Raw genomic sequence first — 144,179 nt, 5'->3', positions numbered from 1 at the left:
CTTTAAACAGCTGTTCATTTCAGTAATACTTGAGGTCTTTGATCACAGAAAACATCTATATATTAATTAATTAATTAATTAATTAATTAATTTTTGAGACCGAGTCTTGCTCTATCACCCGGGCCGGAGTGCGGTGGCGCGATCTCTGCTCACTGCAGTCTCCGCCTCCTTGGTTCAAGTGATTCTCCTGCCTCAGCCTCCCAAGGAGCTGGGAGTACAGGCGCCTGCCCCACGCCCAGCTAATTTTTGTAGTTTTAGTAGAGACGGGGTTTCACCATATTGACCAGACTGGTCTTGAACTCCTGACCTTGTGATCCGCCCGCCTCGGCCTCCCAAAGTGCTGGGATTACAGGCGTGAGCCACCGTGCCTGGCTATACATTAATTTTTAAAATTTATTTCTGTCTTTCCATCCCCACAACTAAAAGTAGAAATTATTTAATCTTCGTTCTGTATTAAAAGGTTTATTACAATTAGGACTTTTCCATTTCTGAGACAATTATGAGTCACCCAGAAACATATATTCATATTTGGTTTTGAATGTTTTCAAATTGAATAATTTTTAAATCAGTTTTTGGAACCTATCACCATTTTGCTAATGTTATTTATGCATGTATCTTATTTCTTCCGTGTTGGAATATAAGCAAACCCAGAGGTAGGACCTACATTATGCCTTACAATAAACGAACGAATGTTCTTTTCTTATTAAAAACACACATTCTAGACTATTATTTGACAATATTTGGAAACCACTTTATAAAAATTGAGAGCATCCAAAGTAAAAAGGTATGTTTTACAATCCTTTTGAAAAAAAACGCTTTGCATTACATGGAAACTTAAGTATTATTTTATAGGAGAGATTAAGACAATTCAAAAGATGTCCATATTGATCACACTTATATACACAGAAGAAAATTCAGTAATATCAATCATAATATTATCTCCAGAGTAATCATTTATCAAATATAGTGTTAAGGTGGGCTAAATTGCCATAACAAAGAAATCCCAAGATATACAATGACGCAATCACAATAGAATGAGACTTCTCACTCACATAACAGTCCCGGGCAATGGGATGTGGATGTTTTTCCTCCAGGAGGTGACTCAGGAACCCAGGCTCTTCCATCTTGTGGCTCTAGTATAGGATCTCTTGCCTGGGACCAGATGGCAGAAGTGGAAAAGGGGATGCATGGCATAAACTTATTTCTGTAAAGTCACCTCCACTTGCAAGCCGTCAGTTAAATTCAGTCACATAGTCACATCTAACTGTAAGGAAAGCTGGGAAAGGTATTCTAACTGTGCCATTAAGGAGGGGGAAATGCACTAGCTAGTAGTTTCTGCCACATCTGGCAAGACAACCACTCATAATTACAACCACTTGAGAGTTTCTATTCTAGGTTTGAGAGTTGTTCAGGTTAGAATTTAGGTGATACGTGTTCTTTATACGATTTCATTCTGGAAGAGCGAGTTTGCACCCACTGTGGGTGAACTGGGATGTACATCATGAAGAGACACCCAGACACAAAACCAGAGCTGGCAAAAATCACCTTTGTTTGGAAACAGGGGCTTCTGCACCTGGAGGATAAATGCTGAGTGAAAGACTGGTTCCTGGGCAGCTCAGAACATCTGTGTGAATGCATTCATTCCCCTTCGTGTTTTAAAATTTGAACTCCAGGTAAAATGGCACATAGACAGAAAATCTTTTCCTTCTTAAACTCTACTCAAGGAACCTGAAGCTGGTTCAGGATTGATCTGTTTCTTTCCTTCAGAGGAAATAGGTAAATCTTAGAAATACAAAACTGAACCAATCCAAGCTGTAGGGGGAAACCCAAGCATCTAGTTGTACAGGCATGCACTACCACACCCAGCTCATTTTTGTAGAGATGGGATTTTACCACATTGCCTAGGCTGGTCTTGAATTCCAGGGCTCAAGTGATCTGCCCACCTCAGCCTCCCAAAGTGCTGGGATTACAGTCTGGAGTCGCTGTGCCTAGCCTACTGATGAATTCTTTTTTTTTTTTTTTTCCTTTTTTTCTTTCTTTCCTTTTTTTTTTCTGAGACAAAGTCTCACTCTATCACCCAGGCTGGAGTGCAGTAGCTTGATCTCAGCTCACTGCAACCTCTGCGTCCCGGGTTTGAAAGATTCTCCTGCCTCAGCCTCCCAAGTAGCTGGGATTACAGGTGCTGCCTGTACAAAAATTAGCCACCATGCCCAGCTAATTTTTGTACTTTTAGTAGAGATGGGGTTTTGCCACATTGGCCAGGCTCGTCTTGAACTCCTGACCTCAAGTGATCCACCCTCCTTGCCCTCCCAAAGTGCTGGAATTACAGGCGTGAGCCATCACGCTCAGCCAATTTATTGTGTTTTTTAAAAAAAATTCTACTGGAGCATTTTACCTTCTGCTATAGCTGTTATAAAATGCTGTTCCTCTGTTGTTAATAATCCAGCCATGGTTATGGCTATTTCTTGTTCTTAGGCATCTTTGTTGTTCTCTGCTGTATCCTCTGGAGTTACCTGGCAATGCCAAGGTGTACTTCTCACCTTGCTCATGTAACCCGAGGAGCATGCTAGAAATAATTAGATATTACTGGGATGCTTCCATCCCTAGTTCTTTTCTGGAATTCTCTAGTCTTGTCAAAGTCGCTCTGCTTGTCTGCAAACTGAGACCAGAGGCTGGGCAACCTCATGTACTGACAACCTATTTTTGCCAGAAACTGATCAAATTTCTTTTTCATCTGGACATAAGTCCTTTCTTGGGATCTTTTATATAATGCAGAGATTGAGTAAGATTGTTAATTCTCTCTTATATTAACAAAGAGTAAAACGTGTATGTCAGCAATCCAGTACCCTGATATTTGCTTGATACCACAGCATTCTACCTGAATTTAATTCACAACTGTAAGATGATCAAGGTTCTCTGTCAAGGAAAGAGTAAAGTTGACCCTCTCCAAAAGATGGGGCCAGGCTGGGCGTGGTGGCTCATGCCTGTAATACCAGCACATTGGGAGGCCGAGGCGGGTGGATCACCTGAGGTCAGGTGTTCAAGACTAGCCTGACCAACATGGAGAAACGGCATCTCTACTAAAAATACAAAATTAGCGGGGCGTGATGGCACGTGCCTGTAATCCCAGCTACTCGGGAGGCTAAGGCAGGGGAATCGCTTGAACCCAGGCAGTGGAGGTTACGGCGAGCTGAGATCGTATCATTGCACTCCAGCCTGGGCAACAAGAGTGAAACTCCGTCTCAAAAAAAAAAAAAAAAAAAAGATGGGGCCAGAACTGGTAACCATGACTACACGAGTTGGTAACCTGTGAATCCAATAACACTGCAGTTTTTATTGTTATATCAATGTGCAAATGTTATAAATATATCTAATTTCTATATCTGCTTTTATACTCCATTCATCACTGTGTAAGGAATCTCTCTGACGCCTTGTCTTACACCTAGGATGGTAGGTGTGATGGCTGGGCAAAGGAAGGCAAACATCTAGCTAAATATTGATTTGGGTACAGCAGAGTTCTAATTCTGAGTAATTGGTACTTGTCTGCTTCATCCTGTTAAGAAAAAACAGTGTTCCTGGATGGTTGTGATATAATAATGGTACCCAGCCTAGGCTGTGCTAAAAATACGACCCTTGCAAAGCAGATTTCTCTTTTGTTCTTGGGATGAAACTTGCAGCTTTATTACAACTCATAAGAGCACCTATTCTATTTGTGGAAACTATGCTTGCCTGTGTTTACCGTGCATTTGGTCCGTTTCTTGCATTATAGGTAGGGTGAGTCTGGTTTGAGTTTGCACAGTACTATTTGCTCTTGTCAAATTTCAGTTTGTACCTTATATCTCAGTATAGTATAAATATTAATAGTACCTTCTGCTTTCAGAAGTATCCCGGTTTGGATGAGAAATTATACGTTCATCTTACACATGTATGTTATAGTACTTCCAACACAAGTCATCTCCCAACTCTCCATATTGAAAAGGTTCACAGCTTCCATTACATAAATGAAACACTACAGTTTGGAAGAATAGAATAGTAAGTTTTCATCAAATGGAGTTTTACATTCTATTCAAGGATTGAGGACCGCGCTGGCCTTTTTGGAACAATCTGGCGATGCCTCGGCTACATCTCTAAAATCTGCTCAGTACTGATACAGTGGCCACTAGGGCCGTGGTCCTTCGGAAGTTCTTGACTCTAGATTTCACCTTAATCAATAGAGGAGGAGTGTGTGCTCTTATTGACAATGAATATGCTATCGATGTTCTTGTCAATTAGAACTTGTCTAGGATTTGCATATTCACATTCAAGTAGAAACTACCACATTTCAGCAGTTGGAGAGAAGGAACTGAGTTACATGGGCTGGTAGCCTTTCAGAAAATTGTGTAAGGCATATTAGCAATATTGTGGACTATGATAAGCCTCTATATAGTGGTAATACTGATAAAATGTTGTATATATTGTAGTCTTAAAGGAATGCATCAAAAATTTTATTGCGTAAGTATTGAAACTGTACATTATGTATTTAAGAGAAAGCAAATTTGAAGCTCAAGTAATAAGAGATCATATGCAGATTTAGGTCTTCTAACAACAAAAATGGAAGACTAGAGAAAAAAATGCTATAACTTCTTGATTTCACTGTTAGTAGGTAATATCCTGATGTCTTTTCTCCAAAACTGCAAGTACATTCAATCTCCACAGGCTGTTTTTATAAAAAATGCTAATTAATTTGTGTCCTTGTAATTAACTAAGGATCTTAATAGATAGATCACTACAATAAAAGTGATGTACCGTCTCCCCCACAGCAACAGAAGGATTTTGCTTTGTATCATAAATCAAATTCAAAGAATATCCTTTGGTAAGATGTTAAACTGCAAACTTTTTTTTTTTTTTGAGACACAGTCTCGCTCTGTAGCCCAGGCTGGAGTACAGTGGCATGATCTCAGCTCACTGCAACCTCTGCCTTCTGGGGTTCAAGCAATTCTTTTGCCTCAGCCCCCCAAGTATCTGGGATTACAGACGTGCAGCACCATGCCTGATGAATTTTTGCATTTTTAGTAGAGACAGGGTTTCACCATGTTGGCCAGGCTGGTCTCAATCCCCCGACCTCAGGTGATCCACCCATCTTAGCCTCCCAAAGTGCTCCTCAGGTGATCCACCCATCTCAGCCTCTCAGATTACAGGCCTTAGCCACCGCGCCTGGCCATTAAATTGCAAACTTTCACGAGAGTTACCCATCTTGTTCTCTTTGTGAGACAGATATTCATGTGAATTTGAGTTAATGTTATCTATGCTTTGTCGTCTATTAATGTAAAATTTTCCAGGAAGTATTATTTGACCAGAGTCATTGTGAAACACATACCAGAAATTATTATTATGTCCTTTGAAAATAACCTCCAATGTAATCTGTACTTTTGATTATTTTTCTTACTGGATACGTTTTCTTACTTGATAAATTGTAGTTCTGGACATAATGTTGAGTTGAAGATGCAGGGCTGCAATGCGGTAGCTTCTTTTAGGATCATCTCTGTATTTCTAAAGTATAAAAATATTTATCGTATTTCTTTATCAGTACAGAAAAGAATTATTACCAGCTTGACTCTGCTGGCACATCATTTGACCATGTGTTCTTCATTTAATTTAGATTTTAGCAAAATCTAGAAGATAGGAATCCTGGCAATTGGGGTTAGGTTATTTACCTCTAGGGCATTTTCCAGCTAAAAGGAGGAGTGGTTCTTTTGACAGTTGTAATGTAAAAGGGGTACAAAAGTTGGAGTCCAGGTCCCACTAAGGGAAATGTCCTATTAGCACAATCCCCACCCCCCCACACACACTTTTATCTAAATAACAGTACCCCAACTGTAGGGAGAACTAGAAGAAAAGCAGCCCTTCCTCAGACTGCAGCCCGGCTTCCAGGGATCTGGAAGTCTAGTCTCTGAAATCAGATTGAGGTTGGCCAAGATGACCGTGCTCACAGGGACCTGGTCAAAACACAAGAAAGTATTTTCTGGGGAGAGGTATCTCCTAGGGCTCAAATTGTGTGAACAATCTTTCAAATAAAATGTCCAACACACACTCCTATGTACCCAAGCACATGAGGTGACAAGACAACATGAAGACTGAAAGAAACCGTAAGTAATACACCTAGATCTGTAGGGGTTCTGAATATTGGAACTAACAGATCCAGATATTAAAATAACTATGTTTACTATAGCCAAGTAAACAAATCTAAGGTAGAAAATACAGTTGAAAACTGTACCGAAATAACATAGACAATTTTTTAAAAAGTACCCAGAAATATTCGAACATTAAAAAATATAACTGAAACCAAGAATTTGGCGGTTAGGTTTGACATCAGATTTAAAGGAGAATTACTATAACAGCGGAGAGAAAAAAAAAAAAAACAGAATGAAGCATGGAGAGATAAACAGATAAAAATTACATAAGAGAGAATAATAAACCCAGAGAATGTGGTGAAGGAAAAAAACGAACATGCATTTCACTGGAGTTCCAGGGAAAAAAAAGGAAAGAGGAAGTGGGTCAGAATAAGCATTTGAGGAGCTTATAGCTGAAAAATTTCCAAACCGACTAAAAACATTGTCATAGCCCAGATCCTCTAAAAAGCAGAGCTTGAGGCAAAAGCTTACATGTTTACTTTACTGGTAAGTGTATTCCCACAAGCGCAAGAGTGGGGTAAAATGATGTGAGATAGAGAAGGATGCAGTACAGATATAGCATGTGTTATACTAACGTGGGCATACACTCATTGCAAGTCTATTACCTCGTCTTGCAACCCATCATCAGAAAAGGTATGTGAGCCACTGTTACTTCAACAATCTGGTTCTAAGAAGGAAGGGAGAGAAAACTGGCCAGGACTTTTCCTCTCTCATTGGGTAGAACCCACTACATGGCGTGATACCTCCCACACTTCAAGGTTGTGTACACGTGAGCACTGAGTGCCTCAGCCCACTGGGAAAGTCCCAGGGCAGGACATGAAAGCACATAGCAAGTGTGTGAGATAAGCCACAGGTTGTGCTCAAGTGTGACAAAGATCAGAGAACAGCCACCACAGAGGGCAGATACGAATCTGTGTCAATAAAGTTAGCGCATAGATCTGGGGTAACACAAAAGTAAATCTTGAACAGACATCAGTCCAACCAATTCCAGAAGCCCTGCAAGCCCAAAGCAGGATAGGAAAAGGTTTTCACCTAGGCACATTGGAGTGAAACGGCTGAAAATCCAAGGAAGACAGAAACTCTTAAAAAGCAGCGAGGGGGCCGGGCGCGGTGGCCCACATCTGCAATCCCAGCACTTTGGGAGGAGGGCGGATCACGAGGTCAGGAGATCGAGACCATCCTGGCTAACACGGTGAAACCCCGTCTTTACTAAAAATACAAAAAACTAGCCGGGTGAGGTGGCGGGCGCCTGTAGTCCCAGCTACTTGGGAGGCTGAGGCAGGAGAACGGCGTGAACTCGGGAGGCGGAGCTTGCAGTGAGCCGAGATCGCGCCACTGCACTCCAGCCTGGGCGACAGAGCGAGACTCCGTCTCAAAAAAAAAAAAAAAAAAGCAACCAGAAAGCAACCGGGGAAGGAGAGCGGGCAGAGGAGGAGCTGCACAGCACATGCGCGGTATATGTGGCTGGGGAATTCGTGTGAACGTCAGGGTGGAAGCAGGTGTGAGAGGGTCCAGCAGAAGAAAACATAGCTGCCAAAATGTTTGAGTCCATCGACAAGTTTGGCATGGCCTTAGCTGTTGAAGGAGGCGTGGTAAACTCTGCCTTATATATAACGTGGATGCTGGGCACAGAGCTGTGGTCTTTGACCGATTCCGTGGAGTGCAGGCCATTGAGGTAGGGAAAGGGACTCACTTTCTCACCCCGTGGTTACAGAAACCAGTGATCTTTGACTGCCGTTCTCGACCACGTAACGTGCCCGTCATCACTGGTAGCAAAGATTTACAGAATGTCAACATCACACTGAGCATCATCTTCCGGCCCGTGGCTAGCCAGCTTCCTCGCATCTTCACCCGCATTGGAGAGGAGCCGTCCATCACGACCGAGATCCTCAAGTCAGTGGTGGCTCGCTTTGAAGGTGGAGAACTAATTACCCAGAGAGAGCTGATCTCCAGGCAGCTGAGTGATGACCTTACGGAGCGAGCAGCCTCCTTTGGGCTCATTCTGGACGACGCGTCCTTGACACATCTGACCCTCGGGAAGGAGTTCATAGGTGGAAGCCAAACAGTGGCTCAGCAGGAAGCAGAGAGGGCCAGATTTGTGGTGGAAAAGGCTGAGCAGCAGAAAAAGGCGGCCATCACCTCCGCTGAGGGCGACTCCAAGGCCGTTGAGTGGATCACCAACTCACTGGCCACCGCAGGGGATGCCCTGATCGAGTTGTGCAAGCTGGAAGCTGAGGAGGACATCGCCTACCAGTTTTTATACTCTCGGAACATCACCTACCTGCCGGCAGGGCAGTCTGTGCCCCTGCAGCTGCCCCAGTGAAGGCCCACCCTGCTTGTACTCCGTGGGCCAACTGGGCCACAGCCCGGATGATTCGATAATTCTTTTTTTTTGAGATGGAGTCTCACTCTGTCTCCCAGACTGGAGTGCAGTGGCGTGATCTTGGCTCACTGCAACCTCCACCTTCCGGGTTCAAGAGATTCTCCTGCCTCAGCCTCCTGAGTAGCTGGGACTACAGGCCCGCACCACCACACCTGGCTAATTTTTTGTATTTTTAGTACAGAGGGGGTTTCACCATCTTGGCCAGGCTGATCTTGAACTCCTGACCTCATGGTCCACCTGCCTTGGCCTCCCAAAGTGCTGGGATTACAGGCGTGAGCCACTGTGCTCACCCGATGATTCTTAACACTGCCTTCCTTCTGCCTCTACCTCAGAAATCACTGTGAAATTTCATAATTGGCTTAAAGTGAAGGAAATAAAGGCAAAATCACTTCAGATCTCTAATTAGTCTAAAACAAAAAAGGCAGCCGGAGGAAAAAAGACAGATCATCCTAAAAGGAACAACAACTGAAATGATAGCTTACTTTTCAGTAGAAGCAATGGAAGCCAGAAGACAGTAACATGGCATTTTCAATATACTGAAGGAAAATAGCTGCCATAGTGACTTAGCAAACATCTACAGATATTGAAAATACTCTTTAGGAATGAAGGAGAAATAAATATTTTTTCAAAAAAAAATAGAGTGAGAATTCATCCCCAGCAAGCCCATACTACAAGTATTAAAAGGTGCTCGGGTAAAAGGAAAATGAGCCCATGCAGAAGGAGAGAGAAATAGAGGAAGAAACACGAAGCAATAAAAAATAATTATTATGCTAGGGTCTCCGTTCATTTGTGCTGCTGTAACAGAATATCTCAGACTGGGTAATTTATAAAGAACAGAAATTTATTTCCTCGTAATTCTGGTGACTGAGAAGTTCAGGATGAAGGCGCTGAAAGCCTTCATGCTGCGCCCTCACATGGCAGAAGATGGAAGGGCAAGAGAGAGTGAACCTATTCCCACCAACCCATGAATCCATTCACCTACCTCTTCCCCAAAAGCCCCACTTTCCAAGACTGTTGAATTGAGGATTGAGTTTTCAACACAAATTATCAGGGACACATTAGAGCATAGCAACTAGTAACTCTAAATAATTTGTTAACTATATAAAACAAAAATAATGTATTGTGCAGTTTAAAATATTTATAGATATAAGACCACAACAGTATATAATTTGGGAGGGAGGTGTATGGAGTTACAGGGCTTAAAAGCCTCCTACTGGAAAAGGGTAAAAATACCAGTTGACATTAGACTTTGTCAAGTCTAATGCTTGCTAAAAATCTGCATGCTATAGTCTCTAAGGCAACCACCAAAGAAAGAGTAAAAGCTGTATAATGTCCTAGCAAATAGAGATTAAAAGTAGAATTGTTAAAAATATCAATTATTGGCTGGGCATAGTGATTCACATCCGTAATCCCGCACTTTGGGAGGCCGAGGTGGGCAGATCACTTGAGGCCAGGAGTTTGAGAGCAGCCTGGCCAACATGGTGAAATCCCATCTCTACTAAAAATACAAAAATTAGCTAGGTGTGATAGCAGTGATAGTAGTCCCAGCTACTTGGGAGGCTGAGGCAGGAGAATCACTTGATCACACCACCACACTCCAGCGTGGCCAGCAAAGCGAGACTCTGCCAAAAAATAAAAAATAAAGGAAAGAAAAGAAAAAAGGTCAATATAAAAGAGACAAGAATGGAGAGACAAAGGAGCATAGAACAGGCAGAACAAGAATACATCACATAATAATTTGGTAGATGTAAAACCAAATATGTCAATAATTATAGCAAACGTAAAGCAACTAAATGCTACCATTAAAACACAAAGAATGACAGGCTAGTTTAAAAAAATAAACCCCATGGAAAGAAAGTTTAGATTTCATCCCCTCCAAGTTATCTGTAAAACAAAACTATCTACAGCCCATCAGATTTGGTCTGAATTTATAAACCATAGCAATCTCACTTATCACTATATCCTAATTCAGATAATTTTGTTTAGATGGGGTCTCACTATGTTGCCCAGGCTAGACTCAAATTCCTGGGTTCAAACGATACCACCTCAGCCTCCCAAGAAGCTGCCACTGCACCTGGCTTCAGGTGATTATTTTCTTTTTTCTTTTTTCAGGTAATTATTTTCTTTTCCTTTGTCTTCAAATGTTAAAGAATCCTTTCATTACTGAGTCAAAAAAAAAAATTATCTTAGACATACTTTATTGAGACATAGACAATGTCTCCCTCTCTCTCATTTCATATGACAGTCCATCAGATATAGGAATATGGATACCAATTTTTCTATTTATATATCCCCAGTTTAAAAAAAATTTTACATAATCTTCACCATATTTTTATATCATTTATGAAAACAGCTCCTTGTACAGTTGGCCCATTGATCCAGCTTGTTAAATTATTTTCAGACTTTGCTTAAGTGAACCATCATATTGTCACTTTCTTCCATTTCATATCACAGGGAAATGATACAAAGAGCATGCTTTCTATATTTTCATCTTATTCATTGATAAAAACATTGAATAGAACATATCTGATGACTGTGCTTCAGAGCAGGCTTTGGAGAACTTTTTCTAAATTGACCTTGATCCATGAATCAACATTCTGAAGGTATGCAGTTTTAAACATTCATAAATTTGCCTGTGTAGCCAGTTCACATTCCTCCAACTTGTCCATGAGAGGCCTTGAGAAGTCTTGAGTTGGCATAAGAGTCCTTGTTAGATGCCTTGCTTAAATTCAAATACCTGGCTGTGCACGGTAGCTCATGCCTGTAACCCCAGCACTTTGGGAAGCCAGGGCGGGTCTCTCAAAAATAAATAAATAAATAAATAAATTCAAATACCTTAGGTCTGCTTATCAAACTAGATGTGACAATCTCAGAAGTGAGCGCACATCTCATTTCCATTTGTTTATGGGGACAGAGAGTCAACTATAAATAATATGCAAGTCTGCAGACTTAGGTTAGAAAAGGTATGATAATCCAGTACCTCATCCATCTGCGGGCACTGAAGCTGCTAAATGTCACTTTTTCTTTTTTGAGACAGAGTCTCGCTCTGTTACCCAGGCTGGAGTGCAATGGCGCAGTCTTGGCTCACTACAACCTCCGTATCCCAGGTTCAAGCAATTCTCCTGCCTCAGCCTCCCAAAGTAGCTGGGACTACAGGCACGTGCCACCACTCCTGGCTAATTTTTGCATTTTTAGTAGAGACAGGGTTTCACTATGTTGGCCATCAAACTCCTGATCTTGTAATTCGCCCTCCTCGGCCTCCCAAAGTGCTAGGATTACAGGCGTGAGCCACCGCCCCTGGCCTAGACATGACTTTTTAAAGAAAATGCCACAGTGGAACACACTGGACCTTTGAACCCCTGGAGAAACTCAATGAGTTCCAAAGCATGAATAATAAGTAAAACTAGTAATAGCCTTTAGAAACCCCAGGGGCCATAGTCAAGGTAGACTGTACTTCGAAAAGTTACAAAACTGGTTCATCTGAGGCTCAGAGGGCACTAGTCTCAGAGAATTGAGATGAAGATGCTCTCTGAACCAGAACTCTGATGTTCTTCTTAGTGAATTGGAATCACGACAGTGGACTTCTTTCCTAGAGGAGCTGCATGAGTTAGGGTACTTTCTGCTGTATGTAACAAAAACTGACTCAAACTGGCTTAGACAATAAACAAGTTCATTATTTCACCAAATCAAACTCCAAGAGGCAGAGCAGGCTTCAGGCTTGGTGGATTCAGTAGCACAATTCTGCCATTGGCATCCCAGGAATATTCTTCATCATTCCAATGTGGGAGAGAAATAGAATAACTAAAATTGATTTAGACTATTTTCTGGGGTTGAATGGATGTTGGTGAGTCAACCACCAACAGAAGAGTTTTTGAACATTGAATGTAGAATAGAACTCCTAGTTCTAAGCCAGGATTTCTTTCCTGACTTTTACGGTAGTGTCAACCCCAAGGCAATAAGATTGAAGGCAAGGGTATAAATTAGCTGACCTAAGAATACACCCAAAGGGATGTAGCTTTATCCCTAGAAACAAACCTCTACACAATCCTATGATCTTCTCCAACACAGTGGTAACGCAGTTCTTGAATTCTAAACAGAGGCCTGGGATGCAGGTGGGGAAACATTTGTTCCATGAATACAATGTGTATAGAAACCTTTCTTTTCTTTTGGAAGTTTGAGGCAGAAAATCAAGATGGGAAAGACACCCAGGTACCTTTCTAGTTGGAAACCAACCTAGACTAATTTTAACAAATGGTAAAACAGAAACCGAATGATTTTATTGGCTGCGCAATAATGGATTTAGTGAAGAGAAGCTGGAACTAATGAACAAACTAAGGAATGGGGTATTGCTTTCATTAATTTATGCTACCTCTACCTTCGATCAGGAAGGTATAAGAGATGGCTACGAACTATGAGCAATAATATTTTTCTTTATTTCTTAGTGATTGAAGTGTTTTTAAAAACAGGATTTTTTTTTTTTTTCCTTGAGACAGCGTCTCACTCTGTCGCCCCCAACTGGAGTGCAGTGGTGCGATCTCAGCTCACCACAACTTCCGCCTCCCAGGCTCAAGAGATTCTCCTGCCTCAGCCTCCCAAGTAGCTGGGATTACAGGCATGTGCCACTATAGACTGGCTAATTTTTGTGTTTTTAGTAGAGACGGGGTTTCACCATCTTGGCCAGGCTGGTCTGAAACTCCTGACCTCAAGTGATCCACCCGCCTCAGCCTCCCAAAATGCTGGGATTACAGGCATGAGCCACCATGCCTGGCCAGAGAAATATTTTTGACAGCTCAATTTATCATATATACTAAATTTACAATGATGCTAAGAACAGAAATATTAATTACCAAAAATGAAACTGATTTTTACCATAGAATGATTTCAGTGTTCTTAGACATATACATTTGTCTTAGTCATACGGGTTGCCCTGTCAAAGATGAGCATTGAAAAGAGAATTCCATTTCTAGAGTAAGATGAATGTGTAACTTCTGTCGACTTCAACGATTACAATTGCCTCCAGTTGAAGCAATTCTCATTCAAGCCATGTATTTTCTGTCTAGTCTCCCTACCTTTGGATAGCATATAAATTTCTAAGAAATAGGCAGGGAGAATGATGGATTTGCATGCAAATGTTGGTATTTATTCCAAATTTAGCCATCCCATGCAAGGACACTATGTCAAGAGCTGATGAAACATATTTGAATAGGAATCTTGGGTTAGAGAAGACCACATCTCTGATGTTTGCATTGCGTTCTATAAATAACTGCAAGTTAATATTGTGCAAATTAACATTTTAATGCAAATATTTCAATAAAACTTTCAGACTCAGCCTCCTATGTATTAATTTAGCTGATTATCCCTTAGGGACTTCATAATTTATTAATTTGTTCAGAAAATTTGATATGCGCCAGGTGCACTGCTTTAGGCATTGGGGATATGAAAGTGAACAAGATGGGCACAGTCCTAGTCTTCGTGGCCATTACATTCTTGGACATTACATTCAGGAAATAACCAATTAATCAAATGAACAAGATAATTTCCAATAGTGATAAGGTAGTGGGACAGGGTGATATAATAGACAGTGATGTAGGAGTGTAATATGAGCTGGTCAAAGAAAGTGTTTGAGGAGGTGATATTTGAGCAGAAACTGAAATAATGCATGGGAGGCAGCCATGCGCACAAAATCTTTATTTACTCCAAGAGAAACAGTATATGCAAAAGAACTCTGCAGCACTAGCACAATGCCTTCTTCCTTATAGCTGGTTGGTGCTCCAAAACTTGCTTACTTGAAAAACTGTCACATTTACAATAAAATACTTAGGACTGTAGAAATTAATTTGTCATGAAAAAATATGGACAAATTTAGCACCTGCTCCAGGATGCTACAGTCTGACATCTTTATTGGGGGTCACTGAGGATTTAAAGAAGAAGAAGGAATTGCTAACTTCTATTTTCTATTTTACTAGTCAATTTTTTTTTTTTTTTTTTTTTTTTTTTGAGATGGAGTCTCGCACTCTCACCCAGGCTGGAGTGCGGTGGCCGGATCTCGGCTCACTGCAAGCTCCGCCTCCCGGGTTCACGCCATTCTCCTGCCTCAGCCTTCCGAGTAGCTGGGACTATAGGCACCCACCACCACGCCCGGCTAATTTTTTGTAATTTTTAGTAGAAACGGGGTTTCACCGTGTTAGCCAGGATGGTCTCAATCTTATGACCTTGTGCCCCCCTCGGCCTCCCAAAGTGCTGGGATTACAGGCATGAGCCACCGCACCCGGCCTAGTCAATTTTAATTACTATAGCCTAGATACCCTTTGCACAAATGTGAGTGCCTTTGCCTGCTTTCTGGTTTGATTTTAAGTTGGGATACAAGTTACTTAACAATAACAAGAGTTGGCAGTAGCTGATCTTTCCCAGGTCTCAGACACACATCCATTTGCAAAACATATCCATTTATTCTCACTATATATGTGAACTTGGCGTACAGTCAAAAACAGAAACACACGTGCTATTGTCCAGCATATTTTCTGAATATTCACTATTTACCAGAAGTATTTTCTGAATACTTGTTATTTAACTCCTGAAGTAACAAGGTTGTGAAGGGAAGCAAAATTGATTTAAAAAAAGGAGTGAGAAGCTGGGTGCAGTGGCTCATGCCTGTAATCCCAGCACTTTCGGAGGCCGAGATGGGCAGATCACCTCAGGTCGGGAGTTTGAGACCAGCCTGGCCAACATGGTGAAACCCCGTCTCTACCAAAAATACAAAAATTAGCCAGGAGTGGTGACAGGTGCCTGTAATCCCAGCTACTCAGGAGGCTGAGGCAAGATAATCGCTTGAACCTGGGAGGAGGAGGTTGCAGTGAGCTGAGATCACGCCATTGCACTCCAGCCTAGAGGACAAGAGTGAGACGTCGTCTCAAAAAAAAAAAAAAAAAAAAAAAAAAAAGAGAGAGAGAGAGAGAGCAAGAAAGAGGAGATACCACATGATCTGGAGTATCTAGGTCACTTAATAAATGAGGGAAAAAACATAATGAGGATGATTAAGACATGAGAGGAGCTTCAAAAAGGAGTTAACTATCAAAGGATTAAGATAGGCCTCTTGAGAAATCTGATGACGTCTTTTAAGTATTTTTGCAAAAATACTTGTGCTGCAAATGTCAATTATGAAGAATGGCATCTCCTACTATCCTGCAAAAATCGATACTTGTTTTATTCTTTATTTATTCTGTGATTTGACACTTAGTTGAAATTATAATCTTAATTTTATCCGACTAAGATAAAGTTTTTACATTCCTTAATTTTATGATTCAAGATAAACTTCCAATTGAACCTTTTTTTCACTATTTCTGTGAAAGTTTTGTTCCCATTCCAACTTGTCCCACTTCTAAAAGTAGATGGTGCATTTGCATACCTAAAGAATAATAATACCAACTCTGATTTAGGCCTATTGCTCTGTATAACATGCTGGCATCCATTAACCAAGCCAGAAAAACGTCAATGTAATGCATCAAGAGGGAAATTACAATTAAACTACAGCTAGGTTTTCTTACCCCTTCAAGGAACTGTCTGGATGAATAGCTGCTTTTCTTGTCTCTTTTTAGAGATAGGGTCTCACTATGATGCCCCGACTGACTTCTAGACTCAAGGGATTCTCCTATCTCAGCCTCCCGAGTCATTGGGACTGCAGGTACACAACACCACACAGGCTTACGGCTGTTTTTCTATGCCCCAAAGCTCTAAATCCTAGGCTTTTTCCTTCAGTGACCCTATACTCCAAAAGAACGTGGAATGGAAGACACTGGAACTGCTGGTTGTTCCAAAGCAACAAGTTGTTTTTTTTTTTTTGAAACAGAGTCTCACTCTGTTGCCCAAGCTGGAGTGTAGTGGTGCTATCTCAACTCACTGCAACCTCCACCTGCCTCCTGGGTTCAAGCGATTCTCCCACCTCAGCATCCCCAGTAGCTGGGACTACAGGTGTGCACCATCACACCCGGCTAATGTTTTGTATTTTTAGTAGAGATGGGGTTTCACCATGTTGGCCAGGCTGGTGGCGAACTCCTCACCTCAAGTGATCCACCCACCTAGGCCTCCCAAAGTGCTAAGATTACAGGCATGAGCCACCGCTCCCAGCCAGCAACAAGCTTTTTATCCCTGCTCCCTATCACATTCCCTTGGCACTGTTCCACACTCTAATTTTTTCCCTTTTTTACACATGCTCATAGCTGGACCTGTTGGTTTAATTATTGTTTTATTATTCCCATGTTCATTTAGTTTATTGACTTTCAATGTTGTTGCTTTGTATATTGTCTAGTTTTTAGTGTTTTATTTTGTTATATAAGCAGTTTATTTTATTCTGCCTTTTACTTATCTTTGATTTTGACATTTTAAACTTATACTCATCTTTTACCGTGTCTTATTTATTTCTGTCTCTTCTGTTTCTTACATTTGGTTGTACATCTCTTTTTTCTTGCCATCTTGGCTTTTTAGCATGTTGAGGAGACCTACTCAGAACCCCAGAGTTTGTATGAAGATTATTTTAAGCAGAAAATATTTGAAATCCAACAAATGCAAAAAGAAGCATTCTCAGACCTTCCCTTATCTGACTAAAAGCAGCAATTTCTGGGGCTCCCAGAAATCCCCTCTCTTTAGGGGAGGCTTGCATAAATCTCCTCTCTGGGAGAGAGTTTCATGGCCCTGAGGAAAACAAAAGGCTACCGGCACCTACGTAAACCAACATTATCACAAACATATCCAAGGACACATGTGTAATCAGGGTCAGACTCAAAACCAGTACCCTTAACACTGCCTACCCTGAGGCTACCCCTGTTCCACTCTTCAATTCCATTTCCCAGTCATGGGTGAGGAGCTGCACTGTGGACATCACCACAAGAACTTAATCCAGCCTGGAGCCACACAAAGAACACAGTTCTTCATGGTTTCTTTCCCACTCCCACCAGCTTCAAGAACACCCAAGCTGGGGGCATCATTGTCATTTTCAACTAGAAGTGGACTTAATTCTCTCCAGCTTCAAAACATACCCAACCTGAAAATCTGCTCCCTGAGGTATGTTCCCATCGGATATACCCACCCATCCAACCCTAGTAGAGGTGTAGGACTGGGGACATGGGGAGGGTGATAATTTGGCAGTTTTTCTCTCCTTTCCCAGTGTCTTATAGCTGAAATATATATATTTTGGAGGCCCTAGAAAGTGGCTGAGGAAGAACTGGGTTTTTGTCTCTTAGGCCACTAAGTAGTGTTAAAACTCTGAGTAAGATAATTCAGCCGGGTGCGGTGGCTCATGCCTATAATCCCAGCACTTTGGGAGGCCGAGGTGGGTGGATCACTTGAGGTCAGGAGTTCAAGACCAGCCTGGCCAACATGGTGAAATCCTGTCTCTATTAAAAATACAAAAATTAGCCAGGCCTATGGTGGTGTGTGCCTGTAATCCCAGCTACTCGGGAGGCTGAGGCAGGAGAATTGCTTGAACCCAGGAGGCGGAGGTTGCGGTGAACCAAGATGGTGCCACTGCACTCCAGCCTGGGCAACAGAGTGAGACTCCATCTCAAAAAAAAAAACAAACAAAAAAGGTTATTCAAAGGAGGTAGAGCAGTATGTCCAACACGAAAAACTGGGATCTCACATCATCGCTTCCCTAACATGACTTTCACCAACTGCTTCCCCTTTCATCAAGTCTGTTTTTAAGTTTTTCTCTATGCACAACCTTCCCAGTTTTCCCCTCTAGGAGCAGTGGTGAGAAGAGCTGAGCTGCAGATGAACTCTTCACCCCAGGAGGGTTTTACCATGGAAGGAGCTGCTTTTCTAGGTTTCTCCTACACATAACACACAGATCTCTCATTAACGGGGTAGGGTCTATTTAGGACCCAACACTCCAGTATGAATAAAGCATTGTTCTCGCTCCATGAATTAAAAAAAAATCATTTATCCAATCCAGTAAGCCCGTTGATTCTTTCTGGATTTACTGAAGGAAAAAATGAGTGGCAGAGATAAACCTTGGCCAGTCATGCTAATGTCGCTTAATTTGACTTTTGATACCTGAGATCTTGTGACTCTGTAATAGTAATATTACAATTCCCCAATGATCTCGACTCAATTCCCCAATGAATGAAAATGCTGTCAGTACTTATATCCTTCTGCTGATGTACACACAGATTTTTAGGCATCAGACCTTGATTTAAGAGTCTTTTAAGCTCTATTTTATAGGAGAAGACCTGGTAGGAGTAAAAATAAGTACATGAAAGCCAGAATGCCTGGTTGAAAATTTCTCCTCTCAATTTAGGTCCTGTTACTTAATCTCTATAAAATGGAGATAATGACACTTAATTCCGTGAATCTTAAATAAATATATGTAAAGTGTCTGGCCTTTAATAAGCTTTAGTTTATTAAATGATTTTCACTCCTAAAATCAAATGAATTCTTGTTTTGATGATTCTATTCCCAAGCCCGCAGCCACAAATATTCTAAATTATAAGAATTATCTCCATAGGCCAGGCGCAGTGGCTCACTCCTGTAATCCTAGCACTTTGGGAGGCTGAGGTGGGTGGATCGCTTGTGGTCAGGAGTTTGAGACCAGCCTGGCCAACATGGAGAAACCTCGTCTCTACTAAAAATACAAAAATTATCCAGAAGTGGTAGGGCACGCCTGTCATCCCAGCTACTAGGGAGGCTGAGGCAGGAGAATGCTTGAACCCAGACGGCAGAGGGTGCAGTGAGCCCACAGCTCAGATTGCGTGACTGCCCTGCAGCCTGGGCAGCGAAGTAAGACTCTGTTTCAAAAAAAAAAAAAAAAAAAAAAAAGAATTATCTCCATGGGAGTCATCTTTAAGTGATATGATAGATATATAAATTCCTGAAGAAACTAACCAGCCAATTATATTTATAATCTTTGTATTGAGTCTACATGCCCCTCGATCAACCACTCCATTTCTCTGTTTCTTTAGAGCAAAATTTCTCCAAGGGCCACCTCTACTCATTACTTCTTGTTCTTTCTTGACATCTTTTGTCTGTTTTAGAACATTCTTGGCTATGGTCTAGTTTGTTTCTTCCTCTTCACTCTTTCCTTCATCTGGACCATGAGAAAGAGCTTTTGATCTGACAGTGCTTTTTCCCAAGTCCCAGACTGCAATGGAGAAGGTGGTGGTTGTCAAACTATTAGGGCTTGTGAAAACACAAATCGCTGGCCCCACTGCCGGAGTTTCTGATTCAGTATAGCTGAGGTGGGGCCCCAATTTCTAACAAGTTCCTAGGCGAGGCTGATGATACTGGAATATATTTGGAGGACTACTAGAATAAGGAGTTCGGGACTCTCTTGCTCTCACAATAAGTGAAATTCTCCAGTCTAGCTTTATCAATAACACAGATGTCATTTTGATGTTTCATCTGCTGCTTCTACCATTTTATATCCGAAATGATTCAGAATTCAGGAAAGAAAGACAGGTGCTGTATACTGAACGCCTCAAAAGCCCAACAGCTGACATTTATTACTTACCATGTGCCATTTGATGTCTTAAGCGTTTTATGTAGTCTATCTCATTTAATCCTCACCAAAGCCCTAATATCATTTCACCTTTCAGTAAAGAAATTAAGATACTACTGGGGGTGGTAGCTCATACTTGTAATCCCAGCATTTTTGGAGGTTGAGATGGGAGGACCACTTGAATCCAAGAGTTTGAGATCAGCTTGGACAATATAAGGAGACCCCATTGCTACAGAAAAAAAAAAAATAATAATAATACCTGGTCATAGTAGCATGCACCTGTAGTCCCAGATACTTGAGCCCAGGAGGTCAAGGCTACAATGAGCCATGATCATGCCACTGTACTCCAGCCTGGGCATGAGAGTCTCAAAAAAAGAAATTAAGACACCAAAATATTAAACAATTTTCCAGGCCACTCAGTTCTGGAGACATAATTCGAATCAAGGGAGTCTGATGTCAAGGCTGTGGTTTTAACCCGTAGGATATGCTATATTGTGTGTGGAAATATGAAAGTCATCTGAGTATGTGTCTATGTTCAGTACAGCCACCCATCTTCCCATGCAATGATTCATGACCTGTGTTTACCCTTGTTAATGTGGCATAAACTGCTCTCCCAAGGCATCACAGTCAGCTATAGAAGTAGCTACAAAGAATGTTAATGCCACAATCTAAACTCATCTAAGTTGAGCAAATTCAGAACAAATATCAGAAAAGCAATTTATATTTTTAGATTTTTCTTATTAATAAGATGTTAAATTTCTCATTCTACAAACATTTATGGAACACTACAATTTGCCACGCAGTTGGGGGATTTCAGAGCGCCTAATAAACAGCACACTTCCCCATCCCCAAAGTTCTGAATCAGAGAAATAGGCAATATATTAGTTTGCTAGGGCTGCTGTAATTGAGACACACAAAGAAGCAAGAAAATGTGACAGTTAAAAAAAGTGGACTCACAGATGGAAAAGGTGTTGGAACTAGCAGACAAGGACTTTAAAATAACAATAGTATATATGTTTAAAAGATTGAGGTGCAGGGAAGTGAACAATATATAGGTAGGGAATTTCATTCCAGGAATAGAAACTACAGAAAAGATGCAATGGAAATGCTAGCAGTGAAAAAATACAATAGTAGAAATGAAGATGTAATCAGTTGGGCTTAATAGCTGACTTGATAAGAGTGGAAGAAATGATCAGAGAACTTGAATACAAAGTGTCTAAAATGAAATGTAAAGAGAAAAATGAATGAAAAAACTGAACAAATCCTTGAGACTTACAGGTCATAATCAAATCATCTAATAGATTTGTAATTGGAGCCAAAGAGGAACAGGAAAGGGAGAGTGGAGAAGGAAAAATACTTGAAGAAATAATAGCCAAGAATTTTGCAAAATTGATGGGGGGCTGAGCATAATGGTGGCAACTCAGATCTAGAGTCTTAAACAGGGATATAATGACAAGAGTTTTGGCTGACTTCTCATCAGGAGGAATGGAGGTGAGCAAACAATGGAACAGCATTTTTAAATGCTGAAAGAAAAAAAGATGCTGAACCTAGAAGTCCATATACAGTGAAAATATCCTTCAAAAATTAAGGCCAAATAGATAAATTTATAAACAAAAATGGAAAGAATTTATCCCCAGACCAGTGCCATAAGACATGCTAGGGGAAGTCTTTAGGTTGAAGGACAGTGAGGTCACATGGAAGATCAAATCTGCAATAAGGAATGAAGGATATCAGAAAAAGGAAATAAGTACATAAACATTTTAAAAACCTTTTAATTTTGGATTTAATGGTATCATGCATTTTTTCATTTCTAGAAAAGATGATTGATTTTTAAAGTAAAAATAATATGAACATATCAATATATCATGGGGCCTTTTAACATACAATGTATTGTGGGGTTTATAATACATGACAATAAGAGGATGAAGGATGAGAGGGAGGAAAATTAAATTATACAATTGTAAGGTTCTTACATTGTTTGTGGTCATTTAATATTATTTAAGACTGGGCGTGGTGGCTCATGCCTGTAATTCCAGCTACTCCAGAGGCTGAGGCACAAGAATCGCTTGAACTCGGGAGATGGAGGTTGCAGTGAGCCAAGATCGCACCACTGCACTCCAGCCTGGGCAACAGATTGAGACTTTGTCTCAAAAAAAAGAAAAAAATATATTATTTGAAGGTAGATGCAAGCTAAAGATGTGTACTATCATCTCTAAATAAATGATTATAAAAATAAAAATATATGTTTATAGATGACCCTTGAACAATTCAAAGATTGGGGGTGCTGACCCCTGTGCAGTGAAAAATCTGCACATAACTTTTGACTCACCCAAGATTTGACTACTAATAGCCTACCATTGACTGGAAGGCTTAGCATTAACATGAATAGTTGATTAACACATACACTAGTGTCTACATACATTTTGTGCATTTGTGAGACACAACTTTTTCTGAATTTTTTTGGTATATAGGTTACATAGTTTGTCTGCAAGTTTTTTCAAATTGTTGCAAATCTCCAAAAATTTTTCCAACAAATTTATTTTTAAAAATCCACATGTAAGTGGACCCATGCAGCTTAAACCCACATTGTTCAAGGGTCAACTATACATATACATGAAGTGGAGGTGACAAATGGAATTCTAAAAACAAAAACTGATTAGCTCAAAAGAAGACAGGAAAAAACAAAAAAGAGACAGAAGAACAAAGAACACATGAGACAAACAGAAAACAAATAGCAATGGTAGACTTAAGCCCAACCACATTCATCCTTACACTGAATGTAAAAGCTAAACCCTCCAATTGTAAGATAAAGATGAACAGACTGGATTTTTAAAAATGTTCTAACATTGTCAGGATGCAGTGGCGCCCATCTATAATTCTAGTAGTTTAGGAGACTGAGTTGGGAGGGTTACTTGAGGCCAGAAATTTGGGACTAACCTGGGCAGCATAGTGAGATCCCATTTTTTAAAAAAACAGAAACAAAATACAGGATATGAAAACCACCAGACTATATTTTCCTAAGCACATCAATCCAATTCTTAGGTATTACTCAAGAGAAATGAAAACTTACGTCCACAGACTACTGTACAATAATGTTTGTAGCTGGCTTATTCATAATAGCTAAGAACTGTGGGGAAAAAAATCCCAGATGTCCACCAAAAGGAGAAAGGATAAAGAAATTGTGGTATAGTCAGACAATGGAACACTACTTATCAGTAAGAAAGGATTGAACTACTGGCACATGCAGAAACCTGGACGAATCTCAAAAACATGCTGAGTAAAAGCAGCCAAACCAGAAAGAGTGTATACTAAGATGATTCCTTTATATGAAGTTCTGGCGGAGGCAAATGTAATTTACTGTGATAGAAATCTGAACCTACTATTTCTGGGAGTAGGCAGGAATTGACTGAAGGAGGCACACAGGAACTCTCTGGGGTGATGGGAATATTTTGTATATTAATATGGGTTTGGGTGGCATGTAAGGTTAATTGTGTTTATGCATTTGTGAAAATGCTTCAATTTTTGGGCTTAAGATTCATATATTTAACTCAATGTAAATTATTCCTCACCTAAGAAAATTAAAGGAAAGCACATAAATTATAATTAATCAATATCATGTTTTTAAATAAAAATATTTAAAAATAAAGTAGAACTTCTAATTTTTAGTTATTTAATTTAAAAAAGCTGTACTTGGGGCATTTATGTCAGGGACGGTGTGAATTTTTTTTAACTATCTCTGCCTTTATAAAAATTGATATTGGTGTATTGATTATTGGTACATTCTGATTTTTACTTTTGAAATTTGGTAATTTACATTTCCTAGAAAAACAATTTATTGAGGGGAGAGCAATATCTGCACTTAAATCACAAGGCAATTGTTTCTCTCTCTCTCTCTCTTTGTGTGCCTCACAGGAAAATCAGCTGTTCCCAATTCCATTATGCTTTCAGAAGCAGGTAGGGAACTGCGGACAATCTAACCCTGGAATCATATCACGTGTCAGTGGGCTCAACAGTTATCCTGTCTGGATTAGTTAATTATGGATAAGTAAGTTAACTGTCATACCAGTTTGCCTCAGATAGTCCTAATTATCATCAACCATCCTTGTAATAATTATGAAGTGAGTGCCTTTCATTCTCAAACACGTCTTAGTTTGGATGATAAATCATGTGGTCATCTTAAGAAATCACTTAAGAAACCTTAAGTGATTTATTGCTCTTACATGATATTAGGTAGAAAAAATAGATACTGTGGCCCATGCCTAAAAAGGCCCATTTTTTAGACAGAATAGACACCATGTCACTAAATTCAGTACTGAAACTCCCAGGAGACATGGATTTTAAGAGGTTTTGAAATTACTTGGTGAGAAATGCACGTCAAATATGACCTGGAAATAGGGACTGCCTCTATTGCAGATTTTTAACTTTACAAAAAAAGCAAAAAGTCTCAAATGTCTTTGTGAAAGGAGAAAAAATCCATTGGTAGATTCTACCTTCAGATTTTTTCAGTTTTCATTACTGCAAACTTAGGCAGTGGTTCTCAATCACTCAGTTGCAGTCAACACCTCAACATACTCAATGGAAAAGGCAAGGGAACAGATTCTTCCCTGGGGCCTCCAGCAGGAGTGTGGCCCTGTAGACGCCTTGATTTTTTAGCCCTATAGGACTTACTTTGACTTCTGGGCTCCAAATGGTAAGAGAATAAGTTTCTATTGTTTTAACATTAGCTTTGTGTTAAGGTATTAACAGTGGTAGTGGGAAACCCATACAAGGCAAATGTAAAAAGTTGGGGAGGGCAACGGAGGAGACAGATATCAGAAAGTATGAGGTCATATTTGTGATCGCTTTATGACAACATCAAAAGAGCAAACTGTAGAGCTGACAAGACAGAGGATCTGACCTGGCCTATCCCTCTAATATGGTTTGGTTGTGTCCCCACCCAAATCTCATCTTGAATTGTAGCTCCTGTAATTCCCATGTGTTGTGGGAGGGACCTGGTGGAAGTTAATTGAATCATGGGGCCATTTCCCCCATACTGTTCTCATGGTGGTGAATACGTCTCGTGAGATCTGATGGTTTTATGAGGGGAAAACCCCTTTCGCTTGGTTCTCATTTTTCCTTTGTCTGCCACCATGTAAGACATTCCTTTTCCTTCTGCCACAATTGTGAGGCATCCCCAGCCACATGGAACTGTGAGTCTATAATAAACTGGCAGGGTGCAATGGCTCATGCCTGTAATCCCAGCCCTTTGGGAGGCCAAGGCGGGCAGAACACCTGAGGCTGGGAGTTCAAAACCAGCCTGACCAACATGGGGAAACCCCGTCTCTACTAAAAATACAAACAAAATTAGCCAGGTGTAGTGGCACATGCCTGTAATCCCAGTTTCTCGGGAGGCTGAGGCAGGAGAATCGCTTGAACCCGGGAGGTGGAGGTTGCAGTGAGCTGAGATCGCGCCACTGCACTCCAGCCTGGGCAACAAAAGTGAAACTCCATCTCAGTAAATAAATAAATAAATAAATAAATCTCTTTTTCTTTATAAATTACCTAGTTTCAGGTATGCCTTTATCAGTAGCACGGAAATGGACTAATACATCCTCCCTGTCACTATTATGTGAAACTTCATTTCACTTAAAAATGAGCGACAGATCCATCAACAGATGGATAAACAAAATGTGATATAGCTATGCAATGAAATATCATTAAAGGAACGAAGGACTGATACGTGGATACTACAACATGGATGAACCACAAAAACATTATGCTTAAGTGAAAGAAGCCAGACACACAAAAATCCCATACTGTATGTTCCATTTATGTGAAATATCCAGAATATTCACAGAAATAGAAAGCAGATTGCTTGTTGCTAGGAGCTGTGGGAATAACTCTGGAGACAGCGTTTCCTCTGGGGTTAATGAAAATGTTTTGGAACTGGATAGATGTGGTAGTTGAACGACATTGTGAATATACGAAATGCCACTGAATTGTTCGCTTTAAAATGATTAATTTTGTATTATGTGAATTTCACATAAGCCAAAATAAAATAGTCCACTGCAAATATTGAAGAATACACAACAAACTTAGAAACTATTTCAATGATCCCTCCTGAGAAACCTGGGGATTAATGTGTTTCAGACAAAGAAAAAGAAGGGAAGCATTAAAATAAAGCCTGGGGTGAGCCTTAAGTGTGCCCTTTCTGTAGAACTATTAATAAAGCAAAATGATGCAGTGACTGAAGCCAGGCGCAGTGGCTCATACCTGTAATCTCAGCACTCTGGGGGGCTGAGGCAGGCAGATCACCTGAGGTCAGGAGTTTGAGACCAGCCTAGCCAACATGGAGAAACCCCGTCTCTACTAAAAATACAAAAATTAGCCGGGCGTGGTGGTGTACACCTGTAGTCCCAGCTACTCGGGAGGCTGAGGCAGGAGAATCGCTTAAACCCAGGAGGTGGAGATTGCAGTGAGCCAAGATCACATCACTGTACTCCAGCCTGGGCAACAGAGTGAGACTCCATCTTAAAAAAAAAAAAAAAAAAAAAAAAGAAAAGATGCTTATAAGGGAAATGGTGTAATGTGTAATACATAGTAGCAGTGTGCTCTGAAAATATAGACAATACAACTCTTCAAAATGAGCAGAAGCTGGCCGCGGTGGCTCACGCCTGCAATCCCAGCACTTTGGAAGGCCAAGGCAGGCAGATCACTTGAGGTCAGAAGTTTGAGACTAGCTTGGCCAACATGGAGAAACCCCATCTCTACTAATAATACAAACATTAGTTGGGCGTGGTGGCAGGTGCCTGTAATCCCAGCTACTCAGAGGGCTGAGGCAGGAGAATCTCTTCAACCCAGGAGGCAGAGGTTGCAGTGAGCGGAGATGGTGCCACTGCACTCCAGCCTAGGTGGCAAAGCAAAAGTCCATCTCTGAAAAAAAATGTAAAAATTAAAAATTGAGCAGAGAATGCAGAACCTATATGGAAAGTAAACCAAGTCATTGATTATATTTATTGGCATTAACATTTTTAAAAGGTCATAGTATAAGAGTTTGCCATTTGGAGAAAATATATGGGACCTTGTCAGTGTCCAGTTAGAGCTGACATGGACTCTAGGTGTCCGCTAAGGTTCTTTAGATATTCTTGTGTGATCTTAAAAATTCCAGTTTAAACTGGACTTATGTGTTCTGTGAATACTGCAGATTGCCTGATTCAACAGCTCGATCACTGTACTCCCTGAGTGCCTTCCATGTAGAAGCTGGAAGAGAAGCTCTTTTATTCATTCCCAACAATTGCTGGTCACTCCTAACAAAGCTGCAATGAACATCCATGTACATATCCCCTTTGGGACCCGTGTGCATGTTCCTCTGGGTGTACCGAACATGGATTGTTTGGTCATAGGGGATATGTCGTACACATATCCAAACAAGTCCTCTCAGGCTACTCTCCAAAATGGGTGTGGCTGGATGATGTTCCCTGCAGAGTAGGAGGGTTCCATTTTCCTACATTCGCACCAATATTTAGCATTATCTGATATTCTAAGTTTTTCTGATCTGATGGGTGTAAAACTTAGAATATCAGTAATGCAAAATATTGGCAAAATATTTAGGGAAACTAGAAAAACTTGATTCAAAGAATGTAATCAGAAAACACCTTCCTTCTTTCTTTCTTTCCTTCTTTCCTTCCTCCCTCCTCCACTTCTTTCTTTCCTTCCTTCTCTTTCTTTATCTAATTCTTTCTTGACTTCTACTCCCTTTAAATTTATTTAGTGGAAAAGTACTTTCTGTTCCAACTTGAAAATGTACGCATTCCCATGACATTTCTCTTACTTTCAGGAAATAAAAATATCTTGGTGACATTGAATAAAAACACAGTCTCATTTCAGTAACTTAAAGTACATTATGTTAAGTTATTATAAAGTATTTGCATTTAAATTAAGTTAAAATCTTTCTCCTTCCTTTGATGGAACCTTCTACAGGCAGGAACCAGGGGAGGGACTGTGATTTTTCTTCTCTCTATGCTCACCTTCCACTCCATCTATGTTGCTAAGTATGATTTCCTCTAAGAATGGGGAGGGAGAGGAGGTAAAAAGGGTTAGGAACATGATGACTGGTATTGTAAGAGGGTGTTTTCTGGACCTAATAAGTGTTTAGAGCTGACAACGTTCGGGGTGGGAGTATTCAGAGGATTCCGTTGGGAATGCTCAATGGTGTTTTCCATGACAGGGCAACTGGAGTTTCCTCTGACTTGCTCGTCCCGCCTCGGCCCCTAGTCCTTCGACCGACTCTACTCGGGAGGCACTCACAGACTTTTTCTGCTAAGATCCTGTGGCTCCCCCAGGCAGCCCTTCTTGGGGCTTAAAAGGCACCAGATTAGCTCTTTCTCCTTAGTGGTCATTTTGCAAAGGTAGCATGAATGCATACACTTCATCAATGCCACATGGTACAAAGATAAAATAACATTTATTGGGAGAAATGGATAAGCAGAAATGTGCATAGGTGACAGCTCCTACTGTCGTGAGTCCTCCAGGAAGGATGCTTGGACCGATTGTGGGTGGACTGGACTCAGAGTGGCCGTGGTCCCATAGTGAAGAGCTCCACTTCCACATACATTCCACATTCGTAGGAAAATGGAGACAAGGATCATCTACATGCCTTTGTAGCAATGGACAACCTCTAGGTGGAAACAGGCTTTATTAGAAATAAGCAACTTCTGAGATTAATTGTCATGTTTTAGCCTGTTTTCCCATTGAGTGAACTCAGATCTGGTAAGCCAGCTCTTTACGAGGCTACTGAAAGGACATAGGGAATCAGCCTCCAGGGCCGTCCTGAGCAGTCGGCGTAGGCATCCATTGCCCTGACCAACCGGAAGTACAGGCCCATCCCAAAGCAACTAACTTCTTGCTTTCCAGCACTGGAGTAGTTAGTGAGTCTACCTCTGCCTTCACAATTTTCCAGGGGTCAGATACCAGTCCACTGTGTCTCCCTGGCTAATAGAATGAATGTAAAACTCTCTAAGTAGTACTGCTGAAGCCTCTCTCTTAACTAAGGCGAAGGAGCAGATATTCTGTCTCTCTCCATTCTAGGGATGAGAGTCAAAGAACAACTGTTTCCAAAGAAACCTTCCTAACAAATTCTCTTTTGACGCTTTTATAGCCTCAATATGAGGATGATTTTGAACACCTACTTAGAAATTTTTGAATAGTGGAATAATGAATTCTTTGAAATAAAATCTTTTTTTTTCTTCATAGAAACTGAGTATGGGATATTTATAAAGACTTTGACAGTTGGTTCTCAACTTTGGCTGGATATGAGAATCACTGGAGGAGCTTATGCTTTGCCTGCACCCTGACCAGTTAAATCAGAGTCTCTGGAGGTGGGCTCTCTAGGTGATTCCAATCTACAATCAAGGTTGAGAACCACTGCTTATATAGAAACAAAGGCTTTGAAAGGGGAAACAATTACATTGGGTGATTAAACATAATTTCCAGGCCGGGCGCGGTGGCTCACGCCTGTAGTCCCCGCACTTTGGGAGGCCGAAGCGGGTGGATCACAAGGTCAGGATATCGAGACCATCCTGGCTAACACGGTGAAACCCTGTCTCTACTAAAAATACAAAAAATTAGCCAGGCGTGGTGGCACGTGCCTGTACTCCTAGCTACTCAGGAGGCTGAGTCAGGAGAATCACTTGAACCCGGGAGGTGGTGGTTGCAGTGAGCCGAAATCGTGCCACTGTACTCCAACCTGGGCAACAGAGCAAGACTATCTCAAAAAACAAAAACAAAAAAACGCAAAAAACAATTTCCGCCAGTTCCCCCTCTCGATTATGGATCTATTCAGTTCATGTGGTGTATACCTTTTTTTTCCTTTTTTCTTTTTTGACAATATCGAGTCTTGCTCTGTCACCCAGGCTGGAGTACCAGGGTGCATCACGGCTCACTGCAACCTCAACCTCCTGGGCTCAAGCAATACTCAAGCAATCTCAGCTTCACAAGTAGCCGGGACTACAGGCTTGTGCCACCATGCCCCAACTAATTTTTGTATTTTTTGTAGAGACAGGGTTTTGCCACATTGCCCAAGCTGGTCTCAAACTCCTGTGCTCAAGCAATCTGTCTGCCTCAACCTCCCAAAGTGCTGGGATTACAGGTGTGAGCCACCTTGCCTGATTTGGTGCATGGCTTTTAAAAGCAGGCAACCCAGTGCCATTCCAATTTGCATTTGGTGCACAGGCTGCAGTTAGCATTGTTTCCAGGAGCATTGTGTCCAGAATACATATTTTGCTTTTGTTTTGTGTTTTTCTGTTTTCTTTTGCTGCTAAGTTTTGTGGCTGAATTTTCGAGTTGTGCTTTCCACCTCTTTCTTTGAGGAACTCTTTATACCCCTGTCTGACACAGTGCATTTTGTCCCCTTATCCACTTGCCATTGTGGACATCAGTGAGTACATCCACAGCCTCAGGTAGGTGGCTATTTATTTATATTATTATTATTATTATTGTGTTTTGAGACAGGGTCTCACTCTGTCGCCTAGGCTGGAATGCAGTGGCACAATCTCCAGTCACTGCAACCTCCACCTCCCAGGTTCAAGCAATTCTCATGGCTCAGCCTCCCAAGTAACTGGGATTACAGGCACACGCCACCACGCCTGGCTAATTTCTGTATTTTTAGTAGAGATGGGGTTTTGCCATGTTAGCCAGGCTAATCTCGAACTTCTGACCTCAAGTGATCTGCCCACCCCGGCCTCCCAAGGTTCTAGGATTATAGGCGTGAGCCACTGCACCTGGCCAAGTGATTCTTTAGAATTCCACCAGCAGCTATAATCTCTTGCTTCCCCTTTCCCATACTATCAGCTCCAAGTGCTAAGATTTAGGCATCTATTATGTGCCAGACATTGTTAAAAATAAATTCTTTATATTTCAAGCTTTCTATATATGATCTTATTTAATCTTTCCAATTATGCTAAAAACGAATGGGTGCTATTATTATCTTCCCCATAATATTACCGTTCCCTAAATGGAAGAAACTGAAATTCTTTCCATTTCAATCACACCTCAAAATAAGGAAAGAGATGCCATGGTTTCTGGTTATAAACGACAGAAACTGACCCTTGCTGATGTAAGCAGGGAGCACATTTATTCAAAATGTCTTGGGTTTGGATGCGAATGTCTTCTTGGTGTCAAAATTCTATTGATTTTATAGCTCATCTTTATCCTATTTGAGTTTTCTAATATGTTTAAAGTTGACAAAAGACAGAAATTCTTTATGTTTTTGCTTCTACAAGACTACGAACCTGTTAAAAACCAATAGCGTTCCTTCTTATCAAGTAGCTAGTGGAGAGTCTTGAATATGTTGTGCACTGATTAAATGTGTAACTCGTTGAGACATAGGTGGATTCTGCCTTCTAACATAGGGGTGAGGTGTGGTCTGAAGCAAGCCATTGCCTAGGAGCTTGTTAGAAGTGTAAAGTCATGGGCCTCACCCTGGACCTGCTGAATCAGGATCTGGGAAAGAAGGAGCAGGACATGTTAACAAGCCATTCAGATGATTCTGATGCACTCTCGGGTTTGAAAAGCTCTGCTTTCATGGCTCCCAGTCTAGTAGACTCATGGAAAAAATTCATTTATAAACAAATATTCACTATTTAATCTGCTAAAATCCAAAGTAATAAGTAATGCCTCCTTACTAAAATGAAACAGGTATGAGTTTACCTTAAAACTGTGATGTCTTTCTCATCTTTTCCTGCCCTAAGCTACTTCATCCGTTCCTTTTTCATTTGTGTGCTGTTCAGAAATCAAGGTAGAAGTCAAGTGATGTTTGCTCACTTGTGTGACACACCGAGTCACACCCGATCCACACTGATCAGGATAGGAAATTGTTTCTTCCGTCTAATGACTTGAAATAGAAGGGAGCATCAGTCTGAGTGAATGTGTGTCAGCCTAGAGAGATAGATAAGAACATCTACCTCTCTGTATCTATCACCTACCTCTCTCTCTCTCTCTCTCTCTCTCTCTCTCTATTGATCGAACTCACTCATTACCATGAAGATGGCACCAAGCCATCTCATGAGGCACTTGCTTCCATGACCCAGACACTTCCCACCAGGCTCCACCTCTAACACTGGGGATTACATTTCAACATGAAATTTTGAGGGAACAAACCTCCAAACCATATCAGCCAGCTTTCTCTAGAGAAGTGATTCTCAACTTTGGCTTCACGTTAGAATCACCTGGAGGGTTTCCACAAACTTTCATTACCCCGTGCTCTGGAGATTCAGGTGGAGCCAGGAGAAATGTGGATCTTCCCAAGTTGCCCATTCTTTGCCACTTACCCACTTTGAAATCAACATATGACTGGTTAACTGCAATGTATGAGATACTATCGCTAGCAGCTCTTTGGTCCTTGTGGATGGCCACAAATCCCTCCAATGGTACCAGGTTGGCCATAAAATATGCTGCCCTCCAGACCTTCTGCTTCTGGGACTATTTCAGGAGTTTGGGTTCTAACTAAAAATGTTTCTTGCCTCTCTGAACTGGAATCCCAAGCCCTCTGAGAGCTTAATTAAAAAAAAAAAAAATGTTGTATTGCTGTATAAAACATACACCATAGCTACAGTTAAATGATTTTTAGTAAATTTCCAAAGTTGTAAAGTTATTACCACCCCAGAAAGATGCCTCATGACCCCTTACAGTCACTCCTCATTCCCACTCCCGACCATGCTCAAATTCTATTTTTTTATTCTTTTTTTTTTTTTTTTTTTTTTTTGAGACAGGGTCTTTCCCTGTTGCCCAGGTTGGAGTTCAGTGGCATGATCATGGCTCACTGCTGCCTCAACCTTTTTGGCTCAAACAATCCTTCTTACTCAGCTTCCCAAAGTGCTGGGACTATAGGCATGAGCCATCGCACCTGGTCAAATTCTTTTTTTAAAGAGCTGTATTGAGATATAACTCACATACCATACAAATCACCTATTGAAGGTGTACAATTCAAGGGCTGGTAGTATTTTCAGAGTTGTGGGCCCATCACCACAATCTATTTTAGAGTATTTTCATTACCTCAAAAAGAAACCCTGTACCCCTTAGCCATCACTCCTGACCTTCTATCTCCCCTAGCCCTAGGCAACCACTGATCTCCTTTTTGTCTCTAGAGGTTCGCCTTCTCTAGATATTTGAGATCAATGCAATCATATAATGATGTGGTCTTTTGTGACTGGCTTCTCCTTTGAACATGATAGTTTCAAGGTTCATCACCCATGTTATAGCATGTATCAATACTTCATTTTTATTGCTGAATAGTATTCCATTGTATGAATATATCACATTTTATTTATCCATTCATCAATTGATGGACATTTGGGTTGTGTTCACTTTTTGGCTTTTAGGAATAAAGGGACTGTAACCTACTGTTGTAACAAGTAGCAGAGAGCCAATCACAGAAGCTGAGTTTCAGCCAATCACAAGCAGCCAACTGTTTAAACCCTGTTCCAATAAGGCAAATGCAGAGCTGTAACCAATCCACCTGTTTTCTGACCTCACTTCTGTTTTCTGTATATCATTTCTTTTTTCTGTCCATAAATGTCATGTGACCATGTGGCAGCCCCAGAGCCTGATTTGTTAATTGTTCTTTGCTCAATTAAACTCTAAGTTTGTCTAAAGTGTTTCTTTTAACAGGACATTCATGTACACATTGTGTGGAAATAAGTTTTTATTTCTCTCAGGTATATACCTAGGAGTAGAATAGCTGGGTTATAGGGTAGCGTATGTTTAGCTTTCTGTTCTTTTCTTTTTTTTTATCTTGAGACAGGGTCTCACTTTGTTGCCCAGGTTGGAGTACAGTGGTGGGATCATAGCCTTGTAGCCTTGAACTCCTGGATTCAAGTGATCTTATGGCCTCAGCGTCCTTAATAGTTAGGACTACAGATGTGCACCACCATGCCTGGCTAATTTTTTAAAATGTTTTTGTAGAGACTGGGTCTCACTTTGTTGCTCTGAATGGTCTTGAACTCCTGGATTCAAGTGATCCACTTGCCTTGGCCTTCCAAGATGGTGGGATTACAGGTGTAAGCCAGTGTGTCTGACCTGTTTTAGCCTTCTGAGGAACTGCTACTCTTTTCAAAGCAGCTGTGCTATTTGACATTCCTATCAGCAATGTATGCGGGTTCCAATTTCTTCACATCCTTACCAAGAATTGTTATTATGGATCTCTTTTAGGGTGTGAAGTGGTATCTCATTTGTATTTTCCTGATGGCTAATGTCGAGTATCTTTTCATGTGTATACTGGCCATTTGTAGTTCTTATTTGGAGAATAGCCTCTTCAGATCCTTTGCTTATTTTTAGATTGGATTACTTGTTTATTTATTATTGAGTTGTAAGAGTTCTTTATATGTCCTATATACAAGTCTTGTATCAGATATATGAATTGCAAAAATTATCTTCCATTCCTTGGGTTGTCTTTGGACTTTCTTAAAAGCTTCTGCCACTCTTGTGATACTCTGTTTCATACTGGCTCATGTTATAGTGAGTTGTTAACATGTACCACTCTTCTTTGAAATCAGAAGCTAATTGAGGTGCATACCTTTGTTTTTGTATACTACCAAAAACCTAGATTGCTTTCTGCACATGAATAGTGCATTTGGGATTTGAGGCCTGCATGTCAGATCCTATTGTATGAACTATTTCGAATGTTTCTAAAGCCAGAGATTTTGTTTTCCACATCAAGACAACCCAGCTGCCTTGTATCTGGATAAAATAAATGGGCGAACATAATTGATTCTATCCATTAACAATTGTTCCCTTTACCAAGAAAAAAATAGCGTTGCTATGTGAGTCACCATTTCATAAATAAGCTGTATTCCGAAAATTCACTTGTATGGCCGTTATTTGTAGTGCTGAACATATTTTCACCTAGTACCAATGTGATAACAATGGCTCAGTTTATGATTCTGGGACTCAAAGTCAACTGCATTTCTGAAGAAGTTTACTGTAAGCTGTACATCATAGGCCAAAGGAGCCCTTCATGATCTGGTCTGGCCTGGGAATGGAAGCATAACTCATCGTGTGATCTCCACGGGGAAGTGTGTTAGGGCATCAAGCAGCTGCATAAACATGTGTCTCCTCTTTGGGTATGTGTGTTGTAGACCCAGTGACCTCTGGTCAGCAAACCTGAAGTTAAAAGAGGATTTGGGAATATAAGGAGCATCCCTAACAAACCCTAGTGGAGACCAGTTATTCCTAGGGATGGGATGTGTGAATTTAAGTCAGGGGTCCTACCCAAATACCAATCTCAAAGAAAAGTGAATGTTTGAATATTATGCCATATCAAAATGATGGCCATGAAGATTAGGCTGTTACATAGGCACATGTTTATAAGCAGAAGAACGTAGAATCTCAGATGTTAAACAGAACCCCCTCAACATACACACTCAACAAAGGAAAGCAACAAAATAAAAACAAACGTCCTAGCAGAGGAAAAAAAATAACTAGAAACAAAGAAACCAAAATCCTAACGATAATTTATTCATGTGGAATTACTTTTTTCTGCTTTTCTTTTTTCTGAATTACCTCCAATTTGCTTAGATTTATTTTAATAGTAAAATCCAGGACAATTTCTCTGCCTATGTTTAATTTCTACAAGATCAGGGGTCTTGTTTGTCCTCTGTACAGAGACATCACCACTGCATAGAAGAGTTCTTGGTGCAAAAAGGGGTTTAATAAATATTCGTTGAGTTAGATAAGTGATCAATAAAAAAAAGCGTCAGAATGGAAAAATAAGTAGAGTTTGGAATGCAGTTATGGACTTCAGAGTAAAAGAGGTTATATTGTTATCTATTTTTCTCATATGGAGGAAAGTCCAGCACCATGTAAAGATTCGAGGAATCATTTTTTGAGGTCTATGCTGTGGAGAAAGTTTTTGAAACATAAATGTAGTTGGCCATCAGCAGAACAAAGATAGTATGCAGAAGTAAAAGTTCCAGACCAAAATCCTAAGAAATAGGCATTCAATGTCTTCTCCAGTCTTCTTTAATTTCCAGAAAGGCTGCACTGCAAATGTTTGGCAGATGTCTCTAAGTTGTCTCTGTTTTCATTGTAATATGTGCATGGAAGGGTATGTCTTGATTAACTTAGATTCTAGTGGAATCTAGAAGTTATGATGTTTCTTGGAATTTTTTAGTATAACTCCAGATATTCCAAAACTCATTGCTGCTATTATAATTTCCGTTAATTCTAAATTTCATGTATTGGCATATCTGCTGCAATCCTACTTCTCGAACATCCCTAAGGAGGAAAAGGCTGAGAAGCGCCGGAAATGTTATTAATCATAGTTTGTAACAGAGGATCTTTTTGCTCCCTTACCACTTCCCAAAATATTTTATCTGGATTATTTTCAAATTATTTTGGCAATCCTTTGATAGGAAAGATTGTTACAGTAGGTTTCATTTTGGATCCTTATATAGCTACTCCTTCCAGTTTTGAATGAGTCATATTCTGAGTCTTAATTTCACATAATACATTCCCACTTAATAATACCAATGAATATAAATCTCATTTGCTTTCAAATATATTTTAAGGATAACTGGCACAGAAGGATGGAAATATACCATTCTATAAATAACAAAATTATCTTCATAAATTTCTACTTTTTTAAATGTTGACAAAGTTCTCCAGAGATTTAAGATGAATAGAGATTGCATAGATTAAGGTGGCATTTCATATTTCCTTTCTAAAAGGTAAATATGATTTTTATAGCTTCTAAAAAGGCATGTCTAAAGGATAAAGAGAGAAATTTAAAAGATTATGTCTCATGCAAGCATTTATACTTTTATTTCCACTTATTTTAGAATAAAAGTGATTTTACATTTTATCTCAGGGCTGACAATCATCAGACACAATATAAATCTTTAAGTATCTGAAAGGCTGCTTTTCAGGCAACCTGAAATGATTTTTTCTTCGAGTACTTGTAAAGTACACACTCTGAAGCAGGAGCGCCTTAATAGTTTTATGAACTCAATCAATAGAATGCATTTTTTCTTTTCTCACTTTCTTTCTCTCTCTCTCCTTCCTTCCTGCCTTTCTTTCTCTCTCTCTCCCTTCTCCTCTCCTCCTCTCCCCTCCCCTCTCTCCCTCTCTTTCTCCTTCTTTCCTCCCTCCCTCCCTCCCTTCCCACCTTTCTTTCTCTTTCCCTCCCTCTCTCTTCCTGCCTCCCTCCTCCCTCCCTCCCTCCTCCCTCCCTCCTCCCCTCCCATCCCTCCTCCCTCCCATCCCATCCCTCCTCCCTCCCACCCTCCCTCCCTTCCTTCCTTCCTTCCCTCCTTTCTTTCTCTTTCTTCCCTCCCTCCCTCTGTCCCTCCCTCCCTTCCTTCCTTCCCTCCCTCCTTTCTTTCTTTCCTTCCCTCCCTCTCTCTGTCCCTCCCTCCCTTCCTTCGTTCCTTCTTGGTCTTGCCGTGTAACCCAGGCTGGAGTGCAATGGCAAAATCATAGCTCACTGTAACCTCAAACTCCTGGGCTCAAGGAATCCTCTGGAATGCATTTTCAAAGAGATGGTAGTAGGTCTTCTCCTCAAAGATGTTTAAAAATGGGATCAGGCTGGGTGCGCTGGCTCATGCTTGTAATCCCAGCACTTTGGGAGGCCGAGGCGGGCGGATAACCTGAGGTCGGGAGTTCAAGACCAGCCTGACCAACATGGAGAAACCCTGTCTCTACTGAAAATACAAAATTAGCCAGGCATGGTAGCGCATGTCTGTAATCTCAGCTATTTGGGAGGCTGAGGCAGGAGAATCGTTTGAACCCAGGAGGTGGAGGTTGTGGTGAGCCGAGATCACACCATTACACCCCAGCCTGGGCAACAAGAGTGAAACTCCATCTCCACAAGAGGAAAAAAAAAAAAAAAAAGGGGCCAAGCGCGGTGGCTCACGCCTGTAATCCCAGCACTTTGGGAGGCTGAGGCGGGTGGATCATGAGGTCAGGAGATCGAGACCATCCTGGCTAACATGGTGAAACCCTGTCTCTACTAAAAATATATTAAAAAAAAAAAAAAAAAAAAAAGAAAGAAAAGAAAGAAAGAAAGAAAAAAGAAAATTAGCTGGGCGTGGTGACAGGCAGCTACTCAGGAAGGCTGAGGCAGGAGAATGGTGTGAACCCGGGGGGCGGAGCTTGCAGTGAGCCGAGATCGTGCCACTGCACTCCATCCAGCCTGGGTGACAGAGTGAGACTCTGTCTCAAAAAAAAAAAAAAAGAAAAAAAGAAAAAATGGGATCAAGTTTGGCGTGGTAGCATGAGCCTATGGTACTAGCTACTGCAGAAGCCAAGGCAGGAGGATGGCTTGAGCTCAGGAGTTCAAGACTGCAGTGAGCTATGACCACACCTGTGAATAGCCACTGTACTCCAGCTCAGGTGACAGAGTGAGACCCTGTCTCTAAAAAAAAATTAAATTTAAAAATTAAAAAATTAAAAATGGTATCAGCAGCCATGAATGTGACAAAAGTAAAGTACTTGAACTTACCTTTCAGTACCAAGATAAATAGCCTCTAGATAATGTGGTCAAGTGGAACTGAACAACTGAGATATCAGAACGTTGAAAATTATTACATTATGTAATTTTATATAGGTTCATGAAAGTCTCTGATTCTCAAACTTTAAGCAACACAGTCTGTTTCACAAATGAGGACACTGGGATTTATCATGTTCAGGACACTTGCTCAAGATCCTTAGCCAGTTAAATATGGAGAACTGAGCAAAGGTATTAGTCTCTATAAAAGACACAGGATAGAATGAATGGGTGAAGAAAAACTAAACCTTTGGAAGTATGAGACAGATGGAGGGGGACAATGACTTAGCCATTCAGGAAGGTTGACTCATGAACCATTGATGGGAAATCTGGGCAACCACCTCTTTTGTACCACAGAACTGCCCAGAAGACTCAGGAACTGATGGAGTCAGGTACCCCTAGAGGCAGAGTTTAGGGTGAAGTTGAAACAAGAGAGTGTATTTAAGAAGCACCAGGACCTGACATCTCCCTGATTCCATATGGCTTATGACTGCCCCTCCTCAATGTCCATAGACGACTGGCAAGTATGAAGAGAAAATCTCTGGCAAGGAGAAGTTAGTGAGGGCTAGGGAGGAGACACTAGAACAGGTGAGAGTTGGAGTACCTTACGAAAAAGGGAATTAAGTAAGAAAATAAAAATATATTTTTATATTAATATATTATATATAATAAAATTATAACAAGCACTAAAAGAGAATTTAAGTCACTGAACAGTAACTGTCTGATGTAACATTTAAGGCAAGATTACTTTAAATTCCCCAATTTACTTTGCACTTTCCACGCCAATATGTTTTATTTTGCAGCAACATACCTGTTGCAGTGTTTCACGTTACTCATATTGCTGGGACAATGGTAATACAGCACAGCAATGATTATTTTCTCCTTCAATGAGATAAAGCCAATAGAAACTGAAATTTGATTATTATTTTCTCTTTTAGAAAACTTTTTTCTCTTTTTGAGACAGGGTCTTGCTTTGTTGCCCAGGCTGGGGTGTGATCATAGCTCACTGCTGCCTAGAATTCCTGGGCTCAAGGGATCCTCTCGCCTCAGTCTCCTGAGTAGCTGGGACTATAGGCCACACCACCATGCCCAGCTAACTTTTAAAATTCGTAGAGACAGGATCTCATTATGTTGCTCAGTCTGGTCTTGAATTCCTGGTCTCAGTCAATCCCCCTACCTCACCCTCCCAAAGTGCTGGGATTATAGGTGTGAGCTACTCTGCCCAGTTTAGAAAACTCTTATTATGAAAATATTAAATATGTACAAAAGTAGAGAGAATAGTAAAATGAACTCTTATATTCATCACTATCTTCCACAATTATCAACAAATCTTATTCCCTCTCTCCATTCATCCCCAGCCCCACTGAATGATTTTGAGGCAAATATCAAGCATCATATATTTTCATTCATAAGTATTTCAGTATGGCTCTCCAAAAGACACACATTTTTTAAAAAGGTTACTACAATGTCATTATCCTACTTGAAAATTTTGATTTCCTTTTTATTTTATTTATTTATTTATTTTGAGACAGAGTCTCACTCTGTTGCCCAGGCTGGAGTGCAGTGGCATGATCTCGTCTCACTGCAACCTCTGCCCTCCAAGTTCAAGCTATTCTGCTGCCTCAGCCTCCCAAGTAGCTGGGATTACAGGCACCTGCCACCACATCCAGGTAATTTTTTTTGTATTTTTAGTAGAGGTGGGGTTTCACCATCTTGGCCAGGCTGGTCTTGAACTCCTGACCTTGTGATCCACCTGCCTCGGCCTCCCAAAGTGCTGGGGTTACAGGCGTAAGCCACAGTGCCTGGCCAATTTTAATTTCTTAATAACATCAAATATCTGGTCAGTGTTCACATTTATTCAATGGCTTCAAATTGTTTACAGTTTATTTTAAATAGGACCTAAAGTTTATCTAATTCATAAGTCCTTTCAATATTTATTATTTCTACTTTTAAATTTATTTTTATTTTTATTTATTTATCCATTTTTGAGACAGGGTTTCACTGTTGCCTAGGCTGGAGTGCAGTGGTACAATCTCAGCTCACTGCAGCCTTGACCTCCCGTGCTCAGGTGATCCTCCCGCCTCAGCCTCCCAAGTAGCAGGGACTACAGGCATGTGCCACCATGCCTGGACAATTATTTTTGTGGAGTTTTTTTTGTTTGCTTGCTTGCTTTTTGTAGAGATAGTGTTTTCCCATGTTGCCCAGGCTGGTCTCGAACTCCTGGGCTCAAGCGATCCTCCCTGCCTCAGCCTTCCAAAGTGCTGGGCTTACAGGCATGAGCCAACCACACCCAGCCTAAGTTTATTAATTTTATATTATATCTGCAATTGGTTGATGTGTCTTATGTTTACTTCCCTTTTGACAGAAACTTAAGAGTTTCAATATCTACGCGTTAGGCAATTCATTGATGAAATGTAAGAAATCTACAAATGTAGTTAATTTTTTTAGTAAAAAATTCACATACTGATAGACCCCAGGAAACTGCTTGAAAATTAATTATTAATGTAAAAGTGATTTGAGAAAGAATGTTAAAAGAAAAACATATATTAAATGTTATGTTATGTATGTATATTGTTATTAGGCTAATAATTAGGAGTTGATGTCTCTCTCAGATTCGGTGAAGCACACTCTTCTGGTTTTTCTTTTGCTGTTTACTCTGAATCCTTTATTAGGTCCTCTTCCTCTACCTGACCTCTAAATGTTGGGGTCACTCAGTAGGCCATTTGAAGCTCACTTCTTTTGCATCATTTTTTTTTATGAGATCACAGTAATACCCCTAGTTGTAAATGATGTCTTTTTTGGCAACATTGACCAAAAATAGTTTCACATAGCAAATACAAAGACAAAGTAAAAAGGACAAATGACACACCGGCTTACAAAAATTGCAGCTTCAATCAAGAGTTAATATATAGAACTTCTTAAAAACAGAAAAGAAAATAATTGGCCAGGGGTGGTGGCTCACACCTGTAATCCCAGCACTTTGGAAGGCCGAGGTGGGCAGATCACCTGAGGTCAGGAGTTCGAGACCAGCTTGGCTAACATGGTGAAACCCTATTTCTATTAAAAATACAAAAAGTAGCCAGGCGTGGTGGCGCCTGCCTGTAATCCCAGCTACTTGGGAGGCTGAGGCAGGAGACTCCCTTGAACCTGAGAGGTGGAGGTTGCAGTGAGCCAAGATCGCACCACTGAACTTCAGCCTGGACTACAAGAGCGAAACTCTGTCTCCAAATAATAATAATAATAATAATCATCATCATCATCATCATCATCAATGATCCTATAGAAAAATGGGTTAGAGACAGGTACGGACTGATCATAGAAAAAGATGCAAACGGTCATTAAAAAGATATATTCTCCACCCCACTCATGATAAGAGAATGTAAATTAGAACTATACTGAACATTTTTTAATCACTTAACAGCTTGGCAAAATTCCAAAAGTTTGACTCTGTCTCAAAAAAAAAAAAAAAAAGCAAGTTCCAGTAGTTTCAGTATCTGTAAACCTTCTGTCTAGGAATTTTATCAAGAGAGATCAATGCATGTATAGGTGGAACCGTCTAAGTATTTCTAAAAGTGGTTCTTGCAGTGCTATACCCATCGGTCACACTGGGATGCAGATTGAGCATATCATTGAAAACATTGTTGCTGTCACAAAAGGACTTTCAGAAAAATTGCCAGAGAAGTGGGAGAGCATGAAACTCCTGTTTGTGAAAACTGAGAAATCGGTTGCCCTTCCTATTTTTTCCTTGTTTGTCAACAATTGGGATGAAGCCACCAGAAAATTTATGTTTAATAAGTAGAAAAAAGCAGCGAGGAGAAAACGAAGAGAAAAAAACGTCAAAAAACAAAAGGACAGGAACAAAAACAAAAAGATAAGGCAACAGGCTAGGAAGCCTGCATCAGTCCTAAGATGAGGTGGCACCTAAAAAAGGTGGCACTGCAGTGAAGAAACCATAATCAAAGAAGAAACAGACTCCAGACCATGAGAATAAAAAATGCGGCAGAGGAAAAGCCCAAGATAAAGTGATAAATGAATCAAAAGATGAAATTTTACAACCGGTAACCGTAGGAAAAACTCCAGCTAATGAAAATATACAGATTGAAAAACGTGCTATAGGCCGAGGTGGGCGGATTACCTGAGGTCAGGAGTTTGAGACTAGCCTGACCAACATGGAGAAACCCCATCTCTACTGAAAATACAAAATTAGCCAGGTGTGGTGACGTATGCCTGTAATCCCAGCTACTTGGGAGGCTGAGGCAGGAGAATTGCTTGAAACCGGGGGAGGCAGAGGTTGCCGTGAGTGGAGATCGCGCCATTGCACTCCAGCCTGGGCAACAAGAGCAAGCCTCCGTTTCAAAAACAAAAACAAAAACACAAACAAAAGCAAAACAAAACAAGAAAAAAAAAGTGCTATAGAAGGAAGTCTCCAAAAGAGTCCTGATCCCCACACACCTGGTGGGAAGAAGAGAAAGGCCTTGCCAGTTTCTGATACCCCAAAGGCTGCAGAGTCTGAGACCCCATGGAAAGGCCCAGGGAAGAAGCCAAAAATCAATGAGTCAGTGAAGGAAAACAAATCCTTCGCTGGGGGAAAAAGTTGGAGACAGGTAAAAAAAAAAAAAAAGCCAGAGGCCAATTATTTTGCTACCCTTCGTAAATCTGTGACAAAAGCTTCCCATAGCCCCCCAAAACGACCCCCAAAACCCAAAGTAAAGAACTACCTGAAGAGCTTTTTAGAACTGCTGGGGTCCTGACCCGCTTTGCAGCCTTCTCCAAGGGTGAGAGGCTTGGACTTCAAGATTTGGCCGGGCGCGGTGGCTCATGCCTGTAATCCCAGCACTTTGGGAGGCCGAGGCGGGCGGATCACAAGGTCAGGAGATCGAGACCATCCTGGCTAACACGGTGAAACCCCGTCTCCACTAAAAACACACAAAAAATTAGCCGGGCGTGGTGGCGGGCGCCTGTAGTCCCAGCTACTCTGGAGGCTGAGGCAGGAGAACCCGGGAGGCCTGAGCTTGCAGTGAGCCGAGATGGCGCCACTGCACTCCAGCCTGGGCCACAGAGCGAGAGAATCCGTCTCAGAAAAAAAAAAAAAAAAGGATTTCTTAAAGCCTCTGTAGGTGATTCTGACATACAATGTATTATTTTAATAGAGATTTATTTGAAATTATATATTCTGCATTGTTTTTCTGTTACATAAATGTTGTCTTTAAACAATAAGACTAGTGAACAGTGGCAATTAGTAGTAATTAATAGTACTAATGAAGGAGAAGGAAAGGAAGACCCATTTGGGGAAAATTCAGACTGCAGAAGCGGCCTGCCTGAAAAGTCATAGCAACAGGCAAAAATAAAACAACCCTAGCAAGAAAAACTCAGGCTGCACCTGCAGACAGATAAGCAGACAGGGTCCAGCACAGAAGCCCTTTGTTCTCTGTATAAATAGCAAGCTCCCAGGAAAAAGTTTCCTCCCGTTTTCAGGCATATACACGTTGGGAGCTTGCACAGGAAGGAGGGGGTCTTACCCACAGTTATACAAACAAGAGAAGCAGTGCTTTGTGCTTATCTAGAGACATACCCACAGCTGCCTAAGATAAGGGGAGTTGCACAGACGGCTTTACTGGTAAGTCACTTGAACTGTTACAGAGATGAGAGAAGTTTCTTTCCCTGCCCCGGCGCCCCCAGCCCCACCTCCCCTACCCTGAGACGGGGTCTTGCTCTGTCGTCCAAGCAGGAGTGCAGTGGCGCGATCTCGGCTCACTGCAAGCTCCGCCTCCAGGGTTCACGCCATTCTCCTGCCTCAGCTTCCTGAGTAGCTGGGACTACAGGTGCCGGCCACGATGCCCGGCTAATTTTTTTTTTTGTATTTTTTAGTAGAGACGGGGTTTCACTTTGTTAGCCAGGATGGTCTCAATCTCCTGACTTCGTGATCTGCCCGCCTCAGCCTCTCAAAGTGCTGGGATTACGGGCTTGAGCCACCGCACCCAACCAAGAGGAATTTCTTATAAAACTTTTGAATTCAGCTATAACCCAGCAATCCACTTGGACTCCCCTCTCTGCTGCAGAGAGCTTTCTTCTTTGACTTCTTAAACTTTCACTCCAACGCAGCTTTGCGTCCAAGCTCCTTACTTTTCTTGGATGTAGGACAAAGTACCCGAGGTACTAGTTCAGACAATGAGAACCTGCTACATTAAGGTTATTGGCGAAACTGCGACACTAGTATCTTAGTTTTAAAAATACTGTGGGAAAATATAATGACATATTTAAAATGTTGATATATTATAAACATTATACGGAGGATGATTACACGTTTTCCCCTAGTATAGCAGTTTAACTTTTTAATAACTTTATTGGATTATTATATATTATTTTTTCAAGAGACGGGGGGTCTCATCAGTTGCCTGGGCTGGCCCTAAACTCCTGGAGTCAAGTGCTCCTCCTGTCTCAGCCTTCTGGGTAGCTGGGACTGTTGGCACATGCCACCACACCAGGCTTAGTATGTATTCTTAAGATACGTTAAATGTCAGACTTTTAAGAAGGAGAACATAGGCTGGACATGGTGGCTCATGCTTGTAATCCCAGCACTTTGGGAGGCTGAGTGGATTGCCTGAGCTCAGGAGTTTGAGACTAGCCTGGGCAACATGGCAAAACCCCATTTCTACCAAAAATACAAAAAATTAGCCAGGAGTGGTGGCACGCACCTGTAGTCCTAGGTACTTTGAAGGCTGAGGTGGGAGGATCACTTGAGCCCAGGGTCAAGCCTGCAGTGAGCTGAGATTGTGCCACTGCACTCCAGCCTGGTGAGAGAGGGAGACCCTGTCTCAAAAATAAATAAATAAATAAATATAGTAGGACGAACTAAACTGATATTTTGATATTATCCATATTTAAAAACTCACAAAAACAGTGCCATATTTCTTTCTGCCCCATGATACAGTAGGATATGTTAACTCTGTTTCCTTTTCTGAAAATATTTCTCTGAGCTGCCTGCAGCCTTTAGGTCCTCCTTAATTTATTTAATGGTAAAACTGATGTAAAAATCCACTTTGACTTGCAGCTCTGCTCTTATCAAACTCATGTAACACTGGGTTCCTGTGTCAGTACAATACGATGACATTAAGCTAAATTTCATCTCAACACAAGTGTTTAATCATGGAATAGTTAGGATTTTATCTGCTAGCAACAGGATTTAGACTTGTTGGAATTAACTTCTATCTCTCCAAAAATGGCCATCTACTCTGTATGTTGTTTGGGTAGATCATTATTTGTCCATTAGTTCCTTTGCATCCATTCATCACATAGTCTATGTCTAAACTGCCCATTGCTTTCTTAACATTAGGAAGAACATTGGATGTCATCAGAAGTTAAACGTTTCTCAGGGAAAATGGTTTTTAAATCAGAGAGGTTAGTAGAAATCAAATATGGATATCAAATAAATTACAGTTTTAGTAAATAAATTAAAATGGTTTCACTTGGCTGCCCTGTTCTGGTTATAAATGTGTATTTGAAATATATACGTGTATATATTTGTGTATTTAAAATATATATGTGTGTGTATATTTGTGCTTCAGATATATATGTATATTTGAAATATATGTAAGTGCTGAAGCAGTCTTATTTACAAGAAAAGAGTTCTTTCCTCTATCAGTTTTTGTCACAACCCATACATGATCCTGAACAACTCAGATGCAGTCAACTCATCCTTTTCCAGATATCTCATGGTCCTGCAAAGATCATTAAACAGTTTTGGAAAACTAGCACATATGTTTCTACTTTATTTTTTTATTTTTTTTGAGATGGACTCTTGCTCTGTCACCCAGGCTGGAGTGCAGTGGCCGGATCTCAGCTCACTGCAAGCTCCACCTCCCATGTTCACACTATTCTCCTGCCTCAGCCTCCCGTGTAGCTGGGACTACAGGCGCCCGCCACCTTGCCCAGCTAGTTTTTTGTATTTTTTAGTAGAGACGGGGTTTCACCATGTTAGCCAGGATGGTCTTGATCTCCTGACCTCGTGATCTGCCCGTCTCGGCCTCCCAAAGTGCTGGGATTACAGGCTTGAGCCATCGCGCCCGGCCCCATGTTTCTACTTTACTGTAACACTTTTCTACATTCTCATCCTCAAATGTTATTTAGTGAGTACCTACTATAGGCCAACCACTGCCCTAAGTGCTGGGGACACAGCTTAGATCAAACCAGTCAAAACTTCTGCCCTTGGGAAATTATTCTGTAAGAGAGATAGGCATTTTTAATTTTTTTAATTTTTTGAGGCAGAGTCTTGCTGTTGCCCAGGCTGGAGTGCAGTCGCAAGATTTCGGCTCACTGCAACCTATGCCTCCCAGGTTCAAGCAATTCTCCTGCCTCAGCCTCCTGAGTAGCTGGGAGTACAGGCGCATGCCGCCACGCCTGGGTAATTTTTGTGTTTTTAGTAGAGATAGGGTTTCACCATGTTGACCAGGCTGGTCTTGAACTCCTGACCTCATGTGATCCGCCTGTCTCAGCCTCCCAAAGGCCTGGGATTACAGGCATGAGCCACTGCGCCTGGCCATTTTTAATTTTTTTAAACCAACTTTTGTGAAGTTCGATTTACAAACAATAAAACATACACATTGTAAGTATATACTTCAGTGAAATTTTACAAATGTATTCACCCACACAGGCACTACCTTGATCAAAACAGAATATTTACATCACTTCAAATCAAGCTCTATCCAAGTCAGTCTCTTCTTGAGCCCTGAGCAGCTGCTAATCTGTTTTCTGTCACTATAGATGTCTTTTAAGAGCTTGGGGTCTCACATTTGATTTATTTATTTCCTTCCTTCCTTCCTTCCTTCCTTCCTTCCTTCCTTCCTTCCTTCCTTCCTTCCTTCCTTCCTTCGTTTCTTCCTTCCTTCTTTTTCTTCTTCTTTCTTCTTCTGCTTCTTCCTTCTTCCTCCTTTTTTTTTTTTTGAGACGGAGTCTTACTCTGTCACCCAGGTTGGAGTGCAATTGTGCCATCTCGGCTCACAGCAACCTCTGCCTCCTGAGTTCAAGCGAGTCCCCTGCCTCAGCTTCCCAAATAGCTGGGATTACAGGCGCACACCACCATGCCTGGCTAATTTTTTGGTATTTTTAGTAGAGAGAGGATTTCACCAGGTTGGTCAAGCTAGTCTCCAACCCGACCTCTCCACCTGCCAGCCTCCCAAAGCATTGGGATCATACGCATGAGCCACCATGCTCAGCCTGATTTCTTTTACTCAATATATTTTTGAAATTCATTCATGTTGTACATCAAGTAGTTGATCCCTGTTTATTGATAATTAATTACATTCATTATATTGTATGGATATGCCACAAGTTGTTTTTATTCAACAGTTGATGGACATTTGGGTGGTTTGCAGTTTTTGATTATTAAAAACAAAGTTGGGCCACGCACGGTGGCTCACGCCTGTAATCCCAGCACTTTGGGAGGCCAAGGTGGGTGGATCATGAGGTCTGGAATTTGAGACCATCCTGACCAACATGGTGAAACCCCGTCTCTACTAAAAATACAAAAAACAGCCTGTAATCCCAGATACTCGGGAGGCTGAGGCACGAGAATAGCTTGAATCTCAAAGGCGGAGGTTGCAATGAGCCGAGATCAGGTCACTGCACTCTAGCACGGGCGACAAGAGCGACATTCTGTCTCAAACAAAAACAAAGCAAAACGAAGCTGGTATGAAAATTAACATACAAGCCTCTGTATGAATATACACTTTTGTACCTAGGTAAATTCGTAGGAGATTACTGGATCGTATGATAAAGTGTAAGATTACAAGAAAAGATTGTAAGTTTTCCAAAGTAGTTGTACCATTTTGCATTACCACCACCAACATATCAGAGGTCCAGTTGCTCTGCATCCTTGCCAACATTTGGTATTATCTTTTAATTTTGGGCCATCCTAAAGAACAGGTGGTGATAAAGATGTGCTTCTTACTTGTGCCCGTCTATTTATGTAACCCCATTTACAAACTGATCATTTTATTAATAAATTTTTAAAAATCTGAAATATTTAGGAATCTTAAATTAAATGTCTGGCTTGACTTTGCAGATATTTTTATTCTATGTTCCCTCACGAAACTCCCAGGCGCTGTATAGGAAACATAAATCCGTTGTCAGGCAGCAGTAGCACGTTATTGCTCTCGGAGCTTGGCTGCTCATTGGTGCTCGCAACCACAAAGGTCTACGCAAACCTCCACGGTTTCCTCCCGCCTTCGCGTCACCTTTCTAAGAAATTCCCAGAGGGCAGCGCAGACGGGGCGGGCTCTGGGGCTCCGCGCTCCGCCTCTTTCCGGGAACCGCCCACTACCCAGGGCGCCCATAGAGGGTGGAAAAAGAAGATAACGTCCGGTCTCGCGATCGTCTCTAATCTCGCGAGAAGAGGAGGCGGCCGCCGGCGGCCGCCGTCGGCCGAACGGAGGGGGTGGCGAGGGAGGGGGTGTGGCCGGGGAGCGCGAAGTCCCGGGAGTAAGGGAGAGGGGGCGGGGTCGCGCGCCCCTGGCGTACGCATGCGTGCACGCCGTCGGTCGGGCTGGGCTGAGAGGGGAGGGGGCGGCGGCGGCAGAGGCGGCGTCGTTATTTCCGTGGTCCGGACAGTGCGTGGCGGCGCGGGTGACCACGGGAGAAGTAGGTAGGGACCGCCCCTGCGTAGCCATTGAAACCCTCTCGCTCGTGTGTCCAAGAGCCGCAGCCCCCCGCGCGTGTGGCGGGCCCTGAGGACCCCAGGTCACCCTGCTGCCCCGGCCCTCCCGCTGCGCGTCAGGTAGGAGCCGCGGGCTCTCCAGTGCCCGCTGTTGGCCGAGGCCCCGGCCTTGCCCGGTGTTGCCGAGGCGACGATCCGGCGCCGGACGTGCCCGCCCTCCTGCGCGGCGACAGCTCTGTCCTTGCTTACGCGCCCAGTGGGACCGGGGCTGGGCCGGGCTGACCCGGGCGGGGCGGAAGGGAAGCGGGTGCCCGCCTCAGGTGTGCCCCGGCCCTAAGCCCGGCCGTTGGGACCCTGCGGTGCGTGCCGGCTCCTCATTCCTCCCGGCGAGGTTCTGCCTGGGTCTGGGCCGGCCCTGGCCCGGGAAAGGTCCCAGCGAGCTCTGGCCAGGTGAAGGGCTGCCTTGATTGACTTCGGTAGTTGCCGCATGGGGTCCTGGGCTGCGAGAGGGGACCCTGAATAGTGCTTTGGTCATTTGTGGCTATTATTGAAAGTTGGAAGCTCTGGAGTTGTTCTTTTCGGGCCAGTGGTGAGATGGTTTGTAATTTTTCTTAAACGGTAGGAAGGCAAAGTATTTATGGGCCCTGGTAGGTGGTGGGCTAATAGTAAATAAGCAGCAGGATTGTTAATTGATGTGAGATTTGATTGCATTGAGATTATTCTTTGCAGTACTGTCCTTAGACTCAGAAAAGTTCTGCTTTAAAGAGTTTAGTAAGACTTCATCCCATACTTAAACAAACACACATTTCTGCAAATACTCTTGCCTGAAAGCTACATCCTCTCTCTCACATCACTATTAATTTTACAGGCATAATGGTTATGAAAGCTTCTGTAGATGACGATGATTCAGGATGGGAGCTCAGTATGCCAGAAAAAATGGAAAAAAGCAATACAAACTGGGTGGACATTACCCAAGATTTTGAAGAAGCTTGTCGAGGTGAGTCTGATTTTTGGATTAGAAGTTCAACATCTGAGAGGGGCAGAATGACTATTGTGCTTTCTAAACTTACCTCATTCGATGAAATCAACAGGTGAGTGTGGTTTGTTGAGTTTGTTAGCCACACTTACTCTGTATCCTCTAATTTTAACTTTAAAGCAAGCATATATTTGATATAGCATTAAATACAGATGTTAAGAAAGTTTTTTAAAATTGAATTTTTCTTACTTTAACAGGTTAGAGAGAGCAGTAATTTCTTAACTGTGGAAAACACAGTTAATCTAAAAGATGGTGGTATTTTTGTATGTTTGAGGTTTCAGAATGATCAGATCACATCATTCCTTGCTTAAGATCATCCAGTGGCTTCCCGTTGCAGGTAGAAAAAAATCCAAACTCCTTCCCTATGGGTCTATAAAATCTGGTCCCTGTCTACCACTCAGGTTTCATTTATGTGCCACTGCCTCTGCCAGACTTATTACATTGCAGTCACAGGTCTTTCTTATCTCTTCGTGATGCACACCAAAGTGGTTCTCCCAGGTGTTTGAATTTTTTTTCTCTCTTTTAAATTACTTTGCCCCTCGCTTTCACACAATTCTTCTTAAGTGTTACCTCCCTGGTGAGGACCTCAGAACAATCCCTCATTCTCTCCTCTGCAATTTCACCTCAGTTGAATCACTTTTTATTTTCTTCATACAGCTTATCTTTTTCAGAAGCCATAATTTTCCATTATTTCTTGTTTATTTTCAGTCTCACTCACTGGAATATAAGCTCTGTAACCCTAGTACACAGAACAGTTCCTGGCACATAGTAAATTCAATAAACAGGAATAAATGGGGAAATGAACATGCTTGTTGGTTGAGGAGAAAGAGTCTAGGGAGAGACTGAAGAGAAAGGAACAAATACTGGAGTGAGAGCTTGAACGTTAAAGAGAGGATGAGATCAAGGAGATGGTAGAGAAATTGGGGAAAAGCATAGGGATACCCTGAGACAGGAAGGACTGAAGTTAGGATGAAGATAAAAGTATATTTCTAAGTGACAGAGGAGGACTGATGACGGAATTCACACCTGATGCCTGGCTCGTATTGTCTCAAGCAGCTTAGGTCTTTTACTGCTAGTTGGGGTGTGTTTGGATAGTGCTCTGAAGAGGAGGAGTAAAGACTTGGGGCAGCTGCAGGTGGAAAGGGAGCCAGCTATGTATAAGCAGAATGGTAAATCATGTGCCATCCTTTGTTTTGAGATCACTTTTTATAGCCTCAGTGAGACAGTGGAAAGAACGTAAGACTGGGGGTTGAGTGACTGCCCATATATGTCTATCTAAGGAAGAGACAAAGCAGTGTCAAGTTACAGTGTAGTTTTTGTGCTCAGAGATCTTAGACTATTAAGTGGATTATATCTGTCATCTTGCACTGATTTTAAGTGATCTCTATTAGGGGGCTGTAATTATTAACCTAAATAGGGAAGGATTTTGAAGGACATGTGGCTTGGATTGGGCCTTAAGGAGAGAGAGTTTTTACGAGGGGAGGTGACAGAGTTATTCTAGGCTGAGATGAACTATATGAGTCAGAGTTCAGTGAGGATTTTATGTTAGGGGAACGATAAGTAATTTTTCTTGGCCACAAAACAGTTTTCAATGCTGGAAATTATAGAGGGTCTTTAGTGCCATTGATGTTTTCTGTTTGTTTTTGTTTTTTTAGTTTGAGCTAGTTTTATAGGCAGTAGGAGTTTTTTAATGGATTTCAGCATAAGATTGAAATTTTATTCCCCTTGATCAGTACAGTGGCTTGGACGGAGTAGTTTCTCAGTAAGTAATGAGTAAGCTTTATAGTCAGATATGGGCTGGAGTCCTAACTCTGTCACTTACTAGTTTAGTTTCCTTGGAGTTTAATTAATCTGAATCTTAGTTTTCTACTCTGGAAAACAGAACTTCTTTAGAGAATTTTGGGGATTAAATGAGACAGTGGATATAAAGTACTGGATCTGTAGTAGCATTCAATGATGGTAACTGTTGGTACTCAAGGTATTTAATTTAGAGTTGAAAGCATATAAAGTTTCTCTACTAGCATAATTTATGATGGATTAGGATGAAAAGAATCTATAACCTTAGACAAGGTTTGCACTCAGCCCAGATTAGGGCATTAAGGCCTTGGACTAGGCCTTGACAGAATGGAGAAGGGTAACATACGAGAATGAATAAGTTCATGTTGCTGGAGAGGTGAAAGAAACATGAGAGATGATGTGTTCCTTAAACTTTTGGTGACTGCAGAGGAGAGTGAGCATGTACACTGCTTCTCAACCTCTCCTCCTCAGATCTTATGGGTAGAGTTCAAAGTATCTTAATTCGTAGATACAAGATATCTGTATAATTTCCTGTTTTATCTTAGAAATTCATGGAAAAGTTTGCATTTTACAACATGTTTGTTGTTTGAGGGGAACACTTACATTTCATTTATGTTAACGGTCTTTTGCTTCCTACGTCATCACATTAATTTGCTATTAGGCAGCTGTGCAAATTTTTATCCTGTGTCTTTGAATCCCGTGGGACATGATGTTCACCAGCGTTGTTGCATACCACAGTTTGAAAACCACAGGTCTGCAGAATTTAGTCTCAATGAAATACAACTATAGAGGTCCTCTTAATTTTAGTCTTGCAGCTTGCTTTCATATATACATTCTCTACTTGTTTTTGATTGTAAGAAAAATTGAACCCAAGAAAGCAGTTTAGAATACTGGTGGGAGAGATGTTTTGGCTTGCCTTTGAGTTATATCATAAATTAGCCTTATTTCTTTGTGAAGGAACCTTGAGTGGGAGATAAAGTTTAATCCATGCTTCACTGTGGATAGAGAGCGAGTGGCGTGCCATTTTGTGGACAACATCATACCATCCTATTAACTCTTCCATAATTAGCTCTTGCACTGTGTCGAGTGGCACAAATGCGAGGTGTCCTTCTTGGAACTAAAAAAAATTGATGTAGAATTAATCTTCATATATAGATTTAGGACTAAAGACTTTTGGCAGTTCTTGAGCCTGTGGTATTTATTTTCCCTTCTTGGAATAATCAGATTCGTAGTCTTGATTATGGTTTAGGCTTCTGTTCTAGTGACTTTCTAAAAACTAAAACAGATATGATTACATTCTTTCTTTTAACTTGCAGTAATCTCTCCCCTTTGGTGACAATGTAATGGCATTTGGCTAGACTGGTGATTTTTTTAGTACCACAAAATAGTCTGCATACTGATGATGAAGTTGTTTTTAATGCACATTTGTACTTATTTTTTTAGTGGCTCTTTAAAGTCCTGAATCAAATACAAACTTTTAACTTTTATGATTTATTTTATTTCCTACTAGGCAGGTGGCACACATTCCCTATAACTACTCTTGAGGCTTTTATTTTTTTCTTTTCTAAATTATTTGTAATTTAGTCATTACTGTTGTTTTGCCTGATAGGAAATATGTGATTATTTTAAGTAACACTTCTAGGCTTTTTTAAAAAAAAAAATTATAAATTATTATTTTTTTTCTTTTTAGGGTTAGGGTTTTGCTTTGTCACCCAGGCTGAAGTGCATAGAATGCCATGATCATTCCTCACTATAGCCTTGACTATAGGCTGGGTTCAAGCAATCCTCTCATCTCAGCCTTCTGAGTAGCTGAGACTATAGGCACGTGCTATGCATGGCTTATTTTGTTTTTTTGTAGAGACATTATGTTACGTAGGCTGGTCTCAAACTCCTGGCCTTAAGGGATCCTCTCGCCTCAGCTTCCCAAAGTGTGGGGATTATAAGTGTGAACCACTGTGCCCAGCTTCTAGGCTTTCCTTCTCTAGGAAACCTTGCCTAATTTAAACTGTCTCATTTTTCTACCTATTCCATTTGGTTTTTCTTATTTAGATGCTTTCTCAATTATAAACCCACAACTTGGAAATTTCACTTAAACATAAATGATCATATGACATACACTCCTCCTGCTGCTGCCCACCAGATTCCCTTCTCCACACTATGGATAGCAACATTCTCTCCTAAGATGATGGCGCCAGTGGTATCTGGAGTCCAGAAGTAATGCAAAATCTGCCGTGCTGACTTCCATTCTTTTTATGTTTTAGTCTAGGAGGATATGGGCCCAATCTCTCCTTCCGTTTTCTCTCTTTGATGGCTTAGTTTAAGCTTGTCCAACCCACTGCTCAAGGGCTGCATGTGGCCCAGGATGACTTTGAATGTGGCCCAACACAAATTTGTAAACTTTCTTAAAACGTTACGAGATTTTTTTTGCGATTTTTTTTTTTTTTTTTTTTTAAAGCTCATCACCTATCGTTAGTGTATTTTATGTGTAGCCTAAGACATTTATTCTTTCAGTGTGGCCCACGGAAGCCACAAGATTGGCATGCCTGGCTTTGTTCATTCCTCTGTAGTCAGTTTTTATTACCAGCACCATTGGTTAAGGCCTTCCATATTCATTCATCTTCTGCAGTTCTTGTTTAGTACTTTAGGAAAATTCCTTTTACACTTTCTCTTGCCTCTTGTAAAACCTGGGATGCTTAAGCTTCTTGTTACTCTTCCTTTCTTTTCTTTCTTCTCTCACCAAGAATATTTGTAGGTGCTCAATACATATATTTGTTTGAAGAATGAATGAATATTGTAAGGCCTTGTTTCTTCATACTGGAGAATATTTGGATCTGGGACTACAGAAGTAAATGCTGTCATTTTGGGGGATTGCCTGTAACCAGCATAATCATGAACCACAAGCATGGACACTGAAATTATGTTGATACTTGATTATAGTGTTATTATCTAGGTGATCTGGAATATTCTGAGATTTTTTTTTTTGTAAGATTATCATTGAACTGATTACATCACTCTTAAACATTATGGAAAAAATACAAATTCTTTGTGAAACTTTCAGTGACATCTTTTTTGCACCCCACACTCCCATACATGTGGGGTGAGAGTCATTGTTCTAGGAATTTACTGTTTGTTAGCACTTGATTCTAAGAGGAAAAGGATGGATGGATGGAAATTGTCTTGGCAAAAGATCTAGGCAACCTGTAAAATTGCTTTCCTTGTTCTGTGCCATCCAGACTGTTACCAGAGGTGGGACATGGGCAAGATGGCCAGCGCTGGCATTTATGGATCACTTTAGATTAGTGGTTCTCAACTGGGGGTGATTTTTCATCTCAGGGGACTTTAATGTCTTGAGACATTTTTGATTGTCACAGTGTATATGAGCTGGTGCTACTGGCATCTAACAAGTACATGCCAGGTATACTGTTCATTCAATTCAACACACAGGGCAGCCCCCACAAACAAATAATTACCCTCCTCAAAATATCAATAATGCTGCAAGTTCACTGCATTTAGATATCAAGTTCACTACATTTAGATTACTTTCAAGAAGGTTCAGCTGTCACTTAACCTCTCAAACCCTGAGTTCTTCAGGAAAGGAACATATGGATACTGGACTTAACATCCTTAGCAACTAGCATTGACATAGAGCAGGCAGTGTGAGTGGGCCCTTTGATGCAGTTTGAGGGCTCTTCTGCAGGGTTAAATGCTCTTACCAGATTTTCCTTTCATCACGTGTAGTGTATCTTGCTTCATCTTAGGAGCTTTAGTTAATAAAAAAGGAGTCCCTAGAAGATACCACGTTCCACCTTTTAGCTGATTCTTTCGATATTTATCTTGCTGGTTTTGGGCAGCATGCTTTTATACTACTTTTTGATTTCCTTCATTCCCAGTTTAGCCTGTATCTATGGACTTAACTCCCTATAGTTATAGGTAGCCACACTGTGGATATGCAAATATTATTCATAGCTGAGCCAAGCAGTAAAACTATTACTACTTTTTCTTTCCTGCATACATCTTCTATTTTACACAAAAATTTTTACCCAAAAATTGGTGTACTTATCATTAATTCTACTTCAGACTCTTTACCAGTTGTCTAAACCTCCATAAGACATTCAGACTGATTGGATAGCTGGTGATGTCATCTCCTTATAGAACTTTCTTCTTGATCCTCTTAACTGCAATCTAGGCTTATTGCCTTTTGTACCTAGTATGTAACTTCATTTTGAGATCTTCTTTTCTTCATCAGCCTGGGGTGCCTTTTCTCTCTTGTTATAACTGGACATCATTATTATCTTCTTGAGTAAAGTGCATGGGAGATGAAATGTTTTGAGGCTCTTAATATCTGAAAATGTCTTTTTTCTGTCCTCCCACTTGACTGATATTATGTCTGGGTGCCTTTGAGAATTTTGAAGGCATTGTCCATTGATCTTTTGCTATTAAGAAATCTGATGACATTCTGATACATGTGAAAGTTATATGTCGATACCTTTATTCTTTTTTTTTTTTTTTTTTGAGATGGAGTTTCGCTCTTGCTGCCCAGGCTGGAGTGCAATGGCACGATCTCAGCTCACTGCAACCTCCATCTCCTGGGTTCAGGCGATTCTCCTGCCTCAGCCTCCCGAGTAGCTAGGATTACAGGCGCCTGCCACATGCTCAGCTAATTTTTGTATTTTTAGTAGAGACAGAGTTTCGCCCTGTTGGCCAGCCAGCAATTGAACTCATGACGTCAGGTGATCCACCCATCTTAGCCTCCCAAAGTGGTGGGATTACAGGTGGTAGCCACCATGCCTGGCCTTGATACCTTTCATACATAAGTTTTTAGGGTCTTCTGTTTGTCATCCTTGTCCGGAACTTTCACAGTGGTCTGGAGCCTTTTCACTTTGATGCTTCAGTTCTAGGAAGCATCCTTGAATTATTCTATTTGTTTTTCCTATACTCTCCTTATGGAATGTCTTTTATTTGGATATTGAATCTCCTAAACTTGTTCTATTTTTTTCTTATCCTTTCTTCCCTATTTTTCTTTTTTTTTTTTGAGACAAAGTTTCACTCTTGTTGCCCAGGCGGGAGTGCAATGGCATAATCTCGGCTCACTGCAACCTCCACCTCCCGGGTTCAAGCAATTCTCCTGCCTTGGCCGCCCGAGTAGCTGGGACTACAGGAGCCCACCACTATGCCCGGCTAATTTTTGTATTTTTGGTATAAACGGGGTTTTAGTGTTGGCTAGGCTGGTCTCAAACTCTTGACCTTGTGATCCACCCGCCTTGGCCTCCCAAAGAGCTGGAATTACAGGTGTGAGCCACTGTGCCCGACCCCTTTTTTCCCTATTTTTTAATGTCTTTTTCCTCAACTTCATCTTCCAGATCTTTCATTGCACTTTTCTTTTCTCCTGCGATGTTTTAAATTTTGAATCATTACATCTATAGCTTGAGTCCAGTTTTCCTCATATCAGATATTTCCCTTTGCTCTGAGTGGTGTAAGCTGTATACTATTGAGCCTTCTTAAGGCTTTAACTTAAAAGTAGAAGTAACTTTAAAAAAAAAAAACCAGTTTATCATGTTACCCTTACTTTAGTAGTTTGGTATCATCTGGAATTGCTGGGATCCCCAAGACTGTTTTGCAGGATATGCAGAGTTGAAACAGTTTGGTGGTAATACTAAAAAGGTACTTGCCTTTTTGACTGTTACTCTCTTATTAGTATATGGTGGAGTTTTTCAGAGGCTAAATGATGTGTGATGATGTCATTGCTCTGATGGCTAATGATAATTTGAAACATTATCCTTCTCATTAAATTTTTTGAGAAATGCTGCTTGGTTGGACAAGGCCCAATTGACTCAATTCTGTAGTGCTATACAAGATCATGATTCTGTGTTCAGTCATTGATCATGCAGGGGGATGCTTGTACTGTGCTTCGTGAGTAAATTCTTAAGTTTACTGTCTATAAAGTTTAATAGTGAGAGATACGATTACTGAAGTTCTTCTTTTTAGAGATGGAGTTTTGCTCTTTTTGCTCAGGCTGGAGAGCAGTGGCGCAATCTCAGCTCACTGTAACCTCCGCCTCCCGGGTCCAAGCAATTCTCATGCCTCAGCCTCCCAAGTAGTTGGGATTACAAGCATGTGCCACCGTACCTGGCTAATTTTGTATTTTTAGTAGATACAGGGTTTCACCATTTTGGCCAGGCTGTTCTCGAACTCCTGACCTCAGGTGATCCACCCACCTTGGCCTCCCAAAGTGCTGGAATTACAGGTGTAAGCCACTGGACCCCTGATTACTGAAGTTCTGAGGAATCTTACGAGTCATCTGGTCTGACCTTTTATTTTACAGATGAGGAAACCAAGGCCAAGAGTGATTGACTTGCTCTAGATCTGTGGGGTGTTTTTAAGTTTGATGAAGCTATTTGGTACCCACATTTACCCTAAATACATGATAGATTATTATAGCAGTTTCCAAACTTTTCAGTCTTAGGACCCCATTATACTTTTTAAAATTACAGTCTATGTGTGTGTTTTATATATATATGATTATTAGAATTTAAAACTGAGACATTTAAAAAATATCCATTTAAAAACGATGATGGGCTGGGCATGGTGGCTCACGCCTGTAATCCTAGCACTTTGGGAGGCCGAGGTGGGTGGATTACTGGAGGTCAGCTTCAAGACCAGTCTGGCCAACACAGTGAAACCCCACCTCTACTGAAATACAAAAATATTAGCCGGGTGTGGCAGTGTGCACCAACAGTACCAGCTACTCGGGAGGCTGATGCAGGAAAATTGCTTGAACCCGGGAGGTGGAGGTTGCAGTGAACTGAGATCACACCACGGCACTCCAGCTGGGGCAACAGAGTGAGACACCATCTCAAAACAAAAAAACAAGAAAACAACCCATTGCATGTTAACATAAATAACATATTTTTTTACTGAGAAATAATTGTATTTTCCAAAACAAAAAATAATATGGAAAAGTAGAGTTTGACATTTTTGCAAATCACTTTAATGTCTGGCGTAACAGAGGGCAGCTGAATTCTCATATTTGCTTCTATAATTCAGTCTGTTGCCACATGTTGTTTTGGTTGAAGTGTCTGACATAAATCTGGCCTCACCAAATATGTAGTTGAAAAATGGAGGAATCTTCAGATAATTTTGGATATTCCTCTTTGATACTCCAGAAACTTGACAGGTGGTCATTTCTTAAAGGTTAGTTGCAGTCTGGAATCTGAAACCGTATCAATGGACTCTTTATACTCTGTTACATTAAAATTCGTTGCTCTTTCTTGAACTTTGAGTGGCTTTTTAATCCATGCCTGATTTTGTAACATGCATTGCCATTTGGAAAATATTGTTTCAATAAGTTATGTAGATCTTCCAGATTTTTTGTTTTTGAGCCATAGTCTTGCTCTGTCACCCAGTCTGGAGTCCAGTGGTGCGATCTTTGCTGACTGTCACCTCTGCCTCCGGGTTCAAGGGATTCTCCTGTCTCAGCCTCCTGAATAGAGTAGCTGGGATTACAGGTGTGCACCACCATGCCTGGCTAATTTTTGTATTTTTACTAGAGACGGGGTTTTGCCATGTTGGCCAGGCTGGTCTGGATCTCCTGACCTCAAGTGATTCGCCTACCTCGGCCTCCCAAAGTGCTGGGATTGCAGGCGTGAGCCACCGCGCCTGGCTAGATCTTCCAATTGTTAACACGTTTCATTATACAATATTAATAAGCACATTTGTTGTTATCACTACCAATACAGAAAACTCTTCTAAGTTTTGGGAAATTGTTAGACTTACAGTGGCAGATACATATTTTCCAAAATTTTAGTTTCTGCTTGAAAGCTCAAATTTTGTTATTGGCAACAAATATCGTCTTTTTTCTTGAAGTGACAGATTCATTTATTTTTTTAAAAAATGCCACATTCTCAAGTCTGAATAACGTAGTCTGCTGATTGTTTTTGTTTTTTCAGGTAAAAGTAGTATTCTGTAATAATTGTGCAAGTGTTTTTGTTTTTGTCTTTGTTTTGATGTGAAGTTTTGCTCTTTATGCCCAGACTGGAGTGCAATGGCGCGATCTCAGCTCACCGCAACTTTCACCTCCTGGGTTCAAACAATTCTCCTGCCTCAACCTCCTGAGTAGCTGGGATTACAGGCGCATGCCACCATCCCAAGCTAATTTTGTATTTTTAGTCGAGACGGGGTTTCACCATGTTGGCCAGGCTGGTCTTGAACTCCTGACCTCCAGTAATCCACCTGCCTCAGCTTCCCAAAGTGCTGGGATTATAGGTGTGAGCCACTGCACCTAGATGTGCAAATGTTTTTTTTCCCCAAGACAACTGTCTTTCTTTGATATGCAGCAGAAGTGTTTGTCTGCTTCCCATTTTTTCAAGTAGAATATTTAACAACTTATACAAAGTTGAAACTGAGTAAGATTAATCAGGGCTGGTGCTAGGGTGAAGTGAGTGAGGTACCTTACAGTGCAAAATTTAAGAAAGCAAGAACTAAAAGTGAATACATTTTGCTCTGTAGGTACCTCAGTTACCGCACCCTGGCCCTGAGAGCAATAATGTTTACTGCTTTATCAAGGTTCTTTTATTTTCCCCAACTTTTTTCTTGTGTTAAAATAAACAACATAATATTTATAATCTTAGGCCAGGCGTGATGGCTCATGCCTGTGATCCCAGCACTTTGGGAGGCCAAGGCGGCAGATCACTAGAGCTCAGAAGTTTGAGACCAACCCAAGCAACATGACGAAACCCCGTCTCTATAAGAAAATACAAAAAATTAGCCGGTCATGGTGGTTTGCACCTGTAGTCCCAGTTACCCAGGAGGCTGAGGTGGGAGGATCACCTGAGCCTGGGAGGTCAAGGCTGCAATGAGCTGTGATAGCACCACTGCTCTCCAGCCTGGGCAACAGAGTGAGACCTGTCTCAAGAGAAATTTTTTTTTTAACCAGCTTAACCATTTTTAAATGTACAGTTCAGTGGTATTTAATACATTTGTCTTGCTAACATCACCACCATTCATATCCAGGACTCTTATCTTGTGAAGCTAAAATTCTCTATCCATTAAACAAATGGTATGTCTTCATCATTCCTCTCCCCATTCTCTGGCAACCAGCAGTCTACACTATGACTTTTTTTCTTTTTTTGAGACAGAATTTCACCCTGTTGCCCAGGGTGGAGTGCAATGGCACAATCTCAGCTCACTGCAACCTCCGCCTCCTGGTTCAAGTGATTCTTCCACCTCAGCCTCCCAAGTAGCTGGGACTACAGGCACCCACCACTATGCCTGACTAATTTTTGTATTTTTTTGGTGGAGATGGGGTTTCACTACGTTGGGCAGGCTAGTCTCGAACTCCTGACCTCAGGTGATCTGCCTGCCTTGGCCTTCCAAAATGCTGGGATTACAGGCATGAGCTAGCACGCCTGGCCCTACAGTATTATTTTTGACTACTTTAAGTATTTCATTTAAGTGAACTCATACAGTATTTGTCTTTTTGTGCCTGGCTTTTTTCACTTAGCATAATGTCCTCGAGGTTAGTCTATGTTGTAGCATGTCAGAAGTTCCTTCCTTTTTAAGACTGAATAATATTCCATTGTATGTGTATACCATGGCTTATCATTCATCTGTCAGTGGGCACTTGGGTTGTTTCCCATGTTTTAGTGCTTGTGAATAAAGCTACTGTGAACATGAGCATACAAGTACCTCTGAGACTCTGTTTTCAGTCTTTCTGGGTATATGCTCAGAATTTGAACTGGCTGGATCATATGGTAATTTTGTTTAAATTTTTTTTTTTTTCCTTTTCCTTTTTTTATTTTTTAGAGACAGGGTCTTGCTCTGTTACCCAGGCTGGAGTTCAGTGGTTCTGTTGTGGCTTTCTATTACGTTAAACTACAGGGTTCAAGCAATCCTCCCACCTCAGCCTCCCCAGTAGCTAGGACTACAGGTGTGCACCACCATGCCAGGCTAATTTTAAAAGATATTTTGTAGATATAGGGTCTCACTGTGTTGATCAGGCTGGTCTTGAACTCGCGGGCTTAGGCAGTCCTCCCGCCTTGGCCTCCCACAGTGCTGGGATTATGGGTGTGAGCCACTGCATCTGTCCTGTTTTTAATTTTTTAAGGAAGTGCTATACTGTTTTCCACAGGGTCTCAACTATTTTACAAACCTGCCAGCAGTACACAAGGGTTTCAGTTTCTACACATCTTTATAACACTTATTTTCTGCAGGGTTTTTTTTTTTTTTGTAGTAGCCATCCTAATGTGTGTAAGGTGGTGTCATTGTAATTTTAATTTGCACTTTCCTAATGAATAGTGATCATCAAGGGCATTCTTAGATTGAAGAAAATTTTTGCCTTTTTTTAACCATAAGTGCATGGAAGTGCAGAGTACATGATTAATTTAGCTTGGGGCCGCTGTCTTGATTTGTGCTGAAGCTGCAGCAGTTTTGCCCTCCAGTGCCTTTTTGCCTTCCTGTCATTGTTTTTGCATCATTAGTACAGGTGTCAACACAATAAAAAAAGACAATGAATGTTTTCGTATGATTATCAAAGTAATTTTAACATTGCAGGCTCCTGGGTTCCCAGATCACTCTTTGAGAATTGCTGGATTACTAGTATGTGTTCTATGTTTTGTTGTTTTGTTTTGTTTTGTTTGAGATGGAGTCTTCCTCTGTCACCCATGTTGGAGTGCAGTGGCACAATCTCGGCTCACTGCAACCTCCGCCTCCTGGGTTTAAGTGATTCTCCTGCCTCAGCCTCCCAAGTAGCTGGGATTACAGGCACCCACCACCACACCTGGCTGTTTTTGTATTTTTAGTAGAGATGGGGTTTCACCATGTTGGCCATGCTGGTCTCAAACTCCTGACCTCAAGTAATCCACTAGCCTCAGCCTTATTGTTGTATTTTCATACATGATTCTTATCTTTCAGTACCTGGAACTGTTAAAAATTAATGTTATTTAACTTACAGTTGGCTAAGGAAGATTGGCTACAGTTCAGAAAACTGCTTACACCTTCCACAGGATTTAGCCATAATTTTTTTTTTTCCCCCAGATGGAGTCTCACTCTGTTGCGCAGGCTGGAGTGCAGTAGTAGCGCGATCTCGGCTCACTGCAAACTGCCTGCCGGGTTCACACCATTCTGCTGCCTCAGCCTCCTGAGTAGCTGGGACTTACAGGCGCCCGCCACCATGCCGGGCTAATTTTTTTGTATTTTTAGTAGAGATAGGGTTTCACTGTGTTAGGATGATCTCGATCTCCTGACCTCATGAGCCACCCACCTTGGCCCCCCAAAGTGCTGCGATTACAGGTGTGAGCCACTGTGCCTGGCCGCCATCAATATTTAATTTACTTAGCATGTTATAGCAGTGATTTCTGACTTACCTGCGTATTAAAATCATCTGGAGTGCTCTAAAACCAGTTAGTTCCCAGCTCTAGATTTCATTGGTTCCCAACTCTAGATTTCATTGGTTTGGGATGCTGCTTGGACTTTGGGATTTCAAAAGTTTCTCAGTTGACTCTAATATGCAGCCGAGGTTGAGGACCAGTGCTTTATAGTGATTGAACACTGTTTTGATTACCTGTTTACTCAAGTGTTTTCTATATAATTTAGATACAATAGGATTTAAAAAAATGGTTTTGACACTGTTACTGGAACAGAAGAAATTAGGTTATGGTAACATGGTTTAAAAACTTGAGAAGTAGCAGTCAGTTCTATGTAAAAGTTTACTTGGGGAAGTATACTAGTGATTTTTAAAAATGCGGTTGGTAATTCTGATTGGAATATTATGGCCTTTGATGGGTCACTTATTCTCAAAAGTATTTTTTTTTTCTTAAACCACTTGATTTATAGTATTCTTTTGTATTTACATAAGTACTCACTGTACAGAATTATTGGGGGAACCTGCCCCTAATAATTTGATGTGAGTCCTTTTCTATTTTCCCTAAGTGTTTGCCAGTCTGAGAAATAAAGGGAAAGAGTACAGAAGAGAGAAATTTTAAAGCTGGGTGTCAGGGGGAGACATCACATGTCGGCAGGTTCTGTGGTGCACCCCAAGCCGCCAAACCAGCAAGTTTTTATTAGTGATTTGCAAAAGGGGAGAGAGTGTACAAATAGGGTGTGGGTCACAGAAATCACATGTTTCACAAAGCAATAAAATATCACAAGGCAAATGGAGGCAGGGCGAGATCGCAGGACTGGGGCGAAATTAAAATTGCTAATGAAGTTTTGGCATGCATTGTCGTTGATAACATCTTATCAGGAGACAGCATTTGAGAGCAGACGAGGTCTGACCAAAATTTATTAGGTGGGAATTTCCTCGTCCTGATAAGCCTGGGAGCACTATGGGAGACTGGGACTTACTTCATCCCTTATCTACAACTGTAAAAGACAGATGTCCCTAGAGCAGCCATTTTAGAGACTTCCCCCAAGGCACACATTCTCTTTCTCAGGGCTGTTCCTTGCTGAGAAAAAGAATTCAGAGAAAAAGAATTTCTCCTGTTTGCTTTTGAAAGAAGAGAAATATGGCTCTGTTCTGCCCGGCTCTCAGGCCGCCAGACCTAATGGTTATCTCCCTTGTTCCCTCAGCATCGCTGTTATCCTGTTCTTTTTTCAGGGTGCCCAGATTTCATATTGTTTAAACAATTTGTGCAGTTAACACAATCATCACAGGGTCCTGAGGCGACATTCATCCTCACCTTACAAAGATGACGGGATTAAGAGACTAAAGACAAGGCAGGCATAGGAAATCACAAGAGTATTATTGGGAAAGTGGTAAACGTCCATGAAATCTTCACAGTTTATGTTCAGAGATTGCAGTAAAGACAGGCATAAGAAATTATAAAAGTATTAATTTGGGGAACTTAATGAATGTGCATGAAATCTTCACAATTTATGTTCTTCTGCATGGCTTCAGCTGGTCCCTCCGTTCAGGGTCCCTGACTTCCCGCAACATAGAATGCATTATATTAGTAATGGAGTAGAAGTAAGTATTTCTTAGAAAATGAATTTTAAAGTAATACAAGCACATTTTTTTCAGGTGCTAATGTCTTTTTTTTCTTAGAATTAAAAGGATTTTTCTTTTTTTTTTTTTTAGAATTAAAATTGGGAGAACTACTTCATGATAAACTGTAAGTATTCTTTGAAAATGGTGTAGTGTAATATTTCAGTCTTTTTTTTTTTCTCATGTGGAGTAATATTCCCTGAAGTTTGAGTAAATTTGCATTTCAAAATTATGAAAATAAAACTAATTATAAATATATTTTTAACTGTGATGAGCTATTTTGGGGCAGCTGACCCTAGTTGTGATGTGAAATGGTTATACCTAGGGAAACTGTAACTTATGGTCCTTTCCTGGAGAGCAGATGTAATGAATGTGGAATTTCTTGAAGAAAAGGTATCAATTGTATGTCATATGTGACAGGTTGGTTGATAACCAGAAATTGGGTGACTAAGTGCCTAGATAAAAGTAAATGAGAATCCCTGTGTCTTAGTCAGTTTAGTGTTGCTGTAGCTGAATACCTGAGACTGGGGAGTTTATAAAGAGGTTTATTTGATGACTGGAAGGTTCAAGATTGGGCAACTGCATCTAGTGAGAGCTTTAGGCTGCTTCAACTCATGGTGGAAAGCAGAAGGGGAGCAGCGGGGAGTGGCATGTGGTGCGAGGAGATCACATGGCAGGGGAGGATGCAAGAAAGAGAAACCGAGGAAGTCAGAGTCTTTAAAACAACCCACCCTCTTGGATGGTATTGTTGACCCTTGAACAACTTGGGGATTGGGGTGCCGACCCACCCCCTTACAGTAAAAAATCCACATAAAACCTTTGACTCCGCCAAAATCTTAACTACTGGTAGCCTGTCATTGACTGGAAGTCTTACCAATAAAATAAACAGTTGATTAACACATATTTTGTGTGTCATATGTGCCATATACTGTATTCTTACAATAAACTAGGGAAAAGAAAATGTTATGAAGAAAATTATAAGGAAGAGAAAATATACTTACTGTTCATTAAGTGGATCATCATAAAGGTTTTCATGTTTGTCATATTCGTGTTGAGCAGACTGAGGAAGGAAGAGGAAGTTAGTCTTGCAGTCTCTGGTGGCACAGGTGCAAGAAAACCTTTGTCTAAGTGGACTCATGCAATCCAAACACATGTTGTGAAAGGGTCAACTGTAATTCATTCCTGGGAGAGCAAGAACTCACCTCCCTGGGAGTGCTTTAATCTTTTCATGGGGATTCTCCCCCATGCCCAAGACACTTCCCACTAGGCCTCACCTCCCAACACCGCCACATTAGGGATCAAGTTTTAACATGAATTTTGGTGGAGGCAAACCACATTCAAACCATAGCACCTTGGAAAAACAAAATAAATGGAAATACTTGTTCATGTTTATATGCCTATATATAGCCCCAGTTCCTATACTGCCATGGCCAGGCTCAATTTTCAGGGTTAGGAATGTGAAACTTTTATTAATTAGTAAGTAGACAAGATTGGACATTGTGGTTGTGGGGAGGGAAAGTAGAATCTGAAATTCAGTTCTTCTCAGATTTGAGCGTGCGACAGAATCATCTGGAGGGCTTACTAAAGCATAGATTGCTGGGCCCCACCCCGAGAATTCTTTATTAGGTCTAGTGTGAGACCACAGAAATCTTAAATATTTCTTTTTTTGTTGTTGTTTTGTTTTGTTTTGTTTTGAGATGGAGTTTTGCTCTTGTTGCCCAGGCTGGAGTACAGCGGTGCGATCTCAGCCCACCGCAACCTCTGCCTCCCGGGTTCAAGAGATTCTCCTGCCTGAACCTCCCAAGTAGCTGCGATTACAGGCATGCGCCACCATGCCCAGCTGTTTTGTAACAGGGTTTCTCCATTTTGGTCAGGCTGGTTTGAACTCCCGACCTCAGGTGATCCACCCGCCTCGGCCTCCCAAAGTGTTGGGATTACAGGCGTGAGCCACCGCGCCCGGCAGAAATCTTTTTCTTCCTCACAGTGCATGTAAAATCATTTGAGTGGCAAGTACATGAAATAATTTTTGTGTCAATCGACAGTTAATTGAAGTAGAAGTGTTAGCAAGTTGAGAAGACTGAATACATAGAATAGTTATTAAAAGTAGTATAATTTTATACCATTGTGAAAATATGAATAAGCTTACTGGCTCAAAAACAATCTGTGGACTTAATTTTTTTATTTGCAGATTTGGTCTTTTTGAAGCCATGTCTGCTATTGAAATGATGGATCCCAAGATGGATGCTGGCATGATTGGAAACCAAGTTAATCGAAAAGTTCTCAATTTTGAACAAGCTATCAAGGTAGTCACCATTGTACTTTTTGTGTTTCCTTTTATCTTTTGTTATTTTATGTTAAAACATTGTGCTTAGTAATGAAATGAAACGTATTAATGTCTGTTTCCTTCAAAGCAGCTCAAGTATATAAACAAGAATTAGTTACAACCTTTATATGTTAAAATCTGAAAATTAAGGTCTTCATTAAAATCTTGCTCTAAATTTGTGCATTTGTGTACTTTTAAAATTAATTTTTGAAAGCATTTGACTCTATATTCAAATAGGAAAATTGGCTTGGGGGTTAAATTTTGTGTATTAATATGTTAATACATAAAAGTAAATTTGCACAAGTAAAATACTTGTGGTAGTGAATTTAAAGTTGCTTTAGAAATTCATTTATACTTGCAATAGAGTTTGATTTTACATATTTTATAAAGAAAGGTTTGCTGAGCAAATGAATATTGTAAACAAAATTTGCAAGTAATATAGTTAACTAACTTAAGAGAAGTGTTTCAAAAATCTTTAGTTTTCTTTCTAAGTAGTTTTGGGTCATTAAAATGATTTATATTAATACTTAAAGCTGGTTTGAACTGCTTTTAAAATACTTGTTGATTTGGCTTTTCATTTTATATAAAGGCCTTTATTGTTTAGATTTTTCTTATTGAAGACCTAAGATATATTGTTTTTACAATTATGTCAGTTAAAAATAAAATTTATAAGACGATAGTTGTTAAGAATACAGAGTTAATTTGGTGTGATAGTTTTATCAGATGATAGATAGCATTTTCTTAGAATTGCTGTTTTTAAATATTGAATGTTAGAAATCCAGAATGCTACTATATATAGTAACCATGTTTAAAAAAATTTCTGCTTATATATCACATTCTTCCTCCTTTTTAGGATGGCACTATTAAAATTAAAGATCTCACCTTGCCTGAACTGATAGGGATTATGGATACATGTTTTTGCTGTTTGGTAAGAATGGAATTAAGACTATTGGTTAATTTAAAAACTGTGATTTACCTGAATCTTGTGATTTAAAAGCCTATACACTAATGTTGAGTATGAAATAAATGTAATACTTGGCCTAGTAAAGATGTGCATAAGATTGGCAGGCCTGGTAATAGGATTTCATCTTGTCATCTACTTGATTTTACATTTTAATTTTCTGGGTGAAGGGATATTTTCTTTTCAGTGAAGATAGTATTGTAGCCATTGTTCATAATACCCTTTTCGTTCTCCAGTTACTCAAGCAATAAGTCTGTAATTGGAAGGTTTCATAAATAAGCGTGGAATCAAAACAAAAGAGAGCTAGACATTGGCTTTGGAGAGATTTTTTCTAATCTAGGATAAATTGTGGTAAACTGGCCATCTCCTGAGAAGAAAATTTTTTAGAGATTTGTATATGCTGAATTATGTTTTCCCTGGAAAGTATTGTGTGTGGAGAAATTCTCATTTGTACTGCTTTCCTCTCCCCCCTGCTTTCTGACCATCCCTTTCTTTTAAATTGACATTAAATCATTGTCCTTAGAAATACGTAAAATTTATTCATTTGTTCATTCAGCGTTTATTGATTGATTGCCAGTGTGTGTAGTTGTATTAGGTGTTTTATATGTACAGTTTTCACTTACGTTTTACATGAGCTTTATTAGGTATCCGTACTATCTTACTGTCTATGGGTATGTTGCTTGGGAGGGCCCTTGCCAGGATCTTAATCCTGATCCTTCATCTTCCAAAGCTGTCTCTTTACCCCCTCAAAGATTTCTTTATTACCTTTTAGCAGTTTACAGTCCTAGTGGGTGGAGTAAAGAAAAGAGTCAAAGGATTGCTGGGAACAGACATGTGAATAAACAATTCTGACAACATGAAAATGCTTGTGTAATGGTGCTGTGGGAACAGAGAGGAGCAGTTAATTATGTCTGGGAGAGTAAGAAAGGCTGTAGAAAGGAAGTAATATTGGTATGAGGTACTAAAGAATGGTAGGTGTATGACAGGAAGATTCATGGTTTAGTAGGCAAAGAGGTATATTGCATGGGCATGGCAATGTGAAAATGTTCATTTTGGAAAATCATAGATAGCTGCTTAAGGCTGAAGTCTGGCAGGGAGCCAAGTAGGAGGAGTGTGGGATAAGTGGAGAGTGGTGGAGAAGGAGGGAAAGGTAAACAGAGGGAGGATTTTTGCCAAAGTTGAGGAACTATTCTGTGAGACTCTTGGGACTGTATTTAAAAATTTGGACTTTAAAAGGCAGATGGTTTTTAGTCTGGAAAGTCTCTCTTCTGCACAGTAGTTAATACCAAATACACACCTTAATTACAAGTTTTCCACAAACATTTGTCATTTTGCAATGCAGTAGCATATGTCTTACTCTGTTGCAGAATTCTTGGGCTTTAGTGTAAAAATAACTATAAACTTGGGCAAATGATTTAAACTCTTATTCTGTTTCTTTACATGTAAAAGGAGAAAAATACCACCTTTCTCAAAGTGCTAGGAAAAAATGAGAGAGATTTGAAAATAACCTGGCATAATATTTGGGACACAGTACTTACCCAATTTTGCCTGTTGTTGGTATTCCCAACCTCTAGTACATGGTGCCAGACATATAGTGGTCACTCAGTAAAATAGTGTGAAGTGATTCTCTTAGTGTTTTAGGAAGATCTCTACTTGGGGGTATTAAATTAGAGATGGGAGGCAGGAAAACCTGTCTAGTTTCTAGTTTCTTCCGATAATCTAGGTGCGATGTGGTGCTGGCTGGGTTGTGATGGTAAGGATTATAAAGTTCGATGAGTGTCTAAGGATCTGGTTAGTTCTACAATTGTGGATTTTCCAGTTTATGGATTTTTTTATTGACTACATTGTGGACCTGATTTCTTTTGGATGCTACATAAAGAGGCAGTCTGAATTTCATTAATCTCTAATATGTTGCAAACTGATTTACATACGACAGTGATTCCCATAGATGCTTGAAAAATGTTAGTCAGTGAAAGGAATTCTAACTTGTCTGTTTTTTAAGTCTTGTGATTAATCTTATCTGGGTCTATGGTGCTCTGGCCTTTAACTCTAGGATCAATTTAGACTTTGCAGACTCAATTTTATCACCTTAAATATATACTCTTTTGTTTCTTTATAGATAACATGGTTAGAAGGCCATTCGTTGGCACAGACAGTATTTACGTGCCTTTACATTCATAATCCAGACTTTATAGAAGATCCTGCTATGAAGGCTTTTGCTCTGGGAATCTTGAAAATCTGTGACATTGCAAGGGAAAAAGTAAATAAAGCTGCTGTTTTTGAAGAGGTAAGATTTTGTAATATAAGAATTCCTTGGCCAGGTGTGGTGGCTCATGCCTGTAATCCCAGCAGTTTGGGAGACCAAGGTGGGCAGGTCACCTGAGGTCAGGAGTTTGAGACCAGCCTGGCCAACATGGTGAAACCCTGTTTCTACTAATACACAAAATAACTAGGTGTGGTGGCGTGCACCTGTAATCCCAGCTACTTAGGAGGCATGAGAGTTGCTTGAACCCAGGAGGCAGAGGTTGCAGTGAGCTGAGATTGTGCCAGTGCACTCCAGCCTGGGCAACAGAACGAGACTGTCTCCAAAAAAAAAAAAAAAGGAATTTCTGAAGTTCATTGACTACCTTATTCACTGTGATGTATTTAAATGATTTTGTGATACATACTTTCGTCTACATGTATATTTAAAAACAGTTTTTAAAAGTAATGCTGTTGCCATTTACAGATATATTGGGTAAAGTAATTCAGTTCTCTCCAAGAAAGGGCTTTCATCTTAGCATATGTTCTTTCTGTCAGTACCGTTCATTGAGTATCCGTATGTGCAGACTACTGTTTTTGGAGGTTGTGGGGATTCCCAGAGAAAAATGAAAGAGACAGCCCTTGTCCTCCAGTCTGTTAGAAATTATAATACAAAAAGGGAGCTAAGGAGAATAAAGACATGAATATTTTAGGGTATAGACATTTTCCTTTGGTTTGTCTAAGTTTTAGAGCTAGAAAGATTTTTTTCCCCTTTAGTGTAAAAAATAAGCTTTCAGATGCTGATAATTTTCAGGGAATTGCATCTCAACCTAGGACTACAAAAAAAAGAATTGTATAAGGGAAAACGTGATAGCATTTGAAATTATTGATAACTAACTATTTTTGTTAAATTCTTCTGTTGAAACCGATGTTTCTTTTTAGTGCTGTTACTGGTCCAGAATAAATTTCTTAGGATCCAACAGTGGTTCAGTGTATAGTATGTAAAACTTTTCTCAGTTTATACTATGTATGTGAGAATAATTAAATGTATACTCAATATGTTTGTCAGTATTTGAAGGTGTGTCTTTTTGTTTTTTTTTTTGGGGGGGTGGGGGATGGGGTTTCAGTCCTTTTGCCCAGGCTGGAGTACAATGGGGCAATCTCAGCTCACTGCAACCTCCATCTCCTGAGTTCAAGCTATTCTTGTGCCTCAGCCTCCCGAGTAGCTGGGATCACAGGTGTGCACCACCACGCCTGGCTAATTTTGTATTTTAGTAGAGACCCGGTTTCACTCTGTTGGCCAGGCTGATCTCAAGCTCCTGAGCTCAGGTGATCCACCTGCCTCAGCCTCCCAAAGTTCTGAAATTACAGGCGTGAACCACCGTTCCTGGCCGTATGGCTTTGTGAGTTGTTTGAAATAGTGTCCACTTTTTATATAGTCATTGGTTATTTGCATGTTGTATTGATATGAGTATCATTATGGAAAATTTTATTCATTTGGATAGAATTTTAAAAAGATTAGTTTGAGTTAGAGAAATGCAGATTATTTTAAATACTAGTATTTTCAAAGTACAACTAAAAGGACATCAGAATCAGTGGGCAGAGAGGATTCCTTGAATAACAGTGCATGAACAATTGCTTGGCACCCTTGAAAGTTACTTTATCATTTCATATCAAAATTTCAGAAAGCTGAAATGTGTTCAGTATAAAAAATTAAAAGAAGATAGTTTACAGAAAATAAAATGGCCTTTAAACGTAAGATGCTTAATCTCACTTTAATGCAAATTAAAACTGAAATACCATGTTTTTACCCATTGTTGGCAAAGATTAGAAATTGTTTATAGTAAGATTGATGAAGATGGGAAAACAGGCACTCATATACTCTGTGTGTATGTATGTGTGTGTGTCAACGAATATGAGTGGTCATTATTTCCCACTTCTTAGTCTTTTTTTAGAACTTTTTATTGGGGAATAATTTCAGATTAACAGCAATTGTGGGAACCAGCACAAAGAACATATAATTCATATGCAGATTCAGCTACTGTTAACATACTGTCCCATTTGCTTTTTTCACTTATGCATGTGCTCCTGCCCACTCTCTCTCTCATGTATGTTTGTATGTCTTTTCCTGACATGTTAGTAAGTTGTGCCCATTACAGCCTTCTTCCCCATGACACTTTAGTGTGTTTCTCCAAAGTAAAAGGGCACTGTCCTGCAGAACCACAGCACAATTATCAACTTCAACAAATCTGTAATAACAATGTACTATTCAGATTCCATTTTTGTTAATTGACCCAGTCCTTCTTAGTGTTTTTTCCCCAATCCAGTCTAGAATTATGACCTGCATTTAATTGCGTATTTCTGTAGTATTCTTTAAGCTACATGAGATCCTCAGCTTTTCTTTGTTTCCGGTGACATTGATATTTTTGTGAACACAACCTTGTCCTGCTTTTCATTTCTTAATAGGCTATGCCTCACTTGGGTTTATCTGTTCTTTCCTAATGATTAAATTTAGATTGTGCAGTCTTGGGTGGAATATAACATAAGTGATGTGTGTTTTTCAGGGTGTCACATCTGGAGGTATACAGTCTGTCTGCCCTTCAATAGTGATATTATTTTGGTCAGTTCATAAAGCTTTTGTCTTATTTCCATGTGGTTACTGTTTTTACCCTTTGTATGTAAGCAATCTTGGGATACACTTTAAGACCATAAAAATATCCTGCTGACTGAAATCTCTCCCCTTAGATTGAACATCCATCGACGGTGCTTGCCTGGACTAATGTTTACTGTGATGGTTGCAAAATTTGTATTTTTTGATTCCAGTACATTTTCCACATTGATCAGTCAGTACTTGACATCCTACTCTAAGCAAGACTCATACTTTTTTGGTGGGAGTGTAAACTCTTACAACTTTAAAAAAGCAATGTGGTGATATCTATCATAATCTAATATGCATGTCTTGACTCAGCAGTTTCACTTCTAGCACTCCATCCTACAAATATATTTGTGTTTGTACACAAAGACCTGTGTACAAGGATGTTACTTACAGAATTGTTTGTAGTAACTAGTTTGGAAACCACCTCAGTATCCATCAGCAGGAGACTAATTAAAAGATGTTACATTCATACAGTCAAGTGTTTTGCTGCTGGCTGCTGTGGTGGCTCATGCCTATAATTCCAGCACTTTGAAAGGACAAGGTAGGCAGATGACTTGAGCCTGGGAGTTCGAGGCCAGCGTAGGCAACATATCGAGACCGTGTCACTACAAAAAATGCAAAAATTAGCTGGGTGTGGTGGTGTGTGCCTGGAGTCTTAGCTACTGGAGAAGCTGAGGTTGGAGGATCGCCTGAGCCTAGGGAGGTCAAGGCTGCAGTGAGCTGTGATTGTGCCACTGTACTCCAGTTTGTGTGCAGAGTGAGACCCTGTCTCCAAAAAAAAAAAAAAAAAAAGGGTATTTTACTGATTTTAAAATGGAGAAGGAGATTGATTTATGTGTAGAGATAAGATTAGATTTCTAAAGTGAGAAAAGTCAGGTGTAGTAAAGCATGTGTCTAGCTTGCTACCACTTTTTTCTGTTTTAAAAAGGGAGATGGGTAGCTAAATCTTCATACACAAGAGGATAATAGGTCTTGAGGGCTGGGGTATACACTTGTTTGCACTGTTGGGATTTTATGGTGTGTCTGCATTATTTTGTTTTTAAATAATCTAAAGTAAATTTTTTAGTAACAAGAAATTATAATTGAATTTTATTTCTAGAGGATTCCACTTTGTTACCCAGGCTGGAGTGCAGTGGCATGATCATAGCTCACAGGTAGCCTCATTCCTATGCTCCAGCGATACTTTGCCTCAGCCTCCTGAGTAGCTAAGACTACAGATGTGTTCCACCACACATGGCTAATTTTTAAATTTTTTGTAAAGACTGGGATTTGCTTTGTTGGCCAGGCTGGTCTCAAACCCTGGGGTTCAAGTCATCTTCCCACCCCAGCCTCCCTAAGTGCTGGAATTACAGCCGTGAGCCACCACACCTGGCTGGTAATTGAAGATCCATTTATATTCTGGATGAAGGTCTTACTAGGAAATGGGAGAAATGTTAAAGGAAGAGACTAATAGGACAAGAGTGATAGAAAAACTTTTAGGAAAAATAAAAGGTACAAACATAAGATAATTTTTATGAATTATGGTCACATTCAAGTAAACTATAACACTCAGGCCCAAATGAATAAATGGGCAATAAAATAAGTTGCTTATTTTATGAAGGAAGGTTATCAAATAGCTATAACACTTTTAAAATTTAGCTTCACTATAATCCAGGAAATACAAATGAAAATGAGTAGTTTGATTTTTTCTTTCTTTTTTTTTTTTTAACCTCACCCACCTCTTGATCTCAGATTTCCCGGCTCCTAGAACTGATTGATTTTCATGAATATAATTTTAAAAATGAAAATGTTCAATGTTGGAAGGAATGCAGTAAGTTGACACTTCTGTTTTTACTAGTGTACATTAGCACAGCTATTTTGGCAAACAGTTTAATAATGTGTATATCAAGAATCTTAAAAATACTGATATTTAAACTAGTTATTTCTTATAACTCAGCCTTAAAGAAATAATTAGGCCGGGTGCTGTGGCTCACACCTGTAATCCCAGCACTTTGGGAGGCCACGATGGGCGGATCATCTGAGGTCAGGAGTTCGAGACTAGCCTGGCCGACATGGTGAAACCCCGTCTCTACTGAAAATACAAAAGTTAGCTAGGCATGGTGGCACATGCCTGTAGTCATGCCTACTTGGGAGGCTGAGGCAGGAAAATCGCTTGGACCTGGGAGGCGGAGCTTTCAGTGAGCTGAGATTGCACCACTGCACTCCAGCCTAGATGACAGAGTGAGACTCCATCTCAACAACAGTAACAAAAAAGGATGTAATTAGAAATGTGGGCACTTTATGCCCAAATGCATTAACCAGAGTTTTCATTAGTGAACAATTGATACCAACCAGAATGCCACCATTAGAGTTATGGTTGAAATAAATTATGGATAATTGATTACACATAATTTATTATGTATATTGAGTACATAGTTATTAACATGATGAAAGAGTGCTTAATAACATGGAGAAATGTATATGTCAAAAGGTTAAAAAAGCAGCATTGTAGCCAACTGTGTAAAAATAAAACTGGAAAAAGAGAAAACCAGAAGTTTGCTCCTGGGCCAAAAGATTGTATTTTCTTCTTTTTGCTAAAATTTTCAGATTTTCCAGATAAGTTTGTCTTAGTCTTATAATTAGAAAAAAATACTAATCTAGTAAAAAGTCTTCAAGAGACCTAGTGATGAATAAGAATGGTTTGGCCGGGTGCGGTGGCTCATGCCTGTAATCCCAGCACTTGGGAGGCCTGAGGCAGGCGGATCACGAGGTCAGATCGAGACCATCCTGGCTAACGTGGTGAAACCCTGTCTCTACTAAAAATATAAAAAATTAGCCAGGCGTGGTGGGGGACGCCTGTAGTCCCAGCTACTTGGGAGACTGAGGCAGGAGAGTGGCATGAACCTGGGAGGCGGAGCTTGCAGTGAGTCAAGATGGCGCCACTGCACTCCAGCCTGGGCGACAGAGAGAGACTCCATCTCAAAACAAAACAAAGATTTATAATGAGCAAATTATTTATTTAAATTGGGTGTTTCTGGAGTTCCTAACTGCTGGTGTATCTTGTTCTCAGGCGTGTCTCCTGATCTGGAGACATTTTCTGGTTTCTTTCTTAACATCTTGCTCACATGCCAAAAATGGGAACCCTATCAAACCACTTTTCCTTTTGCATTCTGTATCTTGCAGTATCGTACTGCCAGTGTTATCTTTGATTACCTCTTTCCTCTTACTCCTTACATCCAGATTATTTTGCTTTGGCTTGCAGATGCCTTGAATTGGGGCACTGTTTTTTCTCTCATCATTTCTGCTTTAGTTCTTCAACTTTAGGTTTGGCTTCCTTGGAGTTTCTGAACTCTTCTCTCTGGTCCAGTATTTTCTTTCTAGTTCATTCTCCATATGACCACCAGTTATCTTCCTAAAAATAGGTATCCTCATATTTGGTATGTGAAAATTTAAATGGGGTGTGCGTGTATGTACATTTTAATAAAAGTACTAATACTTGTATGTAATTTAAAAAGTTAAATAGCCCACTTATGAGGAAAAATAGTTCTCTGCCTTTTTTTTTTTTTTTTTTTTTACTGTTCCATATTATTTCCATATATCTAGATAATCTAATCTAACTTCTGGATTTAAGGATTTACTAACTTTAGCTTTGATATGTTAGATTAGATCACAATATATCTCATATTACCCCTGCCCTTGCCCCAAATAGTAATCTAAAAGCTGGTTAAATCATTATGGAGCATTGATGTTATTGTGATTGTATAAATATTAATGAGAGGTGAGCCAAAGTGGTATATGCTTATATTTCCTTTCTCATACAAAATTTTGTTTTTCTTATATGTGATAATTATCTCTCTTTTTGATTTGCTTAGTTTTCTATGTACTTCTCCCCAGTTCTTTCGCTCACTTTTGTGAAACCTATCAGATAATTTGTCAGTTGTGTATTTTCTTTTGAAAATGCTCCTCTTGAAGTCTTCTTGTTCTCCAGCTTCAGGCTGCATCACTTGTGTTCTGTGCCCACTGCACAGCTGTGTCATTGTAGTTTTTTGTTCTCTTTTCTCTGGGAATTTCATTTCCTCCTCTGTTTTGTTAGGTCTCTTGTTATCTGGCCCACATGCCTTTATTATTCTTAGTTTATTATTTTGTTTGGTGGAATATTTCCAGTTCTTCAGAGAGACAGGAAGGTAGATTTTGAGACCTGGTATGTCTTTTAAAAAAAAAAACAAAACAAAACTCCCCTACCTTCACACTTATTTGGTAAGTTGCTATTTACCATATAAATAGAAGTAGTCTTCCTACCTGCCTACATGTGCCATATATTCCGATGCTTTCCTGTTATGTAGATGGACCTTCTGTATTCCTAAGGATGATAACTTCTGCTTGTGCATTGATCCTATATTCTATCTTCAAAGATAGTACTCTAGCAATTCTTCCCTGTGTTCTTTGCGTAATGAATTTACCCCTCTGCTACATAATTTACATCAGCATGCAAACGTGCTTTATATTCCTCTCGTTAAGTCTGTCATTTCTTTTTTTTTTTTTTTTTTTAATTTATTTATTATTATTAAACTTCAAGTTGTAGGGTACATGTGCACAACCTGCAGGTTTGCTACATATGTATACTTGTGCCATGTTGGTGTGCTGCACCCATCAACTCGTCATTTACATCAGGTATAACTCCCAATGCAATCCCTCCCCCCTCCCCCCTCCCCATGATAGGCCCCGGTGTGTGATGTTCCCCTTCCCGAGTCCAAGTGATTTCATTGTTCAGTTCCCACCTACGAGTGAGAACATGCGGTGTTTGGTTTTCTGTTCTTGTGATAGTTTGCTAAGAATGATGGTTTCCAGCTGCATCCATGTCCCTACAAAGGACACAAACTCATCCTTTTTTATGGCTGCATAGTATTCCATGGTGTATATGTGCCACATTTTCTTAATCCAATCTGTCACTGATGGACATTTGGGTTGATTCCAAGTCTTTGCTATTGTGAATAGTGCTGCAATAAACATACGTGTGCATGTGTCCTTATAGCAGCATAATTTATAATCCTTTGGGTATATACCCAGTAATGGGATGGCTGGGTCATATGGTACATCTAGTTCTAGATCCTTGAGGAATCGCCATACTGTTTTCCATAATGGTTGAACTAGTTTACAATCCCACCAACAGTGTAAAAGTGTTCCTATTTCTCCACATCCTCTCCAGCACCTGTTGTTTCCTGACTTTTGAATGATCGCCATTCTAACTGGTGTGAGATGGTATCTCATTGTGGTTTTGATTTGCATTTCTCTGATGGCCAGTGATGATGAGCATTTTTTCATGTGTCTGTTGGCTGTATGAATGTCTTCTTTTGAGAAATGTCTGTTCATATCCTTTGCCCACTTTTGGATGGGGTTGTTTGTTTTTTTCTTGTAAATTTGTTTGAGTTCTTTGTAGGTTCTGGATATTAGCCCTTTGTCAGATGAGTAGATTGCAAAAATTTTCTCCCATTCTGTAGGTTGCCTGCTCACTCTGATGGTAGTTTCTTTTGCTGTGCAGAAGCTCTTTAGTTTGATGAGATCCCATTTGTCAATTTTGGCTTTTGCTGCCGTTGCTTTTGGTGTTTTAGACATGAAGTCTTTGCCCATGCCTATGTCCTGAATGGTACTACCTAGGTTTTCCTCTAGGATTTTTATGGTATTAGGTCTAACATTTAAGTCTCTAATCCATCTTGAATTAATTTTCGTATAAGGAGTAAGGAAAGGATCCAGTTTCAGCTTTCTACTTATGGCTAGCCAGTTTTCCCAGCACCATTTATTAAATAGGGAATCCTTTCCCCATTTCTTGTTTCTCTCAGGTTTGTCAAAGATCAGATGGCTGTAGATGTGTGGTATTATTTCTGAGGACTCTGTTCTGTTCCATTGGTCTATATCTCTGTTTTGGTACCAGTACCATGCTGTTTTGGTTACTGTAGCCTTGTAGTATAGTTTGAAGTCAGGTAGCGTGATGCCTCCAGCTTTGTTCTTTTGACTTAGGATTGTCTTGGAGATGCGGGCTCTTTTTTGGTTCCATATGAACTTTAAAGCAGTTTTTTCCAATTCTGTGAAGAAGCTCATTGGTAGCTTGATGGGGATGGCATTGAATCTATAAATTACCTTGGGCAGTATGGCCATTTTCACGATATTGATTCTTCCTATCCATGAGCATGGTATGTTCTTCCATTTGTTTGTGTCCTCTTTGATTTCACTGAGCAGTGGTTTGTAGTTCTCCTTGAAGAGGTCCTTTACATCCCTTGTAAGTTGGATTCCTAGGTATTTTATTCTCTTTGAAGCAATTGTGAATGGAAGTTCATTCCTGATTTGGCTCTCTGTTTGACTGTCACTGGTGTATAAGAATGCTTGTGATTTTTGCACATTAATTTTGTATCCTGAGACTTTGCTGAAGTTGCTGATCAGCTTAAGGAGATTTTGGGCTGAGACAATGGGGTTTTCTAAATATACAATCATGTCGTCTGCAAACAGGGACAATTTGACTTCTTCTTTTCCTAACTGAATCCCCTTGATTTCTTTCTCTTGCCTGATTGCCCTAGCCAGAACTTCCAACACTATGTTGAATAGGAGTGGTGAGAGAGGGCATCCCTGTCTTGTGCCAGTTTTCAAAGGGAATTTTTCCAGTTTTTGCCCATTCAGTATGATATTGGCTGTGGGTTTGTCATAAATAGCTCTTATTATTTTGAGGTACGTTCCATCAATACCGAATTTATTGAGCGTTTTTAGCATGAAGGGCTGTTGAATTTTGTCAAAAGCCTTTTCTGCATCTATTGAGATAATGATGTGGTTCTTGTCTTTGGTTCTGTTTATATGCTGGATTATGTTTATTGATTTGCGAATGTTGAACCAGCCTTGCATCCCAGGGATGAAGCCCACTTGATCATGGTGGATAAGCTTTTTGATGTGCTGCTGGATCCGGTTTGCCAGTATTTTATTGAGGATTTTTGCATCGATGTTCATCAGGGATATTGGTCTAAAATTCTCTTTTTTTGTTGTGTCTCTGCCAGGCTTTGGTATCAGGATGATGTTGGCCTCATAAAATGAGTTAGGGAGGATTCCCTCTTTTTCTATTGATTGGAATAGTTTCAGAAGGAATGGTACCAGCTCCTCCTTGTACCTCTGGTAGAATTCAGCTGTGAATCCATCTGGTCCTGGACTTTTTTTGGTTGGTAGGCTATTAATTATTGCCTCAATTTCAGAGCCTACTATTGGTCTATTCAGGGATTCAACTTCTTCCTGGTTTAGTCTTGGAAGAGTGTATGTGTCCAGGAAATTATCCATTTCTTCTAGATTTTCCAGTTTATTTGCGTAGAGGTGTTTATAGTATTCTCTGATGGTAGTTTGTATTTCTGTGGGGTCGGTGGTGATATCCCCTTTATCATTTTTAATTGCGTCGGTTTGATTCTTCTCTCTTTTCTTCTTTATTAGTCTTGCTAGTGGTCTGTCAATTTTGTTGATCTTTTCAAAAAACCAACTCCTGGATTCATTGATTTTTTGGAGGGTTTTTTGTGTCTCTATCTCCTTCAGTTCTGCTCTGATCTTAGTTATTTCTTGCCTTCTGCTAGCTTTCGAATGTGTTTGCTCTTGCTTCTCTAGTTCTTTTAATTGCGATGTTAGAGTGTCAATTTTAGATCTTTCCTGCTTTCTCTTGTGGGCATTTAGTGCTATAAATTTCCCTCTACACACTGCTTTAAATGTGTCCCAGAGATTCTGGTATGTTGTATCTTTGTTCTCATTGGTTTCAAAGAACATCTTTATTTCTGCCTTCATTTCGTTATGTACCCAGTAGTCATTCAGGAGCAGGTTGTTCAGTTTCCATGTAGTTGAGCGGTTTTGATTGAGTTTCTTAGTCCTGAGTTCTAATTTGATTGCACTGTGGTCTGAGAGAGAGTTTGTTATAATTTCTGTTCTTGTACATTTGCTGAGGAGTGCTTTACTTCCAATTACGTGGTCAATTTTGGAGTAAGTACGATGTGGTGCTGAGAAGAATGTATATTCTGTTGATTTAGGGTGGAGAGTTCTATAGATGTCTATTAGGTCTGCTTGCTGCAGAGATGAGTTCAATTCCTGGATATCCTTGTTAACTTTCTGTCTCGTTGATCTGTCTAATGTTGACAGTGGAGTGTTGAAGTCTCCCATTATTATTGTATGGGAGTCTAAGTCTCTTTGTAAGTCTCTAAGGACTTGCTTTATGAATCTGGGTGCTCCTGTATTGGGTGCATATATATTTAGGATAGTTAGCTCTTCCTGTTGAATTGATCCCTTTACCATTATGTAATGGCCTTCTTTGTCTCTTTTGATCTTTGATGGTTTAAAGTCTGTTTTATCAGAGACTAGTATTGCAACCCCCGCTTTTTTTTGTTCTCCATTTGCTTGGTAAATCTTCCTCCATCCCTTTATTTTGAGCCTATGTATGTCTCTGCATGTGAGATGGGTCTCCTGAATACAGCAGACTGATGGGTCTTGACTCTTTATCCAGTTTGCCAGTCTGTGTCTTTTAATTGGAGCATTTAGTCCATTTACATTTAAGGTTAAGATTGTTATGTGTGAACTTGATCCTGCCATTATGATATTAACTGGTTATTTTGCTCGTTAGTTGATGCCGTTTCTTCCTAGCCTTGATGGTCTTTACATTTTGGCATGTTTTTGCAATGGCTGGTACCAGTTGTTCCTTTCCATGTTTAGTGCTTCCTTCAGGGTCTCTTGTAAGGCAGGCCTAGTGGTGACAAAATCTCTAAGCATTTGCTTATCTGTAAAGGATTTTATTTCTCCTTCACTTATGAAACTTAGTTTGGCTGGATATAAAATTCTGGGTTTAAAATTCTTTTCTTTAAGAATGTTGAATATTGGCCCCCACTCTCTTCTGGCTTGAAGAGTTTCTGCCGAGAGATCTGCTGTTAGTCTGATGGGCTTCCCTTTGTGGGTAACCCGACCTTTCTCTCTGGCTGCCCTTAAGATTTTTTCCTTCATTTCAACTTTGGTGAATCTGGCAATTATGTGTCTTGGAGTTGCTCTTCTCGAGGAGTATCTTTGTGGCGTTCTCTGTATTTCCTGGATTTGAATGTTGGCCTGCCCTACTAGGTTGGGGAAGTTCTCCTGGATGATATCCTGAAGAGTGTTTTCCAACTTGGTTCCATTTTCCCCCTCACTTTCAGGCACCCCAATCAGACGTAGATTTGGTCTTTTTACATAATCCCATACTTCTTGCAGGCTTTGTTCATTTCTTTTTCTTCTTTTTTCTTTTGGTTTCTCTTCTCGCTTCATTTCATTCATTTGATCCTCCATCGCTGACATTCTTTCTTCCAGTTGATCGAGACGGTTACTGAAGCTTGTGCATTTGTCACGTATTTCTCGTGCCATGGTTTTCGTCTCTTTCATTTCGTTTGTGAGCTTCTCTGCATTAATTACTCTAGCCATCAATTCTTCCACTTTTTTTTCAAGATTTTTAGTTTCTTTGCGCTGGGTACGTAATTCCTCCTTTAGCTCTGAGAAATTTGATGGACTGAAGCCTTCTTCTCTCATCTCGTCGAAGTCATTCTCCGTCCAGCTTTGATCCGTTGCTGGCGATGAGCTGCGCTCCTTTGCCGGGGGAGATGCGCTCTTATTTTTTGAATTTCCAGCTTTTCTGCCCTGCTTTTTCCCCATCTTTGTGGTTTTATCTGCCTCTGGTCTTTGATGATGGTGATGTACTGATGGGGTTTTGGTGTAGGTGTCCTTCCTGTTTGATAGCTTTCCTTCTAACAGTCAGGATCCTCAGCTGTAGGTTGTAGCTGTAGGAGATTGCTTGAGGTCCACTCCAGACCCTGTTTGCCTGGGTATCAGCAGCAGAGGCTGCAGAAGATAGAATATTTCTGAACAGCGAGTGTACCTGTCTGATTCTTGCTTTGGAATCTTCCTCTCAGGGGTGTACTCCACCCTGTGAGGTGTGGGGTGTCAGACTGCCCCTAGTGGGGGATGTCTCCCAGTTAGGCTACTCAGGGGTCAGGGACCCACTTGAGCAGGGAGTCTGTCTCTTCTCAGATCTCAACCTCCGTGTTGGGAGATCCACTGCTCTCTTCAAAGCTGTCAGACAGAGTCGTTTGCGTCTGCAGAGCTGCTGCGTTTGTTATTATTTACTGTGCCCTGTCCCCAGAGGTGGAGTCTACAGAGACTGGCAGGTTTCCTTGAGCTTCTGTGAGCTCCACCCAGTTCGAGCTTCCCAGCAGCTTTGTTTACCTACTTAAGCCTCAGCAATGGCGGGTGCCCCTCCCCCAGCCTCGCTGCTGCCTTGCCGGTAGATCACAGACTGCTGTGCTAGCAATGAGGGAGACTCCGTGGGTGTGGGACACTCCCGGCCAGGTGTGGGATATGATCTCCTGGTGTGCCTGTCTGCTTAAAGCGCAGTATTGGGGTGGGAGTTACCCGATTTTCCAGGTGTTGTGTGTCTCAGTTCCCCTGGCTAGGAAAAGGGATTCCCTTCCCCCTTGCGCTTTCCAAGTGAGGCAATGCCTCGCCCTGCTTCAGCTCTCGCTGGTTGGGCTGCAGCAGCTGACCAGCACCGATCGTCTGGCACTCCCCAGTGAGATGAACCCAGTACCTCAGTTGAAAATGCAGAAATCGCCGGTCTTCTGTGTCGCTCGCGCTGGGAGTTGGAGACTGGAGCTGTTCCTATTCGGCCATCTTGCTCCGCCCCAAGTCTGTCATTTCTTAGCATAATACTGTCCTTCATCTGCACATACCTTAATTCTTTTCAGACAGATCCTTTTTAGAAGGGGTGCCTACAGCCTGGACAACATAGCAAGACCCCATCTACAAAAAAATAAAAAATTTAGCCAGGCATGGTGATGTGGTACACCTCTGTAGTCCCAGCTACTTGAGGCTGAGGCAGGAAGATCACTTGAGCCCAGGAGTTCGAGGCTATGGTGAGCTACAATTGCACTCCACTCCAGTCTGGGCAGTCAAATGACCCTGACTCTTAAAAAAAAAAAAAAAAAAAAAAAAAGATGTATTCATAGTCACTGTCTCTGCTTTTCTTCTTTTTCTCTCTGCTCCAGTCAGGCTTTACACCTTTCACTAAAACTACCATGTCACAGTCGTCAAAGACCTCAGTGTTAAATTCAGTGGTTAGATTTGGTCTTAAACTTGAATTACCAGCAGATTTTGACGTAGTCATCACTCTATCCTCAAAATACATTCTTTGCTTGGCTTTTAAGATGCTTTTCTTCCCTGGTTTGCTACCTCACTGGTGGTTCTTGTCTGTCATCTCTTTCTGTAAACCAGAACTATACAATGGAAATGTAAGCCACATGTGTAGTTTGATTTAGTGTTCTAGTGGCCATAGGTGAAAATAATTAGAATGCTGTATTTTATTTAACTCAATATATCTAAAATATTAGTGTTTTGGCTGCATAGTATTGTGTCAAGAGTACAGTTTTTGAATACTTATTTCTGACAAAGGATGCTGCAATTACTGGACAAAAGTATAATGAGACACAGGATATGTACTTAGTCTCAAAAAATATCTTTCCACCAGATACTTATTAATTACAAAGGGAAAAATGATAGCTTTGTCATGGAGAAACTTGGCGGATAGCACCTTAGTCAAGTGGCCAGAATTATCAGTAATTAGACAGATTGACATGTGCCTACTTATACAGTGTTCTAGGAAGGACATATCACTTCTGTGGTATTCCTATCAAATATGATATAACTTAAGTGTAATCTTGAAGAAACATCAGGGTTACTGAGGGATGTGCTACAAAATGTATATTACAAAGTATTGTTCAAAATATACTATTTTGAAGTACTGTTTGAAGAGATACTTCTAAATGTCAGATACGAAAGTTAAGGACAGAGGAAATGCTCCAGATCAAAGGAGGTTAGAGACATGAATTTCTTTATTTGGTAATTGTACTGTGGTTATGTAAGAGGAAGATTTTGTTTTTAGGAAATCATACTGAAGTATTTAGAAGTAAAGGGGCATCATGGTCTGCAACTTAATCTCAAAGGTTTCATTTTGTCACTATCACAAGTGCTAACCTGTTTGTTAATACTCACAAACTCTGTCTTCTCTCTTGTTAAGGTGAGAGTATTCCTGTTACAGTCTAAGCTCAGCTCCTCCACTTGTGTTGCATGACTAGGCTCTCCTTCACTACTCACTTACTCTAATCGGCACATAAACATGCTTTACATTCATTTGAAAGCACCACAGTTTCGTTGATCCCATGGCTCCTTGTATCTACAATCCCATTTCCCAGCTACTCTCCAGGAAAAACTTCTTTAATGATTTGCTTATTCTACTTTTTCTTTCGTTTTCTCTTTATGTACTCCAAATGGTCGTTCTTTACCACCACTACGGAGAACTGGTCTTTACCCATCTTGCTAAATTCAGTGTTTTCACCCCTCCCTCTCCAGCCTTTGAGCATCATTAGACCCAGTTGACACACTGTGAAATACTTTTTTCTCTTTGTCTTCTTAATACCAGTCTTTTGGATTTCTTTCTGCCTCGCTGGTAAGTCTAGTTCCTGTGCTTGCATCTCTAATTGCTGGGGTACTCGTGGACTCCCTCCCTCCTCCATAACCGCTCCCTAGGTTGATTTCCTCTACTTATGTGGCATTCAATATCAACTAACTATACACTGATGAAGTCCACATTTATACCTCTAGCCTTGAGTCCTTCCCTGACTTCTAGTCTCAAGCAAGTGAAATCTGAAATCTCCACTTGGATGACCAAAGAAATTACAAACTTGATATACCCAAAATTGTACTTCATTTCTGCGCTTACTCCTGCTCCTCTCAAATACTGCCTTTTCCCAGGAAATGGTACCATCACCTGCTTAGAACAAAACACTAAAAATGAGGCTTGATTGTACAGTTTACCTCATATCCACATTCAGTTCATCAGCATATCATGTTAGTGCTACCTTTGAAATATATCCTAATTTTTTTTTTTTGGACCAACTTCTTACTCTCCCCACTGTTGCAATCCCAATCCAAGTCGTCATCAGCCCTTGCTTGGACTGTTGGTTAGAGTCCAATGTCTGGTCTCCCTAGTTTCACTCTTACTTCTGTCCTCAAGTACACAAATCTTCAAGAGTGATCTTTAATGGTAGCAGTCTGTTTACATGACTCTCTTGCTCTCACTTACCTAGTAACTTAGATTAAATTCTTATTACTGAGGTTTATATACCCAGGACCTGTGGTGTTCTTCCAGAAAGATAGTTTTCCTAAGACTCTTCTTGGCAAACTTACAGATAAGGTTTATGGATATTTTTGTTTTGTTGTTTTTCCTACACAGTGTTGGTCTGGTTTTTTAAAAATAGGAAGATGAGGCTGGATGTGGTGGCTCATGCCTGTAATCCTAGCACTTTGGGAGGCTGAGATGGGTGGATTTACTTGAACTTAGGAGTTAGAGACCAGCCTGGACAACATGGCAAGACCCCATCTCTACTAAAAAAAAAAAAAAAAAAATTCAGCCTAGTGTGGTGGTGCATGCCTGTATTCCCAGCTACCTAGGAGGCTGAGGTGGGAGGATTGCTTGAGCCCAGAGTGGGGTGGAGGTTATAGTGAGCTGAGTTTGCGTCACTGCACTCAAGCCTGGATGACAGTGAGACCCTGTCTCAAAAAAAAAAAAAAAAAAAAAAAAAAAAGAGGGTGGGGGGGAGATTTTACATTGAAAAAGAAAAACCTAGATTTTTTTCTAAAACATTAGGAGACCTGACCACACTGACCCTGTATTCATTTCATAGCCACAACAGGATAAGTAGTGGCTGACCCCTTCTAAATGAAGCATATGTTTTCCAATTTGCCAGTCTCCACCATTCCCTAGTGTATGTTGTAGTCAGCCAGATATATTTAGGAAGATAACCTGCCTTTTGAGTTCATGAACCCTGCCCTGGAATAAGTCGTTTGTTGAACACATATTTATTGAATAGAAGTCTATTTAGCACTATTCTAAGTCCTGGAGGTAAAATAGTAAATAAAGCCGTGAACTCATGGATTATACCTGTCTTGGGACAGATAGTCAATGCATATGTAATTAAATACATATATAATGTCACGTGGTGATAACTGCCATGAAGAAAAATAAAGCAGGATAAGGGGATATAAAATGGTGGATGGTGCTGTCTTAGAATGCATAGGGAAAACCCCTATTTGAGGATTTGACATTAGAACAGAGGCTGGAATATAGTAAGGGATGAAGCCTTGTAAATATTTTGAAGAAAATCATTTTGGTGTGGGAGCCGTGAGAGGGGAATGTGTTTAGTATGTTTGAATGACAACAAGAAAGACCTGCCAGACTGCAGTGCAGTGAATGTGAAGTGATAGGAAATAAGGCTGGCGAGGGAACCGGGTCATGTGACGCAGGGCCATAGAGGCCATGGTGGGCTTTGGGATTTTGCTGTGAGGTAGAAAACTCTTGAAAGGTTTTGAATAGGAAATGACATGATCTTACTTATTTTCAAACAATCCTTCTGCCTTCTGGTGGTGTATAAATTATAGCAGGGACTAGTGTGGTGGGTGGGGGAGTTGTCTGGAGGTGGTTACAAGAGTGAGCAATAGTGGTGACTTAAACTAAAGATAGCTGTGAAAGGGTGAGTAGTTGGACTAGAATTTGAAGATAGAGCCTACAGTGTTTTCTGATGGATTTGATACAGGATGCAGAAAAACAAGAGGAGTTGAGGCCAGGTTTTCAGCCTGAGCAACTCTAGGTAGATAGTAGTGCCGTTTAGTGGTATGGTAAACGCTAGGAAAGGGGGCATCAAGCTTCTTTTTGGAGATGAAAAATTTGAGAATCCTATTTGATGTCCAAGTAGAGACAGACTATAAACTTCATCTAGAGGATAAGCTTATATAACTTTGTAATGTAATGAGTCTTTTTATTTTTTTAAGGACTCGATTAGTAAAATATCCTGGAGGTCTTTGAGACCAAGGACGTAGGGTTTGTTTTTTTAGTGTTTGTGGGATATAGTACCTCACTTGAATTTGATGCTCACTGTGTGTGTTTTTTTTTTTTTTTTTTTTTTAAGAATCCAGAAATTGTGCTGTGGCTCCATCCCCTTTTGAACCATTATTCTGTTATTTTAGGATTCTATCTACATTTTTATTTGAGGCAGAGTCTCACTCTGTTGCCCAGGCTGGATTGCAGTAGCACGATCTCTGCTCACTGCAGCCTCCACCTCCCGGGTTCGAGTGATTTTCCTGCCTCAGCCTCCCAAATAGCTGGGATTACAGGCACACGCCACCATGCCCAGCTAATTTTTTGTATTTTTATTGTAGACGGGGTTTACTATGTTGGCCAGGCTGGTCTTGAACTCCTGACCTCAGGTAATCTGCCTGCCTCGGCCTCCCAAAGTGCTGGGATTGTAGGCACAAGCCACCGTGCCTAACCCTATCTATGTTTTTATAGGAATTATAGTGGCAGAAACACTGTTTTAATGGGGCTTATGACTTGTTAATCAGATCAGCCAGATGACAGTAAATGTATTTTCTTCAAAGGAAGTCCAGCAAATCACTTAATTTGTTAATGACTCAGCAATGAAATCATTTAAAAAATGATTTGGGGGATGGGGGTCGTATGTCTGAATGACTCAGTCTTTTTCCTTCCAGTGGACTGTAGTGGAACATGGTTTTGCTCTCACTTTGAATAATTCTCTTTGAGAAATCTTAACTGTAAGCGATCATTTAATAATTTTTTAAGTAGTCTTATCTAAATCTTGCAGCCTGGTCCTTAAACAGTAATTATTGTATATTTACTATTCACCTGTGAATGTGAGAATACTTTGTGAGAATTATTACTTTGTGATATTTTCATAAGCATTACACTTATATGGCAAATGAACGTATTAAATTGCCTAAGGACAAGCAATTGAAAGTAAGGACAGAGACAACATTAGAATATGGTGTTTTATGTGTATGCCTTCAAGAAAAGCTTGGTTGTATCCTAGTAATATTTAGACAAGCAGGATGACCTCCCATTTTGTTTCTTTATTAAATAGTGATTTTGTAGAGAACTATAAAGAAAAGTTTTATATTTTGCCACAATTTAAGGTTTTGTTGCTATTCATGAGCCTGATTATTCCCTTTTTGTATAGGAAGATTTTCAGTCTATGACTTATGGATTTAAAATGGCTAACAGTGTGACAGATCTTCGAGTTACAGGTAAAATTATTTTTAAAGATAATTCACAAGTTTTACATTTTCATATGTTTCCTTTTAAAACTTACTGTTTCTTTTTCTAGGCATGCTAAAAGATGTGGAGGATGACATGCAAAGAAGAGTAAAGGTATATATGTTTTCTCTTTGATGTAGGGTTTTGGTACACCTCTAAATGTCAGGTTAACTTTACCTAATTACAAATGTGTAGAACCACCTTTCTCCTGTATGTGCTTTGTATTTTTTTTTTTTTGTAATGAATTTGAACACTGCTAGAGGAGTTTCTGATAAATGAATGTCATTTTCAAGTATAGCCATCCCTCAGTATTATCAGGGCATTGGTTCCAGGACCCCTGTGGATGCCAAAACTCAAGGATGCGCAAATCTCTTATGTAAAATGGTGTGATATTTGCATATAACCTGTTTATGTCCTTCTGTATACTTTAAATCATCACTAGATTACTTATAATATTTAATATGATGTAAATGCTATGTAAATAGTTGTACTTTTAAAATTTATATTTTTAAATGCTATTTTAAAATTTTTTTCTGGCTACTTTCAATCAGTGGTTGGTTGAATCCAACCCATGGATAAAGAGAGATGAGTATATTAAAATTTAACCCACTTGATTCTTTCAACTTTTTGCCGGTGTTTTAGAGTTTTTTACTATGCTATTTTAAGAATAGTATTTTTCAGAAAAAAAAAAACAAAAAGAATAGTATTTTTCTCCCACTACTGTTTTGAGTTCCTCAAAGGTAAGGACTGTCTTATTCACCTTTGTATCTTTAATAGCTGGTACAGTGTCTGGAACACAGTAGGTGAGCTCAGTAAATGGTAATATGCCAAATCTGGTGAAAACCTTCTAGATGACCTTGATGATTTGCTGCTTTTCATAGAGATTAAAAAGGGGGAAAAGTTGTATTTCTACTTTTATTCTTAATGCTAGTATGACAATATGGTTGTCAAACTTCATATTCTCTTTTTTTGATTTTTGCAATTCAGTGAATTGGGCAATTTGACACACATAGTGCTCCACTTTTAGATGAAAATACAGATCAGAGGAGTTAAGTAACCTGTGTCTTAGCTTTACTAAAGGGCACGTAAATGGCAGCTTTAGGGCTAGAACCCACAACTTCTAGTAGATCTTCCTGTAGTACCGCCCTGGTATTTGGTCAAATAAAATTGTCCACTATAACATTTGTATTAAGATATTTTGTATTTTAGTGTAAAACAAATCAGTATTGACCATTGAACTTTATTTTTTCATGATGTGATTTTTGTAAAGGTTACAGTTTTTTTCTAACAGGGTTAGTTTTGAGAGCATCAGGAATTTCAATAATAGCTCCTTTTAAAGGAAAATGTACTGTATGTCATATACTTCTGCTTATGTTATTTCATTGTTTTGCTTTTGCTGTTTCAATACTTAATTCTTTTGCATGATCTTTATAATTTATGTCAAAATGACCTTTCTGTATATAGAATTAATAGGAGGAATGTAAATACTAGACACAGCTTTTTTTCTCCAACAATTTTTCCCAAAAACAGATTGTTGTGTATACTCAAAAAATTAGTGTTTTACCTTATATATTTGTAATGTAATGTTTTTTCAGGTTTGTGTTTAATTCACCTTTTTTAAAATTTTAGAGTACTCGAAGTCGACAAGGAGAAGAAAGAGATCCAGAAGTTGAACTAGAAGTAATTGAACTTATTTTCTGGTAGATAATATCAGAGAAGTCTACCTGTTAATGTTGTAGTTTTATGAACTGCGTTATAATTTATGGAAGCCCTTTTTAAGGTATTTCTTTAAAAATTGGACATTGCAAGGGATTTTATTTCCCTTGTATTTATTTTGATAGAATGATAATACAGCTCTTTCAAATAGATGATTTCAAAACTCTTCAGTATTCCTGTGAGGTAGGAAGAAAAATATGATCTTTCACAGATGATGCGTCAGAGCTCCACAGTGTCAAAAGTTGCTGAACCTTTGTCGAGATTCTAAATTTTCTGACTCTGCTTAAAGCACATTTTAATCAGTCTTTTTAAAATGCAGATAAAATCAGCTTTTTGAGGTAATAGTGTAACTTTTGACTTAGGACAAGATCAGTCCTGTTGATATAGAAGCTTCACATTCCTATTTCAAAAGAATAGGCTTTGTTTTGTTTTCTGCAGCTCATTTTTCAGGCTTTTAAAAGCCTATAAGCGAAGGTGTCTGTAATGTAGTACGTTACTAACATTGAGACTTAGGAGTTAATATATTTTAAATGAAATTCCTTTCATGGACTTTGCATCTTTTAACTTCTAGTCCTTTCTTGTTTTTTTAGCACCAACAATGTTTAGCAGTATTCAGCAGAGTGAAATTTACTCGTGTGTTACTGACAGTGCTTATAGCCTTTACTAAGAAAGAGGTAAGGGCATTCGATATCATATGTCTGTCTGTTTTAGTGATTTGGGATGGAATGCCTGAGTGATGCAGTTCTGAAAGTTTTCCCTTGAAGTGCTCCTGATCTCAGATGTAGAGAACTCAGCATTTGGTGTATTTATACCAGAGTAACCCTGAAGACCTTCTCAAGAAGTATATTTTTTTACTTATTTGTAAATAATACATTAGAAGCTGAAATTGCTTGTAGGTTGTCGTATTTTGTGAATTGAAAAGGACAAAGTAAAAATTTTAGGACTGTTCTTACCTTCAGTTACATAATTAATTGTTAAATTTGTATAGAACCAAAAGCAAGCCTTAGATGGTGAATATTTTTTCTTTTTTGTATTTTTGCACTAATTCAAGCCAATTACAGATTAATTTGTGAATGGTTTATAAGTGGTGAGTAGGGATCCAATTTTTACCATTAATTTAACTTCTGTAATTCTATTTCTTCCCGGGTTTTTTTTCCCCCCTACCTTGATGAATGACATGGAATTGTTGAAAATTTTCTCATTTTCTAGTTGATTGCATCTTTGGTTTTTATTATTTAAAAAAAAAAAAGGTAAACCAAAAATATTTTCTATTGTTACAATTGATCCTACAAGTTTTATAGATGTGAGTAAAAAAACCATTTTCTATCCTAACAGGATCTGGACATCCTGTATTAAGTACATAGTTTATGAAAACCAATGTCATTACAGCAAGCATTTAATTTCATTATTGTTTATAGGATTTTCCTATTTAATGTATATCTTTCAGTGAAAGAATATGTAAGAATGTTTTTGGTGATTTATTTGCTAGACCAGTGCTGTTGCAGAAGCTCAAAAATTGATGGTTCAAGCAGCAGATCTTCTTTCTGCCATTCATAATTCATTGCATCATGGCATCCAGGCCCAGAATGATACTACAAAAGGAGGTAATTGTTCAGTTTGCTTCTACTCTTTCTTTTCTTCGTTTCCATCAAAGTATTTAGTGTTTAGCTTGTACTAAAGTTTTTTTCAAGTCAGTCTTATACCTTGGAATGTTTTACTGCAGAGACTTACAGTGTTTAGGCTCTCCTCTATAAATATGTACTACACTAAAAAACAATACTGTACAACTTGGCCATTTCCTGTATATTACTATTTAGACTCAGAATATGTATCCTGTCTTACATTCGAGCTGTGATGTTACAACCTAACGGGTTCTTCTTGCTGCCCAGAAAAGCCAACGCAGTGAGAACAGCAGAGAAGGAGTTTAATTATCATGAGGTCAGCCGAGTGGAAGGATGAGAGCTGTTTCTCAAATCTTCCTCCCTGAGAATTCAGGGACTAGAGTTTTTGAAGAACAGTTTGGCGGGCAGTGGGTGAGCAAGGAGAGGTTTGTTTCAGGAAGGGATAGTTACCATCTTTATTTTAAACTGTAAACTAGATTTGTCCCATAGTTGCTTGGCCTACACCAGGAATGAGCAAAGACAGCTTGTGAGGTTAGAAGCAAGACAGAGTCAGCTATGTCAGGTTTCTCTCATAATTTTTACAAAGGCTATTTCAGTGTTAACAGTGAATCACCTTTTTCATCACCTCTCCTCTTTACTCTTTTGTCTGAGAGATCATCACTTCCATTACACATGCTAGAAATGCTTGTTCCCCGGTGCTGTAAAGAAATAGCACTTGAACATAAATTTTATTTCCTCAGCAAGGCCATTTTTACTTTCTGCAGAAAGGGTGCACTCGCCAGCCGTGAGAGTACACCCAACAAAGGGGACAGGGTCATTTATAACGTGACGCGTCCACCCTACTGCCGTGTCCAGTTTCTGTTGACTGGAACGGGACCTCACATTCTGTATTTGTCCCAATTGCCTAGCAACTTAGAACTTTTTAAAAGAAGCAAAGGCAGAGGAGAACAAAGAAAGGAGGAAGTAACTTGTGGAATGCTGAGAAAGGTAAAAACACCTTCAAATAAGGAAGAAGAACAGTCTATGACCTATTGCTTCCTTGGACCAGTATAAGCATGCCAGGGCAAATATCTAGGCTAAATTATGGGAGCTAAGAACATAAAGTACATTTGTTTCTTTGTTACGGCTAGCAGATATTTAAGAATGTTAGCACAGGTCTTTGAATAAATTTTGCTTCTAAAAGAAGTTACTATTTATTCCTAATTAGATGGAGAGGAAAGTCTTTGAAGAGGAACCTCTACTTTACTTTTTACACACAGTCTACTCTGAACACCAGGCAGGCCTTAGATATTCTCCCTGTTTTGGAAAAACTTTCAGTCTGTATTTTTCCCGTGTTCTCACACCACCACAGCAGTCATCAGCACAGAAGACTTGAGTGATCAACTTCTCTTTTTCCACACACACCAGCTGGGTGCCCTCTAATTAAACTGCCCTTGAAGGAGTGTTTGTGGTAGTGTGTGTGGAAAACAAACTCCAGCCTCTACTATCTACCTGGAGGTAATGCCAGATCCCACAGGTTGAGGGCTCAGTCCCCAAGACTGCTCTTGCTCCCCAAACACCAGTTCCAAGTCTGGGTTTCCAGAACTTCTGATCTACTGGCTTTAAGTTGGGATTCCCACGACTCTCTTTTTGGTTTCAGCTGATTTGCTGGAGTGACTTACAGAACTCTGGGAAACACTTACTGTGTTTACTGGTTTATTGTGGAGGGCTCTAGGATACGAAGGATACAGATGAAGAGATGCATAGGGTGAGGTATGGGTAAGGGTTTTGGAGCTTCCATGCCCTCCCTGGGTGTACTATCACCTAGGAACCTCGACGTGTTCAGGTATCTGGAAGCTCTCTGAACTGTGTCCTCTTGAGTTTTTACAGAAGCTTCCTTACATAGGCATGATTGATTAAACCTTTGGCAGTTGGTGATCAACTTGACCTTCAGCTTCTCCCATCCCTAGAAGTTGTGGGGTGGGGCTGAAAGTCCCAACCCTGTAATCCTGCCTCTGTCTTTTTGGTTATCTGCCCTACCCTGAAGCTGTCATTTGCATACCAAAAGACAGCACTTGGAGAGTCTAAGGATTTTAGGAGTTACCTTAGGAAGCAAGAAGAAAGACCAAATATATATTTCATAATGTCACACCCTCTGTGTTCTCACTGTATTCATACAGGCCTCTGTTATATATTTTTTAGTACATTGTATTTTAGTTTTTTACCCATTTGTCTTTCCATGAGATTTTGAGCACTTTTAGCCCAGGCACTTTCTTCTTGTGTATTGCAATGCTTGGCATGTTGTTGGCACTCAGATTTTATTTATGAACTATGCCTTAAGAATAGTGTACCTCTGTTGTAAAGTTTACAATGGGTTAATATTTTAGATAACGTGTAACAATTTTGATTGTCCTTAAAACTCATTACAATGGGATGATATTTATATCCTTTTTTTCCCCCTCAACGACTTGGCCATTCCAGTAGAGATGAAGAGAAATTTATATGCTTCAAATTAGTGTTACCCAGTTGTCGGTCTTGTAACCAGAAAAGCAAATTTTTACTGATTCATACTTCATTCCTTTTCCACACCTACCCTCCATTTAGAGACAGGCATTGTGTTCCTCTTCCCATACGTTTTTCTTTCCTTACTAAAATGTTAGGTAATAGAGCAACCCAGAAGGTAATTTGGGTTAGGAAATGAATATTGTCATAATTTTTATGTTTGTACTAGTTGTGCTAAATTTGTATTTATTTATCATCATTTTCACTTTTTCCAAAAGAGGGAATGTGTTTATAGGATGAATGACTAGGTGGCATTCTGTACCATGGGACATAAGGAGGTGGTTATGCATAGCAATGTAGTAGTACATGTTTACAGAGAGGGATAAAATGTCCACAACTCTTAAATGCTTTGAAATCTACAGCAGTAATACTTTATGAAAACCACTGTATAATAAATGACTTCAAAGTAATTTGTTGGTTTATGTATCAACAAGATCATGCAAAGCAAGAATCTTCCGGATGATTGGAATCTGGATATTTCTTTTTGCCATGTCTGACTACTCCTGGTCTATTCTGCTCTGTATTTGTAATCAAGCAAACTCTTGAGATGATAATTTCCATGGGATCATTAGTAGATATAGCTTGTGACTTTCCTATATTTCAGACCAGTGCTAAAAATAGCTTGTGCATATGATCACCTCTATTACTCTGGTTTTGTAGTATGCCGACAGGCTTCAGGAAAATTGTTTACATAAAATTGGCTTGAATAAACCTTTAAAAAATGTAATCTTATGACTAAGCAAGCGAAATTTTAAATTTAAGAACTACTCACCCTGTGCTTGTGTGTGTAATACCTTTTAGCTGGCGTAATTTAACTTTGTAATTATCCCTTAATCATAAGCCATACAATTCTATAATAAAAAAGTTAATGCCTTCTTAATGTCTATTCTAGTAGATGAATGATGAGAAATTAGTAGTATAGATTAGTTTTGGTCTCTACTTATTTTGCCTTCCGATTATATTACAACTCCACCTGGTGACAAAATGGCTGTGTAAATCCTGAAATCACTGAGCATTCATTTTAGCTTCTCATTGAAAGGTATATATTCAGTATGAATTGTAAACTGGCATTAAGGGAGAAAGTAGGAATAATCAAACTTGATCTGGGAATTACTTGCTGGTGCATTTACTCAATGCATAGTAATATCTTTATGAAGATGCAGAATACAAAAGCGGTTTTGGAGGTGGATAAGGAGGGCAGCTTACTGATAATGGGATTTTTTGATGTGGTTACATGGAGCACTGTAGTAGTAAAGTAAGTATTTGGCCCTGGAAAATGGATAGAAAAACAGATTTAGGAGTCATTTTCAGTGCTTATTGAGGGAATAGATGTGTTTACTTGGGACTTGCTGGATTCAAAGATGTGACCTTGAGTTATATCGTTGTTGAGGAAAGAAAGGAGCAAAAACATCCAGTGAAACGGATGTTTTTCTTTGTTTTTGCTTATGCTGTCTTGAATTTTATAGTTCTTTTTTATATATCTGTGGAAGTTTAGCTCATCCTTTAAAATGATGTTCACATCACCTCCTCCAGTGAGACTTTCCTGGTTCTGTTTGTCAAAATATTTTTTTCTTTCCCTGTTTGCTCATAGTTATCTGTGAATTGGGTCTAGTTTACCCTTTAGATTATGAGCATCTTTAACAGTTGCCAATGGAAATAATATATTTAAATTTATGTTGCCTGAAATTAGTAGATACTCTTGGGGATTGTATTTTCAAATCTAACACACAGTTTCAAGAGGACTTGTCATCTTTTAAAAATAAAAGATACCTGAATAAACTTGGTGGGTTGAACACATGTATTTGCTTTCTGAAATCCCAAAGAAGCAATGAAGAAGTGATTTTTTTCTTTCAGAGCATAATTGATAAAGATGGAAAAGACAGGGAAAGGGGAAAATAGCAACAAAGTTATTTTAGAAACTGGAAAACAGAAGGAGATTGACTTACCTATCTACAAATAACTGTATTTTTAGCCACTGATAGAGGACGTCAAAGGCAGCCCAGTTTAAACTGTGGATCTCCTGAAGGCTGCATTATTAGCTTGCCAGATACTTCTGGAAATGGGTATGAGAAATTTAGCTGAAAACATGAGAACTGGTTAATAATCTGTTCAGAAGCAGAAATTTCTTCCCCCTTTTTGCTGAGTGACATTCCTGAACCTCACAATACTAAAAGTTTATTCTCTGGAGGAAGGGGACAGAGGGATTCTGTACTTGAGGGTTTATGAGGCCCAGTTGAAAGGGTACACATTATGAGAGAGTTAAGTGAAAGTTAAGTAGTTATTATTGTGACCTACTTTCTTTCCCCATCTCTCCTCTCCTTGCTCCACTCTGCTTTCAGAACAGTGTAGCCAGGCACATGCTCTCCACTTAAGAGTTTAGAAGGTGGTTCTTAGGGAAATCTGACAAGTACAAGAGGTGAGGAAAAACAACAGCAAAATCTAAATACGACAATTTCAGCAGTTCCCCTGATAAAATGGCTTGGTTGAAAGCTTGACCTATATTCACCGTGCTCTTAATGTTTTTTTTGGTGTGTGCTCTAGTTTCAAATCTGAGTGTAGAGTTAAGGGTGGAAATCTCTAGCCTGAAAGAAAGGGAATAAAACAGGCAAGCAAACAAAATACCTTAAGAAAAATGAGAAAAATCAATACATATGTCAAACAAAAATAGGATGCTATATGAAAGGAAAAAAGGGGAATATGTTCTTTGAGATTGAAAATAGAAGAGCACGGTGGGTGGGGGGCAAGGGGAGGGATAGCATTCAGAGAAATAACTAATGTCGATGATGGGTTGATGGGTGCAGCAAACCACTATGCACATGTATATGTATGTAACAGACCTGCATGTTTTGCACATATATCCCAGAACTTAGAAGAGCAGAAATGACAAAAATAAGTAGGAAGTTTAGAACACAAAGTCGCAGAAATCTTAAGAGTCAAAAATGAAAAGGTTGAAAATAGGAAAGATAAAGATTATACTAGGCTTAGTCACGAAAGGTCTACTATCTAATAAAGGTAAGTAAATAAAACAAAGGATAAACTAATAAAAGTTGTTCCAGAAATATAGATCAGAAAATAGAAGCCAAAAAAAAAAAAAAAATCACTGGATGTGGTAGCCCATGCCTGTAATCTTAGTACACTTTGGGAAGCCAAGGCAAGAAGATTGCATGAGGCCAGGAATTCGAAACCAGCCTATACAACATAGTGAGTCCCCATCTCTACAAAAAATTAAAAAATTAGCCAGGTGTGGTGGCACATGCCTTGTAGTCCTTTCTACTTGGGAGACTGAAGTGGGAGGATTGCCTGAGCCCAGGAGGTCGAGGCTACAGTGAGCTATGATTGTACCACTGCACTCCAGCCTGGATGACAGAGAGAGACCCTGTCTTTTTAAAACAGACAAACAAATGTAAGAATATTTCCTGGAGACAGATGATATGAATGCTCAGTTTGAAAGAGCCAATAAAGAGCCATCCAGCACAACTAGAATGAAAACTGACTTGTATTGAGGTGGCATATCATTATGAAACTTTAGGAAAGTGGCAACAAATAGAAGATCCTAAGAGAAAAGAGGCAAAACCAAGTTACATACACAGAATCAAGACAGAATGTCACATGTGCAGCAGCAGTGGAAATTAGAAGTCAACGAAGCAAAACAAAGATCCTAATGCAAAACTTCCTCAGAGCAATAGCAATGAAGACAGTGTAGTTCTGGATAGATACAGATCAGTGGAATATAATAGAATTGAGAGCCCAGAAATGAACACTCATATTCTCAGTTGCTGTTTGACAAGGGTGTCAAGACAATTCAATGAGGAAAGAAATGTCATCAGAGATGCTAAGAGAACTGAATATCCACATGCTGGAGGATAAAGTTGGTTACTCCCTATCGCCCCTGCTGGTCATATACAAAAGTCAGCTCAGAATGGATCAGTGACTTGAATGTAAGAACTAAAGCTATAGAACTCTTAAAACATAGGCATTAATCTTACACCCAGATTAAAAAAAAAAGCAAACCTGAATGAAAAAATGGGCAAAAGATTTGAACAGACATTTCTTCAAATAAGATATGCAAATGAACAAAAATACATGAAAAGATGTGCAACAACATTAATCTTCAGGGAAATGCAAATCAAAATGAAAAGTTACTGCAGCCCACCCACTTGATTGCTTTAATAAAAAAGATGATAAAAAGTGTTGACAAGGATGGGCAGAAACTGGAGCCCTAATACAGTACTGATGGGAATGTAAAATGATACAGCTTTCTTGGAGATAATCTGGTAGTGTCTCAAATGTTAAACATAGAATTATCCAAGGGAAATGAAAACATCCATACAAAAAGTTATACACTAATGCTCATAGCAGCAGCATTCATAATAGCCAAAAGGGAAAAACAGCCGAAATGTCCAATCAGTGGATGAATGGATACATAAAATGGTATATCCATGTAGTGGTGTATTATTTGTCAATGAAAAATGAAGTACTGAAGGACCTTTAAAACGTTGTGTTACTTGGAAGAATCCAATCAGAAAAGACCACGTATTATATGATTTCAATTTATATAAAATGTCCAAAGTTGGCAAATCTATAGAGACAAAGTAGATTCGTGGTTTCCTAGGATTGGGGGAAACATTTTAGGCAGGTAAGAGAGTGAGAGTGATTGCTAATGGGTATAGAGTTTCTTCGTGGGGTGATGAAAATGTCCTAAATTAGATTGTGATAGTGTCACAACTCTGTGAGTGTATTAAAAAACCTTTGAATTGTGTACTTTAAATAGGTGAGTTATGTGGTATGCTAATTATATCTCATTAGAATTGTGAATAAAAGAAAATCACCAGAGAAATGATTTCAGACTTTGGTGGATAATGGTTTCTAATGTTGAATTCTAGACACAAACTATCATTTAATTTTGAGGAAAGATAATTTCAGGCACTTACAGTCTCAGAATTTATCTCACAAAAGTTTTGGAAGATGTGCTCCATTAAAACATGGGAGTAAAGAAAGAGGGAAAGCATGAGGTTTAGGGAAAATGAGAATCCATCATAAAATAATGAAGGAAATCCCCAGGATGGTGGTGAAGGGAGAAAAACACAACATAATAGCTGAGCACCATGTATGGACAAGTCCAGATTGGAGGAAGCCCCAAGGCTCTGGGGAAAATGTCTTGAAGATACAAGACCACTGTTGCATTTGATATATTCAGAAGAGATTGAGAGAACTGGCAAATGGTTTGGGGTTGAATTAAGCCTTATGAGACAATTATTAAACTTCCGAATGCATATGAAAATTAAAATTTTCACATCTGGGCAATGGATAACAAATCATAGTGGTGCTAATGCTGACTTACTTACTTGATCATAGTGGTGCAAACGCTGAATATTGATTATAACCAAAATTGTGATGTAACGGTATTGTAGGTGAGGGGACAGAAGTGTGTGCAGGCATATAATTTGTACATGGTTACAGTGCTACTTGTTTTTTGTTTTACACTATCTCTGACTTCCTCCTTTTCAGGTCTCTGACATCTTCTGGAGATGGAGGAGGAAGTCAGAGATAATATGTAAAACTAAAAAGAAATTAAGGAGTACTCTAAGCCTGTTTTTTGACAATATTTAGAGCAAGGGTGTCCAATCTTTTTTTTTTTTTTTTTTTTTTTTTTTTGAGACAGAGTTTTGTTATTGTTGCCCAGACTGGAGTGCAATGGCGCGATCTTGGCTCAGTGCAACCTCTGCCTCCCGGGTTCAAGTGATTCTCCTGGCTCAGCCTCCTGAGTAGCTGGAATTACAGGTGCCTGTCACCACGCCCGGCTAACTGTTTTATATTCTTTTTTTAGTGGAGACGGAGTTTCACCATGATGGCCAGGCTGATCTCCTGACCTCAAGTGATCCACCCGCCTTGGCCTTCCAAAGTGCTGGGTTTACGGGCGTGAGCCACCGCGCCTGGCCAGGGGTGTCCAATCTTTTGGCTTCCCAAGGCCACACTGGAAGAAGAATTGTCTTGCATCACACATAAAATGTGCTAATGAGAGCTGATGAGCCAAAAAAAGAAAAAATAACCAAAACAAATCTCATAATGTTTTTTTTTTTTTTTTTTTTTGAGACGGAGTCTGGCTCTGTCGCCCAGGCTGGAGTGCAGTGGCCGGATCTCAGCTCACTGCAAGCTCCGCCTCCCGGGTTCACACCATTCTCCTGCCTTAGCCTCCCGAGTAGCTGGGACTACAGGCGCCCGTCACCTTGCCCGGCTAGTTTTTTGTATTTTTTAGTAGAGATGGGGTTTCACCGTGTTAGCCAGGATGGTCTCGATCTCCTGACCTAGTGATCCACCCGTCTCGGCCTCCCAAAGTGCTGGGATTACAGGCTTGAGCCACCGCGCCCGGCCTCATAATGTTTTAATAAAGTTTACAAACTGGTGTTGGACTGCATTCACAGTCATTGTGGGCTGCAAGTTGGACAGATTTGAGGTAGATAATACCAAAAAAGAAATACAAGAGATAACTAAGAGGAAATGGAAGAGATAGCCTCTGGGGAGAGAGAAATGGTGATGTTGGGTGGAGAACATGGTTAAACGATTGATACTGGTTTTAATAAAAGCCTTGTTCAACTGATTCTTGAGCCACATGCATATGTGACTGAAAAAAAGTTAAAAATTTTGTGCGTATTAAAAATAGATTAAAATATGTAGAATATGATGATACATTACCTGTGATAGGGCTCATTTAACTTCCTGAGGACTGACTTTGGCGCTGAAGACAAAACTATGCTGTTACAACCCAGTCAGCTTAACTTGCCCACGGTGGCAGTGTATTGTGCAACAGAGGTGGAGCTGACTCCATTTTAAAATCACAAGCCATTAGAGAGTACTAAGCCGCGATGTGCTAGTGCCAGGAGCCTGAGATGTTTATTCTTTTAGTTCAAAATTTTTTCTGTTTTTAACAAGTCCATGCATACCCACAGATGTGTGCTTGTGTGTGTCTAATCTAGAGGATTTCTGGTTTGGGGATGGTACTGTGAAGATGGCTCTGATGTTTCTACTCTCTAAAACCAGCCAAAATCTACAAGGAATATGGGAAATAGAATCTTTCCAGTGTCTTAAAAAATAGGGAACACTTATAACCAGAATCAAAATAGAATGGGACCCAGGAGAGGGAGAACATTGAGAATGGATACTTAGATTTTCATGGTGTAAACATAAGTAGACCTGCAAAGGACAGTGTTCTCACAAGAGGTTGACATAACTTGAAGGGACAAAACTAGGGATTCTCTTGGAATAATTACAGGTGTGGAGTCCACAAGCTGACTGTGTTAAACTATGTGAGTAATACCTTGGGAGAGGCAAAGGAGGTGGGACTCTGCCAGAAAACATGCACGTTGCTGTCTTTGTTTCTGCTGCAAGACAGAGGAGATGCTGTTGATGTTTCAGTAGTCTGGCTAACTGGTAATCTTTGTGTCAGTAAAAGAAACGCACGCACATGAGCACATAACATGGCTTAAGGAAAGTCAGGCCTCCTGCTAGTCTAGAGTGCCATTCTGACACCCCACTCAAAAAACTGCTTCAAGAAGCACTCCTTCAGTGATACCATAATCAAAAAAGAAACTGCATAGTATTTCTACACAAATATTCCAAGAAAATAGCACAAATCAAGAAAGCAGATGAAAAACACTGCTCAGAAACACTTTTGTACAAAAATTGAAAGAATTTATTTAAAAATGACCTCTGTCTAAGACTAGAGGAAGAAATAACGAATAACAGAAAGGGAGTAAAAGTGACCAGGCAGAGTTCAGGAAAGCAGTAGAAGAGAAAAATCCTGAGATATCTCATTGAAAATAGCAAAAGTGTTCTAGACATTGCTGAAAAGCCATGAAGGACTTGGAGGGCCAGGTGCTGTGTCTCGGGTCTGTAATCCCAACAGTTTGGGAGGCCGAGGCAGGCAGATCACCTGAGGTCGGGAGTTCGAGACCAGCCTGACCAACATGGAGAAACCCCCGTCTCTACTAAAAATACAAAATTAGCTGTGGTGGTGCATGCCTGTAGTCCCAGCTACTTGGGAGGCTGAGTCAGGAGAATCACTTGAACCTGGGAGGCAGAGGTTGCAGTGAGCCAAGATCATGCCATTGCACTCCAGTCTGGGCAATAAGAGTGAAACTCGGTCTCAAAAAAAAAAAAAAAAAAGAACATAGAGGTCAGGATTGAGGAAAAAACTAAGTGAAACAGAAGTGAGCAAAGGAGATTTGAAGTATGATGAGAAAGTAATAGCAAAAGAAGACTCAGTATACATATAATTGGTGTCCCTTAAGATGTTAACTGTGTAATGGAACAGAAAAAAATGTTAGACATTTCTAGAAGAAACTAGAATTAAATCCATAAGTGTGCATTGAAAGAGTATAATGTGTTCCAGGGTGAATTAATAAAGAATTATTAATAGTAAAATAGAGCCTAGTAAATTACTTAAGATCTAAAGCAACCTATATTGGCTTCATGGTTCTTCACATCACCATCAACACAGAAAGTAACATAACAATATCTTCAAAGTCCTCAAGTAAAGAACTGTGACCTGCTGGGCGCAGTGGCTCACACCTGTAATCCCAGCACTTTGGGAGGCCAAGGCGGGTGGATCACAAGGTCAGGAGTTTGAGACCAGCCTTACCAACATGGTGAAATCCTGTCTCTAATAAAAGTAGAAAAATTAGCTGGACATGGTGGTGGGCACCTATAATCCCAGCTACTCAGGAGGCTGAGGCAGGAGAACCGCTTGAACCCGGGAGGCAGAGGTGGTGATGAGCTGAGATCGCGGCATTGTACTTCAGCCTGGGCAACAGAGTGAGACTCAAAAAAAAAAAAAAAAGAACTGTGATATAAAACTTTTACACCCATTCTAAAGGTCTTCAACTGACACTCGTACAAATATTTTTAAACTAGCAAGAACTTGGAATATTTTTCCAAAAACCTTTTCCCTGGAGGAGAAAGACTGAAATCAGGAATGAAATTCAGCCTACTGAGACATAAATGGAAAAGCTGTGACAGGACAGACATTGAGCATTGATTCTGTTTCATTGTCTAACTGTAGTTAAAACGCTGGAAATTGATTTTACTAAATATAATGTAACAGAAGTGTCAAGAATCTTGACGATATAGGAGTAATTAACCAAAGTCAGGAAGTAATGGGGAAGACTAATTTTCTTTTATATGCAGGGATCCAGAGATACTGGTTAAAGCTGAGAAATCATCTGTAATATAAAGATAGGTATATTTCAACATGTAGAGGTAATAAATGGTGATAGAGATAAGACTATTCAAGTTTGGTGCTTGTCGTAGTTCATTTTGTGTTGCTGTAACAGAGTACCTGAGACTGGGTGATTTATTTTGAAAGAGGTTTACTTAGCTCATGGTTCTGCAGCCTGGGAAGTTCAAGATTCATGGTACACGCTCAGCTTCTGATGAGACCATGCACTGGGTCAAAACATGGCAAAGAAGTTTAAAGCAGACACGTGGAAAGAGGAACCAAACAGAAAGAACCTCCCTTTTAACATTACACTATAGTAGGAACTAATCCGTACCTATGAGAACTAATCCAGTCTCACGAGAGTGGGAAGGCATTAATCTGTTTAGGAGATATCTGCCCACTTTACTCAGACATGTCCTGTTAGGCCCCATCTCCCAACACTGTTGTACTGGCAGTTAAACTTCATGAATTTTGGTGGGGACAAAAACACATCCAAACCGTAGCAATGGCCAAAGGAAGGTAAAGGGAGGTCTTTAGCATTATCATTGTTTATTATCGGTAAGAAGATTAACAGATACCTTTCTGAAGGAATAGAACTTTAGAGATATTAATAAAGTTGTAGATACAAAATTAATAAAAGACTTCTCAATTATCAGAAAATACAGCAAAGAATGAATGATCTTAATGAAAGATAAAGGGAACCATGTATTTCCAATTTAGTGATAACAAAACTAAGTTCTGATTGTTGCTCCTCTTTCCTTCTCTTCTTGAAAAAATTCACTCCTAATGCCATGAGGTGGGCCTGAGCACAATGGGCATGTGCACTAGAGCGAGACTTTGGAGCCTGCCTTAGGGATGAGGATGGTGTCCACATGGGAGAGAGGAGTAGCCTGACATAAGGTGGTGTAACCATGTGGGTAGGTGGAGAGTCCTTTTAGCAGGGTGAGGCCTAGCATGGGCCATCAAAGTCTGTGTGGAGTAAGGAAGTGTCCGTACAGAATGGTAGTGGAATGGGGAGGGCATCTGCAAAGAGATAGACCTAGAGCAGGAGTTTGGAACAGTTCAAGGTACCTTGAAAGCATCACCATGAATGGGTAGCCTAACTGGATTCACTGCTTCTTATAGAAGGATGTCTCCACGGGAGTGTAGCTGAGCTTGGGGTGCCTGAGCCTAAGCAGGATCGAGAAGGTGACCATGTGGGAACAACCTGGCACTGTATGTCAGGAGCCTAAGTAGGATGAGGAGGGTGTGTCTATGGGAAGGCAGCCTAGTACAGGGTTTTGGAGTGTAAAGGCAGGGAGTAGAGAGAGGCATGGGGTGTGGGAGTCCAGGCAGGGTAGGCTCATATTAATGAGGCCTGGCAGAGTAGGGTGGTGAAACCTGAGGTAAATTCATGGAGGTGGTTGTGTGCAGGGCTGTCAGAGACCAAGCCAGGTAATGAGGGCATCTGTGCATGGGGGTGACCAGGTGCAGGGTTTCAGAGCCTAAGCATGTTGAAAAGGGTGTCCTTGTGGAAGGTTGCCCAGGTATAGGTGTCAGATCATAAGTGGGGAGAAGAGGCTGTCCAGGAGGACAGGATGGCATGAAATGTCAAAGCCTAAGCAGGAAGAGAAGAGTAGAAAGGTGGCCCCATGTGGGAAGTTGCAGCCTAAGCAGATTGATGAAAAGCTTATGTGCAGAAAGGTAGCCTGTGGTGGGGTATCAGAGCTCAGTTGGGGTGAGGAGAGCATCTCTAGAGGAGTGCCAAATGGAGTGGAGGTTATGGTGGCCTAACATGTCAGTGAGAGATTGTAGTGGACTGAATGATGGTCCCAAAGCTATCAAGGTCCCATTTCTACTTCTCAGAACCTGTAAATATTTATTTGGGAAAGGGATCTTTATAAATGTGATTGTTAAGGGTCTTGTGATGAGGGGGTGATTACGGATTGTCTGGCTGTACCCAAATATCGTAAGTGTCCTCCTAAAAGAGGTGGATGGGCCGGTCATGGTGTAAGTCTTACTGTTGTCACCCAGGCTGGGGTGCAGTGGCACAATGTAAGCTTACTGCAGCCTTTGCCTGCCAGGTTCAACTGATTCTCCCACCTCAGCCTCCTGAGTTGCTGGGATTACAGGCGTACACCACCATGCCTGGCTAATTTTTGTGTTTTTAGTAGAGATGGGGCTTCACCCTGTTGTCCAAGCTGGTCTTGAACTCCAGACCTCAAGTGATCCACCCACCTTGGCCTCCCAAAGTGCTGTGATTACAGGCGTGAGCCACCACATCCAGCTAGGAAAGGCTAGTCTGTAGGGACAGGAAGAAGTACCTTGGTTGCTGAGTATTGGAGTGATAGACTGGGAAATTGCACAAAAAAACCTTTTGGGGTGGTAAAAATGTTCTTTTTGTTGATTGTGGTAGTTACATGGTTGTACATATTTTTCAGACCATTGAACTGTACATTTGATGTTTGTATTGTATGTGAATTATGCCTCAATAAAATTAGAAAAAGGAAGTTTCTCCCACACATGGAAGAAACTTATAGTAGTGATTATTTCTCAAGAGATAAACTGGGGATCACAAGTGGGCGACTTTTTTTCCCTTATGCTCAGTGGTAAGGATGAGATTTTCAGAAAACCCTTTGCATCTATTACCTATTCAAAAATATACACTAAAAAGTGTCAGATATGTAGATTTGTATGGTATTACACCCTAGGTTACTCTCACCAATGAGTAGGGTATGATATTTATTGAGGCCATGCCTTGAGTTTAACAGTTGTGATTTAATACTATTTTGTAAGATTTTGGTTAAATATAACATAAAGCTTACCATTTTAACCATTTTAAGTATCACTGACATTAAGTACATCTACATTGCTGTGCAACTATCATCACTATTTCCAGAACTTTTTAATGTTCCCAAACTGGAACTCTACCCCTTAAACATGAACTCCCAGTTCCCTCCTCCCCATAAACCCTCATGGCCATTATTATACTTCTCTCTCTGAATTTGACTGTTCTAGGTCCATCGTACAAGTGATACTATACAGTACTTGTCCTTTTGTGTCTGGCTTAGTACACTTTTACAACTTTTTGTAGAAGGAAATAAAGTAGCCAAGAAGTGCAGAATAACATGACCGAAGCTCAGCAGCTTTTATTTTGTTTTCCAGAATTCTTTCCAACTTAAGGGCAGCCAAAACTCATTATTTTAATAAACCTGACTATAAATTGCTTATGTAACTCATGAAAGTTATGTCGAATAAATTATATAGTCTCTCTCTTGACTATTACATTTCCAGATCTTTAATTTTGACATCTAATTTACTTTTAGAATAACTTACTTTGCTCAGTAAAACCAAAGTACTTGTTACCATAAATCTTTTATCAAGGGGGAAGGGGAAGGTGAAGAGAAGTTGGTTAATGGGTACAAAAATACAGTTAGATAGATGGAATATGTTCTATTTTTTGATAGTGTAGAAGGGAGACTGTAGTTATTATTTTGTTGTGTATTTCAGAACAGCTAGCAGAGAATTGGAGTGTTACCAGTACAAAGAAGAGAGAAGTATTTGAAGTGACAGATACCCTAATTACCTGATTTGATTATTATACATTGTGTACATGTATCAAAATATCACATATACCCCAAAAATACATACAACTGTTATACATCAGTTTTTAAAAAAGAAAAAGTTGTTATGTAATGACCATGTGCTGTTGGTAGTACTTTTCTGTTGTTAATAATGAAGACCAGTGACCTAACAGGAATTTTAGGACTTTCACAGTTTAAACCTGTGTGTCATAATGTTTTGAAAGTATCAGTTATACTTTATTATTTTAAGAGAATGCTAGTTGAAGGAAAGATAATCTTATTTGGCCCTCTTGTACTGAGTGACTTGAGCATTTTATTTATTTTTAATTTTTAATTTTTTGAGATGGGGTCTGACTGTTTTGGCCAGGTTAGTCTTGAACTCATGGCCTCAAGCAGTCCTCCTGTCTCAGCATCCTAGTGGGCTGGGATTACAGGCACGAGCCACTGTGCCTGGCTTAGCATTTTATTTATGAAGTGTTTTAACAGGAAAATCAAGATAATTTTTATATACCTATAGACTTGTGAAATAAGAAGGAAGCTCTGAAAATTATGTTGTCTAATTTGTATCCAGTTCAGTTCAGGAAAACTTCAGTAGGCATATGCTAGGTGGGAAGTGCCATGAATTATGTTTCTTTCTGAGCTCATTTAGTAAGGGGCATTAGAGCCTGTTCAGGTTATTTCCATATAAGACAACCTGAAATAGTGTGGTAGAGGTATGAAGTACAGTGGGAAAATGTTAAAACAGTTTATTCTGGGAAGATACTGGGTTTGATAAAGCTTCTTTTAACTTTTTATAATTTCTACTCCCTTGAAACCAAACGCAATCTCCTGGCTACCTTTTAGCCCCTCGGCCGTAGTCTACATCCTGAATAACTGGTTTGATCTTTTATTGTAACTGGGTTCTTACCCTCTTTTCTAGTCAAGCAACTTATGATGTCTGGTATAGGATGGTTACTAAATTCTTATGCAGGAGATTCAACAACAGCTGAGACTTAAAAATAGCCATTAGCAACTCCTTTAATCATTAACATGGACCAAAAATGTAGAGGAGAAAAAGTTTAAATATATGTGGAGAATGGAGAGGAGTATATAGATAACTTCTAAATTTATCATAGAAGCTTTGTTTCCAGTCTATTTATAGGCTTCTATTTTTACTTCCTGAGTTTAGAGAAGTTAGGAGTTGGAAAATTGCAACTCCTTAAGGAAAAAAGAAAAACCATATTCTCTGTCCTGTAGGCCAGTGGTCCCCACCCAACCGTTTTAGCACCAGGGACTGGTTTTGTGGAAGACAATTTTTCCACCAACAGGGGTGGGAGGAGGATGGTTTCTGGTTGATTCAAGTGCATTACATTTATTGTGCACTTTATTTCTATTATTACATTGTAATATATAATGAAATACACAGCTCACCATAATGTAGACACAATGGGAGCCCTGATCTTGTTTTCCTGCAAGTAGACAGTCCCCTTTGGTGGTGATGGGAGACAGTGACAGATCATCAAGCACTGGGTTCTCATAAGAATCGTGCGACCTAGATCCCTCATTTTCGCACCTCACAATAGGATTTGTGCTCCTATGAGAATCTAATGCCGCCGCTGATCTGACAGGAAGTGGGGCTCAGGCAGTAATGGGAGTGATGGGGAGCGGCTGTAAGTACAGATGCAGCTTTGCTTGCTTGCCCACTGCTCACCTCCTGCTATGCAGCCTGGTTCCCAATAGGCTACAAACCACTACTAGACCTGGGCTGGGGACCCCCGCTGTAGACCTTTTACATGCTTGGAAGACCTTGTCTTGACTAATACTTTGTCCTTTGAATAACTTAAAACTTTTCTAGGAAGTCATTCCTGTAATTTTTCAATGGATTATTAAATCCTGGGTGTATCCACACTGAATTATGATTGCTTGTTGTATTTGTGTAGACCAGTATTTCTCAACTGGGGCCTCCCAGGGACATTTGGCAATGTCTGGATGCATATTTGGTTTTCACAGTAAAGCGGGTGCTACTGGCATCTCGTGTGAAGAGATCAAGTGCTGCTGCTTTTTAGTTTGTATAAAAGTGAATGTAGTACAGAATATAATATTGGTTGTCCATTTCCCATTATTGTTTACTTTCCATGGTAATACAGATTTTCATGAGTGGCTATTGTCCACTTAATTTTCTACTTGTGACATAGGCCTCTAAAAATGTGTGGATTAAGAATAAAAGAATATTCCTGAATAATAATTTTAGATGCACGTTAGAATGCTTTCAGGGAAAATAAGGGTGATACACTATTGAAGTATCTGAATTCCATGCATTTATTAAAACTCAAAATATATTTGTGTTGGTATGGTGAAGAAGCTTTTTATAGCATTGGTATTACTACTTTAGTTCTATATGAAGTTTTCAAACTATTGCATTATAGTAGAAACAGCCTTTCATTTTATTTTGAGCGTGCTGCATATCTTGTTACTGAGCAAACATATGAGCTGGGTATTTAGGTGTTTGAGAAATTAGGCCAGTTCCTGCTTTCAGAACAGCTCAGAGAGAGGGAAAAATGACATAACTCCATATAGACAGTGCAGTAGTGTATATGGAAAGTACTGGGGAGAGTTGAGGAGGAGAAGGCATTCAAGCTGTTTCAAAACTACCAGCCTAATCATAGGGGATAGGTTTTACAGGTAGAGAAAATAGTTTGCGTAAAAAGTAAAGAGGCATAAAACAGCATGAAATTTGTGAGTCACTGTGCATGCTTATTGTTTACAGTGCTTAAGGAGAAGGGAGTGTTCAGAGATCATTTTCAGAAAAAGGTTAAAACCATGACTCTCATACTCATATAAAACAAAAATGAATGTGACCGGGTGCGGTGGCTCACGCCTGTAATCCCAGCACTTTGGAAGGCTGAGGCAGGCCGATTACTTGAGGTCAGGAGTTCAAGACCCACCTGGCCAATATGTTGAAACCCCATCTCTACTAAAAATACAAAATTTAGCTGGGCATGGTGGTGGACACCTGTAATCCCAGCTACTTGGGAGGCTGAGGCAGGAGAATTGCTTGGTCTTGCCACTACACTCCAGCTTGGGCAATAGAATGAAACTCCATTTCAGGGGGAAAAACAAAAAAAGAATGCTAAAAGCATTCAAACACATGTTATAGCAGTTCAAATGTAAACTTGTAAACAGCACACATTTATATGAAGTAATGGAATGTTGAAATAAGTTGTAAATGGTAGCAAAGTTGTTTTTTTTCCATAAAAGGGGAAAGAAGTCAATGAATTTCTACTAGATAGGATAGAAATTGCATGTTTGTCACTTGCCTACAATTTATAGATTTATGGAATAGCTCCCATGGAATCAATCTGACAGTGAGTAGTTTTCCATTGGAGTGCAGTTTTTTTTTTTTTCTATAGGGAGAGCAGGAAATTGCAAAGCACCTTCCAGTGTTCTACCAAAGAATCTGTACTGTATATAATAGGGAGTCAACAAAGTTTTTGGATTTGGTGAATGAAACGAGGCTGTTTTAGATGAAACAGTTGAGGTGGCAGCGTATAGGATTAATTGAATGAGGGAGCAATCAGTGCAGTTAGGCTGTTGCAGTAGCAGTAAGAGGGAAGAGGAGGGACAGATCGAGTGTACGTTAGGAATTAGAATCTTTAAAACTTATTAGGCATAGGCGAGGCAATGAGAAGAGACAAGGCTTCCGGCTTAAGCAATTGTAAGAATAGTGGGTCATTTTACTGAGAAAGGGGGCCTGTAAGAGGAAAAGCAGTGTTAGGGGAAAAACAAAGAGTGTTTGGACATTTGCCTTTTGAGATGATACGGCATACCAAGGTGGAAATGTTCCTTATGCAGTTATAAGCCATAGGTTTGGAACTAAGAAGGATTGTGGGCTAAAGATTTCAGTCTGGAATCATCATTTAAATCGGAATTTATATTAGAATAAGTAACATCAACCAGTTGCCTAGGGAGAAAATACAGAGAAGAGGAAAAAGACCAAGAACCCTGGGAACATCTCTATTTGCATGGTCCTAAAGAACAACTATGGTGTATATCTCAGGGGCATTATAATATGGTTGTCAGTCTTTTAATTCTTAATAACAACAGCTTTTCAGCTTTAATTTTATCTTTCATTGGCATCTGAAACCATATTTTTTCTTAGGTTGTGGTCTGTTTGTAGACTAGCAGGAGAACTTTGAATAAAAAATTCTTATTTGTGTGTCATTTTAGCGATATACTCCCTCATTTTAGATTTCAAGTTGAGAAAGACTTGGTTTGGAGCTATGCACTAGAGTGAAAAGTGAGATCACCAGTGGACAGAGAAGAAAGAGGAACTCACCCGTAGGTGTCTTACAATACTGTCTTTAAAGCATTGTGGATTTCTCTAATTACGTCTCGTACCAAATGCATTTCGGACTCATTGAGGGCTAAGGGCTGAGGGCTATGCTGCTTTACTCTGCTATTTAGGATTATTGTATAGCTAAGTTTGAATGGATTCTACTGTTTAGTAATTGAGGGGAAGAGAAGCCTACATTATTTGTGTTCCCATTTTACCTTTCTTCACAATTTCATGGTTAATGTGTCATTTCCTCTGTGTTGAAGGAATATACTGACCCTATTTTTTCCTCGGAGTTTTTTCTTCGAGTTCATTTTGACATAGAAACTCGCCTCCCTCACCACTATCACCACCATGTAGGAAGGAAGTACAGTTTTAGGTTATTAAATCTACTTATTTAGTTTTTTTAAAATGTATATATATAGATGTATTCTAAACTATAAAATCTGTTTAGAGGATTTTGTGGTTAAAATTTGTTTGAAAAAGCTTTTTAAACTGGCATTTTTATATTTAATAGCATTTGCAGTTTTAAATTCAGAGAAACATTGAAAAATTTTACTTTCGTTTTTTCTTTTTAGATCATCCAATTATGATGGGTTTCGAACCCCTTGTGAACCAGAGGCTACTTCCACCTACCTTCCCTCGATATGCAAAAATAATTAAAAGAGAAGAAATGGTCAGCTATTTTGCAAGATTAATAGATAGAATAAAAACTGTCTGTGAGGTTGTGAATTTAACAAATTTACATTGTATCCTGGTAAGTACAAATCTCTGTTCCTGAATATAACTTCCATTTAAAAAAATGGATACATAATAATTGTACATATTTATGGGATAGCTTTGGTTTAACAACAGAATAGTTGATCACTTTATAGACACTGACCAAGGGTAAATACTACTCTTTGTCTATTTTCTGTGATAGCTAGAGGATTAACCTATAGAGGTTCATAAATATTATACATACATACATTCTATTTAATCCTCAAAGGTTTTACACTATTTTAGAGATTAAGAAGCTGACATTGAAAGGTTAGATAATTCATCCAAGATTTGTTTTGAGACAGGATCTCACTCTGTTGTCTAGGCTGGAGCGCAGTGGTGTAATCTTGGCTCAAAGTGATCTTGAACCCTTTTTTTCTTTTTTTTCTTTTTTTTTTTTTTTTGTGGAGATGGAGGACTTGATCTGTCACATAGGTGACAGTGCAGTGGCACGATCTCAGCTCACTACAGCCTTGACCTTCTTGGCTCAAGCGATCCTTCTGCTTCTCAGCCTCCCAAGAAGCTGGGACCACAGGCGTGTGCCACCACGCCCAACAATATTTTAGTTTAATCATTATTTTTGTAGAGATGGGGTCTCACTGTGTTACCCAGGCTGGTCTTGAACTCCTGGGTTCAAGCAGTCCTCCCACTTCTGCCTCCCAAAATGCTGGGTATGCAGGTGAGAGCTACCGTGCTCTGCCAACCTTGAACTCTTGAGGTCAGGTGATCCTCCCACTTCAGCCTCCCAAGGAGCTGGGAGAGACACATACCACTAGAGCTGGCTAAATTTTTTTTTTTTTTTTTTTTTTTTTTTTTTGAGATGGAGTTTCCCTCTGTTGCCCAGGCTGGAGTGCAGTGGTGTGATCTCCGCTCCCTGCAACCTTTGCCTCCCAGACTCAAGCTGTCATTCCACATCAGCCTCCCAAGTAGCTGGGGCTGCAAGCATGTGCCACCATGCATGGCTAATTTTTTGTATTTTTGGTAGAGATAGGGTTTCACCATTTGCCCAGGCTGGTCTCTGACTCCTGAGCGCAAGTGATCTACCTGCTTCAGCCTCCCAAAGTGCTAGGATTACAGGTGTGAGTCACTGCACCCAGTCAACTTTTAAATTTTTATTTATTGTGGAGACAAGGTCTCACCATGCTGCCCAGGCTGGTCTCAAACTCTTGGACTCAAGCAGTCCTTCCATCTTGGGCTCCCAAAGTGCCAGGATTATAGGCATGGGCCAGTGCACTTGGCCTCACCTTAGTTTTAAGAGTGGGGATTGAACTCTAGATTCTGTCTTCAAAACATATAAATGTGTATATGTATGCTGGTATACATAAACATATGTATTTAAGTGTGTGTATGTGTGTGTGTGTTTATATATAAATATATATGTATATATGTGTATAATTTTTATATATATATAATTTTTTTTTTGAGATGGAGTCTTGCTCTGTTACCCAGGGTGGAGTGCAGTGGCGCGATCTCGGCTCACTGCAAGCTCCACCTCCCAGGTTCACGCCATACTCCTGCCTCAGCATCCTGAGTAGCTGGGACTACTGGCGCCCGCCACCACGCCCAGCTGATTTTTTGTATTTTTAGTAGAGACGGGGTTTCATCGTGTTAGGCAGGATGGTCTCGATCTGCTGACCTCGTGATCTGCCCGCCTCGGACTCCCAAAGTGCTGGGATTACAGGCATGAGCCACCATGCCGGGTCTTAAGTGTGTGTATATATACTTTTACATATAAAAATAGGATCATGGTGTTTAGTAACCTGCTTTTTAAAATTGCTTGTCTCTGTATCATGGACATCTTCCTTTCCATGTCAACAAATGCATGACAAATTCTACATTATTTTAATGGCTGTGTGGTATTCCATTTTAAGCATATATTACAAGTTTTTTCATTTCATTCATGTAAATTACATTTAGGTAATTTTCAGTGTTACAGACAATACTAAGATGAACATATGTATAGGTAAATCTTTTTATTATATGCTTCCTTTCCCCTTAAGATAAATTCCTAAAAAACGAAGCTGCTAGGTGCATTTTTAACTATCATATTTTGGATTAATATTTTTTATGGGTTAAAATATAGAAAAACAGGGCTCATTTTAAGAACATTCAGAGATGGAGCTTTTTTTTTGTTTTTTGTTTTTTTCTCCTGTACCTGCTGACAGCAGAAAAGCTTTTTAATTAGTACGGTTATAGTAGCACATGTAAGGTTAGTAGGAAAGGTAGAAAATGTGCGAGACAGTACTGTTGTTCTTAGGACGTAAGTACACTGACATCTGTGGCATAGCTAGGCATTTGTTACCTTACACGCCAAGGTATGGAATTGCTAGCCCCATGTCATTTCCTCTGTGAAATCTTCCCCTTTGGTTGCTGGTTGCCACTGTACCTGTGTTCCTTGAGATCACACAGTATATAGTTTATACTCCCAGCATTTAGCAGCAGTCTCTGCGAAATAGTTGATAGTAAAGATTTGTGCTTTTGTTTGTGTTCTTTATTTTTCCTTCTATTAATTTTTTTGTCATTAAAACCCAGCTTAAGTCTTCATTCTTTTAATAACTTTCACTCATTATGCCTTTAATACCTTACGTTGCATTTGCTTTCTTATACTGTGTTATAAGAATCAGAATTTTAAAAGTTCCTAGGAAAAAGATCACAGACAGTTTTACATCTAAACAAACTAAGGTTCAGAGGTTCTAAAGTAACCAAATTAGATGACTAAATGAGAATATCTATTTTCTTACTCTTTTCTGCCACATTGACTTTTTTTAATCGTAATTGTTACATGGATATACATTTGTGTTCACTAGATTAATCGCAAGGTCTTTAGGTAAAATCAACCTATAAACCCATATCAACCATAAGGTAATACGTTTTTAATGTATATGGTTGTTTTACCAGTTGTGTCGGTAGGCAAACGGACTTTAAAATATTTTTTTTAGTAAGCAACAGGGCTGACTTGGGTTGTGACAGGCTCCTGATATTGAAGGCTAAGTTGTCTGCCATTATTGTCGGTCCATTTCGCTGAGCCCTCTGAGGAAACCATGGCCCATTGCAGGTACCTTAGGGGGACCCACATTGGTTCTAACCAAGGGTAGGTAGCTGAGGCATTGTCAGTGATCCTTTAGACTTTTCTCAGCAAGCTGCAGGATTTCTTTTTTTTTTTTTTTTTTGAGACGGAGTCTCGGTCTGCCGCCCAGGCTGGAGTACAGTGGCCGGATCTCAGCTCACTGCAAGGTCCGCCTCCCGGGTTCCCGCCATTCTCCTGTCTCAGCCTCCCGAGTAGCTGGGACTACAGGCGCCCGCCGCCTCGCCCGGCTAGTTTTTTGTATTTTTAGTAGAGACGGGGTTTCACCGTGTTAGCCAGGATGGTCTCGATCTCCTGACCTCGTGATCCGCCCGTCTCGGCCTCCCAAAGTGCTGGGATTACAGGCTTGAGCCACCGCGCCCGGCCTAGGATTTCTTAATAAAGAGTTTGATCACATAGATGCCTGAATAGGCATTTATTCTGGTTTCGGTTTCTGAAGAGCTGCTATCCCAAGCCCAAATAGTTATCATTAACAAATCCAAGTATTAAAATACATACATTACTATTTAACTATAAAATTTGGAAGATGCAGAGAACTGTGAAGATGATAAATAACTGCTGTCCCACCCTTTATAGATGTTAGCATTTCAGTGTATTTTGTCGTCTGGTTTTACATCTACATATAAACCTGTATCTCTTCATTTTTAGATAAATTTCTTTAAAAACAATTTTATGTTTGGGGGTACTTGTGAAGGTTTGTTGCATAAATAAACACGCATCTCAGGGTTTTGTTGTACATATTATTACATCACCCAGGTATTAAGCTCAGTACCCAATACTTACCTTTTCTGCTCTTCTCCCTCCTCCTACCCTCCCCACTCAAGTAGATCCCAGTGTCTGTTGTTTCCTTCTTTGTGTTCATAAGTTCTTACCATTTAGCTCTCACTTGTAAGTGAGAACATGCAGGATTTGGTTTCTCTTCCTGCATTAGTTTGCTAAGGATGATAGCCTTCAGCTGTATCCATGTTCCCACAAAAAACACGATCTTGTTCTTTTTTATGGCTGCACAATATTCCATGGTGTATATGTAACACAATTTCTTTTTTTTTTTTTTTTTTTTTTTTGAGACAGAGTTTCGCTCTTGTTGCTGAGGCTGGAGTGCAATGGCATGATCTCGGCTCACTGCAACCTCTGCCTCCTGGGTTCAAGCGATTCTCCTGCCTCAGCCTCCCACGTAGCTGGGATTTAGCTGGGATTACAGGTGTGCCCCACCATGCCTGGCTAATTTTTGTGTTTTTAGTAGAGACAGGGTTTCATCATGTTGGCCAGGTTGGTCTCGAACTCCTGACCTCAGGTGATTGGCCTGCTTCGGACTCCCAAAGTGCTGGAATTATAGGTGAGAGCCACTGCTCCTGACCATACCACAATTTTTGTATCCAGTCTGTCATTGATGGGCATTTAGGTTGATTCCATGTCTTTGCTATTGTGAACAGTGCTGCAGTAAACATTCGTGTGCATGTGTCTTTGTGGTAGAATGCTTTGTATTCCTGTGGGTACATACCTAGTAATGGGACCACTGGGTCAAATGGCGGTTCTGCTTTTAGCTCTTTGAGGAATTGCCATACTGCTTTCCACAATGGCTGGACTAATTTATACTCCTACCAACAGTGTAGAAGAGTTCCCTTTTCTTTCCAACCTCACCAGCATCTGTTACTTTTTGACTTTTCAGTTGCCATTCTGACTGCTGTGAGGTGGTATCTCGTGGTTTTGATTTGCATTTCTCTAATGATGAGTGATATTGAACTTTTTTTCATATGCATGTTGGCTGCACGTATGTCTTCTTTTGAGAAGTATCTATTCATGTCCTTTGTCCCCTTTTTAATGGGGTTGTTTTTCTCTTGTAAGTTTAAGTTCCATATAGATGCTGGATATTAGACCTTTGTCAGATGCATAGTTTGCAGATATTTTCTCCCATTCTGTAGGTTGTCTGTTTACAGTTTCGTTTGCTCTGCAGAAGCTCTTAAGTTTAATTGGAACCCGTTTGTCAGTTTTTGCTTTTGTTGTGATTACTTTTGGTGTCTTTCTCATGAAATCTTTGCCTGTTCCTTGGACCGGGGTGATATTGCCTAAGTTTCCTTCCAGGATTTTTATAGTGTTGGGTTTTACATTTAAGTATTTAATGTAAAAAATAATAATTAAAAAAAATACTTGAGTTGATTTTGCATATGATGTAAGGGGTCCAGCTTCAGTCTTCTGCGTTATGGCTCAGTTATTCTAGCACCATTTATTGAGTAGGGAGTTTTTTCCCTATTGCTTGTTTTTGTCAACTTTGTCAAAGATCAGATGGTTGTAGATTAGTGGCCTTATTTCTGGGCTCTCTATTCTGTTCCATTGGTCTATGTGTCTGTTTTTGTACCAGCCAGTACCATGCTGTTTTGGTCATTGTAACCTTATAGCATAGTTTGAAGACAGGTAATGTGATTCTTCCAGCTTTGTTCCTTTTGCTTATGAATGCCTTGACTATTCAGGCTCTTTTTTGGTTCCATATACATTTTAAAATAATTTTTTCTAGTTCTATGAAGAATGTCATTGGTAGTTTGATAGGAATAACATTGAATCTGTAAATTGCTTTGGGCAGTATAGCCATTTTAATTATATTGATTCTTCCTGTCCATGAGTGTGGGATGTTTTTCCATTTGTTTGTGTCTCCTCTGATTTCTTTGAGCAGTGTTTTGTAATTCTCATTGTAGAGATTTTTTTACCTCCCTGGTTTGCTGTATTCCTAGGGGTGTGTGTGTGTGTTTTTGTTTGTTTGTTTGTTTGTGGCAGTTGTGAATGGGATTGTCTTTCTGATTTGGCTGTCAGTTTTGTTGTTGGTGGTGTATCAGAATGCTAGGGAATTTCGTACATTAATTTTATATCCTGCAACTTTGCTGGTTATTCATCAGCTGAAGGAGCTTTGAGGCCAAGACTGGGGTATTTAGATAAAGAATGTTATCTGCAGATAGAGATAGTTTAACTTCCTCTCTTCCTATTTGGATGCCCTTTATTTCTTACTCTTGCCTGATTGCTCTGGCTAGGACTTCTAATAATATGTTGAATAGAAGTGGTGAGAGAAGGCATTCTTGTCTTGTGCCGATTTTCAAGGAGAATGCTTCCAGCTTTTGCCCATTCTGTATAATGTTGGTTGTGGGTTTGGCATAGATGACTCTTATTGTTTTGAGGTGTGGTCCTTCAATACCTAGTTTATTGAGAGTGTAACATGAAGGGGTATTAAGTTTTATCAAAAGGCTTTTCTGCATCTATTGAGATAATCATGTGATTTTTGTCGTTAGTTCTGTTTATGTGATGAATCACATTTATTGATTTTTTGTATGTTGAACCAACCTTGCCTCCCAGGGATGAAGCCTACTTGATCGTGGTCAATTAGTTTTTTGATGTGCTGCTGGATTCAATTTGCAAGTACTTTGTTGAGGATTTTTGCTTCAATGTTCATCAAAGATACTGGCCTGAAGTCTTCTTTTTTTGTTGGGTGTCTGCCAGGTTTTGGTGTCAAGATGATGCCAGCCTCATAGAAGGAGTTGGAGAGAAGTCCCTCCTCAGTTTTTTGCAATAGTTTCTGTAGGAACGGTACCAGCTCTTCTTTGTACATCTGGTAGAAATCACCTGTGAATCCGTCAGGTCCTGGCCTTTTTTTTTTTTTGGTTGGTAGGTTATTTATTACTCATTCCATTTTGAAGCTTATTACTGGTCTGTTCAGGGAATCAATTTCTTCCTGGCTCAGTCTTGGGAGGGTGTTTATATCCAGGAATTTATCCATCTCTTCTAGGTTTTCTAGTTTGTGTGTGTGGAGATGTTCATAGTAGTTTCTGATGGTTGTTTTTATTTCTTTAGGGTCAGTGGTAGTATTCCCTTCATCATTTCTAATTATGTTTATTTGGATCTTCTCCCATTTCTTCTTAATTAGTCTAGCTAGTAGCCTGTTTTATTAATTTTTTTCAAAAAACTAATTGCAGGATTTGTTGATCTTTTGAATGGGTTTTCGTGTCTTGATTTCCCTCATTTCAGCTCTGATTTTTGTTAGTCCTTGTCTTCTGCTAGCTTGGGGATTTTTTGTTCTTGGTTTCTCTGATTCTTTGAGTTGTGAAGTTAGGTTGTTTGAGATCTTTCTAACTTATTGATGTGGACAATACATGCTATGAATTTCCTTCTTAACACGGCCTTAGCTGTATCCTAGAGATTCTGGTATGTTGTATCTTTGTTCTGATTGTTTTCAAAGAACTTCTTGATTTCTGCCTTGATTTCATTATTTACCCAAAAGGCATTCAGGGGCGTGTTGTTTAATTGACATGTAATTGCATGGTTTTGAGTGATTTTCATTGTGTTGACTTCTATTTTTATTACGCTGTGGTCCAAGAGTATGTTTGGTATGACTTCAGTTCTTTTACATTTGTTGAGTATTGTTTTATGTCCAATTATGTGGTCAGTTTTAGAGTATGTGCCATGTGGTGATGTGAAGGATGTATATTCTGTTGTTTTGAGTGGCGACTTCTGTAAAGGTCTATCAAATCCATTTGGTCCAGTGCTGAGTTTAGGTCCTGAATATCTTTGTTAATTTTTTGTCTAGATGATCCATCTAATACTGTCATTGGAGTGTTGAAGTCTCCCACTGTTATGGTGTGGGAGTTGTGTCTCTTTGTAGGTCTTTAAGAACTTGCTTTAGGAATCTGAGTGCATATATATTTAGGATAGTTAGGTTTTCTTGTTGAATTGAACCCTTTACCCTTATGTAATACCCTTCCTTGTCTTTTTTGATCTTTGTTGGTGTGAAATCTGTTTTGTCTGAAATTAGGATCGCAACCCCTGCTTTTTTCTGTTTTCCATTTGCTTGGAAGATTTTCCTCCATCCCTTTATTTTGAGCCTATGAGTGTCATTATGTGTGAGATGAGTCTCTTGAAGATAGCACATCAGTAGATCTTGCTTTTTTATCCAGCTGTCACTCTGTTTTTCAAGTGGGCCATTTAGCCCGTTTACATTCGGGTTAGTATGGTGTGGATTTGATCCTGTCATTATGGTGTTAGCTGGTTATTGTGTTGGCTTGTTTTTGTGGTTACATTATAGTGACTCTAATCTGTGTGTTTAAGTGTGTTTTTGTATTAGCTGGTATTAGTCTTGCATTTCTATATTTAGTGCTCCTTTCAAGATCCTCTTGTGAGGTAGGACTGGTGGTAATGAAGTCCCTCAACCTTTGCTCATCTGAAAAGGATCTTATTTCTCCTTCACTTAGGAAGGTTAGTTTGGTGGAATATGAAATTCTTGGTTGAAGATTTTTAAAAGAATGTTGAATATAGGCCCCCAATCTCTTCTTGTAGGGTTTCATCTGAGAGGTCTCCTTTTAGCCTGATGGAGATCCCTCTTTAGGTTACCTGCCCTTTCTTTGTAGCTGCCTTTAACATTTGTTTCATTTCGACTTTGGAAAACCTAAGGATTGTATGCTTTGGGAATGATCTGCTTGTGTAGAATCTTGCAGGACTTTTCTGTATTTCCTGAATTTGAATGTTGGCTTTTCTAGCAAGGTTGGGGAAGTTTTCACGGACAATACTCAGAAATATATTTTCCAAGATGTTCGCTTTCTCCCCCCTCCCTTTCAGGGATGCCAGTGATTCAGAGTTGGCCTCTTTCCGTAATCCCATACTTCTCAGAGGTTTTATTCATTCCTTTTTATTCTTTTTTCTTTATTTTTGTCTGACTGTCTTATTTCAGAGAACCAGTCTTCAAGTTCTGAGATTCTTTCCTCACCTCGGTTTATTTTGCTGTTAATACTTGTGATTGCATAGTGAAATTCTTGTATTTTTCAGCTCTGTCAGACCTTTTAGGTTCTTTTTTATGCCAGCTATTTTATCCTTCTGCTCCTGTATCACTTCATTATGATTCTTATTTTTCTTGGATTGGGTTTTGCCATCCTCCTGAATCTCTATGATCTTTGGTCCTGTCCATATTCTGAATTCTATTTCTGTCATTCCAGCCAGTTCAGCCTGGTTAAGAACTCATTTTGGAGAATTGGTGCAGTCATTTGGAGGACATATGACACTCTGGCCATTTGAGTTACCATAGTTCTTGCATTGGTTCTTTCTCATCTCTGTGTGTGGATGTTCCTGTAACTGCATTGTAGATTGAGTATAGTCAGTAGACTTCTTTTCTGGATGTTTTCACTGGGCCGAGGCTTTCTGTAGGGTCTTTATTTGAAGCTGACTTCTTGTCTCCGGTTTCAGAGTGGGGTATGTTAGTGAGGTACTTTTGGTGTTGAAGCTTTGGCATGTGATCCAGCAGGTGACACTTAGGCTTATTTGATCACTTGGTAGACTCTTGCTCAGTAACCCGTATCTTTTGGTCTTTGCCTGTAGTCAGCAACAGTCAGTAATGTGCATCCAGTTGACTTAGTTACTTGGAATTTATTTCTGTGAAAACAGTCAGTAATGTGCATCCAGTTGACTTAGTTACTTGGAATTTATTTCTGTGAAATAGGAACTAAAGTTCTGCCATGACTTAGTAAATTATTGTTGGTATTATTTTTATGGCATACAAATTTAATAGTATCCACATAATTCCATGATTGGTCAGTTTTTTTAAGAAAAGTTTTTAGAGTCTAGAATTATCCATTGTCCCTTTTATACAATTAAACAATTTCTATAGAAATAACCTTTATTTGTCATATTTTAACTCTGGTACTATGTCATTTCCAGAAGGTCTAGTAAAAGTTATACTCTATATGATGAAGTATTTTTAGCTTTTATTTAATCTATTAATGACACTGCTTTTTCTTTATGTATCTATTAGGATTTTTTCTGTGAATTTAGTGAACAGTCACCATGTGTTCTTTCAAGATCTCTGTTACAGGTAAGTTCCACTTAGTCTCAAAATACTTCTTTAAACATTATATGTGTATTGACATTGTTTTATTGGTTGATTGAACAAAAAGTAGATGCTTTTAAAGAATTTTCCAGTTAGTGTTGTGTATTTTTAAATTGAAGTATTAACTTTAAGCATTAGACATTCATCAAGGTCATATCCTAGCTCATAAAACAAACCTCAGTAATTCAAAAACAATCAAAATCACGCAAAGTATCTTTCTTATTTTAGAATTAAACTAGTAACCAACAAGAGAAAGGTATCCAGGAAAATCTCCAAATATTTTGAAATTAAACAAGTTGTAAGTAACACATGGGTCAAAGACAGAAGTCTTGAGGGGAGTTCAAAAATATTTTGAACTGAATGAAAATCAAAATATAACATACCAAAATCTGTGAGCTACAACTAAAGCAGTACTTAGAGGGAAATTTGTAGCATTGAATTTTTTTTGTTTTGTTTTTGTTTTGAGATAGTCTCACTCTGTTGCCCAGGCTGGAGTGCAGTGGCATGCTCTTGTCTCACTGCAGTCTCCGCCTCTGGGTTCAAGTGATTCTTGTGCTTCAGCCTCCCGAGTAGCTGGGATTACAGGCGCACACCACCATGTCTAGCTAATTTTTGTATTTTTAGTAGAGATGGGGTTTCACCACATTGGCCAGGCTGGTCTCAAATGCCCGACCTCAGGTGATCCACCCATCTCGGCCTCCCAAAGTGCTGGGATTACAGGTGTGAGCCACCGTGCCTGGCCACGTTAAATGTTTATATGAAAGGAAAGTATGCCTGGCACGGTGGCTCACACCTGTAATCCCAGCACTTTGGGAGGCTGAGGTGGGTGGATGACTTGAGTCCAGGAGATCAAGACCAGCCTAGGCAACATGGCAAAACCCAGTCTATAAGAAATGAGCTGGGTGTGGTGGTGCATGCCTGTGGTCTCAGCTGCTCAGGAGTCTGAGGTTGGAGGATCGCTTGAACTGGGAAGTCCAGGCTGCAGTGATCTGTGATCCCACCACTGCGTTCCACCTTGGGCAACAGAATCAGACCCTGTCTCAAAAAAAAAAAAAAAAGTCTACAGTTAGTAATTTAAGCTACCACTGTATGAGACCAGAAAAAGAAGAGCAAATTAAAGTAAACAGAAGGAAGGAAATAATGAAGAGCAGAAATTAGTAAAATATGGAACAGAAAAACTGTGGAGAAAATCAGTGCAACCCAAAGCTCATTCTTTGAAAATATTCGTGAAGTCAATGAACCTCTAATGAGACATAAGAGAAAAATAGAAATGACTAATATCAAGAATGAAAGAAAGGGTATTACAGACTCTGTAAACATTAAAAGGATAGTAATGGGATATACAACTCTATCCATAAATGCAGAAGCAGATAAAATGGACCTATTCCTTTAAATGTAGATACAAACTACCAAAACTCTCTCAAGAAGAAACAGATAATTTGAATAATTTCTTATCTGTTAAATAAAATGAACTTAAGAGTTAAAAACCTAACAATGCAAACTCCAGGCCAGCTCCTTGCAGTGTCTTCCAGAAAATAAAAGAGGCAAGAACACTCATATGAGCCAGAATTTACTCTATCAAAACCAAACCAAAATTACAAACATGGAAAACTATAGACCATAGTTTCCTCATGAACACAGATCTAAAAATCTTATTCCACGAACACAGATGTAAAAATCTTCAATAAATTATTAATGAATCAAATTCAACAATATATAAAAAGAGGTAGTACACCATGACCAAGTGAGATTTATCCTAAGAATCAAGCCTGGTTCACCATTTGAAAATTGGTCAGCATAATACACCATATTATCTAAAATCTTAGTATATTCACAGAAATCATTTGACAAAATTCAACATCCATTCGTGATTTGAAACTCTTAGCAAAGCTGGATACAGAAGAGAACTTCCTAAACCTGATAAAGGACATATACAAAAACACCCTACAGCTAACATCATACTTAATGATGAAAGACTAAATGGTTTCCTCCAAGAATGGGAAGAAGATAAAGATGCCCACTTCGCTCTTATTCAACACTGGAAATCTTAGCCAGCGCAATAAAGCAAGAAAAAGAAATAAATGACATACAGATTGGAAAGGAAGAAAAAATACTGTCTACTTGGAGATGACATGATTTTCCATGTAGGATGCCCATGGAATTTACAAGGAAGTTCCTAGAACTGATTAGTGAATTTAATGAGATGATAGGATATGAAGTCATTATACAAAAAGCAGTTGTAATTCTATATACTTGAAATGAACAATGGGAGATCAAAATTTAAAAACCGAACTATTTACACTAACATAAAAAATGAAATACTTAGGTGCAAATCTCATATGGTTAATATTCAACAGTATTCAGTATATTAAATATTCAAATCCAGCATGGAAAATATTAGGGAAATGCAAATTAAACCACAGAAATACTATCCACCTTTTAGAATATCGTAAAAAAAAATCTGGCCAGGTGCAGTGGCTCATGCCTGTAATCCCAGCACTTTGGGAGGTGGAGGTGGGTGGATCACAAGGTCAGAAGTTCAACATCAGCCTGGCCAAGATAGGGAAACCCCATCTGTACTAAAAATACAAAAATTAGTCCAGCATGGTGTCAGGCGCTTGTAATCCCAGCTACTTGGGAGGCTGAGGCAGAGAATTGCTTGAACCTATGAGGCAGAGGTTGCAGTGAGCCAAGATCACACCACTACACTCCAGCCTGGGCAACAGAGTGAGACCCCATCTCAAAAAAAAAAAATGTGATAATACCAAGTGCTGACGAAGATGTATTTGGTGATAGGAATGTAATGTGGTTCGGCTACTTTGGAAAGTAGCTTGGCACATTCTTATAAATTAAACATGTAGCTCACACTCCTAGTTGATTGCCTAAGAGAAGTGAAATTTGACATTCTTCTGGAAACCTCTGCAAATGTGCAGAGCTGTTTGTTCATGATCATCAAAAACAGACAACCCCATGTTCTTGAGCTGGTCAGTGTGGTACATACTGTGGATAAACATACTGTGGTACCTGCACAGAGGAATACTACTCAGAAATAAAATGAAGTATAATACACTTACCAATGCCAACGAATCTCAACTGCTGGGTGAAAGAAGCCGGACTCAGAAGGCTATATGATTTCATTTTAATGACATTCTGGAAATGGCAGAACGATAGAGTTGGAGAGCAGATCAGTGGTTGCCAGGGGTTTGGGGCGGTAGGAGTGTTTGACCACAAAGGGATTCCATGAGGGAATGTTTTTAGGGTGATACAGGTTGTTCTGTATCTTGATTGTGAGACTAATTTGAAAAACTATGCTTTTGTTAGACTTGTAACTGTACAACAAACATGTAAGTTTTACTATATGTGAATTTAAAATAAAATTTAAAAACAGTATTAGGAAATCAAGGTATGGTATATTAAATATTAAATTACAGTGGATTGTTAAGGGAAGGAAATTAAAACATTATTAAATGCAAATTGTTTTAAATTTTTTCATGTTCAAATATTTGTATATGTTATTTAAATATTTAAATATTTGTATATGTTACAAAACATTCCTTAGAGGTAAACATAGGATTATCAAATAACATTTATAGCCATTTACTATTTCATAGTTTATGAAGCATTTTTTAATACATTAGCTATTTGACATAATCTGATTAGTCAGTTTATTTTGACTATTTTAATATTACTACTCTTGGGAGATTTTTATTTCTGTACATTTTTTATTCTACATCAGAATTCACCTTCAATAAGGATTAATAAGTAACACTCATTGTGGAGACAGCAATTTATAAAAAATTTTCACGACCTTTTTATATTTTAATCACTTGTGTAGTCTGTGGTATTTATCAGTATACTCATTTCATAGTAATGACAACTCTGTGCGTGACACCATAACTAATATGTAACATTTGTTTTAAGACCACTTTCCTGGTGGATAACAAAAAGGTCTTTGGAACTCATCTCATGCAAGACATGGTGAAAGATGCACTTCGGTCTTTTGTCAGTCCTCCGGTGCTTTCCCCCAAGTAAGTGTTGTAAGACATTTTAGAGTTGTATGTGCTCCTTTAAAAAGCCAATTTCTCTGTACTCCTTTATAGCCAAAGTATCAAAATTGTTTGGGATCAAATCTCCGTGTAAAAGTAACTTAATCATGTTAAAATTAACTGATCTCTGCCACATTGTTTAGATTAAAACTAAGGTTTTTATGAGGTTGACAAAATTTCTGATAACTCCTCTAAGTTTTTTGTCTCCAGTGTAAGTGCTTCAACTTTGCTCCAGTAGAGGCACTGCCCCGAAAACATGCTGCCATCAGAGGCTGAAAAGGATTGCATGCAGAAAGAATCATCATTTGATTTGGCATTCTGAGAAATACCAGGCTTTTCCAGTGGGGAAGGAAAGAAAGGAGTCATTATTTCTTAACAAAACACTCACACACTTTGTTAAAAAATATATACGCTTAACAAAGTGTATCTTTTCCACTGAAAGATACACGATGGCTTTCTGTCACCCATTACTTCATGGTAGATCTAACTAATTCTATGTAATGACCTCCAAATATTTCATAATAAATGTTGAGTATCTCTTATCCAAAATGCTTTGGACCAGAAGTATTTTAGATTTCTGATGTTTTTGGATTTTGAAATATTTGCATGTACATAATATCGCTCAGGCTGGAGTGCGGTGGCATCATCTCAGCTTACTACAACCTCCGCCTCCCAGGTTCAAGCGATTCTCCCGCATCAGCCTCCCGAGTAGCTGAAATCACGGGTGCATGTCACCATGCCCAGCTAATTTTTGTATTTTTAGTAGAGATGGGCTTTCACTGTGTTGGCCAGGCTGGTCTCAAACTCCTGACCTCAAGTGATCTGCCCACCTTGGCCTCCCAAAGTGCTGGGATTATAGGCTTGAGCCACTGCACCGGCCTAATATGTTTCTTTTACATGGTGGTATAATTTTTGGAAAGCAGAATTCAGCCTGTTCACATTTGGTATATGCTATTGGGTCTGAGTTTGAGGTTAATAAATCAACAGTATATTTATCCATTAAATAAGCTGTCTTAAACAGAAATACACATAAAACAAGGTTATGCATTGATCAGTGCATGGAAATGTGACCACAGGCTCATAGGAATCTAACCCTTTATTTCCCCTGTTAGCAATGATTTAATAGTCTAATTTAGTATCTTCAGAAACTTTATGGAACGTAACTACCACAGATAATGCTAAGTAACTATGTATATGGAAAAGTTTATTGTGTGGTGTTCTAGTTGTTCCACTGTTTTAAAAATTTCAGTATTGTAGATGAGAATTCTCTTTTCCTTTGTAAGTGATTTGAAACAACTTCTGGAGTGTTGATGAGTTTCTCTTTATTTTAGGAGTTCAGAAGTTTTACCAGAATATTCATGTGTGACTTTCAGCTAGTCCTATCTGGAATTCAGTCATCAAAGACTCAAGTTTTCAGTCAGATCATTTGTCCCTGTTATTGCTTATTTATTGCTTCACTTTCATCTGTTTTGTTTTTTCCTTTTTTAGAGCTCCTCGCATACTAAGTCTTCTAGAGCTCCCTTACCTATGCCTCATGACATTCGTCTCCTAGTTATTTTTGCTGTGTTGTGAGAAAGTTCTTCCTCTTGATATTCAAGGCTACTAATGAACATATTTTTCTACTGAATTTTTAAATTTGAAAATAATCATCTTTAGATTGAGAGAGCCTTTTTAAAGTGCTTTATTTTAATCTCAGGTAATTTTCTTGCTTTAGGGTTAAAGATGTAGTGAACCTTCAGCACTTCCCATTTCACCAAATGCCTGTTCCAGGTGTTCACCTTTTTCTTTCTCCTGGGTGCTGGTTGCACTGTCTTTTCCGTTGTGTGACCTTGGCTCTGTTTATCAGATAAGGAACACCGTAAAGGAAACCACTTTGTGAGAAGAGATGAGGTGCCAAAGAGATGTTTAGGTGATTTATAACCAATGGTGAGGAGTGGGGATACAGAAAAAATTAGGATCCTGTATAGTGTTTTCTTTGTAATGACTATTATGAGCACAGTCCATGAGGAGATCAGTTGTAGGAAAATACATGACACTGAAGTGGGGTCATGAAAAAGTAGGGCTGTGGACTTTTCCTTTTCTCCTTGCTAATTTGATCTTATTGGATCCAACTCTGATTGTTCAAATATAGATCTATAGGAATTGGAAATATCACAAATGTATTGTGTGAACTACATAATAATTGTAAAATGTTTCATAATCTAATACTAGCATTCTTTAACTTAGGAATCGCTTCCATTTTCTCTTTAATTCACCTTCTCCGTCATTTGTAGCATCTGCAGTAATTGCTGCTGCTTTCGTTTGGGCCGAATAGATTTTAATGATGTGACTATTATCTTGCAGGTGCTACCTATATAATAATCACCAGGCTAAGGACTGTATTGACTCCTTTGTTACTCACTGTGTTCGGGTAAGAGCTACAATTTGGATTGTCGTAATGGGTACTTTAAAAATCATGGGCTGTGGCCGGGCGCGGTGGCTCACGCCTGTAATCCCAGCGCTTTGGGAGGCTGAGGCAAGTGGATCCCCTGAGGTCAGGAGTTTGAGACCAGTAGTGAAACCCTGACTCTACTAAAAATACAAAAATCAGCCAGATGTGGCACATGCCTGTAGTCCCAGCTACTCAAGAGCCTGAGGCAGGAGAATCACTTGAACCCAGGAGGTTTCAGTGAGCTGAGATCATGCCACTGCACTGCAGCCTGGGCGACAGAGCGAGACTTTGTCTCAAAAAATAAGAATAATAAATTGCTGGACTGTAATTCCTTCAGTGTCTTTAATTAATGCTTTTTTTCATCTAACATTTCTTTCTTACTTTCAGTGAATAGATAAAAACTGTCTCCTCCTAACACTTGAGTGGATGGTTTTATAACCTAAGGTCTTCTGATAGGTTGTTAGCTACAGAGGCAGCCTTGGATGACCTCTCCCTGCAGCCTGCGAGGACCGCAGATAGGGAATGTTATGACTCTCAACTGGGAAAACAGCAGTTGCTTCCTTGAAATTTTTTGTGAATGGACATAAAAACTTCTTTACTTTTTTTTTTTAACCTTACAAAGAATATTTTTAACATCCTTATATACTTATCTTTGTATTATATTAATGAACTGAGTTATAATAAAATTAAAATTATTGACTGGGCACAGTGGCTCACGCCTGTAATCCTAGCACTTTGGGAGGCTGAGGCAGGCGGATCACCTGAGGTTGGGAGTTCAAGCAGCCTGACCAACATGGAAAAACCCTGTCTCTACTAAAAATACAAAATTAGCTGGGCATGGTGGCGCATGCTTGTAATCCCAGCTACTCAGGAGGCTGAGGTAGGAGAATTGCTTGAACCCGGAAGGCGGAGGTTGTGGTGAGTAGAGATCACACCATTGCACTCCAGCCTGGGCAACCAAAGCAAAACTCTCTGTCAAAAAAAAATATATATATATTAATTTAAATGAGATCACAAACTTTTTCATCTCAAGTAATTAGGAAAAAATGCAAATCTTGTAGTGAGTTGAATTATTCATTTTTATTTAATTTTAAAAAATATTTATTTATTTATTTTTAAGACAGGGTCTCCCTCTGTTGCCCAGGCTGGAGTGCAGTGATGTGATCTTGGCTCTCTGCAACCTCTACCCCCAGGGCTCAAGTGATCCTCTCACCTCAGCATTCGGAATAGCTGAGACTACAGACTCACGGCACCCCACCTGGCTAATTTTTTTGTGTTTTTTGTGGAGACGGGTTCACCCTGTTGGCCAGGCTGGTCTCAAACTCCTGAGCTCAAGTGATCCACCCGCCTCGGCCTCCCAAAGTGCTGGGATTACAGGCATGAGCCACTGCACCCGGCTTCATTTTTATTTAATTAGATGTAAGTATTTCTCTTAGAGAACTCCAGCAGGCGACTTTTTTGGGTCTACTTCCAGTTACTAAAAGTTTATCTGTCTATGTATATGTAGAGAGAGAGAAAAAAAAAAGCAGCATGGTATGGGGAAAAGAGAAAAAAACAGTAGAAGACCAGATTTCATTTTTTTAATCATTAATATTTTATCAGGCACATCACTTTTTTATAAACTTTCCTTTATTTTGTTTTTTTTTTTTTTTTTGAGACGAAGTCTCACTCTGTCGCCCAGGCTGGAGTGCAGTGGCACAGTCTTGGCTCACTGCAACCCCCGCCTCCTGGGTTCAAGCAGTTCTCTGCCTCAGCCTCCCATGTAGCTGGGATTACAAGTTCCTGCCACCACGCCCAGCTAATTTTTGTATTTTTATTAGAGATGGGGTTTCACCATCTTGGCCAGGCTGTTCTTAAACTCCTGACCTCATGATCTACCCGCCTCGGCCTCCCAAAGCACTGGGATTACAGGGGTGAGCTACCGTGCCTGACCCAACTTTCCACTCTTTAAAGAGTAAAATGCTTACATCTTCTCTGACCTCTTACAGGGTAGTTATTGATCAAATGAGATAATATCTGTCAAAGAATGCAAATATAAAACAGTATTAAACTTCGAGAATCTTCTAATTCACACTGAAAGCGTCTTACCAATCCATGTCTCTTGCCTGGTTAGTGGAATGTTGCATAGTATTTTAGATGAGAACACTGTATGGAGAAAGCAGGAATAAAGAACAATAGTCAAGGTTTATGGCTATTAGCTCTTCTTAAGCTATATAAGTATTAGGCATTCTGGTATATTTATAGCAGCACAGGAATGTCAGCCTTGAACATTGGCTTTTGACTCAAAATAAGCAGGAAAGAAATTGTCCTTGTGAAATTGGAAGAAGATATCTAAAGATCGAAAGAAGATATTTTTACCATATGAAGGGAAGTTTCACACGAAGCTATGTTTTTTCCGGTTATTGCTAAATTCTGGTGTTGAGTTCTTTAAACACCTATGTAAAATTAAAAGTAGACATAGACATAGTTCTTATGTACACAGCATTTTTTTTCCCTTAAACCGGATTGTGAACTTGGAATGTTAAGTTTCTTTGGTACCAGAAAATTTCATATTTACGGTTGACAAATTATATGTGTATTGCAGCCATTCTGTAGTCTTATTCAGATCCATGGACATAACAGGGCTCGACAGAGAGATAAGCTTGGTCATATTCTTGAGGAATTTGCCACCTTGCAGGATGAGGTAAGAGCCAGGTTCCCCTCTCTTCTAAAATTAAATGACTCACACACTTTGTCCAGATTTTTAAAAACAATTCTTCCGAACAATATTTTGACTGTGTAATTTTTCAACATGATCCACTTTTCACTTAAAATATAATGGTTTCTTACACCAGCGTTTACAAAATGAAGCAGAACAATAATCCAAACTGATAGACATCTTAAATATTTCTTTGATAATAGGAATAAATTATGAAATATGTATAAAATGATAGTTTTATAACAAGGTTACATATAAAAATATTAATATATTAATTTTAAAGTTAATATATGTGCAGCAGCAATATTGATAAGTAAAGACCTGAAGTGTATTATTTGTATTTTTGTCCTTTAAAATTGATGTCTTTTTAGTTTAAGGCATGTTTAGGTAAATGTTAACCATTGTGAAATGAGAACTTCGAATGTAAACCTAACTAAAAATACATTTAAAAATGTTTCTTTGGGTGGTCAGATTTAAATTTTCTGCTTATATTCTTTTTAGCTGTATGTTTTTTTAAAGTTCTCTCATTACCTTAAGAAAACAAAACGAACACAGTTTATGACATTTTATTTTAATAGGCAGAAAAGGTTGATGCAGCGCTTCACACCATGCTGTTGAAACAGGAACCCCAAAGGCAACATTTGGCCTGTTTAGGTACCTGGGTCCTTTACCATAACCTTCGCATTATGATACAGTATCTTCTAAGTGGCTTTGAATTGGAACTCTACAGTATGCACGAGTACTATTACATATATTGGTAAGAGCACAGTTTGAGTTAAAATTGGTGGTAGGTGGAATGGATAAGATCTGAGTGAATTTAGAGTTAATTTCAGGGTACTTTTTCATTTAGTATATTTTACCTTTAGTTGTGGGACATTTGAAAAAATTCAAAAATTAGAGCTGGATCATCTTGAATATCTTTAAGTGCTATAATATTGCATGAGTGTATTTTTCCAAATATTTATGTAAAAATTAACAAAAAATGGCTCCAAAGTAAATGGATTGATTGAAGATCATTTATTTGTTCCTATGGAGAAAAATTAAGACGTTTTGCCCTGAATTTGGTGGCACTAGCTGTGGATGTACTTGACAGAGTTAAACATCAAATTGGAATCAGGACTGTCTGCTTAGAAGAAATCATGACCAAGCTGAGTACTGGGAGCATAACTGTTTCAAACCGTGGTGCTGAGGATGCACTTCAGGAGCTTTGGAGTTGATAAAAGATGATCTTCAGCAGAGTAGTTCTTCCCTTTCACTTGAGGACAAAATAAAGAAACCTAGTAAGAGGATGCTTGAACATATTTTAGGCATGTAAAAGCTGTCATAGGAAGAAAATAAAATTGAGCATTAATGAATTCAGTTATTTTGAATCTTTTTCTCAATCTGGCACATAATTTTAAACTAATGACCTGTGTTACTCATCACAAACACTCAGGTTTAGTATATTAGACTTTAATAGAGTTCACCTTTTAAACTTATTTAAACTTACTGAACTTAGTAATTAAGATATTCTATATTCTCTGAAGTCACTGCTGTGGGAGGGAAAGTAATTCTCTTCCATGCTGTTGACGTAGATTTTGTTATGAGCAGTGAAGGCTCTTGACAGATAACTCTTGCCTATGAAAAGTGAATTTGAGCATCAACTATAGCAATATGAGAATAATTTTCCTTGCTATATGTTCTTCAACATTTATATAGATAATACCAGATAATCCTTAATAACAGGTATTTATATAGCTACTTTGGATACTACATTTTGTTATTCATAGTAGACAATACTGGTTTTATTAATTTTTATATGCTGCTTTGCACAGAGAATTGGGATCTTAATTCAGCAAATAAATGATACTCAGATAAATACTCCATTACACATTTGTCTATATTCATAAGTAGATTTGTTTCTTTTCTTATTAAAAGAACTTTAGTTCTGCCCATAAATACCCTTGTGGTCTTTTCATAATTGTTTTTGAACTGCTTTTTAATTTCAAAATGACAGATTGGGCTCTTGCATTTCCCTGAGATAACCTTTAGTTGTTTTTTCAGGCATACGATCCCTGAAGCATGTGGACTCTTTTTAAATTATCAACAAAAACGGTGATCCTTAAACTTTAACATGCATCATAATCACTTGGAAAGTGCATTAATACACAAATTTCTGGGCTAATTCCTGACCTGTTAGGTCTAGGATGAGACCGAATAATTTGCATTTCTAACTGGTTCTCAGGTTAACTGCTGCTGGCCCAGAGATGACAATTTGAGAACCATTGGTATAGAATATCAGCACTCTCTTAGACATAAATGTGTATTAATTTTGATAAAGCACTTAATAGATCATTGAGGTACCTGATATTTGAGAGGAAAAGGCTGCATCTTAGTTGTCCCCTTCACTCATGTGTCCTTAGGTTAGATAAACAGAAGGTAGACGGCACCGTCAGTTCCCTATAGAAATCCTTCACTTGAATTAAGGTATATGAGTTGTTACGGACTCTCACATTTTGTAGGGTGGCAGGGAAACAAAATTCAGTTATATACTGTAAAAGGGTACTATAGTAAATGTTTTTCTTAAATTCAGGGCCAGGAATTGTTTACTCTCCATTTGCAATTATAGGTCTTATTGATTATTGATTATTGATTATGTTATGAAGTGTGTATATATATATGTCTCCTAGATTTGAAGACTTTTCTGGCTTAGCAGTGTTAAAGTTCTGAAAAATTAGTGTCTGGTAGAATGTTCTGTTTTATATTTTGTTTATTAAACTCAAGTAAATTGTAAATGTGAATGTTCTTAATTTTTAAGAATGATTTTGTATAATGCCAATAATTTTTTATCTTTTTCTGATTTTATTTGTGATTAAAATATTTGTAAACTGAACTGTGTTCTGATATAATGAAAACTTAATGGGCATTCATTTGATTTGCATATGTACATGTATAATTATCAGGAAATCTGGAAAGTTGTAAAATGTTGAAAGGGAAAATTAATCCTTGTGTTCATTTCTTGTAAGATCTATAATCGAACGATCTGTTTTTAAAGACCTAAAGCATTATTTGAAGTATCTATCGTTGTTAATATATGTGTTGATAAAGCTGTCTCATTTAGACATCTACCATTAACTAACATTTTGTATCCTTTAAGGTATCTCTCTGAATTCCTTTACGCATGGTTGATGTCAACATTGAGTCGTGCAGATGGCTCTCAAATGGCAGAGGAAAGGATAATGGAAGAGCAGCAGAAAGGCCGTAGTAGTAAAAAAACAAAGAAAAAAAAGAAAGGTGCTGTGGATTATTTTTAAACTTAAAAACAGAGTGTACTTTAATTTCTACAAATAAATAGATGGAGCTACTTGTGAGTTAGTCATTATATTTTAGCTCTTGTTCCTCTTCTTTTCAGAAACTATAAGGTAGAGACTGAGTCCCAGTATTAATGACATAAGCTTTTTGGTTCCTTTCCTTGCTTTCATTTCTTTGCTGTTCTATCAGAATCTTTGATCAAGAAGTAGCCACGTGGCATGTGCAAGCAAGATACAGGTTAGGGGACAAGACAGCAGGAGGCCATTGACCTTTTGACAGAGCCTGATAGCTCAGGAGGGCAGTAGTTCTGGAGCTGTGCTGTGGTAGTGGGCACCAAAAGGTGCCTTGGGCATCACCCAAGAACCATGAGGACAGAGAACTGTTTCAAAGGGACTGCCCTATTGATCACTTAGGGAAGGCTATAGATATTGCTACAATTATTGTAAAATACTGTTTCATATTTCCTCAGAACTTAAAGCAATTTGGATGGGTCATTAAATCACTGTATGCATGGGTTTCCTTTAAAAGGTTAAATCTCTGGTGAATTCAGAAAAGTTATAATTACTTTATACTGGAATTTTATAGTATTAGCTATTTGGGGACATGATTATTATATTTTATTATTTGTAGATTTTGACCATAAATAAAATTTAACCTGTAGGAACAAACTGAAGTTTTAATTTAGTATACAAGCTGGAATATTTTTTTAAATTAGATTTTCTTTTCCAATAATGCAAGAGGAAGGAGGAAGAGATTATGGAAGATTATGTTTTTCTTTCTAATTACAGTTCGCCCTTTGAGCCGAGAGATCACAATGAGCCAAGCATATCAGAACATGTGTGCTGGAATGTTTAAAGTAAGTTGTTGAAAGTAAAGTTCTTTTTACCTTTTAGCTGTATGTCTATTATATAGTTTATTTAAACTCTTTTCTGTGGTTCTTTCCAGATTATAATTTCACCTTTGTTTTACTTTATCTGCTTGAGGATTACCTTTATTATCATTAATTTGTTCAACAACCATTTGAACCCTTGCTATGTGTGAGATACTTTGTACTGAGTACATTACATTGCAGGAGAATACCAATTCTATATGGTCCTTGTTTCAAGTCTGTAGCAACAGACCGGTTGATGTGTCTGTGACAGGTAGTAAGAAAAAGCAGAGAGTACTTCTGATTGATGATCAGGCAAGGCTTCCTGGAAGAGATGGAGTTTAGGTTTTTTAGGAGTGTATTTGGAAGAGGGTGAGCTCCACAACCAATGACTTAAGCAAAAGCAGGCCTTTTCAAGAGGCAGTGGGTACTAACTCTTAAGTTGTACTTGGCAGTCCAAGAAATCATTTGAGGCAACTTACATGAAAATGCATAAAGCAGAACATGGACTTTGTTTGAAAATAGGACCTGTGCTTATGACAATTATATGTCCTCATTTTTTCAGAAGCATTTACTTGAAGGTTTTAAATAGCTGTTTCTTGTCTTCTATTCCGTATTGATGAGAGTGTTCGCTTTTTTCATATTGATTTCATCTTTTTTCTTGTTCCCTTTTTCATTTAGACCATGGTTGCATTTGACATGGATGGCAAAGTACGTAAACCGAAGTTTGAGCTTGATAGTGAACAAGTTCGGTATGAGCACAGGTTTGCTCCGTTCAACAGTGTGATGACCCCGCCGCCCGTGCACTACTTACAGTTCAAGGTGAACTTGCTCAAGGAAATCGTTCGGAAATCTTCAGTCTTAGACCTTCTTAGAGAGATGCTGTTTGTACCTAGCCATCTTGTTAAATTTACAGTTATTTAAATTATAAGAATAATATGAGGTAGCATATGAGGGTTGAGAATTACATATTACCTAGGAAAAAATAGGGAGATGTGCCAAGTGTTTGCCCCAGTGTCTGTATATGAGTGGATAGAAAATGTAGAATTCTTTAATAATTAGAAATGGGAGTTTAGAGTTGTTCATATTAAACATGTTTTGAATTATATTTCCCCTTCTTTTTAGGAAATGTCTGACCTCAATAAATATAGCCCTCCTCCTCAGTCTCCTGAATTGTATGTGGCAGCTAGTAAGCACTTTCAGCAGGCAAAAATGATATTGGAAAATATTCCTAACCCGGACCATGAGGTAAGACTGGATTCACAGTAATTTTAAGGGAAAAGCGTGGCAGGAAATACATCTCTTACTGCTGGATGAAAGTTAATTATGAAAGTGAACTTTAATAGTGTGAGTGAATATAACTTGTCATGTTTCTGTGAAAGATTTCGGATAGTTTTGTCAAACTAACCTTGTCAGACTTCAAGTTATTTTAAGAATGAGGTGATGTAAATACCTGCTTTGTGTAAATTTAGAAGTCAATGCAAAGACAAATTATGACTCACAATCATGAAGTAAGAAGGATAAGCATAAGATCCAGACTGATCTGATTCATAGCTCAAAATGTTAGCATTGAAACATTTCTGGTTTAATCAGTTTGTTAAGGGGGCCGGGCGTGGTGGCTCACACCTGTAATCTCAGCAGTTTGGGAGGCCCAGGTGGGTGGATCACCTGAGGTCAGGAGTTTGAGACCAGCCTGGCCAACATGGTGAAACCTTGTTTCTACTAACAGTGTAAAAAATTAGCCAGGCGTGGTGGTGCATGCCTGTCTGTAATCCCAGCTACTTGGGAGGCTGAGGCAAGAGAATCATTTGAACCCCAAGGTGGAGGTTGCAGTGAGCCAAGATTGCGCCATTGCACTCTAGCCTGGGCGACAAGTGAAACTCCATCTCAAAAGAAAAAAAACAAAATTATTAAAACGTAACTAAGTTTTACATAAATATGAAAAATGACCTGGCCAGTTGTCACAGAAACAACCTTATTGCACTTGACCATTTAAAATAAAGGCTATTGCTTTTGAAGACTCTGAGATATCAAAATAAACTTGGGGAAAAAAGTTGTTTCAGGCTTTTGGTATTTTAATAATTTACCATATCCCTAATTTTATTGAAATACATTTATTTTCTAAAAGTTACCTGTAATGCGTACATACTGTCTTGGGAAGTATATCTTGGGATCACTTCCATAGAGGGGTAGATTAGCAGTATTTGTCAAAAATCATTAATGCTTAGATCCAGCAATTCTGCTTTTTGGGTATTATATAGATACATGAACACATACAGGAAGTGAGAGTGATGAACATAAGAGTATTCATTGCAGCAGGATTTCTAATAGCAAAAAGCAGGAAGAAACAGTAGTATCCATCAACAGGGGACTGATACGTGATGATACATTCATACAGTGGTATCCTACACAGCCTTAAGGAGGATGAGGAAGCTCTTTACGTACTGTGATGGAATGCTCCATATGATTTAAGAAATCTAAAAAGAAAGGCGCACTTTAATATGCATAGTATGGTGCAGTTTCAATCAAAGGGGGCAAGGGAAGCCTATATGTATGTGTGCGAGTATAAAATATCTTTAGAAAGATAATATCAGAATTGGTAGTTTTGTTTCCTTCCTTGGAGGGAAGCAGAGTGCCTGGACGAGGGATAGGGGAGACATGTTTTAAAAATTATATGTACCATCTAAGAAAATATAAAGGGGGAGTCTAAACATTTGAGGAGCTACCTATGATAGATGACATATTTCATTTAGTGAAACTTCATTCTTTTATTCAAAGATGAGTCTGTGCTCCTAATACTATGTGTGCTATGCTGCCTTTTGAGGACTTTGCAGCCTAATTTTTTTGTTATTCAGGAAAGCGAGATAAGGTAGCCATTTCAATTCAGAGTTAATTGAAATGAAGTTCTGTATTATTAAAAGAAATATATTTAGAATTTTAAATTGCCTTTATTTAATAAAACATCAACACTTCCATTATACAAAGTTCCTGTTAGTATCTATAATTAAGAAATTTTGGCTGGCCACAGTGGCTCACGCTGATAATCCCAGCACTTTGGGAGGCCAAGGTGGGAGAACTGCTTGAACCCAGGAGTTCAAGACCAGCCTGGGCAACATAGTGAGTTCCTGTCTCTGCAAAAGTTTTAAAATGAGCTGGGTGTGATGGTGCACAGCCATTTGGGAGGCTGAAGTGGGAGGATTGCCTGAGCCAGGAGGTTGAGGCTTCAGTGAGCCGTGTTCTTACCACTGTACTCCAGCCTGGGTTGACAGCAGGACTCTGTCTCAAAAAAGAAAAAGAGAAATTTTGACTATGAAGTTAATGTTTCAATAGTTTTATGTTCATGTTTCAGGTTAATAGAATTTTAAAGGTTGCCAAACCCAACTTTGTGGTTATGAAGTTATTGGCAGGAGGACACAAAAAGGAATCTAAAGTGAGTACGTTGTGGGAAAAAGAAGTGGTCTTAAATTATTGTGAAGTTTCATAATTTTTTCCAATAAGATGTGTAAATATTATTACAGGAAGAATTAAACCACTGAACAAAAATCATTCTAAAAAGTTTAGTTCAGCAGCAAAACTTAGAGCTTGCCATTTTGCCTTGAGATGTGTATTTTGTTGGGTTAAAATTTCTAAAGTCTGCCCATATGTTTTCCATCTCCTTGCTGTGTAAATTACTGAATAACTTGGGGTAAAAAAAGAGAATTTATGTAAAGAAAATTTTATGGGAGAAGTACGAGGTATTTAAATGTCATCTGCCTTTGGGAAAGTGAGTGCTTTAATAATGAAAGACTTCTTTGTAATGGCTCAGAAGAGGAGTCTGTAAGCTTTTTTTTGGTAATGTTGTATCATCCATGCCACGTCAGTATTTCCGAGCACAGATTCTGCGCTGTGGAGAGGCCAGCCGTGGAGGCATTTGCCTGTGTGTGTTGTGCACCTTGTTTTCTTCCATTGTTTCCTGTGATCCATCTTCATCCTCTCCTGCCCTGGTTTCCTACTGACTGACTCTCTCATCTCATTGCTTAGTTCTGTCAGTTACCCTGGAACTAAAAAGTATGCTGACCCCTGATCTAACTGAATGCCTTTTCTATAATTTTAGACTGTTTATCTTTTTTAACTGTTTTCCGAAGATAGAAAACAGCTGGTCAGCCTGTTTTCTTATGATCTTCATAAAACTCAAAAACAAATTAATCAGTTTTTCTTCCATATCCTCTCTTTTTTGCCATTAACCTAGTTTTTAAAATCCATTTTGTGCTGCCTTGTTTCTAAGAACACAAGAAACTCTAAAATAAAAATAGTCTTTGTTTTGTGTACCATCTGAATATTTGTAGATACATTAATTGGCTTTCTGGGTTTTCTTTAACAGGTCCCTCCTGAATTTGATTTCTCTGCTCATAAATATTTTCCTGTTGTGAAACTTGTTTGAGAGAGACTGGGAAGGTGGCCATAAAGGGGCAGAGTCTTCTTTCAGACCCCACTCTTCGAGGGCACATCACCAGGCTCCACATCACGGGAAGTGAGATGGATTTCTTGGATGACAACTCATTATAAGGAATACTTTTAGTTTGACAGCCTTATATGACGTGAATGAAAACTGCTGTTTTAAAGTGGTTTATTATGTTTCATGGAAGAAACTGGTCTTATTGAATGCATTGATGAACGTTATATGGTTTTATTACAGATTTAATCACAAATCATTTTTTATGAATGATTGAGTGAAAATAGTGTTTATAAAGGTTAATAAATTTCTTGACAAAAAAAAAAAAAATGCACTGCTGGAGATGAGAAACAGTAGCTCTTTGTCCATGTTAAGAACTGAAGAAGGTGTATGCTCTTTAACATTTGAGTAGTTCTAAAACGTTATCCAAAAGAAGTTTCAAATCAAGGGGTTAATTAAACACTTGTATGAGATTTTGGTAAAATACATTTAGAAGAGATTTTTGGGAGGACTTCTAAGATAGAAACTAAATTACATGAAAATTGTGATTTTTATGTGTCATGGCATCACAAATTATATATCTAAGAATACAGATGTGTAAAAAAACTTTACCTGTTACTTTTGGCACTTTTAAAAGATTATACATTATGTTTGCTGGTGACATTCAAAAAGGAGGCAGATAGAAATGTATATAGATTAAAATTTAGGTCTAGGTTTAAATGTGGTATACTCCTTTTTGTTTACTTCATAATTCAGTTTAACCCATGAAACATTTTCAAATGGGTGTCTGTTAAGTATCCTCTGGCTTTGAAAAACTGACTACATCCCCCTGTGCTTCCAAGTGCCTGCTGCCAGAGGCCCTCCCCTTTCCTGCTTGTCCTGTCTCCGCTCTGATGTTCGCGATGGCAGCTGTCTAGGCCTTTTGGGCCTTCCTTTTTGTCCTCTGTAGCAGGCAATACTCTTAGCAAAATGAGCCACTCTGTGATATAAATTGGCTTTGATGGCTTAGCCTAAGACTAGTGACAGTTTTATATTTGGTCTGTGGTTAAAAAGGTTCTCAGCTTCAAATATCTTAACTCTGATTTGATATCTTTCATAAAAACATGATAGTGAAACTTGTCTGGCAGTATTTTAAAGCAGCTAACCTGACTGAACTTGCTAAGGGTGTTCCTGTTGCCGCTCTTTGCAGCTAATGAGCTCTCCTGGCTTTCCTTTCCAAGAGTGGTAATACTTGTGTTATTCAAGAACAGCCATTAGGCATCCTGAAATTTCAGAACCCAAAAATCTTTTTTAAAATGTGCGTGTTTTTTTTAAGTAGCCTGTACAATAGAAACTTGAATTATGGAGAGATGAAGAGTATACCTGTTACTGATTTAGTTACTTTGTTGAGAATGAAAACATTGTTTCTGGCTGGTAATTACTGAATGCTTTAAATGAAAAAAGGCAAAGGAATGGTAGGAAATAGGCAAGACAAGAAACAAGGAATCAAAAGAAAAAGCAAAGAGGAAACCAGAATGAGCCTGGACATTTGGCACACAACCAAGAAGAGAGCCTGAAGCAAGTTAGAAAGCTGAGAAATTCTTCTTCTTTCCCAGTGGCCAAGATATAAAGTATAAAAAATATGTCCCCCTTAAAAGCAAAAAAAGGAATATAGAGTAATGCAACAAAGGCCCTGCTAGATGATGGGATCACTTTTAATTAAGAGGGTGCTCTGGCATTTTTAGCCACTATGATTGAGTCTGCTGGTTGGGCATCTAGGTTATTTTGAAGTAGGTCTTCCTAAGTAAAAGTTTTCCTATTAACCTATTACCAACTAAAAAAAGATTGATTAGTGTTAGATTTATCAGTGTATGTTACAGAATTGTGTGGTTTCCTTTAAGTAGCTTTAATTTTTGGTTTTTAGTTTGTTTAGAGATGAGGTTTCACTATGTTGGCCAAACTGACCCAAACTTGTGGGCTCAAGCAGCCCTCCTGCCTCAGCCCCCAGAGTAGCTGGGATTATAGGCACATGCCTGCTTGGCTAGTTTTTTTTAAACAGCAGGTTTCTAACTATAAAAACAAATTTGCCATTTTATAATTTTTAAAGTAATCTGCCATTCAGGGTACTTACTGAAAAAACTAGAATAAGTCTCCTCTCATAGAGCTTTTATAATCTTACAACGAATGCAGAAAAGCAACAGGTATTGAAAATGCAGTGAGGAATATGCCATATGCTGGGTAGGAGAACTGCCCCACATGAAACTTTAGGCGACAAATCCCCATTACATTGATTCAGGAGGCATTGCTGGGAAAAGGGTCCCAGACAGAATGTGCACAGGCTGGAGGGGAGAGGGTGGCAGCCTGGCTGAAGTACAGAGCAGGAAAAGGATGGCAGAGATGAACTTGAGAGACAAGAAGAAGCCGATACCCAAAAACCTGGGAGGCCAGGTTAAAGATTTTGGACTTTATTCTGATGTTGGTAGATACTACTGAAGGCTTTTATGCAGGGACATGATGGGATCAAATCAAATCTGCTTGCCTGAGACCGGTTCAAAAGGGAGGCAGGGAATCCAGTCATGTGAGAGAAAACGTTGGTCTTAATAAAGGTAGTGGCAGAGCAGGTGGAAGAAAGTGGATGAAATCAAAAGTTTTCAGAACTAACAGCTAACGGGACATGGTAAATGAGAGTTTCTGCCAAAATCAAGGATGATTTTTCAGAAATTTCTTGGCTTTGGCAACTGGACGGTGGTGGTGCCACTTGCTTAGTTATCTACGCAAGGTAGACCAGGTTTGAGATAAAGATTGCTTTAGACATTGAGATATTTTTGGGACATCTTGAAGATGGCAGGTAGTTTGATCTCGAACTGGGAGGTGCCATCTGGGGTGGAGATGAACTGAGGACTAAGTAACTACAGTCACTGTAATTTTCTGGGGGTTGCCGTTGCTCAGGGGGCTCCTAGAATAAGGGCCTTGAGATCGGTCCCAAGGAACAGACTCCGGAGGGCCAGGGAATGGGGAGGCCAGTGAGGTGGTGGGACAGGCTGCAGGGAGGAGTACCTCAGTGTCATATCAGGCCACTGTTTGACAAGCATGCCTGCTCCACCGTTTTGTTTGCACAAGACTCTGACAGTATATTGCCTTAAATAGTCAAAGCGCACCCTGTTTGGAAAAGTTTAGGGGAGGTGGTTGTTTCCCTTGTTCCTCTTTGGCTGTGCTCTGGGCACTGGAAAAAGCTTGCAGAGGAGACTTATCAGGAAAGTAAGTAGAATGCAGGGCCACATGCTGCTCAAAGGCCATTAAGAGAAGGACTGAAAAGAGCCCATTGAACTTGGCAAGTAAAGATTGCTGGTGACTGGGGCGAGCTCTTTCTTGAAGCGGTGGGGCAGAAGCTGGAAAGTCAGTTGAGGT

At 39.4% G+C, this 144,179-nt stretch overlaps 1 protein-coding gene and 2 pseudogenes across 5 annotated transcripts; all 3 read left to right on the top strand.

The window, feature by feature from the left end:
- The first annotated feature begins 6,106 nt into the window (after positions 1–6,106).
- On the top strand, positions 6,107–8,493 carry LOC103219897 (prohibitin 1 pseudogene; annotated as a pseudogene).
- Positions 8,494–42,153: 33,660 nt separating this feature from the next.
- On the top strand, positions 42,154–43,548 carry LOC119623280 (ribosomal L1 domain-containing protein 1-like; annotated as a pseudogene).
- A 5,521-nt stretch (positions 43,549–49,069) lies between these two features.
- NAA35 (N-alpha-acetyltransferase 35, NatC auxiliary subunit) lies at positions 49,070–142,220 on the top strand. Of its 5 annotated transcripts, none has more exons than XM_073021458.1 (23): positions 49,070–49,193; positions 50,078–50,206; positions 65,115–65,148; positions 67,210–67,324; positions 68,198–68,272; positions 70,425–70,592; positions 89,285–89,351; positions 89,432–89,475; positions 90,991–91,041; positions 91,668–91,751; positions 92,567–92,681; positions 112,908–113,086; positions 122,952–123,011; positions 126,948–127,054; positions 129,416–129,482; positions 132,088–132,186; positions 132,780–132,958; positions 135,338–135,474; positions 136,281–136,348; positions 137,042–137,182; positions 137,486–137,608; positions 139,710–139,790; positions 140,721–142,220. In XM_073021458.1, the coding sequence occupies exons 1-23, from the start codon at positions 49,076–49,078 to the stop codon at positions 140,778–140,780; spliced, it is 2,301 nt and encodes a 766-aa protein (XP_072877559.1). In that variant the 5' UTR covers positions 49,070–49,075; the 3' UTR covers positions 140,781–142,220. The 5 variants fall into 5 exon arrangements, with proteins under 5 accessions (XP_072877559.1, XP_072877560.1, XP_072877561.1 ...); XM_073021459.1 differs by having other exon boundaries at positions 49,071–49,197; XM_073021460.1 differs by having other exon boundaries at positions 49,136–49,329.
- The last annotated feature ends 1,959 nt before the right edge of the window (positions 142,221–144,179 follow it).

Source organism: Chlorocebus sabaeus, chromosome 12 (genome assembly GCF_047675955.1).
Source record: "Chlorocebus sabaeus isolate Y175 chromosome 12, mChlSab1.0.hap1, whole genome shotgun sequence".
Lineage (NCBI taxonomy): Eukaryota > Metazoa > Chordata > Mammalia > Primates > Cercopithecidae > Chlorocebus > Chlorocebus sabaeus.
Note: the sequence above shows the minus strand (reverse complement) of the source record. Positions and strands in the feature narration are given on the sequence as shown.

Excerpts from the sequence above, each read along its gene's own strand:
- NAA35 (XM_073021458.1), top strand. The coding sequence starts at position 49,076 with ATGCGTGCACGCCGTCGGTCGGGCTGGGCTGAGAGGGGAGGGGGCGGC. Across the intron at positions 68,273-70,424 it reads ATACATGTTTTTGCTGTTTG|ATAACATGGTTAGAAGGCCA; the intron begins GTAAGAATGGAA and ends GTTTCTTTATAG. Across the intron at positions 132,187-132,779 it reads TTGCCACCTTGCAGGATGAG|GCAGAAAAGGTTGATGCAGC; the intron begins GTAAGAGCCAGG and ends TTATTTTAATAG.